Here is a 136,101-nt window from a genome sequence, read left to right as displayed (position 1 = left end):
AGGTGCACTTGGGTTGCCAACGCCGATATCAGCCTACTGACCCAATCATAGATATTGGTGGCTTGGAAGATATCATCGAGGAAGTGAAAGAATCGGTCATATACCCGCTAACCATGCCGCATCTGTACTCTCACGCAGCGCCACTGTTATCAGCACCCTCGGGGGTGCTTCTCTACGGACCCCCAGGCTGCGGCAAGACCATGCTGGCCAAAGCCGTTGCCCACGAAAGCGGTGCTTCCTTCATCAACCTTCACATCTCCACTCTGACGGAAAAATGGTATGGAGACTCGAATAAGCTTGTTCGGGCTGTCTTCTCTCTTGCGCGTAAACTGCAGCCGGCTATTATCTTCATTGATGAGATCGATGCGGTCTTGGGTACACGGAGAAGTGGTGAGCACGAAGCCAGTGGCATGGTAAAAGCCGAGTAGGTAATGTAAACTCCCCTCTGTGAGTCCATACTGATACAAAAGCAGGTTCATGACGTTGTGGGATGGCTTAACTTCAGCAAACACACGTGGCGTACCAGCAAGGATCTGCGTGCTGGGTGCGACAAACCGCATTCATGACATTGACGAAGCTATTTTACGGAGAATGCCCAAGAAATTCCCCGTCTCCCTGCCAGATAAGAGCCAAAGATTACGGATACTCCAACTGGTCTTGAAGGACACCAAGACTGACACGGATCAATTCAACATGGAATACCTGGCAAGGGTCACGGCAGGAATGTCTGGCAGCGACATCAAAGAGGCTTGCCGGGATGCTGCCATGGTTCCCGTGCGAGAGTTCATCCGCGAGCATAAGGCTAGTGGCAATGCCATGTCGAGTATTGATCCCACTCAAGTCCGAGGCCTGAGGACAGAAGATTTCTTTGGTCGGAAAGGTGGTGGACACATCCTCCAGCAAAACCACCACCACCAGCAAGCAAAGTCCTCGAGCGACGAGTATGAGGATATCGATGACGACGATGACGAACCGAACGTAGTGGTGCCAAGTGGCAGCAAGAAGGCTTCAGCAGAAACCTCCGCATGATTATTGTGTAGTGGTAGTCTTGCGAAATAGGGGTGGGAGAGACTAGGCGACTCATCTCATGATGGCATGCGCAATCCAACATGTTGCATACGATACTGGATGACGCATTAGCCACTGCGAGTACATTACTCCGACTTGTGGGATAGATATTGTGGTATAGTGGGTGTTAGAGTCCATCGGGCCACCTTCGCACTGTCTCGCATGAGCAGGGCCTCGGCATCCAATAAGGAAGGGTGACAACCAAGAGAAGGCTCGGCATAGGTCAGTCACAGCGGCGCATGTAAGAGGGGATTTCTGGAAATGTTAGGTTAAAGTTTTGCATTTTCTACAATCCCGAATACCATTTGATCCTTTCCGGGGCTCACCTATTCCATCCTTCGGGGCGAGAGCCTGCACTCTCAAGATCCATACAGAGATGCTGCAGTTGGAAGTAGGCGACACGCCCCTGAATTCTAGCGCAATCGTACCCTTCTTCACATAAGTACAGGCAAACGTCGGCCATCAAATTGATTGTCTGGATGTCGCTAGCAGGACATGTCCAAGGTGCAAGTGCCTCCTTAGGTAACAACAATTAACTAACGTAAATCTTCCAGTTGATGCGTCAAAATCGATCAATTGATCGACAGGGATCAAATGTTCAGGGGCCCAAGCATTTTGGACCCCTCTACTCCAGCTTGTCGTCACTACTTTGAGCCCCGCCGTTGTATCCAGTGCTTGCTGTTGAGGCCTTTCCGCATGGGGCTGCTCCATTCCATGTGCAATGTACTCTTCAGCATGCCAGCCAGCCATTGACGGTATTGGTATTGTAAGTCGACAGTAAACTTGACAGCTCTTGGCTGCCTTAGCCGACCTATCTATACTTACTTACTTTAGGTATACCGCACATCAACTGTTCAATGCTGCCATCAATGAAGCATGTTCCCTTTGCTCAGGCCATACATATACTCTCCACTTTTTAAGGCTCGGAACGGGGCCAAATCAGCTGGGAGTCGATGGTCAGTGGCCTCTGGCTCTGGCTCTGGCTCTGGTTCTGTCGTGCTGAGGTGGGAGAGGTTCAGGTCAGGCCAGGTAAGGTACCTAAGGTACCTAAGGTTCCAGGTCCCTGTTATTCTTACGTCGTCCCGTGCTCCATACCTCATCAATGTACCTCCCACTCCCGCCTTGCCTGTCTGCCTTCTGCCTTGGGAGAGAGGAAGTAATCCTCACTCAGAAGCTTAACAACCTCCAGGCCGACATTGCCCTTTACCCTTCGCCCTTCTACCACATTCTATTCCGAAGGGGGAGGTAAGCAACTTCTTTTGTCAGCCGAATCGCCAGAGAAGCGGGTTTTAGGGTGCCACCAAGACTTTGCAAAGCCGACCTTGGTCTGCCGCTCGTTCCTGCTCCGTACCCTCATCCTCCATCCTCCATTCCGACGTCACAAGACCAGCTTCGGATTTGATTCACACAAAAGCCACACTGACACATTCTTGTCACCGCCAAAATGTAAGCGCTACCTGCCGGAGCACCTCCCTTGGGCCCTGCCCTCTAATGACTTTCTTTTTCTCGACAGGCGTATCACCTTAAATGTCAACAACCCCGAGGTCGAAGAGTCCGAGTTGCGCTTGTTGACTCTCGATGTCTTCCCCGACATGACCCTCGGCGCATTGCGCAGCTCTATCGAGGCCGAGGGCATCCCGGCGCCGTCGCAACACATCTACCACAACGGCCAGCTGATAACGGACGCCTCCAAGACCCTTCAGGAGTTACAGATCTCGGACGGCGACATGCTTGCGCTACACGTTCGTGACATGCGGGGTAATACCGGTGTCGCTCAACCTCCTCCTCAGCAGCAGCCGCAACAGCAGCAGCAACGACAGCAGCAGGCCGCCGCACAGCAGGACCCAGAGCTGGTCCGCCTGCAATTCCTTGGCGACCCCCGTCTCCAAGCTGAGCTCCGGCGTCGAAACCCCCAGATTGCGGACGCTCTGAACGACCCTACACGATTCGCTCAGCTCATGCGCCAGGGCAACGCCAGCCAGGAGGATGAAAGGCGTCAGAGAATGCGTGAAATCGAGCAGCTGAACCGGGATGAGTTCAATCCGGATGCGCAAGCTCGCATTGAGGAGATGATCCGGCAGCAGAACGTTATGGAGAACCTACAAAACGCCATGGAATATAACCCCGAGTGTATATAAACCAACCCCCTTTCCAACAGGAGGTCGCCTGCTAACGTTAGAACAGCTTTCGGTCGCGTACACCTGCTTTACATTGATGTCAAAGTCAACGGTACCAAAGTCAAGGCTCTGGTCGACTCTGGCGCCCAGGCAACAATCATGTCCCCTTCATGTGCCGAAGCCTGCAATATCATGCATCTTGTCGATCGCCGTTTTGCCGGCATTGCTCGTGGTGTAGGTACAGCAAACATCATTGGCCGGGTTCATTACACGATGCTACAACTGGGTTCTCGGTACCTCCCCGCCGCATTCACCGTCATGGAGGGCAAGTCGGTTGATCTCTTGCTGGGTCTGGATATTCTCAAGGGCCACCAGGCGACCATTGACCTGTCGCGCAATAAACTGATTATCCAGGGCGAGGAAGTTGAGTTCTTGGGCGAGTCAGATATTCCCAGGGAGACGGAAGCGGCTTTGAACGAGGAACCCACAGTCCAAGGCCCAGGGGGTACTACGATAGGCGCTCGTTCTGGTGCAGTCACAGGTCCGTCCGCGCCAGCTGGTGGTGCTGCGGCCCCAGCTGCGGCTCCGAGCACAACTACAGCTCCTGCGTCAGCGCCTACGCCTTCCACCGGCCCACCTGCTTCAGGATCAGCATCCACAGCTAGCTCACAAGCGCCAGGCTCGGCTGTGCCTGTGCCCCCTCCCCAGCGCCAGCCCCAGCAGTTCCCCGAAGAGAAAATTGAGAAGTTAATGGCACTTGGCGTCAACAGACAGGACGCCATCAACGCTCTCGAAGCTACCGATGGGAACGTCGAGTACGCTGCTGGCCTGCTTTTCCAGAACATGTAAAATTCGGATATCACTACGTCGACAGTCTCAAGTGTGACCGCTCGGTGGAGTTTGGTACAGGAGGACTCGGTGGGGACGGACGGACGGACATCGCATAGCGTTGAGAATTCGGAAACAACCAGGTTAATACATGCATTTGGGTGTCGCATAGGGATGAATCGGAACCCCCACGGTGCAGTAACGGGGGTGGGTCATAGAAGATGCAGCCGGGATAAGGAGAACAAGCAAGCAATCAGCACGTGTCCACACGTTCATTCTGACAAGAGTACCACGAAGAAGACTTGTTTGATTAGAGGCCTTGGTTTTTGTTTATCGCCTAAGGATGTTGTTGGTATATGTACCTATGTGACTTTTGCCAACGCTATATGGCACTGGAGGACAGGAAGGGGTAGATATGAAAACAGTAAAAAACGGCAAACCAACAATCCTATCTAAGTTTGTACACACATGGCTTGAGGATCTTGTTCTCGTCCACCTGGTCAACATCTTCCTTCTTGGCAGCCGGCCTTGCTCCGGCCCTCTTGTGGGGTCCGGCCCGGCCTCCTTCCTCCGTGACGACGTTTTTGCCCGCCGTCGGCTGCGCGCCCTTGATGAAATGCATCTTGACGAACATCTTGTTGCTCAAGTCGACGACGTCGCTGCCCTCTCCCTGCAGGACAAATCCGCGCTTCTGCAGCGCTGCGACGAAGGCCGAGACGTCCGTCTCCTGCCTCCGGTCGTCCATGCCGTCGACCTCGACGGCGAGCTCGGCGTTGTGTACCGACTCCAGCTCGGCGTGGGCCTCGGCCTTGGCCTCCTTGCTGAGCTTACCCTTGCCCTGCGGCAGCGTCGCCGCCTTCTTGCGGTTGCCGACGCTGTGGGTGACGACGGCGCCCTTCTTGCCCTTGGCGGGAGGCGCGAAGCGGCTCTTGATCTCGGCGATCCACAGCTCGCCCTTCCAGTGAAGCACGCGGTAGGCCTCGTCGATGAAGTCGAGCCAGTTGGTGCCCATAAGGGCGAGGCAGAAGATGGCCACGTTGACGCTGCCGTTGTGGAGCGGCAGGTTCGCAATGTCGGCGCGCGTCACGTGCGGGCTCGGGCTCTGCAGGTCGTAGCTCAGCACCTCGATGCGCAGCTTCTTCTTGTCGCCCTGCAGCGCCTCGGCGAGCTTCGCGTCGCCGCACCCCAGGTCGGCGATGGTGCATGTGCCGTTGGTGCGCAGCAGCTGTGGGCCGACTCTCGCCTTGCCCCGGGTTGGTTGCTGGCCCCGGGCTCTGATGTCGGCGACGTAACCGTCGACGGGGTTCTCGGGCCAGACGTTGACTTGTCTCCGGAAGCCCTCGTGGTACTCCTGAAACATCTCAGGCGACTCCTCGAATAGATGGAAGGCCTGTGCAGACGGCTTCGTATAGAGTGTCTCGTTAAGATGGCGGAACCGCGCCGAGATTAGCTTCTCCCTCATGGATGCCTGCAGAGGCGTGAGCTTAGGGGCGGCTTGCGCCGGAGCGGCCGTCTTCTGCTTGGGCGATTTCGTCGGGGCATCCTTGGCGTGCGCGCTGGGCTGTCCGTTGGCCTCGGCGTCCTCTGAATCCTGAGGCGTTGCGGCGGCCTTCTTGGCCTTTTCTTTTCCTTCCTGCTGGGTTTCGATGAAGGCGCTTCTGAGGTTGTTTCACCCTCCTCACCATCCCTTCCTACGGTTGCCTCTCCTCCCTTGACCCTGGGCCCATTGGCGGAAGCGGCAGGCTCTTGCTTGCCCTTCGGGGTCGAGCCAAACCCGGTGGCAGGGCCCTTCGCCTTCTTCTTCGGCTTGCCCTCAATCACCTGCTCATAGAGGTCTGCAAGATTGGACGCGGTGACATTGCCTCCCGGACCTGACGAGGGTCGCTTCCTCTTTTTGTCCGACTTGTCAGATTTGTCGTTGCTGGCCGTTTCCGGCTTTGCCTTTGCTTCCTTGTTGGCAGGGGGCGCTGCGGCCTCTGGCTTGAGGTTGGCGGCGGACACCGACCAGCCTGGGACTGCAAACATCTTAAGTTTATATCGGCCTTTTCTTCTTCTTCTTCTTTCCTGCGCTTATGCACTAAAATTCCAGCGTTGGGGAGGAAGTCTCGCGACAAAAGAGACACGAGGAAACCTAAACGAAGTCCGTAGAAAATCAATGGCCTGCTTATTTTGGCAGTTGCTAAGATTCAAAGTATCAGTCCAAACGTGATGAAGTTCAACGCCAGCAGATATCGATTTGCTGGGCTCGAAAATTTTAGGATTTACTTTTCGGTCGGCAGGTACCTTCCAGGCCCCGTAATGGCCCCGTACAGCAGACAGGGGATTGCCTTAGTGCATAGGTAACCTTTAGGTAGTAGGTAGGTACTTACGCCGGAGAGTGTTCGCTGCAGCCCAGCCAATCAGCCATTTGGGTGGGGCAGGGGCAGTCACATTCTAGATCGATCAATTGAATGTTCCTTCTTGCCCAGGCCTGCCTGGATGTAAGTCCTGGACAAGTGAACATTGGATTACAAAGCCGGACTTCTTTCCCTGCAAGTCTTCAACTCACCAACCTCATTCCCATGCATACCTGCACCGACTCGACGAATGCATATTGATTGTGCCTCGGTCAGACAAGACCCATGGACATGGATAGGTACCTAACCTGATCTGGTTTATCTCGTAACGCATCCTCGGATCTCCACATCACGGACTCTCCGTCTAGCTACTTCATACTATATGCGCCTCCTCCTTGCCGTCCATCAACAATTACTCATCTGGCCATTGAAGTAGAGGTTTGTCACCTGTCACATTCATCCCTGAATGTCGGGCATGAGACACGACGGCTACCTTCATCACACTCGGCCCGATTTTGACATTGTTCCCAAGTCTATCCCAGCCAACTTATATCAAGTTCGTCTCGCTGCCGGAGACGCGGTTTGCACTCTGCAAGGGCTGGCTGGACGATATCATGCCACAGGCACTGTTACCTTCCCGTCGGCACTGTCCTAGCCACCAAACACAGTCACAATTAACCCAGCCCTGCATAGGGATCCTCACCTATGGGTAGTGCCAGGCTGGAGTGTTCAAGCTTCCAGAACAAACGCCCGTCGGAGCCCAGGGCGTCAAGCATGCAACCGCTGACACGCTAGAAACAGTTCGCTGCCGATGACAGCAATGATTACGAAGCTATATGTTCCGCACTCACTTATCTCTCCGGGGTCGTTCTTGGGGTCCATGCTACATGCGTCTTCGATTCCAGCCTACGCGAACGAAAGGTTGAAACCGGCCAATGGTTAGGGGACTGGACCTTGCCATCGTTGGTGGTCTAGGGGGCAAACACTCACCTCTCGCAAAGTTTGTAGCTTGCTCGCATTCTGCTCCCGAAAGCAATCAATGTTACCAAGCTTGGTGTGGTGTGGCAATTTGCATTCATGCTGGTCTAGTCACCAACATGTAGGTAAGCTTCTGCGTGGACCTCGGATGGGTCCCCCTACCACCTGGGGGCATTCACCGTTCGTGTCACCATGGCAAACTCCTCTGGAAATCCCGTCCCGCTCAGGTCTTGTCGGTCGACCTCTTCTGGGACCTCGCACAATGTGGAGCGTGGGGATGACAAATATGTCGAATAGGTCTGGGTGCATGGTCTCTCTCTCGCCCTTTTCTCGCCCTTTTCTCGCCCTCTCTCGCCCCCCCTTTTCCTCTCGCGAACCCAACGGCCTCGTGGATATGTCGGCATTCTCTTCTCTCTCAGCAGAGTAATCTGGCACATGCTACGCAATGGATCAAGGGCTCTCGGAGTAATACAGGGACGATGTAGCTGGCGCAACGGCTTTTGGTCGTTGAGGGTTGGGCCAAAGTCTCAGCGACTGGCGCATCCATCAATGTCCTACCTACGGTGACGTGGGTTTCGTAATCATGGGCATTATTTCTGATCACAATCATAGGACAGACCCGCGGTGGCGGCACACTCTTGATCGAGAACTCTTCTGACTGTGACAGAAAGCTTAAATGACCAGTTTGCAGTGGACGCTGTATTGATCTGGCGCACGCCACCATATGCTGTCAACGTACTCGAGCTTCGAAGGTACACATTTAGCTGGCTCCTATAGTTTTCAGGGCTCCGGGTCGATTTGTACGATGCTCAGTTCAACAGATTGGAACCATTGGCCACACTCAACATCTTTTTATGACGAAGTGTGTTGATATACACACACGCCCTCGCCAGAGCTTCTAGGCCGCATCGGTGAGCCATGGCTAACCAGGTGTGGGTGGGTGCAAAGACAGGATTAGAATCTCCCATTGCTCTCATATCAGCCTGTGGTGTCTGCAGGCCCAGCAGCGATGGTCACACACATCATCGTACAGAAGAAGTAGGTACACCTTGGCCCGTATTGACGATCAAGTTCACTATACATGCATTACAGTACAAGCATCCAAGCAAGTCATGTACAGTCAAAATCATGGGCTCTATGTTTGCATCGTTGTGTCTCGCCACAACCTTGCTGGGCCCATCTGGCAAGGGGGCAAGGACGAAGAAAACCATGCACTGGTCGGATGAGTTCGCTGGATGTATGTAAGCTGCGGAAACAGCGCCGCCCCCCGGTCCAGAGGGATTCCCATCTTATCGATCTATGTGATTTTAGGGTAGCATTGATGGCAATCATCGGCCACGGTGGATGGGATTTGGTCTCATCTGGTATGGCTGACATATGGACGTATACGTATACGGATACATATCCATATCCATATACCGATTGGTATGAATGGGAGGGACAAGGGGGAGACGGAACTGTCATCTTGGCTCGGGCAATCACCACCTTGACTAACGAAGAATACCTGCTCTAGCCCCACCCGCCAGCTATCTCTACCTAGACTGCCTAGGCTGCCTAGGCCCCAAGCGCTGTATTACGTGCCGTGCATAGATGGGCGTAGCTGCATACGGCATGGAGGAGTAGCAGGCCGGTTCATTCAGCTAATTCCAGCCACGAAATGAAGCTACTAACGTAGATTCGGCCGTACGTGCGACCACGACCACGACCACGACCACGGACCTCCAAGTCTTCACATACGCTTGCTTTTCCACTACATACCCTACCTACCTGTTCTGGCCTATACATGGACGTCTACGGCGACACCCTCACCCTTGCATATCCAAAGGTGTAGGAGGCACGCCCCCCCGTGCTCGCCCACAAGCATATCCTGAGTGTTGCTGCTTGGTTACACCGGTTTTGTTTCAGTCCTCCACTTTGGCTACCTGAGGTGTCCTATATACAAGCAAAGTGTGTGGCCATCCGTTCCTTGGTGGTCTGGTCTTCTCCAGGTGGCCTTCATGTCCAAGCCGCTGTTGTCTTCCAACCGCCCAGTAACCTGAGTACTCGCACGTACGACGGCGGGGATTATTGGGCCTTCTTGTCTTGCCTCACACCGTCTCATTGCCCTGTCTCGGCCACGCGCTGGGCAAATATTGACCATTGTGCTTGTCGAATCCAAGGTACCGTGCACCGGGCTGCGCTGGTGCAATCCAGGGTCGAGCCGACATCTGAAGGCGGTGGATGGTCTTCACCTCCGCCCAAATTTGTCCATCCGCAAAAAAATAGTCACAGCCCGCACGGGGGGCCAATGGTCCCGGTAGGCCATGTGGCAGGCTCGTGACTTGACGGCTAGGCGGCAAGACACCTAGAAATTCATCACCTGTTTGTTCCAGGCGCCCCATATACTCTCCCTCTCCGTCTCCCAAACATGGCATCCGCCGAAGTAGAGGCCCAGGCCAGTACGGCGGCGCGGCCTCGTTCCCGCGACTCCTCTCCCAGCCGAGAACAGGGTGACGAGGATTCAGGGCCGAAGAAGACTGCAGTGAGGAAACGAACAAAGACGGGCTGTCTCAGTATGTCCAATCGCGGTTGTTGTCCATTGCTACGTCATGTTCTCCGTGGGAGAGAGAAGACGAAAAGCATTCCGCCGCGCCTATTCTAATCAAGCACACTAGCATGTCGCAAGCGCCGAATCAAATGTGACGAGGGGAGGCCGACCTGCAACAACTGTATCAAATCCAAGAGGCAGTGCGAAGGCTATAATCAGCGTGTCATATTCAAAGAACCCCTCGGGGCATTTGCTGCCCAGTTTGGCCCTCTGGTCTATGCCCAGCCTTCGCCCCAGGCACTCGTCCGCGAGCAGCAACTTTCGGCGGCCCAGAAGTCCAATGCTCAGTCGCTCCAAATTATCGCCCCGAAGCCGCCGCCCTTGGGGTACCACCCTGGCGTCCTCTCCCCCCTTCGACCCTGTCTACAATGCACAACTGAACCCCATGCCCTTGCAGTCGACGCCTCTGGGCTATGATCCAAACTTGTGCGGTCTTCAGCATCCTCCTCCAACCACTGCACAGTATCCGTACCTGTCGCCCGAGTCCGACCAAGGTTTCCCTCAGAACCAATGGAGGCAAGGGCCACTTGCGGACCAACAAGTGCCACAAGTTGCATCGCAGCTAGACTTTTCCTCATTATCGCCTACCGAATATGGACCTCATGCCCAGTCCAGTGTTTCGCCAACCGTGCCGCAATATGCCAATGCTCCTCTGGATGGTAGTATACCGGTGCAGCTGGAGCGCGAAGCGTCACATGATGCCGTTATCCCAGCCGTTGGAAGCCAGGTCTCTCCTATACCTGACGACGATGCATTAATGGGTGATTCGGACGATGAAGGTCCTATAGACAGACACGATTCGGCCATGAGGCTCAACCAATTAGGGATGGTAGCTGCTCAGAGAGCCAGTGGTAGATTTGATATCCTTGGAACGCAACCCAGGACGTTCTCTGGCTACGCTGATGCTGGCGTGCTCGTGTCGTATGAGCCAGATCCGGCGCACTCCCCTCTCAACGACCAGAAGATAGCTGCGGTCTTCTGGCACTTCGTCAACGTGACCGGACCAAGCATCTCAATATATGAGCGCCATTCGTTCGACGCCACGCTGGCTAGACAGGGACAAAACGTGCAGGCACGCCAGCACATATGGGCTTGTAAGCTAGCGACCATAACTGGAGCATACGTAGACTGACCTCTTTACAGACAAATTTCCTCTTATGGCCTTCAGCCACCCTGCTCTCCTCCAAGCCATGCTTGCTTTGGCCAGCCTCCAGATTGCAAAACTACAGCAGGTCCCACAAACTGCGTCCTTGAAGCATTACCATCTTTCTCTCCGGCGCGTAGCACGCAACATCGGACGCCCGGGGAGGCGTAATCAGCCTTCGAATCTAGCAGCGACATTGCTCTTGGCCTACTACGAGGTCTGGAACTCTGACCACGAAAAATGGAGTAAACATCTCCTTGGCGCGCGGTGGATTATTAGAGATATTCCCTTCCGACAAATGACAAGGTCTGTAATGATAATGCAGCGGAGGAGGCGGCAGCAGGCGGCAGCCCAACAGAGCCAACAAGAAAGGTCAGCGAATATGGGCTACAGTGAACCAGTAGGTACATTCGGAACCTACGACGGTCCATCCAATCAATCGCTAGAAGACGAAGAAGAAGTCGACCCTATGTATCGGGACTGGGACCAGCTCGATGCCCAACTGCTCACAGAGCTTACCGGTAGGCACACCACGTTTGATGAGCTTGGGATGAGCCCCGAAACACCACCGTTTTGCAGACCTGCATATCGAAATACCGTGACTGAGAAAGATGTGGACGAATACGAGAAACTGAGCGACCTATACTGGTGGTACTGTAAAATGGATATTTATCAACATATCCTTGGCGGCACAAAGCTATTGTAAGGAACAATCTGAATCGTACGTCGGATCGTACTGATATCAAAGTAGCATGGAGTACGACCACTGGCTGCAATGCCCCCCAAGAGCACCGATAGGCCGCTCGGATGCAATGTAAGTCACGAGGCACTCATCGCAAATCAGCAAGGACTCGTGGCTGACTTGATCATCAAGCTATGGCACCTATGATCACCTGATGCTACTTCTTGGTCGCCTAGCAAGCTTTACCTCTGGTGATCTATCCCGGAAACGTAGGGTGTTCAGTTTGAGAGGCACCTTTGGCGGCAGCGGGGCACCGCCGGGGACCTTTCCCGGCATGGTGCCCTCTTCCGGCCGGGTACCAATGCCAATGGGTTTTAGTCCACAGAGCGATGCAGCCTCGCCAAAGTCAGATGTCCTGGAGGATTCCGATCTCGATGAGCTGACCATTGCAGCGCATCACGAGTGGGCTTCTATCAAGCATGCCTTTGAGGTTATCCAAGAGAAATTCGGCCCCGAATTTGCACAGGTTCCACCAGGCGCAATGCCCCCGGTCCCAACCCCTTTTGGCCTTGCCGCGCAGTATAGTACATATGGTGTGGCCGGAATATGGCTAAACTACTATATGGGGCTGATCTCACTGCATAGGGCCCATCCTGAGATGCCGCCCGTGGCCATGATGGCGGCGGGCATGAGTGCACATCAAACGATGGGCTATGCCATAGAGGTTGGCAGAATTGTTGCTGGACTTGATGAATCCACTGAGAACAAGCCAGCTGTCAGTACCGTGGTGGGAGCTGCTTTCATTGAGAGCGCATTCCCCATGTTTGTAGCTGCTGTCCAGGTGAGCAAAACCCCCCTTTTATCATTTCCGTTTCGTGCGAGGAGACTAGTCTGTTCACCTCCCGCCAAAGAGTGAAAGTGATTGGTGTTGACAAAATCGGCTCCCCCCTCTTAGCTCCAGTCGGAAGACCAGCGGCACTGGGTCGTCCGGCGAATGCACGACATCGCACGGCTGACGGGATGGCAGTCGGCTCGGCAGATTGCGTCCGGCGCCGAATCGGCCTGGATCAAGGCGGCCCAGATGGGCCAGGGCCCTCCCTATAACCCCCCTGCCGACCTTGACCGGTCGGACCCCAGCGTCGGCGCACCTTCCGTCTGGGGCCAGCCCCGCAGCATCAAAAACCGGATCCAGGAAGTCAGCGCCGACGAGAGCAACAAGCTGGTCCTGGCCAAGAGCGAGCGGGCGTTCTATGCCCTCGGCCTACTGGGTGTGCAAGATGAGCTCGAGAAACTGGATCTCGTCGACTCGGAAGACAAGGGGAAGCAGCCGATGGGAAAATCGTCACCTCCAGGCTTGGGTTATGCCGGGGAAGGGGCTGGGGATAGATAGTCTTTGGCTTCAGGCACATGGAGTCCTGTCTTGTAGATCACATAGTCGTTACCTGGATATTGATTGCGATGCAGGGAGTTTGCGTAGAGGGGGTTGATAAAAGCGGATGCCGTTTGGAATGCGGCAAAAGGCGTGTTATGACATCTCTCCCGGACTGGGCCAGAACGGGGTGTTTTGATAGCTCATTGGTCAGTACACTATTGATACATAATCATGGTGAAGCTGGCATATCTTCCTGCATTGCTGCAGCGCCTGGCGCCATTGATTCAGCAACCTGGAGTGCCCATCATCTTCTAGATTTAGTCTTCTTGGTGACAACCGATCTATCTGGCACGACATCTGATAGGCAGAAGACATCATAGCGGATTTTGTGAGTTCTAAAGGACCGAGACGCCCTTTAGTTGGCGGGCAGCCGTCCGACGACCTCAGCCATCTCCTCGTCGGTGTATATTCTGAAACCACGCTCCTTTGTCACGCTTGCAAGTTGCACGTTCTTGGCATCCAGCTTCTCCTCCATCACCTGCTTCAATGTCTTCAGAACTAATGTCTCGGCATCGGCGATCGTGAGAGACTGTCGTAGAATGTTAGAATTGCATATACCGACCGTATGGCTGTGAAAGCCCGTCGACCTCTCAACAAGCGTAGTCTTCTTACCTTGTGGTATTCGTTCTGCAGCTCGGCCTGCGCACCCTCGCTTCCGGATCCGATGGCCTTGGCGTCGTAGCGGTAGAATGTGCCGCTGGGCTCGGCGTGGTAGAGCTGGGGCCGTCCTCGTCGTAGCCGGCAATGAGCAGGGCGACGCCAAAGGGGGGACATGATGCTCTCCTCGCCGTCGGCGCTCTCGCCGAAGCGCAGGGCCAGGTCGCAGATGGCCTGGGTGCAGCTCTCGACGCGCAGGGGCTCGTTGTAGTTGAAGGCGTGGCTCTGCGACTCGACGCGGGCGTGCTCGACCATGCTGCGGGCGTCGGCCTGGAGGCCCGACATGGCGCAGCCAATGTGCCGGTCAATCTCGACAATCTTCTCGACCGATGACGTCTCCAGAAGCGTCGACGTCACCCGCTTCTCCACGCCCAGCACCACGCCCTCGGACGTCGCGACGCCGATGGCGGTGCTGCCCAGCTTGATGGCCTCGAGCGAGTATTCGACCTGGAAGAGGCGGCCTTCGGGGGAGAAGGTGCTAAACAGAGGCGGGCGGGGTTAGCAATCTTGGTGTGAAGGTGGGTGGGTGCGTGCTGCTATCTACGTACTTGATACCCCGATCTGTTGGTTGGTGATGATGGGTTAGCTTTGGTTACGACCCCTCCACGTGCACCCGGAGGCGATCAGAAAAGAACTTGCCGTATTCAGATCTTGCCATAAACATCTTGACGGGTTGTGGGTATGTTGGCGTCGGGTACGTGGGAAGATGTGGTGCTGCTGTTTTGTTTGTTTGCGCGGGCGATGATGGTGTTGACGTTGGGAAGGCTGGTGAATGGACGGGGAGCTGCTTCTGGAGCTCTGAGGTCAAGTCAAGGCTACTACTCTACTGACGAAGCTCCAGCTCAGCAGCACTGCAGGTCGTTGACCACCCACCCGCAGTTACCTAAGGTAGGTACTTTAGGTACTTACTCTAGGTATCCTAGTACGTGGTCGCTTAGCGCGCAGGGCAATCACTGGCGCTAAGCACAGAGCCTCCCCGAAGTAACAGCGGACCTCCAGTGCCCAACCCGAAGCAAAGCTGGGAACCTGACCCTCAGAGTGGGATGTACCTTGACTGATTGATCGAGGAAACGCGACGCGCTTTCTGGCCCGATGCAGCTTAATTGGCTGCCCAGCTCAACTAACTCTGTCGTCAATCAGCAAGAAAGTCAACAACCGCCCGCCGCTACCCATACTCTCTGTCTTGCCGCTGACTGATGCTTCTGGCACAACGCCCCGGGGTTGCAATTCCATAGCCTCTGGTCCCCAATGTCGCCGAAACACCATCATGTCATCCAGAGTCTCCAATTATGCGGACCGGCGCAGTAATGGCAACAGCAACGACAATGCGAACCCGACTTCGTCAAGACCCCGCATGGCATCGGGAAACCATAGCTTCAAGGCCGAGCACCGTGAATCGCGAAGCGGCTCCTTCACCAGCACCGCCCATAAGCGGTCAGCGTCCGGCAACCCTCGGCCGGCCAGCAGAAGCGCAGAGGAACGCAGGACGGAGCGTGCGACAATCACCACGAGGGAAAAGCTCATGTCGCGAGCCAAGAGCCCCGAGAGAAGATCCAGAGACTACGGCCCGTCTGAGAGATGGAAGACCAAGGAGCCGTCCAGGCATCGCGCAACCGAGTCGAAGAGAGAGGTACCTCTTGAGGCTCCTCCGAGTAGGTCCATCCAGGTCTTCAATTCTTAGCGGTTCTGTAGTTCTAATACAAGTTCGTGTTCAGAAATATGGGAGCCTGTCGCCTCTTTATCCAAGCCCTCGACTGCGCCATTGGCGCGCCGTATAACGGTACCCCCGTTGGCGTCAGATATGCCCATGGCCCTGCAACCGCAAGCTCTACATCAGCTCTCGCTAGAGGCGCAGGAAGCCGTCATCATCGAGGACCTGTTATTCGTGTTTATGGGATATGAGGGTCAATACATCCGCTTCTCCTATGCCTATAACCCGAGCGAGGAGCGAGATCAGTTGACCGGGCCGACATATAAAATATCATCCGGTCTGGACCCGAGCTTGGAAGACCTCACGCAGTCCATGCTGAAGATGGCGACGCATTACACGGCTCTGGGGCACTTTGTTGATGTCCAGAGTCGCGAAGAGTTTGGTGCGGTGAACCATGCACTATGCGCGGCTATTAGGAAGTACCTGCATGAATACCTGATCATGGTTGCTCAATTAGAGACTCAGTTCCTCACAAACGACTCTTTCACGTTGCACGTTTTGAATATACACACCCTTCCCACCTCCCAGATCATGGCCCAGCTTTACTTCCTGGCACGCGAGTTTCTGAAGAAGAACGGCATGCTTGATGACGAGAGTGAGGAAGAGTCCGACCCCGAGGATATCGACCAGATCCTCGAGAACCTGAAAAAGGGGGGCGATATCATTCCCGGGAATGTGACTGGGAGGAAAGTGTGCAAGGGCGGCGTGGTGCTCGCCATGATCACCAAAAGGCTCGAGACTATGTCGGGCGACCCAGCAGCTCGGTCATTGCTGACGTCTCTGCTGCGCGATGCGAGTCGACCATATATGGCTATGCTCAACGAGTGGTTACACCATGGTGGCATCAACGACCCTCACGGTGAATTCCTGATTAAGGAGCAGAAGAGCATTACTCGAGAGGAACTGGATAAGGATTACACCGACGACTACTGGGAGCGTCGATACACGCTGCAGCGCGAACAGGATATCCCGCTGCAGCTGGTAGGGCTAAGGGATAAGGTGCTCCTTGCCGGCAAGTACTTGAACGTTGTCCGAGAGTGCGGAGGAGTCGACATTAGCAAGGTCGCTCAAGACGTCCCGGTGACTTTCGATGATTCCCGGTTTCTGGAGAACGTCAACAACGCATATGCTTACGCCAACGAGTCCCTCATGAAGTTACTCCTAACGACGCATGCACTCCCTGCGCGGTTACGCTCGCTAAAACACTACTTTTTCCTCGACCCATCAGACTATTTCACCTACTTCCTTGAACTCGGATCGTCCGAGTTGCGAAAACCGGTTAAATCTGTCAACACCGTCAAGCTGCAGTCGCTCCTGGATATCGTCCTGCGGCAGCCCGGAACGATCGTGTCTTTAGATCCTTTCAAAGAGGATGTCTATGTGGATATGAACGAAATCAGCCTCATCAAGATGTTGCAACGCGTCGTCAACATCACCGGTATGGAGCAAGGCGAGGTGTTGCAGCCTACTAGTGCAGCGTCCCTGGAAGCAGAAAAGAACGCAAACGGCTTCACTTCTCTTGAACTAAATTATAGCGTCCCATTTCCTGTCTCTCTGGTTATCAGCAGAAAGACGATATGGCGCTACCAGGCTCTCTTCCGGTATCTTTTGTCCTTGCGCCATCTCGAATCACAGCTGTGCACGACGTGGCAGACGCACAACAACGCCATTGTGTGGTGCCACAGGTCGTCGGCTCGCCGGATAGAAATCTGGAAGCGGCGGGTATGGACATTGCGTGCCCGTATGATCGTTTTCGTACAGCAGCTTTTGTACTTTTGTACGCTGGAGGTGATTGAGCCGAACTGGCAAGCGTTGATGTCCAGGCTCAAAATGAAGGACGGCAGCCTCGAGGGGACAGGGAAACCCGATCGCACAGTGGATGAGCTGATGCAGGATCATGTGGACTTTTTAGATACCTGCTTGAAAGGTTGCATGCTTACCAACAGCAGGCTAATCAGAGTGAGTACCCCAGCTCTTCCATTCCACGCGAATATGTGTGTGCTGACTTTCATCCCTAACTGCGTCTAGATCCACTCCAAGCTCATGCAGACCTGCACCCTGTTTGCTGCATACTCCAACTGGCTATCCAGGGAGCTTGAAAAAGCCGATCCGGACCTCGTCGGCAACATCAAGCCGCCCAACATGAGCGACGAGCAATGGCGGCGTTTCCAGGCGCTGAAGCCGCAAAAGTCGCACAACGATAGCATGGCCTCTAACAAATCGATGCTGGACGAGGAGGCTCGGGTTAGCAACCTCTTCGAGATCCTCAAGAAGTACGAGACCAACTTCAGCAGGCATCTGCAGATCCTGCTCGATGCTCTCAACCATTACGCCGCCACGGAGACGGTGGTGCTGCTCAGTCTTTGCGCCCGACTTGCCACGGCAAACCAGGGCACAGAGTACTCCGGACTGAGACATGATGAGGATATAGCCGGTTGAGTAAATCAAGTACTATAGGTATGGTCAAGTAGCGAGAGAGGGAGTACTTGACGTTTGGGGTGGTGCTAAGAGGTAGAGGGGAGGGAGACGGGGCTCTTGTCCGATGTTTGGGAGAAAAGATACCACATTCAATTCGAACGTTTGTTCTACTTGCCCAAAACCCAGTGACTATAGCATGTTGCTACACGGTGGGTGTACTTGACAGATGATCGCATAGTCCAAGCACCAATCCCATTACCTCAAACGGGCACAAAATACACAAAAACTGCGTCCACGTTATTCGCATTGCTAGCTTTCCCTATAGCTCATATATCCGGTCATTCCCATCCCATCCAGGGATTGGAACCCCTTGATAGCGGCAGCGCTGCCCCGACTATATAATGCCGTACGGATCGGGAAATTATTTGATGTTATTGTTACACTGTTCATTCCATTAGATATAGTACCTATGCAACTGGATGTAATGCCTAATAGGATAGATGGGGGGCTCTCGACCATTTGCAGAAATAATTCTATCAAAAGCAGCGTTTTCGCTGATATTGGGAAAGAATGGCAAAGCGCCGCAAAAATCATAACTATAGTGATTCAAGTCGATTATTTCCAACGACAAACTAGGCGAAGATTCTCCAGCAGGCTCGTCACATGTTAAAGGACTCTCCATAGAGCCGAATTAGTGCTATTATAAGTATACCTATATTTTATGTTGAAACCCGCTCGCTGTGCCTGTCTAAATCTACCAAAACATCTATCAAGAACTTACAATCGCTAAACCTTCTATGACTAACTCTAGTCCTCGCCACGCGCCAGCTTGACGTTCTCCTTTTGTCGCTCCCGTCGCTGATGCCAAATCACCCACAGGGTAACCACAATACCCACTGCGCAGGAGCACAGTGTCACCATGTAGGCCGTCCAGTAGCAATTGATGCCGTCTTCGCAAGTCCTGCTTCCATTGGGCTCCACGACCGAGTGCGCATCAAACACGGCGCCGTAAAACAGGTTGAAGATATTACTACTGACGACCGGCGACAGCGTCATGTAGCCCCAGTTCTGGCTCAGGCCGTGGATGCCAAAGGACTCGGCCACAATGGAGGGGAACACCCCAAAGAGGAAGCCGTATCCCAGACCGCTGAAGCCCGAAACAAGGCCAAGCATATGGGGATTCACAATCTTCAAGGCACAGATCTGTGCCACCGCAAAGATGCCGCTGGCTACAACGAGGCACCATACGCGGCTCGCTTGGAGCAGTTTGACCAGCAAATCCGAGCCCATTCCTACAACATATCAGAACGATCCACATCGGTTAAGAACCGGAAATATGCACTTACCGCTCAATAATCTTCCCGCAAAGCTGCCGATAGAAAGGATAGAAACATGCATCTGCTGACGTAGCACGAGCGTCTTGTCGTCGATAGAGTCATCGTAGTGTTTCCACAATGCTGTCACATCGTTTCCGATGTTGCTGTGGCTGGTTAGCGCTCGTTGGGCACAGGGGCATTCCCGGGTGGCACTTACTTGATGGTCATGAGACCAATGCCAGACAGAATGGCCATGATAATCCACAATTGCCAGAACTCCACGTTCTTCAGTAAATCCCAGCCGCGAATATCTACACGATGAGAACGATCCAAATCAATACTGCTCTGCACAAATACTTCACCAGGTAGCGACGACGACGTGGTCGACCGAGACATAAGAGAAGACGTCTCATCTAGTTCCCCAACCTCATCTCGACCCCCTTTGGCTGGGGTGGTCTTCGCCTCGAGATCAACCGCTGGGTTGCTTGGGAGTTCATGGTCCGGAGCCGGGTCGTCGTCGTCGTTTGAGATAGCATTTTCATGTATTGTTGAATTATTAGATGACGTACCAGGTTCAGCAGGTTGGCCGTGATGGAAAGCAGAGCGCCGTGTCTTCGATTCGTGGGACATGGTTCGGTGTAGAATTTGCGAGTCGGACTGACCTTCCTCGCCCGACGCCACAGATTGATAATGCGGCGTGTGCGGGTACACTCTCAAGAAGAAGAAGCCGACGAAGGTCATGGCGAAAGTTCCATAGGCCAGAAGCATCAGGAAGCGGCTCGGGTCTCCGGGGAACCAGACGGAGCCCACCAAAGCGAAGAAGAATGCCGACAGGCCAAAGGCAGCGAGCGGAAACGCGGTAGCCGTGCCTCGGTGGTGAGGCCAGTTCAGCGCCGAAGTCTTGACAGACGCATTGAATGCCATGCAGCCTCCAAGACCCGTCAGGTAGGAGAAGAAGCACATAAAAGGCACGGATCCATGACCTTCGCTGTATGCCACATGTAGAGGGTAGTATCCGATGCCGAGTAGGATGGAGCCCAGAACAACTGCCGGTCGCGGTCCTTTGCTATCGATGAGCATTCCGATGGGCACTCCCATGGAGTACATGCCGAGGTTTCCAGCCAGGCCTATTACATTGCTTTCGGTCGCGGATAGGCGCAGACGGTCTGCGAATTGAGGTGCCCATGCTGAGTAAACGTACTGTTGCCGAGTTGGTGCGGTTAGCAAAGATGTATGCAATTCGTTGCGTTTGGTTTTCTGGTTCCTGATCCCAGGCCAGGCTTGAAGCTCACATTTGTCCCACAGGCGAGGGAGATGATTGTCGCAGACACACTGGACACGATACGTGCCTGGCGGAGGTCCTTATCCAACGTCATGTTGTTGATGAAAGTTCGCAGCGATATCGGGCTTCCTGCTCTATCAGGGGATGGTGGTGGGCGCGGGAGATGGGATGTGGCCAGAGCTGTTGTGAGCAAGACCCGCGATCAATAGCGACATTGAGAAAGAAGAACGGTGAAAAAGAGTGTGCTGGGGGAGAAGACAGATGGGAAGGGGTAGGTAGAGGGACGGGCCTACATAAGGCAGATAGCAAAAAGAGCGTTGGTGAACAGCAAGTGCTGATGTGTCGGCTGGCTATCGTGGAACCCCCAAAGGACCAAGAAGTATGTACGTATACTTGCCTTATCGGAGGCTATCCCCCCCATAGTTCCAGCGCTTGGTGGCATCCCGCGGCATCGGGAGTGCACCGGGTGGGTGGGCAGCGGGTTTCATGCAGCTGTATGTACATCACAACTTCCATGTACCGGTGGCTTGATACTGCATGTGTCTTAGTTCCATTGCGGGAGCCGGCTGGAAATGGAGGGTCTGTACTCCGTATGTAGAGTCTATATAAGTTGACCTATCTATAATCTATCCCCTTGATCGCGAAAGCGCCAGATTCCCGACCATTACATGCGCATCATGGATCAGTTAGTCCCATGGGATAAGGTTTGCGAACGTTTATTTCACTGACTATATGGCCTGATGGGATGAACGAATGAACGGGCCTATCCATCATCCACAGAAAGAACAGCAGCACGGCGCTTCGCCATCAAGGGGATTGCTACATCCAGTCATTTGGTCTCGTTATTAGTGCTGCCTATCGTTGGCCATGCTCAGGCCGGAAAATGAAATTGTGCCAATTGTCTCGGCGGCCAGGAGCGGTGACCAAAACATTGGCAGTTGGTAAGTATTAGCAAATGGTTCCAATCTAAGCTTGATGAGTGGCGGGCAAAACAGGCAGACACTGGCACCAAAAGACAGTTTTAAGATGGCTCGTACGTACTACCTGAACCCGCTGTTGACGTTATGTAACAAGGGATCGTCAGGACTAATACAATTCAATGTTGTGAGGACTGCCCAACATATATATGGACATCTTTTGGAATACCTCAACATCCAACCATGCATACAGCCTCTCAAGGCTCAGATACCAGGAATGTGAATAAGATGTCTGCATGTGCCACCTGCAGCGATTCATAAACATCTCGCACATGCGACTCGTGACTGGCGCCCCACCTTTGGCAGCCGGTGTAGGTGACGACGTAATCCGTTGGTAGTGCACGGTCGGGGCCTGCCGCATAATTCAGTCGTGCGACAAGCGCTTCTCAGATTGACTTGTTGCCATCCATCCAACAATAACAACCATCGTCGGCAAACATCCATTTCATCAACAAACACCTTCATTTGGATACGATAGGACCGAAAACGGCGCGATGGGTGCTCTCCTGTCCCTTCCACTGCTGGCCGTACCCAGCATGGGCACGGTAGGTCTTCCCTTGACTCCCGCGCATCCGCTCCTCTTCTCGTTCTCTCTCTAACGCCGTCTTTGCGATATAGCTCGTGTCCTTCGCGGCCAGTTGCTGCGGTGCTGCTACATGCTCCATGGTGTGCAGCGCATGTGGCAAGTGTGGCAACAGGTAAGACGCTCCTTGGCTTCTCCCGTGGTAGATTTCGCGACGAAGCTAACCAACGATTCAACAGCGTTGCCACCCGTATTGCCTATGCCCTTATGCTTCTGGTAAACTCGACGGTAGCATGGGTTATGCTCACCCCCTGGGCCGTCGAAAAACTACAAAATCTCATGCTTGATTATGTCAAGATCAACTGCCCGAACGGAGAATGCTATGGACGGCTGGCTGTCCAACGGATCAACTTCGCCCTTGGCCTCTTCCACCTCATTTTCGCCGGCCTTCTATTCGGCGTCAACAATACCAAGAACCCGAGGGCTGCCTTGCAGAATGGCTTCTGGGGCCCCAAGGTCATTGCCTGGGTGGCTTTCATCGTCCTCTCGTTCCTCATTCCCGACGAATTCTATGTTTTCTGGGGCACCTATATCGGCTTCATCGGTGCTATGCTGTTTTTGATCCTCGGATTGGTTCTTTTGGTTGATCTGGCCCATACATGGGCCGAATATTGCCTCGAGCAGATCGAAAATACGGATTCAAAGGTCTGGAGGATTGTTCTGATTGGGTCAACTTTGAGCATGTACCTGGGGTCTTTGGCCATGACGATCGTTCAGTACATCTTCTTTGCGTCCAGTGGATGTTCCATGAACCAGGCTGCCATCACCATCAACCTGATCATGTGGCTCGGCATCTCCTTCGTCTCGGTCCATCCTGCGATTCAGGAGCACAACCCGAAGGCTGGGCTGGCACAGGCTGCTATGGTCGCCATCTACTGCACATACCTCACCATGTCCGCCGTTTCCATGGAGCCTGACGACAAGCAATGCAACCCCTTGATTCGTGCCCAGGGCGCTCGGGCAAGCTCGGTAGTTATCGGTGCAATCGTTACCATGCTGACTGTAGCTTACACTACTACCCGCGCAGCTACCCAAAGCCTGGGGCTGGGGAACAACCGCGGTGGCATCAGACTGCCCGATGATGACGAGCATGGCCTCGTCACACAACAGCCCGGTCGGCAGGATATGAGACGAGAGGTGTTGCGGCGAGCTGTGGAGGAAGGAAGTTTGCCTGCTGATGCTCTGCTGTCAGACGACGAGGACGATGAGTCAAGTGGAAAGTCATCGAACGACGACGAGCGCGCAAGCACACAGTACAACTACTCTGTCTTCCACGTCATTTTCTTCCTGGCAACCTGCTGGGTTGCGACTTTGCTCACTTCGACCTGGGGCGACGAGGAGGTGCAGTCAGGAGACTTTGCGCCTGTTGGACGAACGTACTGGGCCAGCTGGGTCAAGATCGTGTGTGCTTGGATCTGCTATGCTTTGTATACCTGGACTTTGGTAGCCCCTATTGTCCTACCTGAACGCTTCGAGCTCTCCTAGGCTTGAAGCCGGTATTATCATTTTAAGGTGTGGTGGAGTTATTGGGGCATTAGTCAGTTTTGGGAGAATGGGGGAGAGCTTTGTACAAACCTCCTAGATATCACTTAGTCGTTCCTAAGATTGTGGCATTCAAACTCGTTTTTCTTCAGTTTCATGGTCCGGATTGAAGGCAGGGTCATCTCACCATGTGGTGTCTATGACGTGTATATATACAAGAGCAGCACTGCCAATGCTTTGATTGAGAGGAGATTCAGGTTGCTTGCCGAACCCTTTTGAGTGCTGTCGCGCCAGTCTTGACACAAATATACAGAGCGGAACGCACACCCCCATGTGTACATATCTTCATTTAATATACAATATGGCACGCCCACTTTTTAGGCGTAAGATCTGCCGATTTCATTTATCCCACTACTTCCTTGACAATCTTCGCCAACTCGGACTTCTCCACGTCCTTGCCCTCCAGGGGCCACCGGGGGACAACAGCTTCTTCATGACGTTGCCCATCTGCGCCTTGCCTCCGGTTGCCTCGCCGCCCTCGCTTGTCATGGCCGTGACAACGCCCGCGACAATGGTCCGCAGCTCGTCGGCACCGACCTCCTGCACGCCGCTGCCGGCGGCGTACTCGTCGAGGATGTCGATCTGGGCCTGCTCCTTCTCGACGAGGTCGGCGCGACCGGCCTCCTGAAACTCGGCGGCAGCGTCGCGCGACGCCCGCGCCGTCTTGCGCAGGAGTGCCACGAGCTGCGCGTCCGTGACGATCGGGCTAGCCGTCTTGGAGGCGTTCAGCGTGGCCGCCAGGATCGACCGCAGCACCCCCAGCCGCGCGGCGTCCTTGGCCCGCATGGCCGTCTTGAGGTCCGTCTTCAGCTTCTGCAGCAGCGGCGGCGGCGGCGGGTCGGAGGAGTACTGGCGGCGGCACAGCGGGGTGGTGTTGGGGATGCTGAGGAGTGACCGGGCGGCGGGCCAGGTGGTGGCATTGGTGAACCGGGCGGCCCGCACCAGGCCCAGGGGTAGCCGTTTGGGTGCTTGGAAAGCCATGGTGTGTTTAGGATTCGGGAACGGTCGGGTGTTTCCTGGTTTGTGTACGGCGTGGTGTGTAAAGAACGAACCGGAGGAGTTTATCGTGCTTGAGCTGCAATAAAAATTTGGGGCTTCTGGCAATTGGCTTCTGAACACGGGCCATTGTCCACCCCTGTCGTCGCCGAGCAGCTCCACCAAACAAGCGTGGGTGGCACACTGTCACCCCCATTGATCCCTAGGTACATAAAGTTGGGGGCGCTGCGTAGGGCTTAGTGACAACCTCCAATACAGGCTACTAATACCTAGATCTCGTCGGCATCGTCGATCGAAGGCATCCTTTTCATGCTGCCCTACCTACAACAGCCACGTGCAAAGGATATCTGCTTCTATGCCCCGAAGCTCAGCTGTAGTTGATCGTTTTCATTGGGTTACCCTTGGATAGGCACCGGTACCTGGGATGTAGAGTATCTCTTTAGGCAAAGTGGTACATAGAAGTGATCATATCCACTTTCTGTGCCGTCATCACATGCCGGCAGCGAGGAGACACCACGAGACACCACCCCCTAATGTTGGAAGTTGCGACCACCACCATTCAGCAAGGTAAAGGAGGTAGTTGCCTCAGTAGGTAGGTACGTAGTAGTGTGACTTCCACTTGATCCTTTTACTTAGCAGCCTTCCTTAGCAACCTTCTTCATACTGTTCCTCGCCTGTCAACATCATTCGTTCCTTGTAACCTGGAAATCTCAACTCAACTTCGTAAGCGCTGGGCCACGTTTGTTGGTTCTGATGCTCGTAATCACCATCAACCTTACATTATCGACAACACCCAAGTTGTCTTAAAACACTTTTATTATGGAGGACAGCCACGAGTACTCGTTCTACCCCATTTGAATACACACAACATCCTACAGGTTGTAATACACCGGGCCAAATACTTCGGTACTTGGGAAAGCTTCCTCGAGACTGTGTGCGAAGCTGCATCATACTCTGCCAAGCTTCTCCCTTCGACAACGGTTTCTCGATGACCAATTCGACGCTTTCGCGGCGAAGAGGCCGGCTCAGCCACATTCAGCGATGTGCCCGCTTGCCACTTCGTCCCTTTCGGTGACGGCTGGAAGAACTCTTGCTAGAGCTGTGCCTGTGCGAGCTAGACATAGCTGGACCTGAGCGCTTCATACCGGCAACAACGTATCTGTCAGATTATGTCAGTTCTGGACGCAAATGAATATGTCCCTGGCGAGACGGTAACATGGTTCGGCGAGTAGGCTCTTACGCTTTGAAGTACGGCTTCATGAAGAGACCAGTCAGCAAGATCGTCTTATACTTCCACGCAGTCTATTGGGCACATCTTACCTTTAACCCCAGACTGGCGGCTTCTTGTCGTGCCTGCCCTACAAGGAGGTGAAAATCTTCAATCGTCATACTTTGAGAATCAGTTTTCTATTTTGGCGGAGTCAGGGTGAGATCGAATCCTTTCAGCGAGACTTACTCTTGTATGGCCGTACAAGGATACAAAGCAAGAGAGGATAGAAGCCTGCTAACATTCTCCTGGTTGGCAACACCGATGCCAAAGTCCCTTTCGTCTGTTGTTGTCTCATCAGCGAAGTCCCGGGATCGACATACAGATTCTTACCGTGCGACCAGCCACACATTGGAAGGGTTACCTCTCTCATTTCCATCCTGGTAAAGCCGGCTTCCCCTCATCCAGTGCTCTAGCTTGAGACCCGCACGGGGGTCTTTCCCTGCTTGCTCCATTGCGCTTAGATAATGCCTGGACCAATGGCTCAGAGCATGGTCTATGTGCGAATAAGTGTTAGTCTCCCTTCCATGGACTGGCTTCCCTGTGTAATAAACTGACTGTCACTTAAGTGGCCACCATCGGACTGGGCGTTGAAGTATATCTCCACCATTTGGACCCAGCCTCCGGGAACAAGCACTCGATACAGATCACGGAGATACGACGGCCATCTTTCGGTATTGATTCCGCCAGCAAGCAACCTGCTGTGTACGAGATCGAAGGTGTTGTCGCGGTATGCCAGACTGCTCATGGTTAGTGTTTATATTCCTGTGACGGAATGCCTGGGCAACTCACCCTTCGTTAAGGTCTGCCTGTTCCAGATGCAGATTTACCGGATAGTAACCGTACATTGGCATCATCTCCGTGCTAACATCGACACCGTACACCTTAAAACCAGTCCAAATCAGATACCGGATTTGGAAACGATACTTTTCGGTTCGGATGCGAACGTCGCCACCACTCACTAGAGTTGGGGCGAGTCAAACGGACTGGAGACACACAACCCAGTGACAGTAGAGGACCTCCGCGGACGGAAGTGGAGTCGACAACCAAACGTGAGACAAATATCGACTTGGGCTCCCCCACGGAAGTTTAATATGACGATTAAAAGGGGTATTTACGTACCTGGCACTGAGGCTCTCTCCGCGCAACTTCCACGGCCCAGTTTGCAGTTCCTGTTCCGCAGTCAAGCACTCTTCTTAGGGGGGTTATCTCTGGGAAGATAAGCCTATCGTCGAATACCAGAGAAAACATATCGTGGGTCATCTGGAGTCGTTCCACTTCGACCTACAGTCATCTCGTGTCAGCAATTCGTCGTCCTATCCAAACAGTCGAATTCCTACCTCGTCTATAGGAGCCAGATACGCATTGCTTGATAGAGATAGTTGATGGTACTCTCTACCATTGTACACGATCCGTACGAAATGCTCCTCGGGGAGGATAGGAAGGGTGCTTTCTTCTTCCCTTGATCAAAGTCAACTCCCTTCGCGGGTTGAGAGTTGGGGGTCTCGTCACTCACTCGTCCCACTCCGCCATATTATCAGCGCTGAGTCAAATAACTAACACTTCCCTGGTCAGGGTTCCGCCCCTGATGTACGGTGACGACAAACGATAGTTCCTATTGAGGAACTTCTTTCCCAGTACTGGACTAGGGGTATTGGAGCGCCGGCGTTTTCTTTTGTGTTGAAGATGTAAGCAAGCCTGGTCGTGACTACTACGGAGCCAGAAAACAGCAAATATTTACCAAGCCAATGTTTTGTTGGTCTTCGGGGAGGGTGTTTATGAAAATGGCCGACCGCTGTCCTATGCGTGTGCCCAATGAACGGGCTTCTCATTTATAAGCCTGGTTGACAACAAACTCTTGCCTCCTGCACCTGCTCGCGCTTCCCTTTACGTCAATGCTATTTGTTCGATAGAGGCGCAAATAAGGTGGCATTGGATGTTGCAACATGGACGTGCAAGGTCTACGGCCCCCAGGTATAGCATTTTTTCTTACAGGGTTGGGATAAACTCCGAGTCTTCGATATGGTCTTTGCCGGAGACGACGGTCGAGCATCAGCATGTTCTCATATGCGGCCAAGTGGATCGATGCAGGCCAGAGGCGGAACGTGCTGGGTTTCTCATAGCCCCGATCAGGAAGGCAATTTCAGCAACGAATACACAGAGAGAAAGGTCTGTTACATCAATAAGGGTAAATGAGCTAAAGAGTGAGAAGAGACAGCTACGTGGAGCTGTATATGGGTGTTCGCCCTCCCGCAGCTTCCACACCCAGTCTCAGCCTGACCGGTGGTCCTTCTGCCGTCCCTCTCTCCAGCACCAAGCTCCACTATCTATCTTATTACGAACCCGCGTTGCATGGCGGCCGTGGTCTGTCTCGAGAGGACGGACCAACCAGGCGTGCTTCTAAGCTGAGGGGAAGGGGCCGTGAATGGCCTGTGGCGTCACGCTGCAGTGCTGTGCTCCATACTAAGGGAAAGTGAGAAATGACCGGGCTGGTCGCTTCTTTTGCTTGGCGTGGTTGACTTGCAGGGCCGAATATATACATGACAGAGCACATACTTGATCCAGTAAGGGGGCCACCCAAAACCCAAATATCTGGGTCTCCCGTTCTGGTACACGTTGTACGGTTCCGGCAGGATGGAAAGTGTCAAGCCACGGCCCAGGACGCTGGAACCTGGGGACTATGCTTAAATGCCAAAGTCTCCCAATACCTACATGTTTTGGCACCCACCCTTTCACGAGCCGGATGCTCGCTGCCCCCTAGATGGCCACAACAACAGCTTTCATATGCCGAGGAAACGACAGCATTGGCACGAAAGTATCCCCGATACGTCCCTTGGTCGAAGCAGCCGGCTAGACTGATTCGTAGCCTCGGCAAATGCGGGCCATCATGCTCCCCAAAGGCATCCCAGTGGGCCGACTCCGGACAGGGTGAAATGGCAAAGCGCCGCAGAATATAGTCATGGCCGATCATGTATCTGCAGCACACATTGGAAAGGTTTGTTGGGTCGATATGATTTGCATACGCGCAACCGGCCTCGGCGACCTACTCTGAAAGGGATTTTTTCCTCCGAGATCTTCGCTGTGGTTGCCACTGTGTACATGGCCCGACCTTGCTATGCAGAAGAAAGAAAAAACTGGAGGCAGATGGATGTATCCAGGTATGCCGTTGTGTGCACGCTATCCACTGGCAGATTCAGATTAATCAGTCGGGAGCGAGACAGTCAGCTACACTAGCTCCATTGGCATCTCCCAGGAGACTGGACCATGGGATTGATCTTCATCGACAGCCGGCCTCCCCGTCCGCCAGCGGTGAAGTTGATGGTGTATAGGAAAGGCCTCGACACAGCTGCCAGACAGTGTTAGGCCACAAAGGGTTAGCCGGGATGAAGGATGAGGAGGGGCGCCAGCGACTGCGCGCTGGAACCGACGGAATCGGTGGATCTAACATATCCACAACATACTGTAAGTTGTAATAATACTATATGCAGCCCCAGACAGTCTTACATGGCACAAGAAGTAAGAAGCAGAAGCAAGAAGAAGGGCAGCATGGACCTACACATACACACTGACTCATATCTGTCTTATCTCCAGGTTGCACGCAGCCAAGCGTCCCGTAAAATCTTCCCGCCTGGGAATGCCAATGGCTGCGACCGCCGCAGGCAGGCTACTGTTCAGTGACTTACTGCATACCAGGTAACCTACATTACATATGACTGTGTCCAATGAAAAGATGAGCATATATACACACACAGGCACCAGATCGATACGTACGTACTGGGCCAAACGTGGACATCGTATAGGCACTTCGTAACGGAGGTTGCATACATGGTTAGCCTGGGTGCTCGAGCGAGGGCGAGGGGGGGAAACAACAACAGAGAACAGGGAAGAGAGAGAGATGGTCGACAGAGGGACACGGAAGGCAAGTAGCAAACGAGAGCGAGAAGGGCAGAAGAGGGGCCGACTAACATCCTAAGAAGGGGCAGGCCGCATAACAGGCCGCGATATATAACAAATGGTGGAATCCTCACTGCCCTGTATTATTATATATACTGGGTATACAGGACACCCTTGCCGAGAGTGCGTGTTTTCTATGGAGGGGATAGGCACACGCAGCACCCTCATGCCACATAGCATAACATATTGCAATGCACCAGACACCGATACCGCCAAGACAGGATATGGCACACAACCAGCAAGAGAGGACGATGACGATGAAAGAACAAATCATATTTCCGCCCTTCTGGAAACTCGGCTGGCGCTGCTTGCTGGCTCTGTGTCTCTCTCTGCTGGAGATATCCCGACAGCTTACCTCAGGTCTTATGCATTAGCGCCGGCTGCGTGCCATTCAATCGGGACGGCGTTTTCAGCCGTACGACGCGGCCAAACAGAACCCGAGATCGCCCGTCTCAGCACAAAGTGTCGCCTTCTTCTTCTTCAGATGCTGCATGTCTCCTCCCTTGCGGAGAGGGCGAGGAGGGCCACAAACACTCAAACAGTCATCATCCTCGTCCTCCCTCTGTCGATCGTCTATTCTTGGCCTGCAGGGGAGACGGGGATGCAAGCGAAGGAGACGTCGACTATTGGTGACCTTGGCAAGACTGACCACCAATCTGACGGGCCCAGGCAGTTTGTTTGCTACCGACGATGACTACAGGCTTCTTTCCCAAACCCATCACAAATCGTCTCACATCAGAGGCAGCCGATGATGATCTGCTAACCTGACTCCTTCGAAAACTGGAGACAAGAAGGGAGCGAGAAAGATGACGAAGAAGAAGAAAAATACAGTGCATGAACCGTATACGCATTTGGGTACTTCTGGCGACGCTACGACTACGCCAGCTGCCTTTGGTTTCCATGAGCCTTATTTGGCCCCTGGTTATTTTCGTTGTCTCCGCGATGACCCCCAAGCTACCTGTTGCAGCTACCAGTCTGAGCACACCCTAACCTGCTGAGAATTCCTAATGCAGCCGCGCTCAATCATGCACTACATACTGCAGTCCACGTTGCACGACCACTACACTGCACCATGCTGCCCCCTCGTGTCCGCGGCAAAGGACTGCTCGGGTCTGTTAAAAATGGCTCAAGGAGGCTAGTCTAGGGGGCTGGTCGGATCTACAAACCGTTCCCTCGGGGAACGAAAAACACCGCCCGCAAGCCTCGCCGAGCCGACCTGGTCGACGAGCTAGTTGCTGCAATGGGAGTTCTTGCATGGCTATCTCGCTGAAGGAAAGACCTGTCCAAAAGACCACCATGGTGTCATGCCAACACATATGCACGCACACCACACATGCAGCCAGGGCCCCAAGCCTGGCCGCGGTCCAGAGCCGGAGAACAGATCCCGCTCGACGCCCAGTTCTTGCGACTGATAATCTTAGTCATCTGCCAGCCGTCCAGCCTTCTTTCCTTTTTGCCGACACTGTATAGGTGTAATCGTGACACATGCTCGACGGTTGCGCGGGAAAGAACCACTACCGCGAGACGGGCCAAAGCCGTGCGTGCTTCTTGGCCAGATCTTCTCGCCCCCTCAATCTTCCTGGCTGCTGGCATGCTATTCCTCTTCTTCCTTCCCCGGTTTGGCCAAACAAGCAGACTGGAAAAGAAGTGAGCAGTCACGTAACATTCGACCGGACGTTACAACAGAGTCACAGCAACCAATGATAACGAGGAGGGAGAGCTACAGCATCGAAGATAGCTGGCAGATGGGCAGATGATTGGGGAAGAAGAAACCAAAATAAAGCAAACGGCATGTGAGAGAGAGCGCGAATCGTGACACAACCCCCCCCTCCTCCTTGGCCGGCTGGCGAGTTTCGGTGAGAGACGGGCGTTCGATTCGACCATACGTCGGGCCTTGCTCCTTGGGGTCTCTTGGGGGTCGGGTCCTCCACCTACCTGGCTACCTAACCCACCGGCCATCGCTTTCCACTTATGGCGTCGGGGAATAATTGGGGGCCGGCGGAGGCAGGCGGTCATGCGCTGCTTTGACCCCGTGGGATGGATTATAATAATATATATACTTACATTTGTATGCACGCGTTAGTTGCTTGATGCGGCCCCCCCCTATTACGCAAGGATGGCGTTACTGCGCGAGAATGAGAACTCCATGCCCTGCTTTCAACCCAACCCGTTTCGCGATACTCTACATCTAGGGAATAAACCTGTCTCCCCCACGAGTCAGCCATGTATCTATCCGTTTACCCCCCATTATAGCCCAAGTTCTGATCAGGACTGAAGAACTAAAGGTTGTGGGACTCGGCCTACTAGGACGCCAATACCAAGAGTACTTACTTACCCTGGTCTATATACCTGTATGTGTTTAGTAGAGGTCTATAGCTGGCTACTATTGTGGGAATATGGCGAAACCCCCATATGGGCACCTCTTCTTGGCGAGTAAAGGTAGTAACCACGATTCGATTCCTTGAATGGGATTGGACTGATATTCTCCGGGTAGGTAAGGTGGTTGGGTCTACACATCCCAGCTGGGGTGGTGTTATGAGGGTCCCAAACATATCGATCGTTGGCCAGCCAGTTTTCGCCCTCCACCCCTTTGATTATGGCTTCCTGCGACAAAGCGTCTGCATATATGCCGGTTCGGGTTCTTCCCGAATGCAAAAAATGCGGCACAGTTAGAGAGAGAGGCAGAACACTCCGCCCTCGCGCCTCCGCGTCATGGCAACAATGGCTTCCTATCCCAGAAGGCGGACGCTGCCCCGGATGTTACTTGCCGTATTGGCTTTCCCACTTCGTTCACCTACATTATTATCACGGGTTTCTTTTCTTGGCTCTCCAAGGAGACTATTTGGGCACAAGATGCTAGTTCTACCGTCAAAGATCCGAATCCACGGCTCTGGGTAGGCAGTTCCCGTGTCTTTAGGTAGTAATAATATATGTATGCAACCTCGCCTTCTAGTCCCATGCATACCGTACGCCTATGCCTATGCCTATGTCTATATCTGCACATCCATCCCTCCCCGCGCCCTCCCAAACACCTACCCCCTTGCCTATAATCTAGGTCCTTATTCTGATTTGCTCCCATCATCACATGATCATCATTATGGTGTGCTTACACTGGTAACTCTTTTCCCATCCAGTGCCAGCTACTAGTCTTCTAGCACCACGTGAACACGGGGTTGCGAGCTTTGACTGTCTCGAGCCGCTCCACGATGACCTTCCGCCGGTTACCCTCGGCCCCCTCTGCCGCGGCAAAGCCCAGGTCGCCCTCCAGGTCGCCGTCCTCGTCGTCCAGACCCCCGTGGCTGCCGTACATCTGCGTCGCGATGGAATTGCTGTTCCGCCGCCCCGCCGCCGTGGCGAAGCTAAAGCGGCGCTCCCGGCGTGGTGAGTACATGTGACCCTGGGTACGGCTCGGGCCGTGGTAACTCGTGCGCGAGGGGGTCATTCGGGAGAACTTGGGACGGGAGGCATTAGATGCTCCGTTCAGCTCGTCAAAGGGATCTGACGCGTTGCCGTTGGGCGGCGAAGTCTCCTCGATGGCGAGTTCTGGCTCCGGAGACAAAGCCCGAGGCGTCGAGAGCTCGAACCGGCCTGGGTTGGGCAGCGGGCTGGCAAACCCCAGCAGGTCGTCTGTTTGGTCAGGGGCGGCGGCCGAGGAATTGGCCGCTCCAATGTCTATCTCCTCCTCGATGGCATTCCTCAGCTCCGGTTCGGCTTTGCGACGCATATCTGTGCTTGCAGCACGCATCGGCACTGCTATGGGGACGTCGACTAGATCGTCCCAGACGCACACCTTGACACGACGCGTGAGTTCCAATGGCCCATGATCAGCTGTTTTCAGAGTCTCGACTACGTTCCAGGCTTGCCCTTTCATGACAGCCATTTGCCGCGAAAACATCTTTTCTTGAAAGTCAGGATCGAGTTGAAACACCTTGCGCAGCGCTAGTTGAGTCTCGCTCCACCACGCCGTGGAAGTTAGCAGCGGTAGAAAGTGATCTTTTGTTTTCTGAGAGAAAGGTCGGCCAATGAGGTCTACTGGTAGAAAGAGCCAGCCAAACGGGAAACTGTATCAATGTAAGCGAAAGAAGCGTCAAGCATGATCTTGTAGTAACCCACCTTCGCCAAGCGTCTGGATGCTTCCAGGGCCAAGACAGCGAATTATCTATGGCCCCTATAGAAATCTGGGGATCCTGGTAATTCCGTGGACTCCTAGCCTGCATCGGTTTCTGGGTGTGGTAAGCGTCCAATCCAGGACCTCGAGACTTATTCCGGTCAGCCAAGTTGACAGGCCGCGGCGCTGGCTCGTCGTTTTCTTCGTCAATCTCCAGGTTTAGTTGCGGTGGTTCGGATGCAATGGAAACTGCCTGTGTTTCCCAGTCGACTTTAACCATCCAATTGTCAAGACCTCTATCTGTATTCCGCATGATGTAATCCAATATCACGAGTTTCTCGAGCTCCTCTCGAAATGCTTGTTTTAACCCCTCGGTCCATTGGAAATTGTCAGGGCCTGGGGAAGTGGCTGCGGTCTAAACTCATCATCGTCGCTCTCGTCATCTGCTGCACGTCTGCTCGAAGGCCGGCAGCTATCAGCCCATCTCCTCTGCTTGTTGCGGTGCGTGTCATTCGCTCGGAGGCCTGACCAATATTGATCAGGCCAAGGATGCTGCTTTAGGAACACATTGGCGTCCTTGAAGCCCTTGAGAAACACCTGGAAACTCCCTGGCTTGGCTGGAAAGGGCTTCTTCTTCCGGTAGAAGTTCCTCCGATCCCAGTAAGGATAGTGGAACGACTTGGAGGAGAGCCAGACCACATCGGTATAAGGGACCATGTGGGTTCGTAGTTGGCAGTCAAGTGTGTATGCGGCCGCCTCGCTAACATACGAAAGATTCGGAATGAGACAGGCTCGGCCAAAACAGCACGGGAACAAGTTTCGATGTATCCACTTGTTCCATTTCGGATTGCCAGCCGCATACGGCTCCTCGTCCTTGGGCTTGAATACTCCGACAATCTTCCCCTCCGTGTTACGGGCGAAGTAACTTCCAGAGCTTCCTTGGGTGATCATGCTCGGATGCATACCCTGGTCTATCGCCGTCCGAACGCTCTCTACAATGCTCTCAAACTCCTCCTCAGACATGGCAGGCTTATAGGGGTTAGCAGCCAGGGAGCTCGCAGTGAAGGGTCTTATACCATCCGGAGGGTGGAAGACACTGTAATGAATTTCCAAAGACTCCTCCTCTTCCCCTTTGCCTTTGCCTTTCGTCCTTTTAAATTTGGCAGCGATTTCTTCTGCCCATCTCTCCAGCCTAGCATTTATGGCCTTGAGGTCGACGCCAGAGTTGCTCCTAGTTCTTTGGGGTCGGTGTCTCTGTTTCGACAACGTCTTCGGGGAGGCCATGCCAGAGTGCGGGCGCGGCTGGGAAATCGGCGCGAACCTCGGCGCCGATTGGGGCTGGAGCGAAGCAAAGCTCTGGCCCAAGGGATCCTCCTCGGAATCATCGCTCAAGTCTTCGGCCTGTGCCAGGCGCTCGTAGCCTGTGGTAGCGGGTCGGTGTCGCGGCATGTTGGGCAGTAATGGGTTTGACTGCGCAAGTGGCGCGCGGTTTTCTGTCGATGGTCGTTCGATGGGGGAAGATGGATGGTGGATGTCGGCTGGTTGTCCCTCAGGCTAGGTAGGCCATGTAGCCAAATGCCTGGTTTGACGAGCTCCCTAACTTGGACTAGGCAGCAACTAACGCAAAAACCCCCGAGTAAAGAGAACACACCCCCGATTAAAAACGAGGTACTGAATAGAGAGAAAGAAAGGTCAATAATAGTACAAACAGAGCGAAGAAGAGTTGGCGATGCCTAAGCGCAGCAAGATCCAGGTTGAATTGGTTCGAGGCTTGCTTCACGTCACTCACTCCCGCGGCAGTTGTCGAAGAGAAAGAGTTGCGTTGCGTTGCGTTGCAGGCGAGACGGGCGCTAAGCCCTCCAGAGACTAGCTCCAGGCTGTGCCTCCAGATCCACCTGGGCAGTTCGTAGGCGGCCCCTCGGAAGCTGCAGCGTCCGTCATCCGTGAGGTGGGGGTGGGCCTTCGACTTGACATCGGGAATCATGATATCTTCACTCCTCACTCTACGTGAGCAGATGTCATGAGCCTAAGATTCGCATGCTATTATTATGTACCTCATGAGTAATGACATAGATGCCTGGATGGGTTATCGTCACCGCAAATTCAAAAAGCCACCTGGCGATGTAGAGACCACGGCTGGTGACTTCTTGAGCTCTCTTCTAGAACAAAAGAAAAAAGTTATAGTGGGCTCCGGTCAGGGGAATGGAGCCGATGGATGCCACTAGATTCCCACTCCGAACAGGACTTGCCAAACCACGTATCTCGTTGGCAAAACTCCAGAGCAAAAACCAGGTTGAAACATGAATCTTATGGCCCGGAATCCTGTCTACAATCAATGGCAGTCCGACGAACCAGCTATTGTGATCATCTTGCACGAGTAGTCACTACTACAGCCAGCCGTACTAACAAAGCTACGAGGCATCTACCCCTAGCCAGCGGCACTGCGCTAATGCACTGCTTGCTTTGGTAGCCATGTTCCCCGGACTTACAGTAGGGTGACAGAAAGATTAACAACCCCCCTGCTAGCATATAGAATCTAAGCCTTTTCGAGTGTTTACTAGCCTCTTTTAAAGTTTCTAAGCTACGTTATATAAAAGGAGGATATCTTCGATTTTTTATTAATTTATATAACGTGGTTTATTATTAAGTGGCCCGTATTATTAAGTGGTTTACCTTTATTATTTTTCGATTTTAATTAAACTTTAACGCGTAATAACTTTATAATTATAATGCTTAATTTAAGTTAAGAAGACCGGATCGGTTTAATTATTTAAGCGACACGAAAGCCTTTAAATTTATTAAGTGAAAGAGATATTATAAAAGTATACGACGTTTTTAAAACTACTTTACGTTATCGAATTTATAGCCGAACTTTATAACGCGATATTTAATACTTACGGTATAAATTAAATACGAATAAAAAGGAGGTACTTCGTAAGTATATAATTAATTTAAATACCCGCGGGATATTTCTTAAGATCGCTAGTGTAAAAAATATAGTTAATCTTTTTACCGCGTCGCGCGACGGCGAGCGCGTTAATAAGCACTAAGTTAAGCGCTTTATTAATCGAAACCCGGACTTTAAGACCCGAATAAACCGTCGGTACGATTACTAGAGGGCTCTTTATAAAGATTTAAACGTTATTTTCGGTTAATTTAAGTTAATCGCGAATATTAAGGCTAAATACGGCATCGTTAACGAGGATATATGGAATTTCGACGAGACCGGCTTTATAATAAGCATAATTAAATTAACCCTCGTCGTAATACGCGCCGATCGGCGTGGGAAAACGAAGTCGGTCTAGTTTAGTAATTAAAAATAGTCGACAGTGATTAAATGCATTAATTCGCAAGGCTTATATATCCCGCCGTTTTTAATTATTTAAAGCTAATATTACCTAGCGAATTAAGCTACCGAATATAATTTACCGGGCGATTAAGTAATTAAACCGATTTTTAATAAATAGACCGATAATAAAATAAGCTTAAACTAAATTAAGCACTTCGATAAATATACTAGATCGTAAACGAAAGGTCGCTACCGCCTCTTAATTCTCGACGGCCACGAAAGCTATATTTCGGCCGAATTCGAAATATACTACTAAAATAACGACATTATTATAATTAGTATGCCTTCTTATTTATCGCATTTACTTTAACCTTTCGATATAGTACTTTATTCGCTTTTAAAGCGTATTTATTCGAAAAAAATCGAGCTATTTATTAAGGCTTCGATAAATTATATTATAAAACTCGAGTTTTTTATCGCGTTTAAAGTTATATATTTCGCTATTTTTATAAAAGTTAACATTAAATTTAAATTTAACGTATCCGGTTTAATACTTTATAACTTAAACGAGGTAATTAATAAGTTAAATATACGTCTCTAAACGTTTATATTTAATTTATCCTATTTAAAGACGGTTAATACTTATAACTTTTAAACGCTGTTTAACCTTTAATAAATAATTAAGTATTTTATTTATATTAAAAGAGGGTATTTATTTATTAAAAAAGCTCTTTAACGCCGATTTTAAATACGGTAAACTAAATAGCGAAGGGTATAATTAAAATAGCCTATAAAATAACTCTTATGCATAATCGGATGCGTACTTTAAAAGAGGCCAATTTGGCCCTTTCGAAGCGCCGGAGAGCTAAAAAGTCGCGAGTCCAGCTTGGAGGAGCCCTTACGATTAAGGAATCTCGAAGGCTGCAGGACGAGAAGGCAAAAGGGAAGCGTTCAGCGACCGACGAAGGCGAAAATGGTGGTTTATTAAAGCGGCGCGCGACGGGCGGCAGGCGCTGTAATATTTACGGCTAAACAGGTTATAATGCGCGAACATATAAAAAAGATATAGAATTAAATAGCGATTCGGATAGTGAATAGTTTTAATTAATTTAAAGTGTCGTGATTAAAATAACTTTTATAAAAATATCGAGAAATAATAAAAGTGAACCACTTAATAATACGGGCTACTTAATAATAAACCACGTTATTTATATATTAATTATTAGCTTTTAATAACCGGTTAATTTAACGAGGTATACCGTTAACGAGGATTTTAAAATATTCGTCGTTAATATTTTTTATATTTAAATAGTTTATTTAATAATATATTTAAAAGTTTTCTTATATTATTTATTTACGCGATTTTTAAGTATATTTTATAAAGCTTTCGCTTAACGTAAATTTATACGTGTTTAATAAAGTTAAAATTTAATAAATAAAGAAATTATATTATTATACGTTAAAAAATAACGCGTAAAATTTTTAACGATATTAACGGTATAACTTAACGCGTCGTTTTATATAAATATATATTTTTTTAGGGTAAAAAAAGGAAGTTAATTTTAATAAAACTAAAAAATCGTGCGAAAAAAACCTATTATTAATGAATTTAAGGTTATTTTTTAAAAAGATAAGTTTCGATTAACGATATTACGAAAAAGCTTTTTAAAATATTTTAAATATATTAAATTTAATATCTTTTTATATAACGTGGTTTACTACTACGCGACGCATATCACTTAGCGACGCACTTTTTTCACTTCTCGACCTTTTTATATAAATTAATTTAATTATAATGCTTAAAATTAATTAAAACTATTCGCTATCTAATTCTTCGCTTGATTTTATATCCTTTTCACATGTTCGCGCATTATAACCTGTCTCGCCGCAAACACCACAGCGCCTTCCACCGGTCGCCCTCCGCTTCGACGAACCCCCATTTTCACCTTTATCGGGCGCTAAACGCTTCCCTTTTGCCTTTTCGTCCTATAGCTGCTAAGATTCCTCAATAGTAAGGACTCCTCCAAGCTGGACTCGCGATTTTTTTAGCTCTCCGGCGCTTAAAAAAATACTAAATTAGCCTCCTCTAATATATATATTTTATCGCGTATAAAGGTTATTTTATAAGCTATTTTAATTATACCCTTCGTTATTTAGTTTACCGTATTTAAAATCGATATTAAAAGGCTTTTTTAATAAATAAACACTTTTTTTAATATAAATAAAATGTTTAATTATTTATTAAAGGTTAAATAGCGTTTAAAGGTTATAAGTATTAGCCGTCCCCGGACGGGATAAGTTAAGTATAAGCGTTTAAAAATATATATTTAATTTATTAATTACCTCGTCGAGATTATAAAGAATTAAATTAAAAACGTTAAATCCGGATTTAATATTATTTTTTATAAAAATAGCGAAATACGCGGCCTTAAAAACGATAAAGAACTCGAGCTTCGTAATATAATTTATTATAGCCTTAATAAATAGCTCGATTTCTTTTAAATAAATACGCTTTAAAGCCGAATAAAGTGCTATATCGAGTAATTAAAGTAGGTGAAATAAATAAGGAGGCATACCGAGTGTAATAATATTATTATTTTAATAATATACTTTAAATTCGGCCGAAATATAAGTCTCGTAACTATTAATAATTAAGAGGCGGTGGGAATTTTTCGTTTACGTTTTAATATGTTTATTAAAGTGTTTAATTTAGTTTAAGCCTATTTCGTTATTAGTTTAATTATTAAAAATCGGCTTAATTATTTAGTCGCCCGGTAAATCGGTTTCGCGAGATTAGTTCGCGAAGTAATATTAACTTTAAACGATTAAGAACGGCGGAATATATTAGCCCTGCGAATTAATGCATTTAATCGCCGTTACCTATTCCCGATTATTAAGTTAGACCGATTTCGTTTTTCTACGCCGCTCGGCGCGTATTACGACGAGTATTGTGACGGCTAAGCACGAAGCTTAGGCCTTACACCAGCTAGCGACAGACCAACGGCTATCCCCAGGTCACACGAACCCCGTCCGGGGACCTTATATAGGTGCGGCCTCCGTCCCTACCGTAGATAGCCTCTCCTTTCCTTTCTATCTCTGTTATTCTCGTCAATAGATGCACATGCCTATCGCTGTGGCTATGTCCCAGTCTGCGCTGATGCTCGCCGTGACAAGTATTAACCCGATTATATTTATTATAAAGCCGGTTTCGTTAAAATTTTAAATATTTTCGTCGACGATCCCGTATTTCGCTTTTATATTCGCGACTAGCGTAAACTAAGTAAAAATAACTTTAAAATTTTCGTAAAAGTTTTTTAATAATCGTACCGACGATTTATTTTAGTTTTTAAATCCGGGTTACGATCGATAAAGCGCTTAACCTAGTGTTTACCAACGCGGTCGCCGCCGCGCGACGCGGTAAAGAAATTAGCTATATTTTTTATATTAGCGAGATCGGGAGGCATCCTTCGAATATTTAGATTAATTATATACTTACGAAATACCTCCTTTTTTAATTAAATTTAATTTACGTCGTTTCGGTCGGATTTCGCGTTTTAAAGTTCGGCTATAGATTTAATAACGTAAAGTTAATTCGGGTATATTATAAGCTTTTATTATTACTTTTTAACTTATTTAATTCGGTCCGTTTTATATCGTTTAAATTATTAAAGCTACTCGATCTTTTTAAAATTAATTAAATATTATAATTATAAAGGTATTACGCGTTAAAGTTTAATTATATTAAAATTAAATTTAAATGCGTCGCTAAGTAATATACGTCGCGTAGTAATAAACCACGTTATTATTTTTAATAATTTAATTATACGGTTTAATAAGCGTTTATTTTATTAATATCCTCTTCTTTTAATATATAATCGTTTTATCGATTTAAAATATTAAACGTTAATAATATTAATCGGTATTACGATAAAAATTAATTTATTATTACCGTTTTTAAGCGTGTTTAAAAAAGGTCGAATACGGCGTAATTATCTTTATATATTTATTATTCGATAATATCGTTAAAAAGTATATAACGTGGTTTACTATTAAGTGGTCCGTATTATTAAGTGGTCCACCTAGAATCGCATAGAAAAACTATCCGTGCGTAACCGTGTATTTTCAGCAATTCTTTATTAAATTAACCCGGAGTTTAAAATTTATATTTATTAAAAAATATATTATAAAATAATATTTTTTAAAAATTTATAAGTATTTTATTAAAAGATTTATTTTAAATTTATATATTTATAAAAAATATTTAACGTACTTCGATTAATAAATTTTTAATAAATTTTTAAAAAATATTATTTTATAATATTTTTTTAATAAATATAAATTATAAACTCCGGGTTAATTTAATAAAGAATTGTTGAAAATGCACGGTTACGTATAGATAGTTTTTCTATGCGATTTTAAGTGAACCACTTAATAATACGGGCCACTTAATAATAAACCACGTTATACTTATATATTAATTTATATATTTAAATAATTCGTATTAAATAATATAAAGGTTAATACAGATTATAATATTAAAAATTAAATCACGGTTTTTTTATAAAGGTTTTAAATCGGTTAAAAATTAATAACGTGGTTTACCACCTCGTCGAATATTACCTCGCCGGACACTTTTTTTATTAACCTATTTAATTAAACTTTAACACGTAATAACTTATTAACTATACTACCGATTAAATTTAAAAAGATCGTATTATTTTAATAATTTAAGCGACACGAAAAAGACCGAATAAAAGTAGCTAAAGAGTTATTACGAAAGCGTATAATATTCTTTTATTTACGTTAAACGATCGAATTAATAGCCGAAACCTACGACGCGAAATTTAATAGCGATAATATAAATTAAATTTAATAAAAAAGAGGTGTTTTATAATTATATACTTAATTTAAATATTCGAGGAATACTTCTTAATATTAATATTATAGGAGATATAGTTAATTTTTTTACCGCGTCGCGCGAGGGCGACCGCGTTAATAAACACTGGGTTAAGCGCTTTATCGACCGTAACCCGGACGTTAAAACCCGAATAAACCGTCGATACGATTATTAGAGGGCCTTTTATAAAAATCCGGGTGTTATTTCTAATTAATTTACGTTAATCGCGAATATAAAGGTTAAATACAATATTATCGATAAAAATATATAAAATTTTAACGAGACCGGCTTTATAATAAGTATAATTAAATTAATACTCGTCGTAATACGCGCCGATCGGCGTAAGAAAACGAAATCGGTTTAATTTAATAATTAAAAATAATCGACGGCTATTAAATATATTAATTTATAAAACTAATATATTCCGCCGTTTTTAATCGTTTAAAGTTAATATTACCTCGCGAACTAGTCGCGTAAATGCGATTTACCAGGCGACTAAGTGATTAAACCGACTATTAACGGCTAAACTAATAACGAGACGGGCTTAGACTAGATCCGACACTTCGATAAGTATACCGAATCGCGGATAAAAAGCTCTTATCGTTTCCTAATTCTAAACGGTTACGAGAGCTATATTTCGACCGAATTCGAGGTATACTATAAAAGTAACGGCATTATTACGCTTAGTATACCTCCTTATTTTTTTATCTATTATAATTATTAAATATAGCACTTTATTCGCCGTTAAAGCGTATATATTTAAAAGAAATTAAGTTATTTATTAAAGCGTTAATAAATTATATTACGAAGCTAAAGTTTTTTATCGCCTTTAAGGCCGCGTATTTTATTATTTTTATATAAAAATATTAAATTTAAATTTAACGTATTCGATTTAATACCTTATTATTTAAACGAGGTAATTAATAAGTTAAATATACGTTTTTAAACGCCTATACTTAGCTCGTCGCGTCCGGGAACGGCTAGTATTTATAACCCTTAAACGCTGTTTAACTCGTAATAAACGATTAAACACTTCGTTTTTATTAAAAATAAAATCTCTACTTATTAAAAAAGCTCTCCGACGCCGATTTTAAATACGGTAAATTAAATAGCGAAGAGTATAATTAAAATAGTTTATAAAATAACCTTTATACGTAATCGGATACGTATTTTAAAAAGGTTAATTTAACTCTTTCGAAGCGCCGGAGAGCTAAAAAGTCGCGAGTTTAATTTAGAGGAGCCCTTATTATTAAGGAATTTCGAAGGCTGCAGGACGAAAAGGTAAAAGGGAAGCGTCCAGCGACTAATAAGGGCGAAACGGGGGTTCTTCGAAACGGAGGGCGACCGGTGGAAGGCGCTGTGGCACCTGCGGCGAGATAGGTTATAATGTGAAAACTTGTAAAAAAAATATAAAATTAAGTAATAAATCGGATAGCGAATGATTTTAATTAATTTAAAATATTATAATTAAATTAATTTATATAAAAATAATGCGAAATAAATAAAGTGTCCGGCGAGGTAATATATCCTGCGAGGTGGTAAACCACGTTAAGTATATATTATAATCTTTTTTAAACTCTTTTTTAATAATAAATTTAATATTAAAAATAAAATATTTTAAATACTTAATATTAATAGTTTTATACCTTTATTTAATATTATATAATTTATAAATAACGTGGTTTATTATTAAGTCGATTATATTACTTCGCCGGTTATTAATTTAATTAATACTCTTTATTAAACTTTAATACGTTTTATTTCTATAATTATAATACCTAATTTTTTATTAGTAAATAAGCTCGAATTAATAATTTAAGCGACGCGAGACCCTATAAAACCTATTAGTTAAAAGGCTGTTATAAAAGCCTTCGGCGTTTTATAATCGACGATTAGCGACCGACTAAACGGCCGAATCCTACGACGCGAAATCCGATATTTACAGCGAAAATTAACATTAATCAAAAAAGAGGTACTTCGAAATTATATAATTAACTTAAATATTCGAAAAATACCTCTTAATATTACTAGTGTGAAAAATATAGTTAATTTCCTCACCGCGTCGCGTAACGGCGAGCGCGTTAATAAGCATTAAGTTAAGCGCTTTATCGACCGTAACTCGGACTTTAAAACCCGAATAAACTATCGATACGATTATTAAAGGGCTTTTTACGAAAATACGAAAGTTATTTTCGCTTAATTTATATTAATTATAAATATAAAGGCTAAATATAATATTATTAACGAGGATATATATAATTTTAACGAGACTAGTTTTATAATAAATATAATCGGGTTAACCCTCGTCGTAATACGCGCCGATCGGCGTAGGAAAACGAAATTAATCTAGCTTAGTAATCGAGAATAAGTAACGGTTATTAAATGCATTAATTCGTAAGGCTAATACATTTTACCGTTTTTAATTATTTAAAGCTAATATTATTTCGCGAATTAATCCCGCGAAACCGATTTATTAAGCGATTAAGTAATTAAGCCGACTTTTAATAGTTAAATTAATAACGAAATAAGCCTAAACTAGATTAAATACTTCGATAAATATACCAGATCGTAAACGAAAGGTCGCTACCGCCTCCTAATTCTCGACGGCCACGAGAGCTATATTTCGGCCGAATTCGAGGCATACTACTAAGATAACGATATTATTATTATTAATATACCTCCTTATTTATCGCACCTGCTTTAACTTTTCGATATAGTACTTTATTTATTTTTAAAGCGTGTTTATTCGAAAAAAATCGAGTTATTTATTAAGGCTTTTATAAATTATATTATTAAGCTCGAATTCTTTATCGCCTTTAAAGCCGCGTATTTTATTATTTTTATAAAAATTAATATTATATTTAAATTTAACGTATTTAATTTAATACTTTATAATTTTAACGAGGTAATTAATAAGTTAAATATGCGTTTCCGGATATTTACACTTAGCTCGTCGCGTTTAAGAATAATTAATACTTACGACCTTTAAACGTCGTTTAACCTTTAATAAATAATTAAACACTTTTTTTTATTAAAAAAAGTGTTTAATTATTAAAGAAGCTTTTAATACTAATTTTAAAAACGATAGATTAAATAACGAAAAATATATATATAATCGTATATAAAATAACCTTTATAAAAAATTAGATACGTATATTATAAAAAGGTTAATTTAGCTTTTTTAAAACGCCGGAGAGCTAAAAAATCGCGAGTCCAGCTTAGAGGAGCCCTTATAATTAAAGAATCTCGAAGGCTGCAGGACGAGAAGGCAAAAGGGAAGCGGCCAGCGACTGATAAAGGCGAAAATGGGGGTTCGTCAAAAAGGCGCGCGACGGGCGGCAGGCGCTGTGAGATCTGCGGCGAAACAGTCCACAATGCGCGAACATGTAAAAAAAATATAAAATTAAACGAGGAATCGGATAGCGAATAGTTTTAATTAATTTTAATCGTTGTAATTAAATTAATTTATATAAAAGGGTCGAGAAGTAAAAAAAGTAACCGGCGAAATAATATAACCGACTTAGTAATAAACCACGTTACGGCTTTTATTATTTTTTAATAAATAACTTAAATAATTATTAATAAACTAGCTTATAATATAATATTAACGTAATAACGATAACGGTGATAATAAAAGGAATAACGGCGATAAAGTGCGTAAATACCTTTTTTCTATCCCTTTATTTATTATTAAATCGATTACTTATTCCCTCTTTAAACTAATACTCTTACCTTTTATATTATATTATTACCACCGATCAGGGCGTTATACCTATTAATTTAGCTGGTGTATGCCCGTGCGCAACGGGATCTAACAGGGGGGTTATTAATCTTTCTATTACCCTACTGTACCTAACAGGCCTACCTACCTCTCGTAGCTGCTAGCGCGCGGCGTGATGCGTTGACCTGTTGATTGCAGACAGCGTCATTTCGTCAAAGCGAAAGATGATGTTGCGATTTACGAGCGAATCTCTTCCGTTGTCATTACCACTTGTCAATACCGCCCAACTTTAATCGGTCTTGTACTTGTACCCTCTGCCCTGTCGTAGGTCGTAATCGATTCCGACACTTGAGCTGTAGATTTCGAGCCAGACCAGGCCTATCACCAGGCCCTAGTCGGAACACTCTCCCAGACTTCTTATCATTGGACCTTGCACATATGTATCAATGGCTTTCCGGTTTCCAAACACCCTGGACACCCCAAGAATGCCCCTAGCCGGGCTACTACAGTCTACCCCGCCAAAATACCACACACCAGTAGTAGTGAGGACAAGCCTTGGCGTGGAAGCCTCCCGTACGACTGACGGACCACTCATCCGCAATGGAGACGACCGTGATCCGACTTGCTGCTCGCATGTTTGTGTTTGGGCGCATTTACACTTCCTTAGGCCCTGGGGCTAAGCCGCCAAAGTTATGGGGACCCAATATAATCTTTACGTCAGGTGCTTCCCATCGTATCATGTTCGTCTATTCAATTGGCACGCTCCCCCTCGATGTCTCGAGATCCCCAGGAGAACGGCGGGCTCGCGGGGGATCTCTTCCAGCTGCCGCAACTACCTTTTGGGACCGATATGGAATGGTTTCGTAGATCTTTCGTCGTGGTAGTTCCCCTTTCAAGCCAATGGGGCGTTTGCACTCCTGATCCGAGCTTCTAGGTTAAGTCCCCCTTTTAGCCTCCCTGGCCACTTATCCCTGGAGCACATCCCTCGACTTCGTATTTGAGGCCTTCCTCCTTCTCTTGAAACTCACGAGCAAGACTCAAGTCCACCTGTACCATGACTTGTATTACCACTACCTTTTAATATCAAAGCACCCGATTATACTCTCTTCTTTCCCGTCTGCCTTTTCAGAGCTACGCACGACTGCCTGCCAATCTACCCGAGTAAAATCGGTCTACTTACGAAAGCAATACGAGAACGCCTGCTTGGAGAACCCGAAAGCCAAACTCGCTGCGGCTTCCCACATCCCAGCTCTATCCTACTGCGCATCTTACCGCTCGCAATGACGACCGAGTCAGTGACCACCGATATCATGGCAGACATCATGCTGTCCGCCTTTTCCTCGCCTGAACCGGACAACCAGAGAGGACGAAAGAGACGCCGAAGCCCGCCGCCATATATCAAGATCACTACCACACACAGCCCGTCGGGAGAATCTGCCACCTTTCGGGGTCGTTCCCGTCGCCGCTCTATCTCTCGTCTTGATAATTCAAGGGCCGCGTCGCGGCTGCGGAGTGGCTCCCTCTCGCCCACGCGAAAAAGGCTGCTGAAGGTGCTACAGCTAAATCGTCACCGGAGCCAGAGCCCGTCCAGATCTCGCTCGCGCAACAACGAAGAGGCGTCCAAGCGCAGGAGACAACGAACGAAAAGTAGAAGTCGAGAACACCTGCAGCGAGCAAAGGGTTCAGAGCAACCCTCCCTGCTTTGCCAGGAAATCATCATACTGAGCGAGGGCCTCTCGGTGGCTGAAAAACAGCATGGCTGACATGTAAGCGGTTTTGACGTGTGGGATTCTTGCACGACTGATACTAGACTTTGCCACTGGTGCCATTAGAAGCGCCGGAGACAGCACCCTGAAGGCGACGACTTGTTCATCACCCCCAGATTGAGAGTTAGCTGAGTTGAGTCATCATCAGGGTCGTACGAGTGTGTGCAGGAGTCGGGGTGGGCCACGCAGCAGTCCGTGAAAAAACAGCAACAATAACTACAACACGGATTTTGTACCACTTTTTGGGGGATTTGTCATTATTGATCTATCGATTATTGGACGCACGAAGAAGGAAGCCATTGATGTTCAGGGTTTGACTTTATTACAGTGTTATTTCTGAGACGGCATCGGCAAGGGGACAACATGGCGGGCCGGAAGCGGCTTGAACATCCGCCGCTGCAGGTTTCAAGGGTTTCTTGCTTCTTTTGGCCCCAGGCCACAATCGAAGCGTGAAGAACGAGTCCACCAGGGGAAGAAGGCTAGAAAAACAAAATTGTACACCTATGCTGAGGGTATCTGGTATAATGAACCCTATATAGCTCATGTCATGGACCTTGCTTTGCGGAGTATTTGGCTCAATATCAAGTAAGCAGCCAGAGTTTACTTTACGTACCTCTAGGTAGCCAACGCCATGTATACTTAACATATGCATCCTTGAGAAATAATCTTAGCGATACCTGCCTGTACCTATCAATTGCCTATCTGGACATAGCCAGCGCGACAACCCGCAACCCCACGCTCTCTCTTCCTCCTTGCTGCCTGCCACCCACCCCCAGAAAAAGATCAATTGTAACCTTTTACATGATGTATTGGAATGGGTCCCGGGTTGTGTAATGGCCCAGTCAGTAGAGGGGCACGTGGTCACACGGGCTAACGATTTTGGCGATAGCCTATCTGTAATATGTGGAGTTTGCAGGTCGTCCTAGGTCATGCGACAAATAGATTCTGCATCCGAGGAAGCATCGAAAAGAGTGCCGATAGGATAGGCAAGGGACAAGAATAGTCAGCCGCACATATCGCAACTCTGCTGTTGGGCGAAGCTCTCCCTAGGCAGCCACCCAGCGCACCCACTCCTTGAGCTGTCGTTTATCGTGGTTAGGTACCAACACTACGGCAGGAAATAGTTTCATATTCGTAATGTGTAACCAACTGTCACAACTTTGACTGCACCTAACCTTAGATTCACCATTGCACGCCCTACTTCCATTCAATGAATACGCGGCGACGCAAGTACTGACAATGTTCATTTGAGCAAAATCCCTCTCCTGGCTGCTGTTTGCTTCCTACCATACATACTTTTACATACATCCATACACAAACACAACAGTCCATCGCAATCCATACTTACACCTTCAACCACACCCAAACCCCCATCACCATCACCATCCCATCAGCAGGGAGCGGGTCGATGGAAGTGGAAGCCGTTCGCCTAATCAGAAGGGCAGCCTATCATCAGCGCTCTCCGATCAGTGGGGTTCAGCGCTAGTCCAAGGCACTTCAGCACTGCATCGCACTGGAACTGAACTGCAGACTGGGTTGGGTACGTACCCGGATGCGCCATCAATCACATCCATTATTTGATTGATCTGAACATGGTGCAGATGATCATCTGAAGTGGGAAGCTAGGTTGTTGAAGGCATCAAGCTTGAAATCCAAATATCCCCATCCCCATACCTGAACACCAGCCCTTGTGACAAACCTGCATTCTCCCGTCTGGCCGTCGCCAACACCGCCGCGCCCTCTGCCCCCGCTGTGCGAGGCCCAACATTTCTATTCTCTGCACTTCACTCCTTCACTCTCGTCCATCTTCTCTCCTTCCATCGCCGTCTTTCTTACCTCTGCACCGACCAAGCCTTTGACCCGACCCGGCTGTGACTGCCCCGCGGTCCTCGAAATCCCATCTCTATTCTTACCTTCGGCCCTCATTCTTTGGGCACAAAGAGGAACGTTCTTGCTTTGCACCCACTTCGACTCACCAGGCTCCCAGTACACAATCCAAACAATTACATACTTACACCTGCGTTTGCGTACCGGACCGTACACCCACTGACCCGGATTTTCACGCACGCGCGATGAAGACCTCGGACTAGGACCACATATCCTGTCGGCGAGTCTGCAGATACTATCTGCCTCATTGATTGCCGAACCCTGCTGAACGCTTCGGGTCTGATAACATGGCACCCAACGGTTACATAACTGGTAACAGTCAGTCCGGCCCTCCCCCTCACGCGCACATCATGCCTCTGCCTGATTGCAAAAGAGCTCGGAGCGAGGAAGTCCTTGTGCCCCAAGAGCTTCAGACAGAACGTGCTCTACATAAGCCCTCTTTCTACGATGACATTTACACACATGAACCCTCGCTCTACGGTGATACTTACATTTCACTTCACAAAGACACTTCTACCCAAAATGGCCTGCCGATCCCATCGGAACTGTCAAGCAACCATGGCGCACCCTCCTTTGATCCTAACGTGCTTCTGAACCCCCGGGCGGCACTCACGACGACTTCGCGCACAAATAACGTCAGTGGCCGATCCACGCCTGCAAACTTCCCAAGCCGATCCAGCGGTCCGACACCACTCGAATTTCAGTTCTCAAGCCCGAACGACGGTTATGCTTCAAATGCAAGCACGCCGCCTCCCTTCGCCTACAATGGGGGCTACGACATTAGCCATACCCCTTCGCCTGTGAATGGATTTGGCAGCATGATTGAGCGAATGAACCATGTCCAAGACCGAAGCGCAGCACCGCATCCGAAGCGCCGCAAGGTGGAGACTATCGATCTCGACGATAGCGCCGACGAGAAGATTCCCAGTACTTTTGGCAATGGGGGTGGTGGAATGATGGGTCAATATGTTAAGGACAAGAAGGAGGAAGCCGCCAACAGCCCATCGATGTCGCGCGCTGATACAGTTGATCTCACTGAAGGTGGTAAGCTAATATAACTCCTCGCCGTTCTCTATGGTCGGAGCTAACTGATTTCGCAGGTGATGACGACGCAAATGAGGCCAAGGCGATTGAGGACGCACAAAGACAGGAGATTTGCTATGGCATGATACAAGGCGCCAAGATTAACTGTCACAGCGTCCCCAGCCCCAAGCCTGAACACAAGTCTCTCCAACACGGCTGGTGGCCCACTGTCAAGATCGTTTTGAACCGCAAACTTGGCGATGTTACTAACGTTATCAACGCCAAGGACTACACCCGCAATGTTGTAGGGACGTTGGACCCTCAGACAGCGTTGGGCCTCTCGCCCTTGTTAGATTCTGCTCGACTACAGCTCAGAACTGACAGCCGGATTCCCACGCGGAAGATGGAGGGCGAGCGAGTTGGTGACCCGATTTCTAAGGCCTACAACCTCGACTTGGTGTTATATGGCCCTCGGCGATCTGCCAAAGCCGTTGGCAGACACTTGTCCCAGAAACAACTCTGGTTGCGCAACCCAACACGCCTGGATAGCGGGGTAAAGTACGAAAACCCGCAAAGCCTTCAAGGCATCCGGCCTCAGCCTATTATCCGAGATCGAGAGGGTGTTCTGGCAGCGCCAGTACCTCAAACGGTGCGAACCGTTGAGGAGATTCGTAATGAGGTGATGGGAGTTTTCGATTCGCTTACGCGAAGCGAAGACCTCCCACAGATGGAGCCAGACTCCAGAATCGTGACCGAACTCCTGAAACATCAGAAGCAAGGTCTCCATTTCATGATGACTAAAGAACAGCCGCGCAAGCTCTCGAGCATCGGCAAAACACCGAATTCGTTTTGGCAGCTTAAAACGAATGTTAGTGGTCAGCAGAGCTATTATAACGTCATCACCGGACAAATACAGCATCAACCACCCCTCGAGACGTTTGGTGGCATCCTTGCAGATATGATGGGCCTGGGAAAGACGCTTAGTATCCTTTCATTGGTGGCGAGCACCCACGATGCAGCTGAAGAATGGTCCAAATCAGAGCCGGTGCAGCCCCGACCGCCTGCTCCCAAGAAGAACCAGGGTCAGTCGCGGTTCAACGTACCCACGCCTGAGCCTCTTGCGTTGACCCGCATCTCCCGCAATTCTCGAGCCACATTGCTCGTGTGTCCTCTGACCACCATCACAAACTGGGAGGAACAGATCAAGACACACATAAAGCCCGGCACGTTCTCGTATTACATTTACCATGGATCGAGTCGTATACGAGATCCTAAGAAGCTCGCCCAGTATGACCTTGTCATCACAACGTATGGTTCTGTGTCGACCGAGGTCAATGCTCGTCACAAAGGACGAGCTGGATCCCATCCACTTGAGGAGATTGGATGGTTCCGGGTAGTTTTGGACGAGGCGCACATGATACGTGAGCAGTCAACTCTACAATTCAAGGCGATTTGCCGCCTGCAGGCAAATCGTCGCTGGGCAGTCACGGGAACGCCTGTACAAAACAAGCTTGATGACTTGGCAGCTCTGCTCGCATTCATACGACTCAATCCATTCGATGACAAGAGTAAGTTTACTCAGTACCTTGTGGCACCATTCAAGGTCTGTGATCCCGAAGTCGTACCCAAGCTTCGGGTCCTCGTGGACAGCATCACGCTCAGGCGCCTCAAAGATAAGATTGACCTACCTCCTCGCAAGGACCAGCTCGTGAAGCTCCAATTCTCACCGTCTGAGGAGAAGCTGTACAAATCCTTTGAGAGAAACGCGCAGGACAAGGTTGCGGTTCTTGCCTCTGGCAGAGATAAGATGGTCGGCGGCAAATCCTACATACACATCCTACAATCCATTCTGAGACTTCGTCTCATCTCAGCCCATGGGCGCGATCTTCTCTCCGAAGAAGACCTTGCACTCGTCCAGGGCATGACGGAGGATTCGGCTATTGATCTCGACAGTGACGATGACGACAGACCGGCTATTGGTGAGACTCGAGCTTATGAGGTCCTCGAGCTGATGCAAGAGACCAACGTTGACAAGTGCTTCGTATGTGACAAGAAGCTAGGCACACGAGAGGGCAGCACTGATGTAGAGTCGGACAAGGAGGACAACATTCTCGGCTACCTGACGGCATGCTTTCATTTGATATGCCCATCCTGCAAACCGACGTGGGATGGGGAGACAGGCAATCATGGTACTGGTCGATGCCCTATGTGCTCCTCTCACATTCGACTATCTCTCACGGAACTTCGGAAGGACAAAGCAGATGTGGAGCATGATACCCATCATAAGACGGGTAAGAAATCGAGCTCCCTAGAGAACTACTCTGGCCCGCATACCAAGACGCGTGCGCTTGTAGAGGATCTACTCAGGACCAAGGCCCTGAGTGAAGCCACACCGGACGAGGCACCCTTCAAGTCGGTGGTGTTCTCCGGCTGGACGTCCCATCTTGATCTGATCCAGTTAGCACTGGACAAGAATGGCATCACATATACCCGTCTCGACGGCAAAATGTCGCGAAATGCGCGTACCGCTGCCATGGACTCGTTCAGAGACGACAATTCAGTGCACGTTATACTGGTCTCCATCATGGCAGGAGGCTTGGGCCTCAACTTGACTGCAGGCAGCAATGTCTATGTCATGGAACCCCAGTACAACCCAGCAGCCGAGGCACAGGCAGTCGACCGAGTACATCGACTTGGACAGAAGCGGCCTGTCCGAACGGTTCGCTATATCATGGCCAATAGCATCGAAGAGAAGATGCTCGAACTTCAGGAAAAGAAGAAGCAGTTGGCCAGCCTCAGTATGGATCGCGGCAAAGCCATGGACAAGGCCGAGGCCGCCAAACAAAAGCTCAGGGACCTGCGAAGCTTGTTCAAGTGATTCGGCCATCGGGCTCTTTCCACATTTGCTCGTCTACGGTTTACGATACATGGTTTTCACGGTTTCTGCGATATCTTGGGCAGAGCATCTCAGGCGTTCAATGGACTATCCTATTCGAGCTCCTCTTGACTCTTATCTAGAGTTTGGCCTCTTTAGCGGGCCCTTACATCATAAGCGGCGTTCTCGAAAGGAAGCCATAGATGGGGCCCAGAAGGGCGAATGGTGTCTATCCGGAATGCTTAAGCTGGTCATGGTTCATTGGCCATCGGGGCCTGGGGAGCAAAAGAACGGTCTTGCTTATGGCATTCGGGCGGGGATGACCTTGCCTGAGAGACGGACATTATAAGGGATTAGGACTTGGCTGGAAAGAAGCCATTATACACCCATGGCGTTTGAGGGACCGTCCCATTTCTCACATGACAGCGCATCTACTATTTCGAGTTTCGCTTTTTCGCTCTTCCCCTCCTATTTGATACCAGCCGCAGCCAGCTATGGCAAAGCATGCGTTGAAGCTTTCTCATCTTTCTTCGTCGCAAGATAGATATTTAGACTCCGAAATGAAATCAATTAAGAAGACTCTGACAAACATGGTTTGTGGTCAAGTAAGACACAGATGAGGCACCTGCCAATTGGAGGGATGGAAGAAGTGGTCGACGTGATGAGCAGAACCCACACCACCTATTGATTATTTTCAAGTTGCCTGACGTGATGAACAAGATGGAGCTGTGCACGTGGGTTGCTTGCTACGTGACTGACTGACACATGCTTGATATCCTGCTCTTGTGTTTTCTATCCACATGTACTTCCTATTGAATTACGACATGTTGAGTCTTTCTTATCAACTGCACCCACCACACATTCGTACGCAATCTAACTTGTTGGAAGCTCGTGAGACTTTCCGTTGGATATTTCGTTGAGCTAGCATGTGAAAGATCGAATCGGGCGTGATAGTAGAGCTACTACGTAGTTGACCCATGTTGTTGGGAAAACGTTCGGTAGCGGCGGGTGTCAAAACCAGGCACCATTGCCAGCCAAGCCGCTTGGTTCGAAGGGGTTCGCCCCGAAGCGGAGCAACTGGCACCAATCTTGGTAATTCTGGCACATCTACTGGTCACGTAGGGGGATGATGCATCATGCGCACGCGCTCAAGTTCATACATCTGGAAGAGGCGTGAAAGAATGAATCGCTTGTTGATATTTATCGCTATTGCGTGTCAATTTGACAAGAGTAAAAGCAGTACTATTTTATTGGAAATCAGCCAAAACCAAGTCATGATGCGCCAGCCATGAGTTTTCCTGCATACGCCATCTAAAACGCCTCTAATAATGCTATGACTTTGTCCTAATAATCGTTGACAAATGTCTTATGTCCCATCTATGCCGCGTCAGCTGCGGCAACCGGCTGGGCAATGCGAGTGACTTGGTCACCGGCGCGCCAGATTCTTTGACCCGTGGAGTCATTGACAACGGCAACATCCTTGTTCTCCGACTGAGCTCGCTTCCAGATTTCCACCTCGCAGCCACCACGCAGGACACCAACTCTCATGGTAGAGAGCAGGTTGTGAGCAGCGTTGGAGTGGAGGTAAACACCACCGTTGAACATGGCCGTAGCGTCCTTGCCAATGGCAGACGAGATAAGAGCCTTGCCACCAGGGTGATCCTTGATGAAATCAGTGACATCATGAATAACGCCAGCGATGGCAACGAGTCCCTTGCCGTTCTTGGACTGGGCAACGAAGTCGTCCCAGTCAACAACAGGAAGCTGCTCAAGAGGAATGCCCCAGTCAAGTCCGGCACGCTTCTGGTCGAGCTTCTTCTGGAGCTGCTGGACACGACCCTTCTCGATTTCGTTGGAGCGGAACTGCTTCAGGTCGTGGGCGAGTCCAAGCTGCTTCCAGGTCCAGATCATCCACTTGGTAGGGTCGTACTGCCACCACTGAATGGCGTTGCGGTAGTCCGAAGGGAACTCGTGGTGGAAGTTGTGGTAGCCCTCGCCCAAGGTGACGAGAGCAGTGATGACGTGATCACGGGGAGAGTTGCGGTCGTCGAAGGGCTGGTCACCGAGCCAATGGGCAAGAGAGTTGACACAGAAGGTGGCCTGCTGAACGAAGAAGATGCGAAGGATACCGGCGTAGATGAAGCCGCCGAGGTAATCACCCCAGCCGAGGCCGCAAACAAGAGTCGGGAAGATCAGACCCATGGCCAGGACCGACTTGATGTAGTGAGTGTGCTGCCAGACAACGACGGGATCATCGTTGAGGTCAGTGATGTCGGTACGGCCAATGCGCTTGGGGTTCTGCTTCATGACCATCCAGCCAATGTGGGAGTAGAGGAGACCCTTGCGGACGGAGTAGGGATCCTTCTCCGTGTCGGTGTATCGGTGGTGAGAGCGGTGGCCTCGGGACCACCATCGGATGGAACCCTCAACAGCGCCAGCGCCCATAGCAGCCAGGTAGATCTTGAGGGGAAGGGTTGCCTTGTAAGAAGTGTGAGACCAAAGTCGGTGGTATCCTGTTGACTAGTTAGATGGTGGATTCGTTTTTTCTACGTAAGATATGGAAGACATACCAGCCGTGATGCCGAGCCCGGTGTTGAAGTAGTAGAAGACGGCAAACAGAGCCGTGGCCGTGTAGAGGGGAGTGAAGTAGGCACCGATGAGGCCCATGGCGGGGACACCGAGAATGAAGTAGGTGTTGAGCCAGTTGACATGCTTGTACCAGTTGCCCCAGGTGATGGGGGTCTCGGTGATGTGAGGCTTCTTCAGGTCATAGCCAGCTTTGCGCAGAGGCTTGTAGTCGGTGGTGCCGTCAGGGAAGACCTGAGCAACGTTGGACTCCGCCATGGTGACGGCAGTAGAGAATGCGATGGAGGGGAAAACAAAGCTGCGAGAGAGAGAACAAGAAGTAGAAGCGTGCGGTGGGATTGGGGGATTATATTTGACGTGGCCGCCTCGGACTCGGGATCGGCTCAGCTCAGCAACTCAAGCTTTGGGGGAAATGGTGGGAAAGGTACGAAGCAGCCAAGGCGAGATGGCGGGGAGTGGATGAGCAGAAGAGTGGCTCCGGCCTGCAGCGAAAATGGGTTCTGGATCTGGGTCTTACTGCTAGTTCTGGGCGGCAGCAGTCTGGGATCAGGCCAAGCAGGCCTACTGTCGGCACCCCTGGCGCTGGTCGTACGTTCTCCCCAAGGAAATGACGAGCTGCGGCAAGCCAGGGCAAGCATTGGGAATCCTTTATCCCTGCCGACAAACTGCCTTCTGTCCGGGGCATTAGCAGTAGTAGCAGTAGCATGGATGGATTGATAACACGCCCGCCCGGTACTTGCCTCTGGCCTTATCTATTAAGTTGATGCACACCGTCGATAATCAGCCGGTAACGATTACATCAATGCATACATACAGACACCTACCAGGACGTTGCAACTGGGAGGAGAGAGACAGCATGGCCACAGTGGCAGAGTGCCTCTGGTGAGAGCCTCCTACGGTCCAACCGTCTGCCCAGTCTGGGAACATGGGATCGCAAAGGCAAGAACAACAGACGGGCAGCAGGTGCAGCAGGTGCAGCAGGTACCTGCCCTGCCGCACCTAACTGGCTGCCGAGGCAGTTCGTTCGGGGACCAGGCCGGCCAGACAGCCTCAGACTCAGACTCAGACAGTACGAAGACTGAAGGAGGCAAATACTGTAAACGTGGGGAAAGCATTGTGCTGCTTTGTGCTTCTGCTGACACCTTCATTCCTGCCGGTTTCAAAACCCATGCACCATGTACATGTTTTTCCGTGGCGGCCGTTTTTTTTTTTTGCCTCCTCCTCGGCTACCTAGTTAGTAGGTAGGCAGGTACCTGGGTGAGGTGCGAGCGTGGTGGTTGTTGGGGGGCGAGAGGTTTTTTTGTTGGGAAGTTCCAACCGACGCTGATTGGCTCACAGAACTAGGGTCCTTCCCGTTTGGGGGCGGCTGGCATTTTTCCCATTCGAGCCCCAAACAAGGTACGCCCAGATCCATCTTATCTGACTGTACCGAGTATCTGCCTACTTACCGTACCTCTAATCAATCTTCTTCCAATTGCATCAATCAATTGGTTGACTGACTGATCAAGCCCGCATCCCGAATCCGAATGGCCGAGGAATATCAACTGACATCAAATGAATCCCATGTCACGCTTCGCTTCCGAGCTCATCAGGATCGAGGGGGCAAGGGCTGTCCAAAGCAGACGTTGGAAGTACGTCTTAGCCTTCCTGACAGGGACGCACCTACCAGCTGAAACAGGTTTTAAGGCTGACGGCGACGGGCGGGGACTTCCCCCAACTTCTTGAACCCCCAAACTCTGCTTTCCTACTCCCTCTCGTGAGCATCGTTCGACAGCTCGTACTACTGGACGATATCGCGATCGCGGGTTCCTAGATTGACGCATCTGATCTAAGATCAGTCGCTAATTATAGGCCGTAGCTTGTCGTGTGGCCGTTGAGGCCAATACACTTTGTTCTGATGCGGCCCTACAAATTCATGTCAATCTGGAGCGAGCGTTTTCGGCCTGCTGCGAGCACAAGAGGCCACTCCAACGGACCTCAACAGAACGTAACGTCGTACCTACCTTACCTTAGGTACACTCCGGCAAAAAGCCAGCATCCGAGAAAGCCGATCTTTGTCCCCATGGCACCTCTGGAGAAAGCGCGCGGGCGATTGGCGAATAGCCGGGCGGAAATAAAACCACCCCTGCAGCCCCTCCAAACTTAGCTGCTTTTTGTTCTGGAAGCCTTTCTAGCGTCCTGATCGGCGGCGCTTGGCTGGCTGGCCAGGGGGTGGCCAAAGGCCGGAAACGCCACCCGTCCCGCTGTCAAACGACGAACCCATCAGCCCATCCATCTTCAAATGGATCGTGAACAGCGTTCAGCAACTCTAATGAGCAACAACTCAAACCCCTGAAATCGTCAGCATGGCTTTCTGAGAGGCCTGTGCCATCTCATTGAGGCTCAGTCTAGGCTGAGATTGACAGCCTAGTATTTGCAGGGGCTGTCGCAGTGGCTGTCATCGAAGTGTGAATTGAACAGGCATGCACATGCCACTCGAGCATGGTGGCGTTGAGGAGTGTGTCCAGTCAACCATAAGAACTACCCCTGAGTTTGGGCATGGCCGTGAACGTGGGAAATTTTGACATCTGATATACGTCTACAATGAACGTCCTTTGTCTATGCTGCTTCCTGCGCCACAACTGCCACGAGAACAGCCCAGACGTATTCGTGGACAGGTACATGAAAGCCATGTCAGAGCGCATGGCATCAATGAGGAGAGCAGAGATGAATTTCATGTAGTACATAACTAATCAACCCCCTTAGCCTCTCCGAGACTACAACTTGCTCGTCACTAGCAAGAGACCCAGTTGCTCCGTTGTAGTGCTGTCAGCCGAATTCTCGATAGGACAACACTCGGCCAACCTTATCCTCCGACTTCTCTTGCCCCTTAAATGACGAGGGAAGCCATGAGCTATACAATAGCAAGTTGTTGTTCGCGGAGAGAATATGGCCACAAAAGGACTCGAAGCTACCGAGGGCTGAGAGCACAATATCACGAAATAAACGGCGTACCTGGTGAGTGATTCTTGTATTGACAGGTACTAGAGGGGCCGACCTTGAATAGTACGGGTGGCAATGCCCCGGACGTCTTAGCCGAATATCTGCCTGATAGGACAGCCATCCGAAACCAATGGCGACTGCAGCCAGCAACTCTGCACTAAAAAGTGTCTGCTTGGGCTGCAAAGCTGGCCAACAAGTCTGCCCACGGGCTACAGCATGAAATACATGTTGCCGCTCGCAGTGCCGAGGTGTTAGCGAACATAATGAACTGAGAGATGTCCCTCCCCATTCGCATAATGCACACACAGAACAGACCACTAAACAGCTTTCGGGCGATGGTAGAATATATGGGGATGTGGAATATCTCATTAAATTCGTAAATAGTACAGGGTGTAGTATAGACACAGTAGACTACTATCGTCTCTCGTTTCAGGCATTCGTTCGATACTGGAAAGCCAGCCAGCTCGCTCGCTTCCGCTCGATGTTGCGCTGATAAAAGGTAAGGTAGTCAGTCATCCAAGAAGAAAAAGAAAAAGGGTTTCGGCGGATAAGCTGGTTCGTTCATTCCAGTCGTAAAACTCCGTTTGCATGCCGCACATGCCATGTGGTAAATCCTCTTGTTTGCTCCATTGTAACGGTATCATTCCGAAATTCGAAGAAACGATGCTGCTGAAGCAAGTGGTGTGTCGTTCAAAAACCGCCCGAGGTCAAATTTCCGATAGGGAAATAAAAAGCAAACGATAGAGAAAATATAGCCTCCCTAGATGCTGTATGTTAATGCGCCCCTTTACGCCTTTGATGTTACGTTCTGTGTTGCCGTGTGGCTTGAAAGACCGAGATCCTCGTCTGAACATATCTTCTGTCGAAATTCGCCGTCATGGACGATGTGGCCTGAACCAATGCCGGTTAATTCACTCGGCATGTTAGGCTGTGTTCTATTTTGTGGAAGAGTAGACCCTCCCAGCCGGTCTTCCTTCCGTTCGGCCCTGTCGTAGGTATAGCTAGGACTAGAGTCTGACTGTGTCTCGGTGTCTTCGCGTGCCTCGTGATCCGATTCGGTTGGCCTCACCCTTTCGAATGAAACTCGGTCTTCGCCAGGTACTTTATCCGCTTGCCTGGGAAATCCACTCGACTCTTGAATGTCTCTTTGAGCGCAAGTAGAGGTTCTCTGAGCTGAATTTGACTCACGTTCTGTGGCCTCGGATACCTGTGATTGTGCCATTTCCTTTGTTGCTACAGGCTCATGGGTTTCGGCAGGCTCACGAGCGCCGGTCGCTTTGGGTCCAGAGGTTTGGTCTTCCATATCCGCGGCGGGCGTCGGTTCACCCACGCCCGAAGATGCATCTTCGATGCGGGGTGTTGGGGGATCCTCGGTATCATCCACAACGATCTCCGGCGGAGCAGACATTCCTTGCGCTGGCATACGAGATATTCCCTTGCTTCCGTCAAGGGTCACTTCGTCATCAAGACCCCCATCGCCCCCGCTCACCGCTCGGAGGTCCTCCTCTAGTCTGTCCGCAACGGCCAAACCCTCCGCAGCGTGTACGTCTCTGGGTGTGGGTGCGTGTGGATCGTTGGAAGATGAGCTTCTTGTTGATGGGACGTCATCATTCCCGTACCACACCGGTTTTCGTGCCTTGTATGGCAAGTCGCATCCGGAATTGCTTGGGAGCGGGCTGGGAGGAGATCGGCCACGAGGTGGATAGTAGTATGAGTCGTCGGAGAGACCGGGCGACTCGGCATGCGATTGGTTGCCAGCACCGAAATAGGACCAGTCATTCCGAGGAGTTACAGTCCTGATCTGCGGCCGGCCGTGCTGGTCGTAGCTATCCACCAGATATTCTTGTACGGAAAATCCATCCTCGACGCGAATCTGAGGACTGTTGAAGTCGTCGTACTGTTGTGTTTCCGGAAACATGGTCACAAGTGTACTGGCTTGCAGACGAATTCGGGGATTCTCGCTCAAGCAGTTTTCCACCATGTTTCGGTACCAGTGCGGGACTTCAATCTCGGGATCCAGGCGGAGCGGTCTTCGGTGGGCTTCGGGCTCATCTTCTAGCGTCGCAAGCGCCCACAGCACCATCCCGAGTTGATAGAGATCCGACTTCACTCCGATATACATTGAGATCCGTTGGTTGCTGTCGATGAGCGGGGTTGCCTCCGGCGGCTCCCAGCCGACTGGGCAGCCACGCCTGTTGATGTCTATGATTTTGGCATTCCAATCATCGTCGATTACAATGTTCGAGAGGGTGAAATCCCCCTGTACAAATCCAGCTTCATGGATATCGGCGAGACCTTGGACAATTTGCCGGGCCCATCGTTCTCGCATTGCCCAAGGCAGATCTAGACCGTTCTCTTGTGAATCGTAGATCAGATCAATAAGGGCGCCTTGTGAAGCGTAGTCAATGAGAAGCCCCTTGACACTCTCATCATTATCGTCAACAACTACACCGTAGAACTTGATGACACTCGAAGAGAATGCTAACGCGTTGAGAGCATTCACTTCATAAAGGAACTCGTCAACCGTATCTGGGCCAGGGATCTCCTTCTTGATTAGAGTCTTCTCACCAACTCGAACCTTGTAAACAAACCCCGACATGTGCGAGTCGAAATCAAGGTTGCGTTCTCGGATCCGTTTACACCGCAAGTGTTGTATCATGCGAACAGTAGGGTAGTAGATGATTTCCTGTTTTCAAACCGATAAGTTATGATTCCTTTCAAGCAGGCGAGAGCATCCGAGGCAAGGAGACAACCTACATTCACATCCTCCACTACATGTACATGCAGCCTACCCTCAGTCGTCTGGAGTTTAAGATTGGTGACAGTCTCATAGAATTGAATGTCATGAAGACTTTCTCGAATTGCTTCGTATATTTTTGCGCTTTTCTCCCGCTGGAATTTGGTGTCTAAGAGGTCCTTCTCTAGAGAATCATCAGGTGCATTCCTATAGTCCAATGAAATTGTGACACGACGCCACAAAAAGTCATTCTGGCGAAAGGTAACAAAGAACTTTTCTCGTTTCGACTTGTCCCGGAAATGCATTGAAAGATTCAAGATCCATTTTGATTCCAATTCCTCATGGATTTGGGCTTCGTATAATGACGTCGTGGTAGATCGCGCACCCGCGGTGGAGGGATCCCTAGAATGGATCCCGAGCGGCGTTCCAGGGCGGAGAAGCTCCCTATCCTCAGGATGATCGATATCCACGGCGCTTACGCTCCCGTCCAGAAAGTGTTTTTTCCCGACGGGGCTGTGCGGCACCGACAATGTCTGCCCAGCTGTGGTTACAGAATACGTATCATCAAGGAAATCCGGCGCACTTGCGCGAGGCAACTGGTGCTGACGACTTGCATGGGACGGGCTGCGGGGATGGTTCGCTCTTCGATCAACGGACACTGCCCTCCGCTCGGCCTGGGTGGGCGCGTTTGGTTCGAGCTTTTCTCGTCCTTCGGATTGTTGTCTCTTGAAGGTCTTTGCGCGCGGCAAGCCTGGGACGACCTTCCGTGAAACGCGGCGCATAAGATCCTTGGTAGGCGAGGCCGGTCTGCTCACTTTCTCGTCCTTCTCGTCAGCCTCTTGAGCCGCGAGTTCAGGCGAAGGAGGCGCACTGTGCTTCCACGACATCAGCTTCTTGAAGATGCCCGAAAACCTCTTGCTATCGGCCGGCGGGGGACTCGTGCGACGGCAGGTCTGCCTGTGTTGCCATGTTGGCGGAGACTCGGTGAAAGCTGAGGTGGTCGACGAGGGGTCATAGGTGTCTTGCTCCAGGAAGTTGCTGCTCCGCAAGAGGAAAGGGTGGGACCGACTATTCGTATACAGCAGACGGGCTAGAAAAGCTTTGACAGGTCGGTGGGCTGGGTTGCTCCACGTTGTCGGGGTGGTTGGACTTGACGTAATCTCGACCAGGCGAGTGAGGCTTTCGGCCATACGAGACGCGTCTCGCAGCGGGTTGTATCAGATGAAAGGCTCCCGAGGAGGAGCAAAGTGATTTGGCGGAAAAGAGGATATCCTTGGGGCGGAAGCAGAAGCCAGCAGGACAAAGACGGGGTATGTTTGTCGAACGCAGGTCTATGCAAGCAACCGATCTCGATAGGCAATCGACTCTAGAAGTTATGTTGGTTGGGAAGCTGGGTCGCCATGAAAGCAGCGCAAGCGAGCGTATGGCAGCCAAAGCATGGAACACGAGCACCACCACACATGCAACGGCAATGACGAGGTGGTCAGTCGACGGGCGCGGCGTGGGAGTCAATTGGGGTCGAGTGAGGCGCCCACGATGCTATTGGTGAAGAGTCACAACCCGTCCAGTCGAGGGTCCGAGGATGGGGTTGGTGTTGTGTTGGCATTTGGGCGCGGCGCCGTGATGTGATGAATGTCTCTCGTTCTGATGGTGCTTGGGCGTAGCTCTAGCAAAAAGGTCGAGGTCGGTTAGGGCCGCAAAGGTCGACCATCTCCATCGCACTCCCTGAAAACATGCAGGAGGAGATGAAGCAGCAGCAGCAGCAGCACAGAAGTCTATGCAGATGCGGGCAGCGGAGACGTGAGGTAGCAGTACATGGCGGCAGTACCTACATAGCATCTCCAGTTTCTCCCCTCTACCTCGTGCGCGAGAAGATGCTTGCGGTGAAGGCAGTCAGCAGCTTGCCAGCATCCCACTAAGCGTAGGCAGGCACAGGCACCAGTCTAGGCCGCTTGCAGTTAGAGTGACGGGCAGCCCATCGGCTTAGCTTGGGCCGGGGTTTCTTCTGCCAGTGCTCGTGGTGGTCGCAGTGGTGCTAGTAGACCTGTGCTAGCACCCTTCTGGCTCGGCGAGGGGTTCACGGTTCGTGGTCGACAGAGGTTGGACGACTTGTTCTTTTATATCATTCAACATGCTTTTCTAGTGCTTCTCTCGAGCAGGAGGTACATACCTACATTGTGCAGTATGGCGATACTGCGTTGCCTGCATGTTCAGAGAGCACCTGGCAGTCGGTTACCACAGACATGTACATACGCAGTGAGATATGTTGTTATATCGATAGTGATGACTCGACCGGAACCCTGGCTGCTGCAACTACGTCAGGGTCGAGGGCTTACTTACCTGGTGGGGGGCTTGTTTCTTCACCCGTTTGTGTCAATTCAACTCTGTGATTGACCGGATTCTGCTGATGCGTTGTACAACTGACGAGGGGGCCGTTCTCATTTTCGCCAGGCATATAATATATTGTAGGTGCGGGCAAAATGCTGGTTGGCAAGAAAACCGTGCAAAGGAAGAGGCGTGCCATGCTAACCACCTGCGGCTTTGGGCTTCGGTGCATCGTTTTCTCTCCAGTCACATCCCGTCTTTGATATTTGATCGCTCTCCCTCCCGCCTCATTTGGCCGGACTGGACATAATCACCTTGTTTGCAATCCAGCTAGCCAACCCTTCTCTTCCCCAGTCGCAATCGGGGTTGGCTCCTTGCAGCCGCCGGGGTTGCCACGCTGTGCCTTTCCTCTGCTCCCTTTCTAGACGTCTGCAGAGTCGCACAGCCGTCAGAATGCGACGGGAAGAACCGTGGTTACTGTTTTCAGTAATGTGCCGAAGTCTATACACGTATCCACTGGAGGCCTTTAGGTTAGGCTACGGCTTTAGTGCCATGCCATCTGCATCGATCAAAAGTGCAATATTGAAGACGTGAGAAGCCGTCGCTCGCTCACCCGCTCGGCGAACCCGCGGCGTATCGACTACCCGCCTACCTGGCTTTATGTCGTTTCCCTCGCCAAATCCTGCAATTCTGGCTCGGACAAGCAATGGGTAGCACGACGATGCACCGTCATCTTACGAGAGACTGGACGACTAGGATCTGTCGGAGAATCTGCCGCTGGAGCGGGGACGATTCTCTTGCAATGTCTCACTTGATCGCGCTGGAGGGCAACGAAAAACGCTCGAGGGCGTTACGGTCCGGCCAGTGTTGCTTTTGGGGAACCAGTCATTTTTGCGACCTGCGCGCTGCCCATGCTCGCGCACCTGCAGACTCGTTGACCGCATCTCTGTTGTAGCGGGTTATGGATCTCGGCTAGTCTAGCTTGGAACTAACAAACTGACACTTTTTCAGATTCGTACTGACCTGCTTGAGGAATCGGTCCTGTCGGTGAAGGTCGGCCAGGGTAGATAGAACCTTTCGCGATTACCTACGACCGACTTTCTCGCACACGCTGCGCTGACATAGCCGGCGGTCACGGTCTATCGTCATCCGCTGCACCTCTGGGCCGCCCTCACACAGAGGAACGCCAACACAGACCACCAGATCGCTTTGTACGATTATTTTTTCCCCATCCCGTACCGAAAGAGGTCGGGGGTGGGACTTTTTAGAGACAGGATGACGTGTGATGGGGCACTGCTCCAAGCTATAGACGCACATTAAGCGAGGAACGAACCAGTGGTCCAGCGCATGGCGGGCTAGCACGGCGGTTTAGTGAGCGGCCACTTCTTTAGACCCTGTTCAGCATGTCACCTTGTGCCTCAAGATTGTCCCGAAACGTTACAACTGGGACATCCCAGATACATGAAAGTCTCCCGGTCAGACCAAAAGAGGCATGCGATGCAGCAAAAGCCAAAAGACCGACTTGATACAAGCACGCACACACATGTTGTTCGGATGCCTGCCCGGAGCTGAGCCGGAACAAACGGGTGCGGCGTCCGTTGACTTGAGCCGCTTTGCACATCTCCAACCCCAATACCACCTAGGCTGTTGCTAGGTTACGTAGTTCTGTGACAGTATATGACCAACCGACTGGACTTTCTATAGCCCCGGCCGTTACAGAGCATTGGAACCCAACCCAACCACAGCAGAAGCTTCCGATCACGCGGCTACCTGATCTGATCTCGACCCGTGCTGGTCGCGTCCAATAGTCCATCCCCCATCCGAACTTTATCAGCCCTATTACCCTATCTAACCACTCTCCAACCAAAGAGGGCACAGACTTGGGCAGCGATACATATATTCCTCGTCAGTGCATGCTCAGCGCGGCATGGAAAAGCGAGGCTGGTTGTCAAATATTGGCTATCAACGAATGGCTCCCATGCCATCTCTTCCTGCGCCTACCTGCATGTCTACTCTCTCCTGTCTGTGCAGGCCGTACCGGTACTTGCGCAAACCCCCAGCAGCAGCCGACTGGATGTATCAATGTCATGTCGGTGTTAGAAACGGCGGCTCATCTCCTTCTCTTTCTTGCTCTTCTTGTTCTTCTCCTTCTTTAGCCGTCATCCTCGTCTTCTCTCCTGCGCTCACGTGAACAATCTTCAATGTAAGTGCTTACTCCCAGCAGCCATGAAGCTTTGCTTTATGCGTGTGTGCGTGCGTGCGTCTTCGCTCCGTCTCCTCTCTTTCGATATGCCGCAGTCACCGTACATAGCGTGGAGTTGCCCCTCCTGCGCGATTGCAAGACCCATTCGTGGCTGGAGTAGCGGCAGATCATGTACGAAATAATTGTATATCGAGATCGAGAGCGTATGGTGCCTACTGCTGGTCATGGCTCTCTGGGCTCCATCGGGGGTACCTTTGCACTCGTTCCCGCTGCTGCCCCCACCCAGTTTGCTTCCCCCTATATGTATAGCAGTCGGTACTATCATATATATCCAAATTCAATGCGACGCAATCAACGCAATAGTATATGTATTGCTGACTCCCGGGACGCACAACTACGCAAGCGTACCTTCAGATCTTTTTCAATCAGTTCCAACCCGCGCGGGGCCCTCAGAGGCCAACCAGCCAACCAGACCCCAGCCGATGCGCTTCCTCTTCCTCGTCCAGCTTTCTGATCATTCCTGTGTCGGAGGGCTGCGGGTAGGGGAGTTAGGGGGTAGCAGACGAGTTGGGCACTTATTGGCGTCATGAACTTGATGAGTTGTACAAGTCACTAGTCCGCAAACCTTCCGCCGTTGGGCACGCACACTTTGCTTTCCAATACCCCCTCGTGACCGCGGTTACGTTTTCTTTTTCTTTTCTTTTGCACGGGAGCATCCGACAACGTTCGCCTTGATCAAGCGAACGTGATGGTGACTTCCAGTGCTTAGTTGATTGATAGTCCCGGGAGCTGGCTGACTAGATGCTCGCCCTACGAGGCTTACGACGGCTTATGTTAATACACCTGCCGCATTCTCCGTCTCGTCTAGCTTCACAGTATGCACCAAACATTCGAGCAAAACATGTACAATCAGTAGCGTAAGCCCGGAACTTGGCGCTGCCGTAACCTGGAGGATTCGGTTCCGGGATAAATGGTACCGATATGGCATTGAACGTTGACATGATATTTATACAGTATCCTGCAATTGGAAGCCTCCCATGCTTAACATGGAGGATTGTCCTTTTTTATACAGTGTATCGCTGTTCAGTAAAAGAGTAGAGGAGTTGTTGGGTCGCCTCGAACCATGTCGTCGACTCGTGTAACCCCCCATGCGCCGGAACGCCTGGTAAATGTGATGCTGCCCTCTTTATAATACACCGTCTATACGCTTATTCGTCCTTCTTCTCGCTCTCCGACGGGGAACCATGTTCCTTCTTCCACTCGCAGATCTTGCACTTGTTGGCAAGCTCTCTGTCGACGTCCGGGAAAAACGAGCTCGAAGACGTCCTTATACCAACTGGCCGGACGGCCCTCGATACCCTCCTTGATATTCTGTAAATCATGATTAGCATGGCACGTACATTTTCAGTGGTTACTAGGGCACACCCACCTCAGGTAATTCCAGCCAGTCAGACATGTTGTCCTCGGGGAAGATGATCATCTTGCATCCTGCTCTGCGCGCAGCCACCGTCTTCTCCCTCAAGCCACCAATACGGAGGACCTTTCCTGTCAGGGTCAGCTCGCCAGTCATTGCCACTGTGGGGCTGATGGCTTTATCCAGTGCCAATGAAAGCAGCGAGGTCGTCATCGTAACGCCTGCAGACGGGCCATCTTTTGCACCACCCTTCGGGGACGTGCAGATGGATCTTGGCCTTGTCGAAGAAATGGTTGTCGGGGAATTCTTGAACCATCATTGATTTAGCAAAGGAGTACGCAATGGTCGACGACTCCTTCATGACTGATTTCAGGTTACCAGTGATCTCAAGGCCCGGGCGGCTGCTTGGCCTCAGGGCAGACTGCAAGATAGACTCGATGTACATGGCAGAGCCACCCATCTGGGTCCACGCAAGACCCATGGTGACACCGGGCGGCGTGACATCGTATAGCCTGTCCGAGGTGAAGACCGGGGGTCCGATGTAGTCCTTCAGGTTTTCCTTGTCGATAGTAACGTGGACAGTATCGGGAACCTTGAGAGCAACCCGGGGCTTTTCGGTTGTTTCCTGTTCGGATGCCTCGGATGTGACAGGATTCTTGTCTTTCTCCTTCTCCTTCTGTGTCTCTTCCATAGCGGCCTTGCCCTCTTCCGTTAGGGCCTCCTCCTCCGGCAGCGCTTCCTCGCCGAGATCCTGAACAATCTTCAGCGCCGACTTGCGATAGATCTTCTCGATCTGTTTCTTAAGATTGCGGACACCCGATTCACGGGCATATGACTTGATCAGCTCATCAATAGCCTCGTCGGATAACGTCACACCGGCACCCTTTAATCCTGCCAGCTCTTTGGCCGCCGGGGCGAGGTAACGGTCTGCGATTGCCTTCTTCTCGTCTGACACGTATCCAGAAAGTCTAATAACTTCCATACGGTCGAGAAGGGGTCTGGGAATGGTGTCCGTCATGTTGGCTGTGCAAACGAACAGGACCTTCGATAAGTCTACAGGTACGTCCATGTAGTGATCCAAGAAAGAGCTATTTTGCTCGGGGTCAAGAAGTTCAAGTAAAGCAGAGGAGGGGTCTCCTGATATCCCCGCCCAATCTTATCGATTTCATCAATAAGAATTAATGGGTTCTCGGTCTGGCACTTCTTCAATGCCTGTATGACTCGACCTGGCAGAGCACCGACGTACGTGCGTCGATGTCCTTGATCTCGGCCACATCCGTGAGACCACCAACACTGAATCTGTAGTATTGACGGTTGAGCGCCCTGGCGATAGACTTGCCGATGCTCGTCTTGCCAACACCCGGAGGACCCACGAAGCAGAGAATTTTGCCCTCGACAGTGCCACGGAGTTTTCCAACAGCAATGAACTCCAAAATGCGATCCTTGACGTCTTTGAGACCGTAGTGATCTTCATCCAAAACTGTCATTGCGTTCTTGATGCCGAAGTTCTCCGCGCTCCGCTGTCCCCAAGGTATTTGCGTAAGCCAGTCGAGGTAGTTCCGGGTGACGTTGAACTCCGAGGCGGCGGGTTCCAAGTGAGCCAGCTTGTTGATCTCATCGTCGAAAACCTTGCGAACAGCCTCGGGCATTGCCAATTTGTCAGCCTTCTCCTTGAACTTCTCCACCAGTTTGTCCTTCCCATCGGACTCGATTCCGAGCTCACGTCGGATGCCCTTCATTTGCTCCATCAACCAATACTCTCGTTGTCTCTTGGTGATTTTCTGCTCCACATCCTTAGTGATCTTTGATTGTAACTGAGCATTCATCAACTCCTTTTTCAAGACGACAAGAGCCTTTTGCATTCGCTCTTCCACATCGAGGCTTGCCAGGACTTCCTGAAGCTCAGCAGGCTCGCCGGCGGAGACAGCAGCAGCAAAGTCTGCTAGCTTGCCAGGCTCTGCTACGACGTTGCCAGTCGACTGGCTCATTGAGAAAGTCGATATTTGGTCGCGGAAAAGACTGTTCATAGTGGCCACCTCCTTGAAGACATTGACGATCTCATTTGTGATAGCCCGGATGACCTGACTTTTAGGATCGAAGGGCTGTTCCGTCAGGTTCTCGACATTAACGAGGCTGACCGGGTACTTCCGTAAGAAGGAAGTCGGCTCATACTTTTCAGTCTGAGTCTCGGTGCTCTTCGGAGCAACCGCCCCCTCTTCGAAACTGGCAACTACATCTCCCTTCTTTTCCCGCTGCGTTTCCTCATCGGTCTTACTGGGGATAGGCTCAGGAATCTCGGGCTCGCCATCGGTTTTCTTGGACTCGGGTGCTCCGGGCGGAATCAGCGTGGAAAGCTTGATGCGGCGATGAGGGTACAAAATGGCTGTGAGGCTGTTCGTTTCGCCGTGAACAGGAAAGGCGCTCGTGATTTGCGCAAATACACCGGTATCATATACATCGTCGGCGTTGCGAATGATGTCATCGTCGGCGTTTTCGTCTTTGAATAAGAAAGCCCCGACGTAAGGCTGACCACGCTTCATCATTTCCATGATGGCGGCGGAGACGTTCGGATCCTTGATCGTTATGGCTTTATAGAACCCAGGGAACAGAGGACGCTTCGCTATGGGAATGGCCATGACCTGTGGGTACACATCGGGCACTGCGGGCTTCTGCAGCGCCTTATCTGCGCCTTTTCGTCCCTTACGACCTCCGTCCCCGGGTCCATCACCACTAGAGCCAGAAGAAGCACCACCACCGGCTGCGCTGCTGCCCTTGCCGTCTGCCGCCTCGCCCGCAGCAGGTGAGTCAGAGGTGGTACTCTTGGCTTCACTGGGCTCGGCCTCGTTGACGTCTTCGACTTTCTTCTCCAAGTTGGCCTTTTTCTCCTCTTCGGACAAAGGCTCGAGCTTTTGGTTGAAGAAGTCGTTATCTTTTTCTTTCCGTCGGGCGGCCGAGGTGGAAAAGCGAGCTGTCGGTACGAAGCCGGGATGTGAAGCGGAGGTCGGTCGTGGGCACGCGACCAGCTGTTCGGTGCGCGGGCAAAATGCGCTGGCGCCTAGCGAATATGACCGACAGAATGCGGTGGCATGGAGACGTTGCGCTGGCCTTCGCGACGCTCTTACCGCGAGCTGCCGCGACAGCTGTTGGCGACACAGCATGGTGATGCGGCGGGCTGGCTTTCGGATATGGGTTTGGAGGGGGCAAAATGGCCTCGAGGGAGAAGGAAGGATTACAGCAGGGTTGAAGAAACAAAAGAAAATTATTAGTACAATTGCAATTACCAACCAAGCTCGAAATCTAAGTATGCAGAATGAAAACCCTGTACCAATGGCAAGTGGTGATGGGGGAAATCTAGATATCGTTGGATCTACGAAACCGCCTTAATAATCCAAAAGCTCCCGATGGAAGAAAGCTCGGACGTCAAAAAAAAAAAGACGACATCATCACCGAGCGCCGAGGAAGGAGCTCTCTACCTTAACTGGCCGTAGAAGCGGCTAGATTGTTTTTATTAATACATAATGAATCAATTGTATTTTTAGCGCACAAACCAACATCTCTGTGCAGCTGTTCTACATCGAAATACCACCTGCCAATGGCCTCAATCACTACATGAATATGTCGACCTAACATCTGGTTAAGGTGAAAACGCAGTGGTGATTCAACATTCTTCTTTTGCTACCATACCCTCATTTTCTGCCCGCATCGCCGAGGGAGGAGCTCGTTCTCACTGTCTCTCTCTCGTTGCTCCTCATCGGCCCGGTCTGGAAACGCCGGCCCACTACGACCAGGTGGATTCAACTGTTGGTTACTTGTACACTGTATATGTGCTCGATTTATCGGCTGGAAGCAATCATGCCACTTACACTGCTAAGGACCCAAGGTAGCAGTAGACCACTGTATTGAATATGAGGGCATGCCTGAATCTCTATACTCTTCAGCTTTAAAGGGAATCCGCACCAATGTGAGGTCTTCTCAGTACATGGAATGGCAACGAATGCGCTATGTTGGAAGGAACCCGGGGGTTTTTTTAAGGCCAATGAGAGAGTCCCGTGCCTTCTGTACTTGTGGTGGTTAAGCTACCTGCCGTACTCCGTAGAGGGGTTCAATTGGACCCCTATGCGGCGTGAATCAACGTTGCTATTTCCTTCAACTACTCAAATGAGACTGTCTATACGAAACTGAAACCCCCAACAGGCCATATCTCACTCTTTACAGACGCATCCCAACTACTTACTAGTCTTCATTTCAAATCACTACAAGAAAACAAGCTCTCCCCCTCGCATAAAATGGAAGGCATTGATCCCATCACCGGCCGCCCGCTGGCCTCAGACGCCATCCAGCGCGTGCTGTTCATCGCCCCCAAGGTGCACGTCTACAACATCCCGCCCATGGTCCCGGGCAAGGGCCACGTCGCCGCCGGCTGGACCGCCGACGGCAACAAGCGCCAGATCTTCACGGCGCGCCTGCGCGTGCTGGAGACGGCCGAGACCGTGCCCGCCGGCGGCAGCGGCGGCAACGGCGGCGAGGAGGAGGAGGAAAGCGAAAAGGTCAAGACGGACGTGGTGCTCGAGGACGCCAGCAACGGCCAGCTGTTCGCCGCGGCCCCCTACACCACCGCCGCCGTCGTGGAGCCCGTCTCGGACAGCTCGCGCTTCTTCGCCGTGCGCGTGCAGGACGAGGCCGGCCGCAAGGCCTCGCTCGGCATCGGCTTCGAGGAGCGCAGCGACGCCTTCGACTTCAGCGTCGCCCTGCAGGAGGCCCGCAAGTCCCTCGGCTGGGAGCAGCCCCAGAACAACGCCACCGGCGGCGGGCCCAAGAAGGCCTCGGAGAAGAAGGAGGAGGAGAAGCGCGACTACAGCCTCAAGGAGGGCGAGACCATCACCGTCAACCTACCCGGCCGCTTCGGCCGCCGGAGGCCCGACGCCGGCGAAAGCAGCGCTTCGTCGTCGGAGGGCAGCGCGCCCCTCGCGTCTTTCTCACTGCCCCCGCCTCCCTCGTCGGCCTCGTCGACACGGGCACCGGGCATCCTTCCTCCTCCACCCAGTGCGCAAAGCTCTAAAGTCCATACACACCAACGCGGGAAGCCCTCGGCAGCAGACTTAGGATTCGATGATGGCCAGAATGGGGAGTTCGCTTGAGGTTATTGGGTGGCAATTTTCTATCAAGCCGCGGGCTTGGTTTTCTAGGGGGGTATCATTACATTCTAGATGTGATGCGATAAATGCTCAAACTGTCTTTCCTGGCAATCCAGATCCCATCGTCTCCACCCAACCAACCCAGGGAAGCCACTAGTTCTGTCGTGCATTCTCTTTACTCCTCCGCTATGTAACCCATGTACCGATGACCGCTGCCTCCGCCCCCGTCCCAGTTGTAATGCATGGTGGGTAGGCTCCGACGCCGGTCTGGTAGACGTAAATCAGGCAGTACGGAGTTGCGTGACGGTCCAATCCGCTTACCAGTCTCTGCCTCATAGCTTGCATTTGACCGATAACTTGAACGTCTTGATGGGGAGGCAGGGTTCTCCTCCACCAATGATCGCACCTTACCGGCATCCTGGGCTCCTGAAATACGACGACCGCGATCTGCCCCGGCAGGTGTGTTAGAGGACGGGTACCATTCTGGTGTGTTTGTCCACGTCCCAGCAGCCATCGAGGGATAATGCGGGTTCACCGACCAGGCGTGCTGTTGCTGTTGCTGCTGTGTGTAGTTGCCCACAATATCAGGACCAAGGTTATTGCGATGGTAACTCAAACTCGCATCGAACCCCCTCTGGCCTTGTGACCAGTCCAGACGACCGCCGCTGCCGTTGCTCCAGCCCCAATCGTACTGCGGCTGTCCTCCCTGCTGCCGCAGGAAGGCTCTCTGCTGTTCCACCATGTGCCAGCGCTCCCGGCACTGGATCTCCACGTGGATCTCTCCCAACCGGTCCAGAATCTCCTTTTCCCGGTTGACGGTCTCGCTGATGCGTCGTCGAAGACATGCGCGGTCTTTGCGCGCCTGCCGGTGCTCGTGGACGCTGCCGAAGTTGTAGGCCTCGTCCACGGCGGCGATCCGGGAGAACAGGTCGCGCGCCCGTAGGTCCTGTTTGCCCAAAAGGTATTGTAAGTGCTGGCGCTCGCTCTCGATATGGTCGAACGGTCGCGGATGGCCTGGGGAGAGGCATGGTGGCGAAGACGAGAGTTCCTTGCCCGATGTACTAGCGGTTCTGGCATTGTTGGTATTAATACGACTGCGGCTGCTACTGTTGCCACCGCCCTGAGGGTAGCCTGAGAGTTGGTGTTGCTGCTGTTGCCCGGGGCGTTTGTATCCTCGCTGGCGGAAGTGGGTGATCCAGAATGATTGGTCACGGCCCCGCGGCTGCTCCCGTGTAGCCATCACGAAGAGATAGTAAGCAGATATCAGAGATAGTCGTTGCTATTCATGATCAGCGTTCCGGGGAATAATAGGTACAAGTTGACCGACGAGCTATGCTTTGGGTGAAGTATGAGCGTGGCACTCCAGAGAAGAGCTCATGTTGATAGAGACCCTCTCTGCTTCGGGGCGCGTCACCCCATGGGCACACTTCCATACATACTATTCCCATCGCTAGAATCTTGAACTAAGTCGAGTGAAACTACACCAAGGAAGGGAATTCTAGAGCCGCAAACACAGCAACTCTTCCAGCATCTTTATCCTCTGTTTGGGGAGGGATGCATGGTCCAGCCAGGTTGCAGGTCTCAGTGCAAGTGCACAAACGAAGCCGCGTCTGCTCTGGGATATATGTACTACTGGGCTGTCGGAAGCAGGTTCTAATTGGTTCAAAGCTATTGGTACCCTGTTCTACCAGAATACCCCCTCAGTCTCCGGTGTTTGGGGGGTGTCTCAACCCTCTTTAATGTAGGCAGTAAGGCATCTCCTGACTCTGACTACAGATGCTGTGTAGGCTACAGTCGGGTATGTATAGTCAGTAACCCTCCAGAACTAGTATTGCTATACTTCTTGCCACTTGTAGTTAGGCTTGTTACCCTTTAAAATGAGACAGCGTCACAGGTTTGGTTTTAAATAGGCCTGGAACAAAATTCGAATCATTGAACCAAAGTACCTAGCAATTTGAATGTTACAACAAAGCAAAATAGCCAAACCCACGAAATCAACCTTGGAGGAAATAATTCAACCTGCATTCCCAAATGATTGAACATATGCCAAGCAGTCCACCACTCCAACCTATTCAAGTCCTTCGTTCACCTATTTCTTCTTCTACACGTGACTTGCATTTATTTGCCGACACTACTGAGACCTCAATCATCATACTGGTCTCCATATGACGAAGCTAGCTACGAAGCTGACCATCATAGTTCGCCATTTAGGAGGAGATACCCATGAGCCAGCACTTGATGTCTCCGTAGGAGAGGGAGCCGGCGACCCGGACTCATGCGGGTCAGGCGACGTCGACTGATGAGGGTTAGGAGTCGTTGAGTTGGGGGAGTGGTGGTAGTAGTAGGAGGAGCAGGAGACTCGTGGGAATCGGGAATCATACCCTTCACATGCTGGATCTCGCCCGCCTTGAAGGGGGCGTGGCTTCCTGGACCAACAGGCCCTGGATGACCTCCAAGGCCGACATCTGCTGCCCGAGGCCCGTGTTGCCGTCGAACCCATCCACGTACCATCTCTCGCCGCAGAGGGTGCCGTTGGCGCCACCGGAGCAGGCCCTGCCGGCCGCGGCCGCGGACGTGTTGAGCACCGCCTGGACCTGCGAGAGCGTGGACGGCATCATCTGGGTCGTGGCCCACATGAAGCGGCTCAGGTACGCCTTGAAGCTGAGCATGTCCGTGTTGCACCTGCCGACGGTCTCGCAGGCGTGCTCGAACATGACGCCGGTCGCGTTGTCGAAGGGGCCGAAGTAGGAAGCCGTGGCCTTGAGCAGTTTGTTCGTGCGATCGCCCCAGGTCGCGTCCCCGAGCGTGTGGTTGTAGAGCACCGCCGCGCCGTAGAGGTAGATGCCCTGCGAGTAGCTGAAGGAGACTGGGTTGACCTTCTGGCAGTCGTCTCTGCTGTCGGCCCCGTCGAGGACGTTGAAGTCCTTGTCGATGAAGCCTACGGACTCGGACCAGTCCCAGATCTTGGCCGCCCAGTCTTGGTACGTCTGGTTGCCAGTAGCACGGGCAAGCCGCGCAGAGAGCTGGAACAATCCGCCATTGCTGACAGAGTTCTAATTGTCATATACAAGAAAGTCATGGTGAGTCCTACTATCCCACGATTTGATCAAGGATGGCTGTGTGTGCTCGTCATCGACGTACCTTGTAAGTCATGCCATTGGGGTTGCTCTCGAAGATCTGCCAGGCCAGACCGCCACCACAGGCTGTTGTGTTCCAACGAGCCACCATCGAGTTCCAGATGTTCTCCCCATGGTGAGCCAGGAGGGGATGCTGTCGTCGGGCTGCGGGAGGTTGCGCTCCGCTGCCTCCAGAACGGTGAATGACCAGAATGCCTGGTCATCGTTCCCCTCGTCGCCTTGGTGGCGGGGGACCATGTAGTCGAAGTTGGGCCCCACCTGGGAAAGCAGTGCCTGAGTGATCACGTCCTTGTACGAAGTGTCTCCGGTGTAGTGTTGGTAGTCCAGCATGGACCCCCAACACGCTCCCGATTCCCACCAGTAAACCGGCGCCGGGAATACGGCAAGCGTCTAGGAGAACAGTCAGCGCAGCTCGAGATCGACACTGCCCTCAAAGGAAGAGTTCACCTCGGGGGTATTTGTGACATTGCCGGTATAATAGGACATAGTCCCATACGCAAGTGTCGAGGCGACACTGCGAATTGAAGCTGCGATCCTAGGGTCAACAAATTGTCCCCTAATGATACAACAGAACAGTGCCAGCTTACAAACATCATTGATGTTCAGGTCTCTGGGGGCCACGAAACTGCCAGCCAAAACGGCCGCGCCATGGACCGATTTGACGAACATCCTGCTTCTACAGAGAGGTGTCTATCGTAAAGAGAGTTCGATGGCCCTATGCCGGCTGTTTGCGTAGCAGATGAAAGAGTGGTGAACAATATAGTAGTAGACTTGATGGGCCTTGCTTCCAGAAGGGAATGGGACCAGAAAATATAATGAGTTGACGACAAGCACCCGATACGTTCCATGTGCCGTCGCAATCAAGCGCATACGGCGGCAAAACGGAAGTAGAAGCCGTGGTGCAATATCATTAGAGTGGACAAAAGGTCCCGCAAGCGCGATTGTCACAGTCCACATGAGAGTTGTCCAGAAGGTACAAGGCGATCGAAACCAACGGACCACAGCGACGGTGATGACATGTCCGACAATCCAGACGATATGGCCAGCTGGTGTTGGAAGAAGAACGATATGGATTGGCGGTTGCCGGAAAGAATGCAGGTACCGATTTTGGCAAAGCACAAATTTGAGGTCTTGTACCTGGTTCGCCGGGATGATCCTTTGCTCGTGGCCTTGGGAACGTAGCAAGGCCAACAGCTCCCGTGTATACACGTCGTCTGGAGTCAACGTGGTTCAACGTTTCGTTTGACCTGACGAGCGAGGCGGTTGCTTTGATCTTGATGGTGCCAACCTTTCGTCCCGGCCGTCAACGTGTCAACGTGTTAACAGTAGTGGGCGGCGGGCAAATACCGGCGTCAGCTACCATGTTGAACAGTGTGTTGCACAAAAAGGTAGCGAGAGGAAAGGCAGCAAGGCGTTTTGGCCCCCAGCGAATCACAATGAGGGTCCCTTGCCTCTCCCTCACAGGCAAATAAACCATGGTTGATGAGGATGAGAAGAGGTTTCCCGGAATAGGGGGTTGCACCAGGAGCGATTGGCTATTGCTGATTGCTCCCGGGATCTAAGCTTAGCGTCTGGGGTCAAGCATGAAACAACGGTTAAGATTTGGTCCAAGCACGTTCAACGTTTCTTTCATTTGACTACTACTGGCATCGACAATGCTGTCTTCCATGACACTGCCTGTACTGCGTCATCAGACCTTGCGACTGTGTGTTGCTGCTGCTCGCTTAGACTTGCATACGATGGCCCTGTGGCACGCATCGCGATTTGTGTCAATAGGAGAAGCCGTGGTATCTTCCAATGATACGCCCAAATCATGTCCAACAACGAAACGTTGGCTGGTCCGGGCCACAAATCCCCGGACCTGAGTACAAGGGGTAAAGTGAGACATGGTATGGTGTTGCCCCCTGACAAAATCGGACCAGTTCCCTCTTGGTCTGATAGGCAGGATAAGAAGCACAGCAGACAATGGGCTGCCTGTGCGCATTGTCACAATCCGTGCAACTAACCACTGAGCCAAACAGCCAAAATGACCTTTGATATCCCACGGTTCGAATCCCACACAGAGCAACACTTTTTAGGTGCGAGAGAAACAAAAAGATAGCAACTACAGGCTTTCGTGCTCCTCTCTCACTACCGAAGTAGTGAGATCACAGTACTCATCTGCACCCCCATTCCTCACGGACACACGGTATAGATGTCTGAGGCAGCGGGAGCTGGCGTTGTAGTCGACAACCAGGTAGGACACCGAGAGGGCGTCCTTCTGGAATACGGCAGGAAATTCTGCTGTTATTAGGATTCATAAGTACACCCTCAATTGAATCAGGCATTGTGAGCCAGGCCAGCATTCACCCCCACTGGACTTTCGACCAAATCAGGCAGCTTATCCATCTCCACGGTAATGAAGCGTCCCCGACCTGCCCTTTGCGACCTGATGTTCTTTTCCACCACAACAGCTTGTCGCTTCCAGTCCCAGAGTCTCGATAAGTGAGCGGTTGAATCGGGATCTGCCACATAGCCAGAACACAATCGCAGCACCTCAATCTTGCCCCAATCACTGGCCCAATCCACCGAGCTTGTCGAGCTCTCCCCTTCGGCCTCCTTTCGTAAGGCAGGGAACCAATCGCCGCATCCAGTGAGATCCAGATACACCAGACTGTAGAGCGCTTTGCTCAACTTCCTGAGAATGAGGACTGCTTCAGACCAGTCATCGTCCAAAATATGGCTGTAGTGGTTGGTGGCACCGTAATTCGCGGCCCTTCCCGTGACCGGAGACACAACCTTGGCTGCCATCGCATTGGGTGTCAGCGACGGTGCTGGCCAGCCGGACAAGTTGAGATGTGTCAAGGTCGGCAGTTTGCTGGCAAGAGTGAGAAGCTGCTTCCACGAAGCGCTCGAAGTCGAATTGGGAGACATAGCGAGTGATAGATGTGTGAGGTTGGGCAGAAGCTTTGTCGGTTCGGAGATTAGCTCTGGGGCGTCCCACGAGTCCTGGACTTCGACCTCGCCCTGCTGTTGCCGGGTAGTTACGAATAGCAGGTCTGTTAGGCTCTTCAGTGACAAGCTCTTTCCAATCGACCCGGTGAGATCCAAATGGAAAATGTCCTTGTTCAACTTGTTGACGTCCGGCTTCTCCAGTTCATACTCGGCCAACTCGGATTCTGGAGGGCCACCGAGCACCAGCCGGATATCTGCGGCAGATATGCCGTCCTCGTGCAGCGTAGAAACATAATGCAACAAAGCCGATCGCATACCGCCCGAGAGGGTATACAGATAGAACCTGTTCCAATCTCTCTGCGTTACCCAATCTGTCGCCATATGGCGCAGGGTAATGTCGACCAAGCTGCCATCGTCTGGGTAGTAGGCGCCCGGCAGGGGCCAGTTCTGGATATGGGATGCTGCGGGGTGCTGGTGGGCAGATGGCGCATGCCTAGATTGCGACAAGGCCAACCATGATCGCGGCGGCGGCGGCCCCGGGGGTACTCTTCGGCCGTTGGGACCTCGTCTCTGGGGTCTCCGGGGAGCGGGTGCGGGCGTGTCGGGGATCTGAAAGATGTGGCGGATGGCGGGAGGGACGCTGGGTGCGTTTTGCGGAAGCAGGCTGGCGTGGGATGCGCCGGCCGAGTTCAGGTTGCTCCGCCGGAGATCCGAGAGTATATCGTTGACTGAGCGAGCATGGTCTGGTTTTGTAGTTGCTTGTCAGCCAGAGCTACATATATGCGCAGCGGTTGCAGTGTCTCGGGTGCCTACCAGGATTGGTCTGTGACGATGCCCCCCTCGAGAGACTGAGGGATGGCGGGGCAGTTGACGGTGGTTTGGCGTACTGGGATTGATATCTTTTCTTTTTAGGCATAACAGCCCTTCAGGAACAGACACTTGAGAGGGTTGGACAAGCAGAAGTGGATTCGAAGACGAAAGCACCGGCACGGTGAGAGTGCAAATAATGGAAGTCAGGAAGAAAAAGGTAGATGGCCTACATATAGTAAGTTTCGCAGACACTGAGGGCGGGCACCCGACGATATGGATCATAAGTATTGGTGGTCCGAGCTTCAACTGAGTCACTGACGCTCTAGGCAGCTATCAACACTTTCCTACTTGCAACTAGATGTATTCTGAAATGACCAAGCAGTCTGCTCGAAGTATAATATAAACTGTACTCTACAAAATGTCATTGATACCAAGTATATGTAAGTACGCATGACCTACATGTAGCTTGCTGCTCCGGTTGCTTGAGGTATGTAGGGGTTTAACAAATTGCTAGGGTGCTCTCCGTGAGCCGTATCTGGTACTCCACAACTAATTGAAAGGACCTTGGCTCCGAAGTATATCATTCGGCCTCCCCTGCTCGACGACACAACCCTTTTCCAACACCACCACTCGATCAAAGTCAGATATCGTCTGCAATCTATGAGCTACAGCGATAACAGTATGGCCACGAAACTCTTCTCGTAGGAGTTCTCGGACACGTGCTTCAGTAGCCTGGTCAACGCTGCATACGGATATCAATTAGCATTAATGCGACCCAGCAAGTCGTACTGGAAGCTAACTCACCTGCTAGTGGCCTCATCAAGGAGGACCAACCTACCGCAATCCTTCCTTAGGATCGCCCTGGCGAGGAAGAAAAGCTGCCGCTGCCCGTGACTGAGCATCTCCTCGTCAAAATCTGCGTCTAGGCCGCCCTTCTCTTGGATGGCATCCCAGAGGCCCACTTTCGACAAGACGACTATGATCTCTGCGACGGTCGATGACTCATAGGGGTCAATGTTTCGTCGCACGGTGCCAGGCAGGAAGAAGTGGTCTTGCGTGATCGTGATGAGTCGGGACCGTACCTCCTCGCGAGGCAGGGTAGTCAGGTCCAGCCCATCCACCGTGATGGATCCAGCTGAGATGTCGAGCATCCTGACCACGGTGAGGAGCAGAGACGACTTGCCGCTATACTTGGTGTCAACAAGGTAACCTAGAGCCTGATATCAAAATGCTGGACCATACCTTCCGGTTCTCCCTACGATGCCGACCTTCTCTCCAGCCTCGACGGAGATAGTAACATCGTCCAAGGCTTTGTTTAGCCGAACTCCTTCGCCGTAAGAGGCAGAGATACCGCGGATTTCTATCGATCCACGAACGGGCCAATTCTCCGGCACTGGCTGGTTCTCACCCGGCAAGTTCTCATCCTGTGTATCTTCTGTGAATTGCTTGATCCTCGAAACGGCACCTATCGACGTCTCGAGCGATGTCCACCATTGAATCAGCATCTTGGCGGTTTCGGCAAACGTGATGAGTTGTACCAACGACACGCCAGTGAAACCAATGGATACCGTGTCACGCAGTCTGACAGCCAGCCCGACCACGAGAAGAGCGAGGGCGGCTACAATTAGGTCGAGTACCAGAACGAGCCACTGCTGCACCATCAAAAGCAGATAGAATGGCTTTTGGGATCGGTCGACGAGATCATGGTTCAGCTCGGTTGAGGCCCCTTCCCACGAAAAGGCTCGGATAGTGGCGAGACCTGCCAGCGTCTCGATAAATTGTGTGCTAACTGGGTCAGCTTCACTGGTGGCAATCCTATATCAGCGGAATCACTTACTATATAGGGGCCTTTTCCTCCAGGTCCATAAGTCGCAATTGGCGTGATGTTCTCAGGAAAACCTTCTGAAGGCAGTAGATGACTCCGATCAGGACGGGAAAACTGATAGCCAGATACCATGTTGCGGATACGATGAGAACGGCTTGCGCAATGCAAACGAGAAGGCCTGTTCGTCAGCAAATCAAGGCTCGGTAATCTGCCGAGAGTGAAATCTTACTGCTGATGCTCACAAGCATTCCCATTGGCAAGTTATGGTCAAGTTGGCCTAAATCCTGGGAGAATCTGGAATACTTTAGCAACTGCCATAAAAATTGACCAAAGGTGCAAAACTGACTTTGTGGTAATCGATCCGGTATCTTCGGTAGTAAAGAGTGACAATGGTGCCCTATGTATTCATGGGTCAGGTGGTGATTCAGCTTTGTATGGGGGAGAGTTTGCATACCGTACTACTGCATGCAACAATCTGCGATGCATTTCCAGGCCTGATTTCTCAATGATCTTGATGAGCACAAACCTATCCTGCATTAGTACGAGCTCCTGAGGGGAGGGCTACTGGACCTACCAGGTTATAGCAAAGAATGAGATGACCCCGGCGACCTGCAGAGCTGCGTACACACCAAGATAGAGACCGATGCCATTGTTGCCCTCAGCAGCACTAGCATCGGTCCACCATTTGAGCCACACGCCTAGAAACCAGATGAGTTCTATGTTGGCAAAAGAGAGTTGGCATCCTAGCTTACTGGGAAAAGTTTGGAAGAAGGCAGTGGCAACTTCGAGGGCGAGCAGAATGGCAGCAAATGCTACCCCTAGAGATGAGAAGTAGAATCCATAAGCTGCATGGTCACCAAGCTGTCTACGTTTGTCGTTGGGTTTGGCATCTTCAGTAAACTTCTTCGGTGGTGGCTTAGCCGTGGTGTACTCCTTGCTCGCTGTGTCTTCGTCCACGGTGTGCTTGTCAGATGGTGAAAATAGTTTGGTGAATCCAGGGCGAGTCGAGACTTCTGGCAGGGTGCCCATGTCCTCGATGGAACCGTCTTGCCCAAGCATGATAATGAGATCAGCCATGGGCAAATAACAAGCTGTAATGCGGCATTAGTAAAAAGGGAGTGCTGAATGACGGTGATCTACTTCACCTACCGGACTGGGTCGCCAAGATGACAGTGGTGCCCCAGCTTCGGAGCAGGCCTTCGCCAATGCTGAAAAGCCGCGTACAGACTGAATTGGCTGTGCGTTCATCAAGCCCGCTGAATATATCATCAAACAAGGCAATATCCGGCTTCGAATATACAGTTCTCGCAAGCGCCTATTGCCCGCCGTTAAACTGGGTTCTCTCAGAGAGAGCATATGCGAAGCTGACTTACAACTCGCTGCTTTTGCCCACCGCTCAACGATATGCCCTTGCTTCCCACCATGAAATCATCTCCATCGGGTAGTTGTGCGAAATCCTTCTGTAAGTCACAAGCATAAACGACTTGATCGTACAACTCGGCATTATAGGGGCTAAAACCAGTAATGTTCTTCCGTATAGTCCCGTTCTAACAACACTGGTAGTGAGTAACCACCCGATCCTGGGCTACAATGATGGTGCCACTTACCGTTAGCCACGGTGTTTGGTCGCACCACGATAATTTGTGGCTGCTTAATGTGACAGTTCCTGAGGTGAAAGGCACTTCACCGAGCAGTCCCTTCAGTAGCGTACTTTTTCCGGAGGCGACGGGTCCAGCTAAAAGGACGAGTTGGTTCTTCTTCGCGACGAAACTGACGTTATTTATAGCAAACCTGCCGTCATCTGCCCAGCCAAAAGATGAGTTTCGCAGTTGGACGTCGTAGTGCTCCGTTGCATCTAATGGAAGCGTCGCAGGTCTTGTTTGCATAGTTGCGAGTTCCAAACCGTCATTGTGCGCAGATCGCGGTTCGTGCCCTGATGGTACGCGGCCGCTCGACAGAAGACCTTGTGACTGACCCGGGGCTGGTGATGACAAATCCATCCTTCGTCCATCCCGGCGAGGTTGCTTGTTGAGATATTTCTGGATTCGCTCAAAACACGCGAGTGCCGAGAACGTGTCAAAAATCGCCTCCAAGGTGCCGAACAGGGGCGCGGCTAACAAGATGACGAAAGAGAGGGACGAGAATACTCTCGTGGCCTCGAACGTCTGTCCCGTACGGAGGGCTATGATAGCAAAGAAAGCGAAAGTGGCAACCGGGGCCAGAAGGATAGGGATCTGGCCGATGGTGGCAGACAGTGAACTGATTAGACGGAACGGCGCAGCAGCCTTGAACTCATCCGTCCTCATCTGATTGATGGAGTCCGCGAGGCTCTTCGTAAGTCCAGACATCTTGATACCCTTCATGTGGCCCAGCATCTTCGACGTGATTCCTGGTCGAGGATCAGAATAAGTCATTCCGGAATGATTACCCAATAATGCTTACCAACTCGTCGCTGGACCTTCTCGACCCAAGCACCCATAGCCCCCCTGAGCTTTGGGGCTCATGTAGAAAGTAAGCACAAGTGAAAGTAAACACACGATTATGGGAGCTACTGCCGCGGGTCCAATCTGTCGACTCAATAGCCATGTTGCAATGGCAACTTGGACAATGTCAGCCCATATGTCATGAATGAATCTCGCAGCTCTGGCAATTGCTTCAACCTATTAAATATTCAGCAGGGGTCATCATCGCCATATCAGCCTGTGATTAAACCTACATCGGTGCTCATGAGCGTAACAGATGCAGATTCACCAGTAGCAGTGACACTAGTCTCAATGGTTTTTCTATACACCGCGGAGACTAGCATCCCGCGAATCATGGTTGCCATTCGGGACGCTCTATTGTAGTAAAAGGCCGAGGAGACTGCCATGCCGATATAAACGAAGCCGTATGCTGCAACAAGCCCATATCCAATGTTCGCAGGCTCTGAAGTGTTTTGCAGATGAGATAGGAAGCGACTGAGTAACAGCGGTTGACATATGGTGAATGCTAGTAGGACAATTTTAGGCACTACAGTCACAGCAATGGGCCATTGGAGCGTATTGAAGCACACCGTCAGTAGCCTATACTTATTTGATTCGGAGGCTACAATATTTATTAGTGCTTGTCACTTTTGGGTGGAAATAGCTCAAGATACTCACAGCGGTGCCAGTTCTTCCAGAACTTGCCATCCAGCACAGCAGCAGACATGCCTTCTTCTACCGGAAACAAGTCGGTGGGCTTGAGCAACTGCCGGAACCCATTTCCGAGAAGCGAGTTCAGCCACAAAAAGAGCCCCTGGGTATAGATTCCGCTCGTTTCCTCAGGGCTACGGGCGTAGGTTTTGTCGAGGATATACCCACGCTTCTCGGTTGCTTCGAGCACAAGAATGGATGCCTTTAGACCAAACGATGCGGTGGCTACCGCCTGGATAGCCACCGGAAGCTGACTTCGCCATAGTGTTCGAAGAGTAGCGACGTCAAGGATGATAGAGATCAGCAAATACGTGTTTAGTGTAGACGAGGGTTTCACAGATCTGGCGTGCTCGGAATACGAGAGCACGCATGCGAAAAGTGTGGCTATAAACGAGATGCCCGCAGCCGCAATCGCTGGTGAGCGTATTGCTGAGCTCGTCGGAGACCATGTTGCCCAGACAATGCAATAGGCCAATTGCAGAGCAGCAAACGACAAAAGGCCGGCCTACGATACGATCATTTAGTAGGTGAACTGATCACAGGTTCTCCATAACATATCAACATGTGGGATGACCTCACGAGTTTCAAGTGGCGGAGGATGCTTCCCCCGACGACGACAGGGAGTTTGCGCAAGTGGAAGATCCGAAGTGGCGCGACGATGAGCAAAGCAGACGCTGGAAGGATGGTGAAGATATATTGCTCGAAAGATAAGGTGAAGTCAAAGTCGTCCCGGCATCCTTGGACGGTCGGCCCAGACCAGCCGTCGTTAGTCAGTGCACAATTGGCCGTCGCATTCATTTTGATCCAATTGCCCAATGAATGAATACCGGCATGTGGTTTCAAGAAGAATAGCTAAGTCGAGTCATTGAGGCTTGAAGATATCTGCGAGTATAGAAGCATGCAAGGTGGCTGCCTGCCTATTTTCGATAAGCAGATCCGGGAATTGTCACATCCAATACGAAGTAGGATTGGACATATTGCATTAAGCGAACAGCGATGAGTTTCTCACTCGGATCGTTATCGCAGCTTGGCAGCTGAGCCAGACTCACGGTCGTAGGTACGAATGATAAACAGATACCTAAAGTACCTTCCTACTTAGGTAAGTAATCCAATCTCCAACACAGCCTGATAAACAGAGTGACTATAAGGTCGTGTATTTCTACTGATCAGTTTCTAGTACTGCAGTGCCCTCGCGAAATATGATGAACCTGATACCTGACTCAAATTCTACGAGACGCTGGCGCTTCCGCACACTAACCGTGAAATCGGGGAACGTGCGGGCCGAATACCAGTCAGGTTCTGCAATCGACTTATCAAATAATGAAAGCTCATCCGCGTTTCTTTCTTTGCTCTCAGCCGAACATTACTATTTGTACGCCGCGCTTTGGTCGGGCTCGAATCATCAGAAGCGATGCTTAAATAGCATCGTCCGGTGAATGTCCAGATGCAGGTGGTAGATGGTTTCAAGTGGACGCCAAGCTTTGATGACGTTTGGCTCTGGATCTCTAGATCAGCGTGGCTGGGTCCGGGGTAGACAGGATTCTGGCAAATTGCCATGCCCACCCCTGAATACCGTGATGACGCAGCGCCTGTCCAAGGCCAATCAGATTTCGCAGAAAGGCCATTTCGTGTTCGTCCCTAGCCTGACTTCTGGCCTGCCGGCCTGCCACGAACGACATCAGCAAGCCTAGGTCCTGACTGAGTGGGTTCCCAGTGTCTTGGACTAGGGTCTCAAAGGAAAGTGGGTGGTGGGCAAGCACCTTTCCCTTTCCGCATTGCATCATGGCAAGATGGGCTTGCTGTTGCTGACCTGGATTCCCAACCTGTTGGTTGGGCTGGACGCAGGCTGGTTATATATCCACACCACGCTCCTTTGTTCGTACGAAGCGTGCAAGTATTTATGCGTAAGGCTGCATCTGCTCTGGACTCTCGCAACTGACGTTCACCTTATATCAGCTTGAAGCGTCGTCTCGAAACCTTATCCAACACTTACTTATTTACTTATACTTATCTAATTTTTAACTCAAGTTTCCAAAATGCGCTCCCGGGGACTTAACAAATCCACGGGCCGGGCCTTCGTGCTATGCCCTTTACTATTCTCGGCAGCGGCCTTCGCACTCGCATTGGTGGCGTTGTTTGCCGGTTCAAAGCCTGGTCAAATGGAGGATTACCATATCATCTCCGTAAGTCTGCAATCTGACATGTTGTTTGTTGCCCCGCGCCTTTGGGTACTAATACTGACGATGACTGAGTAGATCAACATGTCCAACTTTGGTCACGACCTGGTCCCAACACCGACCAGTGGAGGCTCAGATCCGACTTCGACCGATAATGGAGGCATCAGTGGCTTCTTCAGCAGTGTCGTAGCGACCATTGAGTCGTCCGTCTCGGACGAGCTGAACAAGATCAGCAACGACATCGCAGATAAGCTCTCGGCCGAGATTGGCATCTCGCAATGGTACTCTCTGCACGTTATGAATGCTTGCGAGGGCAACTACGCACCCAACGCCACGTCGCCCGGTGCCTGGTTCAACCAGACCAACTGTACCGCGCAGGAGGCCGGTTTCCAGTTCAACCTGTCGTCCGTACTCGATCGTGAGATCGAAGTGGGGCCTCTCGATCTCAACCCTGCCGATCTCAAGATCCCTGAAGGTATCCAGGAGGCGATCAACTATTTGAACGGTTTCCTCCTGGCCATCTTCGTCCTCTACGTGATCGGCATCGGCTTTTCTGGAATCGTGTTCCTTCTCTGCATCGGGGCCCTCACTATCGGCCCTAGCACCTTGTTCTCCGTGGCCAGCGCGATTACCGCCACGTTGGCCGCCCTAGCTCTTGGCATCGCCAGTGCCATTTCGACTGCCATCGCCAAGAAGGGCGCGTCCGAGATCAAAGACAAGGGCGACGACGTGGGCATCTCTGCAAGGGCGGGCGGGAAGTTCATGATCATCACCTGGGTGGCGTTCGGGTCCATCGTCGTAGCCCTGATCTCCTGGATCGGCATCTGGCTGAAGAACCGACGGAGCGGTGTTCCTAGAAAGCAGCGCAGGAGTGACAAGGAGCGTGCGAGCTACGACGCGCATGCATCTCGGGTGTAAACCTCACCCGAGCGACGAAGAGTAACGAGTTTAATGAAGCGGGTCGCTAGGAAGACCCTGACGAATCTAGATTGTTATCTGGTTTGGAGCTTGTTGTTGGTGAGGCGGTAATTGCGAAGTTGGGTACGGAATCTCACGAGGCGGATGCTACTGGTCTGGGCACAAACATGGTCCATGATGTTTGACGATTTTATTAACATTTTTATACCCTGATCTGCTTTTCAAATTTCTCTACTTATAGTCCTCAGTCTCTAGAAGACTTACCACTAGAAGCTAGCTCACGCGAAATTAATTATTCATACATGTTTAGTCGCGACAGCTTCCCCCGAGATGTGTGTGGCTGTCTCGGTCAGCTCTGCCAGCGGCGTGGATCGTGGATCGACAACGTTGATCGTCGTCACAACAAGCCCAATGCGCGAGCTGACCAAAATCCCACAACGACCCACGTTGGGTACCTACCACTTGAAGATTTGGATATCAAATACTTGACCAGCGAATCAACATCTGGACCAAACAATGAATACTAATCATCAACTTATCTAACCGTGGCCAGCATCTGTTATCGCGGCAAGCGTCAGTGTCCAAGCCGCCGGTTCCTGCACTATTAAGGAGCCCCAGAGGTCGCACTTGTCCGCTGTTGGGATGAACTGGTCCCACACTGCGCGCCGCCGTCAGTTCCACCGCTGGAATCTGCCGGGCAGATAAAAGCGACGTTGGGCGTGCCGGGAGAAAAACAGTCTCTTCATTCTTTGAGTCTTCTTCGCTCTCGCCGGAGCACCTGACTTGGTCGACTTTTTGAGCGTCGTTGTTTCGTCCGGAGAGAAAATACCTGTATTCGATCCGACGGCCTCGGTACACAGAATGCCTCGTTTGGACGACGATGAGCGCACCCAGCTTCTCGAGCGAGGCGAGGAACATGCCCGCCGTCTTTTCCATGATTTCGTAGACTTTGCCTTCAATGGAAACATATTGGAGATAGCAGTCGGTTTGATGTTAGTATTCCTCTGTTCTTACCTGCCATTCGTCCAAATTTCGACGATAGCTCCCCCACCCAATGGAATTGCTTTCCGGCCGGTGCCATGCTCCTATAGCTGGCAGTGATATAGCAACGTATCAAATCATGATGTTATTCATAAGCATCAACAACTTAAGGAGGGGGTTTGCTGACCGGTAGACTGGCCGATCATAATATAGCCTCGCGTCGGCCTTCACCGAGCTCACCACCTCCTTCGTCAGCGATATCCTGCTTCCGCCCATCGCGGTCATCCTGCCCCTCAACCGCAACATAGACGAAAAGTTCGCCGTGCTCAAGGCCGGTCCCAAGTACGGCGACTTGGACGGCTACACCACGTTAGCCCAAGCACAGCTCGACGGCGCCGTGGTCCTGGCCTATGGGTAAGAGCCGAAGCCGTCTTCTCCATCTCCCTCTCCCTCTCCCCACTCTTGGCTGTACTGGAGGAGAAGCACATGAACTGACTGTATCTTCTTGGCAGCGTCTTCATAAATAAATGCGTCAATTTCCTCGGCGTCGGGTTGTCGCTGTACCTTCTGGCTCGCGTCTACCAGTGCATTTCCCCTGAGCCGATCATCAAGCACACTGTCAAATGCCGTTACTGCAAGAAAGAAATTAGCGACAAGGTAGAGTGCTATACTTATAGTTTTAGACTTACTGTGTCAGAGAACACGATGAAACTAATCAGTGTGTATATGCAGGCGGTGCGGTGTGTCAATTGTACTAGTTGGTTGGATGGTCGTGAGGAGAGGATGCATTGATGTTAACCTAACCGATGCGTACCGACAGAGTGAAAGCCTGAGAAAAGAGTCACCCCTTTTCATACTACCAGTGGGCATTATAGAGTACCCCTGACGCAGCCTAGAATCATGAATGAAGTATAGAAGAGCGCTGTTAGTGAGTCAGCGGAGATAAGCAGAGTCACGGGTTGATTATTTTGGAGATTGGGGGAAGCCTATCACACAAATAGAGATAGATCAATGGTAGGCAGATTTCTTCTCATTCTCCTTGCACATCTATGGTAATGTATAGCTCATCACGATGGTGACTCATCATCCCCTCGTTTCAGGGTGTTCCCGCCAAACAAACTTCAAAACGCTAGCCAACGCCTTAACTTGGTCCAATATCACTTTTTTCTCATCTAATAACTCCGTAACTCGAATGTAGTTCCGTGCTTTAGCGGCCAGCCAGTACGTTGAGCACACCACCGTCAACAGCAATGATCTCGCCGTTGACGTACTGGTTCTTGGCCAAATAGAGGACCGTCATGCCCATCTCCTCCTCGCGACCGGCGCGCATGAGCGGGACGTGCTGCTTGTCCTGGATCTTCTCGGGCGGGAGGTGGCTCTTCTGGTTCTCGTCGCTCTCCTTGGCCGTCATCTCCGACGGGAAGTAGCCGGGCGCAATCGAGTTGACGCGGATGCCGGCCTTCTGGAACTCGGCCGACATGAGCTTCGAGAGGTGCACCGTGGCGCCCTTGGCGGCGTTGTAGCTGAAGTGGCCCTGCGCGTGGCGCATCAGGCCGGACATGGAGCTGGTGGTAATCACGCTGGGCGCGAAGGGCTCGAGGGGCCCGCCCTTGAGGCGCGTGCCGGCCTGCAGCAGCGGCAGGAAGGCGACCGTCGTGAAGTAGACCGACGTCACATCGACCTCGAACGTCTGGCCCCACTGCTCGACCGACTCGTTCTCCCAAAGCTGCTTCTTGAGCTCCTCGGCGTCCTCGGACTTGGGCTCCGCCTTGGGGCCCGACACGCCGGCGTTGCAAATGAGCAGGTGGATGTACTTCTCCTTCTCCTGGATCTCGGCCACGAGCTTCTCGAGCTCGTCCTTTTTGGTCACGTCGCAGGGTCCGGCGGGGATGATCTGGCCCTCGCCCTGCGTCGGGGCATGGCTCTCAGCCGCCGACTTCAGCGCCTCCATCCGACGGCCCGTGATGTACACCTTGGCGCCGTTCTGTGCCAGGGCCTGCGCGGCCATGAGGCCAATGCCGCTGCCTCCTCCGGTGATGACGGCGACATAACCCTTGACGCCGAAAAGGTTGTTGACGTCGAAGTTGTGTGTCGCGGCCATGTTGATTGTGATGTTGAAGATGTGAGTGGCTGGGTTGGTTTGGTGTAGAGGTAGTATGTAGGTCTGTGGGAATCTCGAGAAATAAACAGCTTCAGGAAGATCAAATTTCGATCATTGCAAAATAAATGTAGGCATGACGGCATCTCACGACTTTTATGGTTGGCTTGTGTTTGTTGGGGCTTTGCTGATGATGACGTAGAGTATATCAGTGGGTCGCACCTGGAAGCGATCTCTTAGGTAGGAAGGAACTTTTGCTCCTGTCATCGACGATGCGTAATGCTGTCTGTTTCATAAGCAAAGGAAAAGTAAAAGCTAATGTCGTAGATGTACATGTTGGGCGTTCTCGTAGATGATGCAATAATATCCCACTTTGTTCCTCTTTAAAACGCACAGGTGCCATACCATGGTAGCAAGAGCTAAGAAGTGCCCCTCCGCGACGACCACTCGGGATTTTGAGGTGGCGACTTCACAGTTGTGGCTGCAGAACCCATCAATCCAGTACAGTCTGGATAAGTAACTAAATAAAAGATATGTATATACAACATTCAACATATTTGCTGCGCTAAAGCACCAAGGTAATAAATAATCCAAGCCCGAATCTGCCGCCCTGCAAATGTTCGTCTAGTCCTACAGTTTGGCCAGCATCTGGGTGCCCTTGCTCATTGCTGCCGTGGCATCAGTAATGAACTCATCCACAATGGCTTTGGCGCTCTTTTGCTCGTTAACGAGAGCCGAGCACTTGCCCATCAAGTATGGCCGGAACTGCTCCATCAGGTCGTCAACCTCATCGTCGTCGCTGCTCTCGGCTGCTGCTTCCTCAACACCCGGGGGCTTTTCGTCGCTGCCGTTCATGACCTTCTCGAGGTCCGCCTCGTAAGGCAGGATTCCCTTTGCCGTCAGCTCCTTGATCTCACCCCTCCGCTCGTTCTCCCAATTCTCGATGTACGGGTTTGTTCGGACCCGCAGCGGGCGCCCAGTGAAGATGAGGGTTCGGACCGTATCATCAAAGCTGGCGGTCCTGACAGCCTCCTTGTGGGATTCGGGCGCACCAGCCTCGTCAGCAAGGATGAATCGGGTACCAACCCAGACGGCACTGGCGCCCATCATGAGAGAAGCGGCAAGCATGTTGCCGTTGTGGATACCACCTGCCGCAACCACAGTGACTGGCTTCCCCGTCAACGGGCTCTTGGACTTCTTGCAAATCTCTACGCAGGCCGGGATCAGGACAGTGGTGGGGACATCGCCAGTGTGGCCGCCGCCCTCACCGCCTTGAGCGCAGATGATGTCGCACCCAATGTCAAGACATTTCTGCACATGCTTAGGATGTCCAACCATGTTCATATAGTAGATGCCAGCCTTGTGCAAACGGTCGACGACGGCCTTGGGTGGCACGCCAACAGCAGAGACGAAGAGCTTTGCGCCGGACTCGATGATAACGTCGATGAGCTCGTTGAGCTTGCCCTTTGTGTAATCGTAGCTGGGAGACAGAAAAGTTAGCACCCCTGGTATTCTTCGGCACGTTGTAGTACGGCGCACTTTGTTTTTCTCGCATTACCGCCGACCTGGGGCAGCAACAGGTCGATACCAAATGGCGCATTCTTGTCGTTCATGTATGACTTCATCTCGTCGATCTGCTCCTTCAACATTTCGGGGCTGTAACTCATGCCACCAATGACACCGAGTCCACCAGCGTTGGTGACGGCGGCTGCCAGCTTGGGGCCTGCGGCGACGTTCATGCCGGCTAGGAGGATCGGGTGGTTGATCTTGAAAAGATCGGTCACGGCCGTTCGAATCTTCTCTGCATTGCGAACAGCGGTTAGCGGATGCCCAGATTGCGCGACAGGAGTGGGAGCTAAGACGTACGAGGAGACGCCATCTTGAGATATGCGGAAGACCTTCCGGAACTGTTTAACTTTGTCGAGGGTAGGTGGTAGGTGGTTTGGATGTAGAGGTCGTACGTAGATGGGTCAGGTCGGGTTGGGTAAAGCGAAGCGCAGAAGTTTGAAAGAAGATAAATGGGCTCTCCGAATGTCAGGTGGAATGAATAGGGGCCGGCTCTATATAAGGATGGACTTCGCGGCTTTGGTTCCGGGTCCAACGATGCAGCGGAGACAGACGGCTTTGGGAAGGTCGAATCTGGGGAAGGTCGATGGGACCTAGTCGGCTAGGCTTCTGCTGGTGCTGTAGGCCGAGGATCATGCAAGTGGCGTCACAGGCTAACGTTGTTTGCGGTTAGCGATGGCGGCAGCGCAGGCCAGAGCCGGTCAGAGGAGTGCTCAAAGCCCCCACCCAGCCGTCGAGAATGCCGAGGCCCAAGAGGGTGAGGCCCGTGAGGGTGCATGCCGCGTCTCGTACCACGCCAGTCTGGCAATCCCAGGCCCGAATGCGGAAACCTTCAAGGGAGTAAACTTAAGACCGGCCCATATTTTGAAACATCTCATTCGATAAAGTGATGCGATTGCGCTCCTCGGAGATGATGGTTGGTTTCCTGCAGACTACAGACAGCTCTCGGTGGCTTGAAGACGTCCATGGATCCAATTGATCAAAGTTGTCGCGCAAAAGTCATCAACACGGTAAGCAGAACGGCCTCAGGGCCGTTATGACATAGATGTACATCCATCCTAACGACCTAGACAACCTACCTACATCCTAGGTAGGTACTTTAGGTAGTAAGTAAGCATATCGAGCATTTGGAAGCTGCACCCAAAACACTGGACGGAGCTTTTTTCTTTGCTAACGATGAGCGCCCCACACTCGGACCGTCATGGATGCACGCCAAAATCATCCGTGCCAAAGAGGGCCCTCAACCGTCGAATTTTTCGCCCAAGATGCAATTGTGCTTACGATGCCCATGAAGCGTACGCCATTGCTTCCGAGTCAGTAGACATCTAGGGGTTGGCTCACTGGCTGTTTCATTACCCGCACTCTGATGAAGATTCCTGCGTTTCCTCGAGCATGGAGCGCCTGTTCGCGCCGCTTTAGACCCAGACCCCTTGTAACCCCCAGCTTGTTCTCGCGCCCGTCAGGTGTGCGCCTCGCCAAGCTCGCAATGGATCAGGGTGCGCAGAGAAACCATGGCTGTTCGTCTGGAGGTTGCGCCTGCAGTGCTGCCGCCGCTGGTTTGGCGCCTACTCCAAAGCGCAATGCCTACATTGCCCTGGGAAGTAACCTGGGCGATCGCGTGGCCATGATCGAGCAGGCCTGCAAGGAGCTCGACGCCAGGGGCATCAAGGTAAAAAGGACCAGCAGTCTGTGGGAGACCGAGCCTATGTACGTCCTGGATCAAGATAGATTCGTCAATGGAGCCTGCGAGGTGCGTCAACGACCTTCTCTGCCCAACCTTGACAGCCGTGGCTAAAGATAAGTAACCCTCTAGGTCGAGACTGATCTTGAGCCGCTTCCCCTCCTGGACCAACTACAAGATATTGAAAAATCGATGGGGCGCAAAAAGCTCATCGATAAGGGACCGCGGAACATTGACTTGGATGTTCTCCTCTATGAGAATGAGAAGGTTGACCATGAGAGGCTAAAGATTCCGCATATTGGCATCCCTGAGCGGGATTTTGTACTACGACCGTTGGCCGAGCTTATCCCCACGAAAGCTCTCTATCCAGACAGGCCCTGGAGGCTGGTACAGGACTTCCTCAATGACCTCCCGCCGTCGAAAGAGCCACTCTCTACCATGACCCCGATCTGCTCCTCGGTGAAACCATTGACGGCACTCAAGGCGACAAGGAAGACGCAGGTGATGGCCATCTTGAACATTACCCCTGACTCATTCTCGGATGGAGGCGTCCACACGCCGGACTCGCTGAGAGACACCGTCCTCGCGTTCATTCGCGGAGGAGCAACAATGATTGATATCGGTGGTCAATCAAGCTCACCCGGCACGCCCGACATTACCGCAGAAGAAGAAATTAGTCGCGTTCTTCCCGTCATTGAGCTCATTCGCAGTATACCAGAGACTCACGAAGTCGCAATCAGTGTTGATACGTACCGTGCGAGTGTCGCCGAGGCAGCTGTCAAGGCAGGCGCGGACATCGTTAACGACATCTCAGCCGGGCAACTCGACCCCCGTATGCTTTCTACCATGGCACAGTTGGGGAAGACGGTCTGCCTGATGCATATGCGCGGGAACCCCGGCACCATGAGTAAGCTGAACGACTACCCGGATGGGATCGTGCCAACCATTGCCCGGGAGCTTTTGGAACGGGTTGCAGAAGCCGAGGCAGCTGGAATCCGGAGATGGCGCATCATTCTGGACCCCGGTCTGGGATTTGCCAAGGTGGGCGAGCAGAATCTCCACATCTTGCGGCATTTCGACGAACTACGAAGCTGGCCCGGACTTGAAGGGTTCCCGTGGTTGCTGGGCTCAAGCCGGAAGAGCTTCATCGGAAAGATCACTGGGGTCCCACAGCCAATGGACCGCATTTTCGGCACGGCCACAACGGTAGCGGCTGCAGTTCAGGGCGGTGCTGACATTGTGAGGGTGCACGACGTCACCGAGATGGGACAGGTTGTCAAGATGGCCGACGCCATCTGGAGATATTGATGATCTACGGAAACTCGGCATGAAGGATACGTGCTGCCTTGAGTTCATTGCCACCAAACTTTGTGAGAGAAAAGAAAACAAGCCATCTCTTGGATCTCGGACTCTGGTATCAAACTGGAAGCCTCGAGGCATTGCAAAATTTGTTGGCCGTTTCTTGAATATAGTATAGTGCCCATTCAACATCGGTAAATCCTCTAGGGCAACCACCACCCATGGCGATACAGCAACTACATGGATTTATGTTCAAAATATAGGTAGTAGTGGGGAGTGATCCGGAAAAGATGCTGCCATTCTGAATTCAATTGAGAACTCATTTGTTAAGGTGCTTGATTACTTGGACAATAAACTAGATCGTAACTATCGTGCGCCTTAGCGGTATCGATGACGTAAAGGCTAGGGGGACGTGACGATCCACCAGATAGACTAGATAGGTATATTTCATACCTACCACTACAGACACGGTCACCAAATTCAACCTGAACATCAACCGACCACTACTGAAGGCCATCCAACATCCGAAATCACGGGGCCTTCCAATCAAAGACTACAATGGCACCAAGCGGACTGCACGAGTCCTTTGTCGGGGCCATTCAAGCCAGTCTTTCGGTCCTGGTCATCATCGCCTGTGGTGTCGTCACGGCACGATGCAAGATTCTTGATGCCCATAACTCGAAGCCGCTGTCCAAGTTGTGCGTGCGCATCTTTCTGCCGGCGCTGCTCCTCACCAAGGTTGGGTCCGACTTGGAGCCTGGCTCGGCGGGCCGGTATGGCATCGTCTTGCTCTGGGCGCTGGCATGCCACCTGCTGTCGTTCCTGATCGGCCTGTTCGCGCACCACGTGCTCGACATGCCAGACTGGACCATCGTCGCCGTCATGTTCAATAACTCGACGAGCTACCCGCTGTTGCTGATCGGGGCGCTGGCCGACTCCGGTGTCCTCAAACTGCTGACTTCGGCCACCGGCGGCGGCGGCGAGTCTGCCAGCCAGGCCTTAGAGCACGCAGAGGCTTACTTGCTCGTCTTTTCGACCGTTTCGAATTGCCTGACCTTTGCGGTGGGCCCGCGTCTAATCGACACGGAACACGCCCCAGAAGAACACGAGGGCAAGGACATGGACGGCGGCGGAGACGATGACCCCAACGAGGGGGACACGCTGCCAAACGAAGAGAGCGCGCTCCTGCACCCAGCCGACGCGCTACGCTCCGTGAACCCGTTCTCCTCCTCACCCTCGTCGAGCACGTCCATCTTCCTGTCCAAGAAGGCGGCCAGGGCCTCGGGATCCGACGCCCCCTTAAGCAGGCCGCCGAGGAGGCGGGTGACTCTAGTCACCCGCAAGCAGTGGGCCAAGATCGGCCCGCACGCCCGGTGGTGGCTCACCCTCGCTTCCGACTTCTTCAACGCGCCGCTCCTCGGCGCCCTCCTCGGCGCCACCATCGGTATGGTGCCGGCCCTGCATCGCGCCTTCTTCGACGACCCGGCTGAGGGCGGCATCTTGACCGCTTGGCTCACTTCGCCCCTGAAAAGGATTGGTAGCGTATTCGTTCCCGTACCCGTCCTGCTTGCGGGCGTGTCGCTATACTCGTCCCTCCAGAAGACGAAGAGCAGCGGCAGCAGCAGGAATGGCCAGGGCCAGGCCAACAAGACCGACTCAAAGCTCCCAAAGGCCACGCTATGCTTCATCTTGTTTGTGCGGTTTATCCTTTGGACTGGCGTGTCGATAGGAATCGTCTACGGGCTCGCGTCCCATACGAGTTTGCTTGGGGACGACCCCATGCTCCGGTTCGCCATGATGCTCATGCCCGTGGGCCCACCGGCGACCAAGTTGATCGCCATGGTCCAGGTAAGCGGCGCCGACGAGGGCGAGGAGGCTTCCATTGCGAAGCTGCTTACGGTAAGTTTAACAATAAAACGAAAACACTACCCTATTCTGTGCGCGGGGCGCTGTTTCTAACGAGCCAACTCGCAGATATCATACCTCATATCACCGATCCTGTCCTTCACTGTGGTAGGCGGCCTCATGGCCAGCCAAGCCTCCTTGTAGGCCGAGCTGACATGGTTCTACTGGGAATTATAGAGGTATAGACACTGGGAAAACACCACAATTGTATTCACATTATAAAGCACTCTAGAGTATACAGGATAGAAGGAGATAAAAGCATAATGTTTCTTCACGCAATCGAACAGATAAATAGGCATATTAAACAATACAAACAGTCATATTCCAGATAACCGTTAACACGTTTATGTTATGGTTACTTTAAGAGGCAATCGCATCTCGAAGGCAAATAATGAATGATCATGTTCATGTTGAGGACGGCATAGTGGCTCCAGTCGGTGTGTCCTTCAACCAGGTCTCTGGCCTCGAGGTGATCTATGATCTAGTAGTAGTCGGGGGAGGACAGGAGGCCCGAGTCCATCATTCAAAAGGATACGCTCAGTATGCCAGCCTCGCCATACAATAGATGCATGGCAAATCATGGGCCGCGCCACGAGCGGCATATTGTCCGAACCGACTTGCAGTGCAGTCAAACATGGATGGACGAATATCAGAGGTAGACTACCGTTCAGGCATGCTAGAGTATTACGGTATACTTGGCTAGGGCGGCGCTTGTAGCCCTGTCTTTGACCAGCGCAGATGATTGCAAGTCCCGAGCCTCAGTCAGTCAAACTTCATCGAGGGCAAGATGGGGCGGGCGGCATTGCCGGATTCCCACACCTCTCCAACCCAACTCTTCGCTGCAAGAAGAAGAACGCAAGAGAAGAGATGGTAAACAAGCATCGGGTGGCTCGCCAAGAGAAGAGGGAATGCTTCTCTCGGTCGACCAATCATTTTACGTTCTCTAGCTCGACTCCTCGCAAACTCCTTCTTGCAGGTTTCTTTATTTGTTAGAGGAAGAGAGAGAGTGTGTGTGTGAGCGAGGGAGCAAGCGAGGGAGGTCTTTGCTGTTTCGGCGTCTACCCGTCCACTGAGCGAGAAGGGCCTTGTCTTTGTTTGCTATCCCCTTAGTTCTTTTTTCCCCCTCCCCTTCTCTTCGGGACCGCGTCATCTTCCCGAGACACACACGCTTACACGCACCGTCCGCTTCCTGCTTCTACTTCTTTCTCTCTTGTACACATAGTCCCCAATAAATAAACAGCCAGCAGTAGCGAGTAGCGAGTAGCGCGCGCCTTGTAGCGCACGCACAGTTCCGTTTGGTCGCGCCCCCGCTGAGGTTGTTCGTTGGTTGGCGGGAAAACTGGGGAGGGAGGAGGCATGCTGCTCTCTCGCTGGACCGTTGTTGCTGCTTTTTGTTGGTTTCGGTACCACCGTAGATCGACAGGAGGAGTAAATGAGGGGCTGCTGTTGATGGGTTGATGAGGAAATGCCCAAGAGGTCCATCTCATTCATGCCGTTGTTGCTTTACACGCCCCCCTTCCCCAGAGTAGCGAGTGAGGTAGTGTCACTAATACCAGTACATGTTCCTGAGCTCGATGGAAACCCCGAACCGGACGCTGCGATTGCTTCGTGGAATGCGCTGGGTGGGTCGTAGACTGACCAGGCTTGTCATGTTGGTGGGACAGAGAGGACAGTATCTTTCTTCCGTTTGGTACTTCGTGCACTGTATCACGTTCCTCTTTAGCCCCATGGGTCCCTTTTGAGAAGAGAAAGAGTTCTCGTCATCATGATGAAAGAGGTCGGCCGCCGCCATCGTTGCGACTAAGGGGGCTGGCCCGTCGCTTACCGGAGAGAAGGATTGGTGATGTCGGCAGCATGGTCAGGGGGACTAAGGGGCTTCTTCTATGACAAGGTTTCGGGATGTGATGGCAGCAGCGTTAGAACGTTTATGATGGTGCTTCTTCGGCAAAATTCCCATCAAGTGATGCGGCTAGGACGGACGGGAAGTTGGGGAGTTGGGGGCTCGTCGGCAATTCTTGATCATTGTTTAGCGGCTTCCGAAGCAGGCTTTCTGTCATCATCAGCTACCTAGGTATGTCCATTTACCGGGTTGACGGGATACATCTATATCCCCATTGCTTTCCCCCTATGTGGCTCTCCGTTAACCATTTCGACGTTGGGCAGATCTACGTCCTACATCGTGGTGTTCTCTTGGCAGAAACAAAAGAAGCTGTCTGCCATGCATGCCGTTTTTTGTGCGTGCGCGTGTGTGCTTGTGTCAAGCCAGAACGAACGACCCGCAGGGTCATGTTGGTGTAACCTGGGGGACCCTAACACGTCGGGGTTGATAGGCGTGTGTTCTCGAGCCGGATTTGGACTGGCCATGTCATCTCCTTGTCTCCTGGAGGGTATCTGCCCCAGCGATAGAGGAGTAGCCCAAACAAATACAACAGTTCCGTACTCACCCCCGCCCTTCATCATCGATCATCGATAGGACTAGACTGGATGATTACTGAACATCGAGCGGGGGAACACCGGTCTGAGTAAGCCAGGATTGCCTCGTCCAGGGTGCAAAATCGCCTTGCTTGCTTGCTTGCTGCAGACCGGACTCCGGGGTCATCCCGTACATCTTTGAAAGTCCGACCACACTGGCTTACATACCACTCGTTGGGGAGCCTGTTCAAAGAGCCTGCTCAAGGCGGCTATTGAACCAAGCATAGCCCTGTCTGCGATGCAGACTTGTCTTGTAGCGTATAGATGAGCTGAGATCTCTCCTAGGCATCGGGGTGGCTCATTGACCGAGCAGAACAGCCAGGTGCTATGAGACATGGCGCTGCCAGCGTATCTGTAAGGAACTTTCCAGGTTCTGATAGACACCTAGAGCACATGGCGCAGTCTCTCCTTGCATCCTAGGTCGGGCCATCCCGAATGAGGACACTTACATTTCCGAGACTATATCAGAGATAGAACTCGAAACAGGAGAAATATTCGCGAATGCCTGATTGCCATCGTCGTTGACTTCCCAAGCAAAATCAACTGACTGGTCTTTTGGCGGATACGTCGTTCGCGGGCTGTTTTCTACCCTTGGGCGTGATGAAGCTGTCTGCATAAGAACGACCCAGCTCACGGAAACTTGCGTGTTTGGTCGATTTCAAGTCTTTTTTTAGAAAGGCTAGATGGGACATGTCGTAAGAAAATGGGAGGCCTGACGCGTCCTCTCCCCCTGAATGGAAGCTAGAAAGTTGAATCAACCGGGCATTGGGACTACGATAATGTTGGTCAGGTGGTCGACACCATCATCTAGGCTCGAGGGGAGACCCTTTGAAATGCAAATGCATTCGACGGCACGCAGAAAAACACCTCAACGTGTTTTTGAACGCATATCCAGCACATTGTTTCCTCGCCATGCCTACAAATCTAGGGTTGGTCCTTCGGCGTGGTGGTTAAACTCGCCGCCAGGCCTGATCGCGATACCTCAACCAGGCCCCAGCTGATGAATCTACAAACTGATCGGCCCTTTTAATTCCTGGTCATCCAGGTTGGAGGGCGATCGATTGCATGTCCCTGCAATGTCCTTTTGCCCCAGAAGTGTAGACGAAGAAAGCGCATTTTGGGGCAAGTGGACGTCAGCCCGAGATGATTCTCCTCCGGAGTATCTGAGCTGGAGATATTGATGGAGAATGAGACCCTGCCGGATTCGGAAATGGGAAGCGAACAGATGCGGAAAGTGAGGTCTGAAAGAGCGCTAGCCCCTGTGGGTTGAGATCTTGAGAAACAGTGCTAGGAAATCAACGCTTCAGGTTGAGGCATATGGCCTGATTTCCAGAGACCAGATGCCGGCAGATGGGATACAGGGCACTTCCACTTCTCGTCGCGCATTGCGGTGCAGAGGCTTCTGGCAATGCCAACCAGCTTGCATGCGGGTCTCAAACTCGAACTGCCAGCCCAGTCGACGGCGAGAAACATGCTGCCGGCACGTAGAGGGCGCGACGATAAGTGAAAGCCCACGGCTTTCCTTGGCTGATGGTCGGAAAGAAGGGCAGGTGTTTGTTCCTTTGCTATGGACTTGCTGCATGCATGACTTGAGATGACCTGCTGCCATTGGCCACGGAGCTTTAATTGCAGGGGCCCTCAATCACCTCGACCGCGGCCAGCAGATGCCAATGAGAACGCCTCTCCTTGCAGAAAAGGATGTACTTCGGGTATGACCCTCAGTACCACTACAGCAGAGCCGTGCCGGAATTAACAGATCGATCACCTCTCAAACCTCTGTGTGGTCATGGCCCAGCCTGTTGCACTATGCTGTCAGCAACTCATTGGCTTCTTCGCTTCAGACTCCATCACTCCAGAGCAAGTCGGTCAAGATTTACAGTTTACTAGTGAGCATTGCCTCCGTCACCCTGCAGCTCGAGTGGACACGTAATCATCGCCTGGCTTGATTATGACATTCGGGGGGTTGGTCGGAGGTGAGGTCCAGCTGCTTTCTCGAAGCTATATGTACAGCACCGGAAGGGCCTTTGAAGAGTAGAGAGGGACGACCTTGTCGCTATGCAAAGTGAGCCGCCCAAAACTTCGACGGTTCCTGTATGCATACCGGAGCACGTCTCATCTGTCTCATGTATAGTTTGGTCACTTGCTGTTTCGTAATTTGCAGTGTTTTGGGCTCACCGAGTTCCGCGGGAACAACAGCAAGCCAGGCTCTCTAGACTGGCCAGGGCGGTTCGGGAAGCTGCAGCTTTTGGCGCAGGTGCTGGAAGCCTTGCGTAACCTGAAAAAGCCCTTGGCTGGTTGCATATCGAGTCATTGATCACAAATGACGGTTTTCGCTTGGTCGACTGCTGTGGCAGCCGCCCTGTCGAGAGAAACAGGGCCCGATTGCCCTGGGAGATTCCTGGCCAACAGAAGGACATCGGGTTTGGTGGCCAGCTACCGTCAATGGAAATCCGATGGGAATACTCTGGTACTTGGAACCGGTACCCGGCGCAACAACACAGATTGCTGGCCATCAACTTTTCAATGCACCACCGCTGGGGGGTTTAAGACCAAGCAGGGCTGAAGTCTCAACGTCCAAGTCCCCCACCGAGCGGCTGCCCCCAACAGCATTCTAGATGCAGAGCTGCAAGCCAGTCATCGACCGAGCGTGGGTGAAGAACAAAAGCAAAGTAGGTGGTACGAACCTCGATGGGCAAGCTTCATTATGGTAGGTATGCGTGTCCTCGACCGAAGGCTGTCGCTCGTTGAAGCCACCCCCTCCCCCTCCCCCGGGCATCACATAGCATAGCACATGGTAGGTAGCCTAAGGCAGGTAGTTGGATGGACGGCTGATGGTCTCAGGCGAAGTTGGGCCGCTAGTGAGCCTGAACTTGCAAGAGCATCCGATAAACTCCAGGGCCGTTTCCGAGTGGCAGGAGCTCCCAACGTCCGGCTCCATCCCTCTTTTGCTAGGCGCTCTGGGCGGGCCACATCAGGTGCAGTTATGCACCGGGGGAAGGCTTTTAGTCGAAGGCGAGGCCGAGGCTCTGTCGCCTCAAAGCTTCGCCTTCATGATTTAAGGTTGATGGAAGCGACACCGTGTCAACGACTCAACGTCTGAGTCGACAAAGCTGTCCCATTCCGGCTCGGGTAAGGCGCGCAGGATTTCAAGTCACACCGGTGAGTGCTTGGGCGTCCTCGGCAGCGATTGGCTGGTGCGAAGGCCAAACGGTGCGTGTGGCTACATACTCAGGTTGTATGTGAGTATCTGAAGTATGTAATCAAGGAGGTGAGGGGCTTCCAACCTGGCGCCGTTTCTCTTGTATCACTAATAGGATATTCAACGAGGTCAGTGAGTTAGTTCCCTAACCTAGGCAATTTCCTGAGAGGGAAAGCCCCATTTACCTGATTACCCAAAAGATGTGTATATACCTCTTGCCTAAGTAAGTACTTTACCAAGTTAGCAAGAGGAGAGGTTGATCAAGGCTGGCTGACTTGTATCAATTGATGTACTCAAGACTATCTCCTTCCCTTTTTCTTTCCCCCTCGAATTTAGCTTATTATTGATTCTGCTTCTACGGTAGGTAGTTTCCCCTTTACTAGTAAAAGCTTGGTATGGGAGGACGGACAGAGGAGTTTCTCGGCTTGGCCCGCCTGAGCAGAACATCAATTGTTGAAGTGAGGGGCTCTCTTCCACCATGTACCTACCTAACTCTCAAGTACTTACTTACAGACAGGTATCTAGCTTCACTGTAGGCTGAGACCAGACGTCAGCCAACCCACCTACAGCCCATTCGTAGGTGGGTTGGTGGTTTCTTGCAGTCCCGAACCACACCACCGTGCTTGAAACTTGACAGTTGCCGCTGCTATGTATTTACGCTTTATTAGTAAGTATGTATGTAGTGGGAGGTGTTGTCTTCCGCGACGATTCTCCACTTCCCCATTCCATTGATATATTATAATATATTCCCTATTCCTCTTCGAGATTGGCTCCAGTAACCTCGACCACTTCTCCACACCACAGGCTTCTCCTTGCCTGCCTGTCATGGCCCCTGGCTAGGTTAGGTGCTATGTTCAACCAGGGCGTGAAGATGCCTTTCGACACGTTGAACCCTGGCTCATTTTAGGCCGTTACCATGTGTGACCCCTGCCGTGGCTTGTGCCCATGCATCTCTGACTTGCTTTCTGCACGCGATACTGTAGGATGGATGCTATGTGGTGCCATGTAATGGGATTCGACACTTCACCTGCACACGCACACACATGCACACACCTGCTCGACTTACTACTGAAAAGAAACGAACCAAGCAGCCGTTTCTGGCCTATGGCGTGTACACGATTGAAGACCTAGGTTCGTCAGAGATCAGTCACATCACACAAGATCTGGGACGTCGGCGTGAACGACCCTGCTTATGTGAGCTTCTGGGCCCAGATGCAATGAATGTTGCAGCCAGCACTGAGCAGTTCAAGGCTCAGTCATCGCGATTGAGTTTTTGCCAATAAATGTGCCCTGTGCTGCTGTGCAGTTGAGTCCTTTTCGCCTCATCTGGCAGTAGGCCCAGATTAAACAACGCGGCCCGTTCCGACGCAAAATTGAACTCAAGAACTGCAAGGACTCGCAAACCTTTCCATGGGGGAGGGGGATGGGATGGGGGGCGAGAAGTGGGAGATGGAGACCTCAAACAGAAGAAGAAAGCACACCCATACCCATACCCGTACCGATTACCTACAAAGTAACCTAACCTACCTAAATCTTCCTTGGGGTGGTCACAGGACGTTTTACCCACTAATGTTCTATGCTCGAATTCTACATCAATTGATGTGTGCCTGGATGCAGCTTGGCTTGAGAGCTACCTACCTAGGTGCCTACCTGCAATCACCAAAGGCGCAAGTGCCGTTTTCTGATTTGGTCCTTCCCCAACAGTTCCTGCAGCTGTTGGACACGACTTCTCAAGCCGTGATCGACTCGGCAACTGCTAATGGAACACCGGGCCTCAGCACTGCAGTGGCTCTTCAAACGGTCCTGGAACCCGTCATCTGAAACAGCCCAGTCTGGACATGGGAATTCTTCTGGCCCTTTCTTTAGCCGTGACCGCAAGTATATGGCCGGCCGGCCCATGCTGTCGAAACCTCAAGTTTGCGACCGACCTAGCGGCAGCCTGCGTAAGCGACTTATTGGATGATGCGGTGCATGACCAATGGGCCTGCCACTATATTAAGCACGCATTGTACATACCAGCTAGAGAATCGGGCCAAGCCAATTTGGCGGTTGGCGAATCTGACTATAGCCCATCTGGGATGGCTTCCCAAGCCAGCCTCAAGCCTCGGGTATTCGTCAACTTCATTGGTCGAGCATCCGGACTGAACCCAACTGCATACTAAGGGCGTATGTATGTACTTACCCAAGCCAAGTGCGCTCCACCCCGGCCGTTGATTGGTCTGGCCTGGCGGAGGAGGGTGTCTCCATCACCAAGTACACCTTCAAGTACATCTTCAAGTACACCGGGGCAGCCCTACATGCCAATGTTCAATGTAAGCTTTGCAGTAGAGTTCGGGGCCGACGTCGACAGGAGAGACAGAGGCCGTCGTATAGACCGTCGCTCACTTGGCCTCAACCGCAGGCAAACCGGACGGGATCCTTAGCTGAGGCTAAGCTGATCTCGGTATTGTTTTCGAAAACGCCCATGGAGCCACACGTGTCAGGCGGGATCATCGACAACGTTAATGCCAGTGGACTTGGCTTTGCCCTCTCTCGCTCTCCTCTACCTACTTACTCTACGTCCGTACCTTCCGCGGGCCCCACTCCACTGGCTCAAGAAGATACTTATTGGCACACCACAGCCGTTAGAGCCAAGCCTTGGTTGCGATGGTTCGGTCGTTGCCGAGCAGTGTAATGGAACGGGTCCCAACCGGCTTCTGGACGCATCGTGGTTCGTCAAGGTAGGGCCGAAAACATTCCAGGAGCTTTCCCGCAAGGGGATGTCGCGTTTTCTATAGCAGCAGGACCTAGAAGCCTCGCCTGAGTCTGACGACTCAGCTGGAACTAGATCACTGCGGCGAACTACGAGCTTGGTATACTACGAATGCCACACATTTCGGAAGGCAGCGTGAGCCTCTCTAGGATAGCCTCAGGCCTACCCTCGCCATGCGGACAGAGTTCTCGCCCGAAATGGCAAAGTACAGGTTACCTCTGACTGGAAAGGCCGGCAGTCAAATGCAAGACACACGAAGCCCAGGCTCTTCCGATCTCCATGGCAGGCTCCGACTTCATATCGCCCATGACGCTCATATGCGTGTCATGCAGGTAGCCGAGGAGTGAATACCAACCTTGGCCAGGTAGATCCCTTCCTAATTACCAGCAGTGTTTGTGGCGTCTCGTAGGAGGATAGGGAGGGTAGCTGCAGATCTTGATGCACGAGATATGGAGTTTTCGCCAGACCTCCAGTAGGTAAGCTGTTTCCGCGCAATACCCACCCTCCAGCATACCATATACATCATCCGTCACTGCAACTGGCTGCTAGCTCACGTACTCGACCTTGCAAGCTGCTATGCTATACGGCGTAATGCGGCCAAAATACATGAAACAGGCATCTGACTTCGAAAGGTTTGGTGTAGTTCCTCATGCCAGCGCACATCAGGAGGTTGCCCGCCCCCAAGCAGGGCAAGTCATAGCACTGAGGTAATGACCAGAGGCTTGTTTGGTCCGTGAGGCTAGATCGACTGGAGCAGCACCTGGAACTATAAGCCTTACACTCCTAGCGTGGTTGCTTGCGTTGACTGTGAGGTATGTGGGATATGGAATACTTGACATACAGCGCTCCAGTCAGCTAGAAGCGTCCCGTGCTCCATTGCGCTTCACAACACCTGAAGGTGAAGATAACTTACACGGTCCATGCGCCTTTTGATTGATATATGATCACTAATTGCAGTGGCCACGAGTCTGTGGCTGTAGACTTTGGAACTTCTTGGGCCCTTCCATTCATCACTACTTACTTACACAATCAGCTTAGTAGGCTTCGAGCATACACACTACCCCAGCCATCTTCAGGACCGTTGTCGGCCCATGGTGAGTGCCAGTAACCTGCCTTATGCCCTAGATTTAGGTGCTATCTCGATCTTGCTGTTTAAAAAGACCTGCCTAGCTTCTCCCGAGTTGACAAGATCATACAAGAGTTGCTCTTTAGCGCCTGACGCCTCCATCCCACCGACTATCGTCTATGCAGCCACTGCAACAAGTCCATGAGAACAACTAGCTTTGATCCGCGCTCGGAGCCGTGGTACAAGCAGTCTAGCTCCTGGGAGTCACTATCCTTCCTCGCAGGGTCCTTGTGTCTTCGGGAGCCACGCCAGGGGCTCGGGGCTAGCGCCTAAGTATATAGATTCCCTTTCCTCCTTAACCATGACATTTTGGTTCCAACTTGACCTAGCCAAACCAACCAAGTTGACAAGAACAGTCAAAAGACGCTCCTGTGACATTCCACATCACTTTGTACCAGTCCGCCCGTCCTCCTGTTGGGCCAGATTCGAAAGTCCAGCATCCTCATAAAAGACACGATTCCTTGCCACGGTTGGTCCGACTCCGATGTTCACCGATACACAACACTGAAAGCTGAAAGTTTTCGAGTCCTGGTTTCACTGTAGAGTAGGTATGTACGCATACTCTTCCCAAATACTCCTCAATGTCGCGAATCGTCCTTTCTACCGGTCCAATTACGCTCAACGCATATACATATGCGCAATGAAGAGGGGGCTGTTGCCGTGTCTGGTCCCGAGGGCTCGGGGCCAGTGGCGCTTGACGCCATTCTTCGGCGGAGACTGGATGGGTCAATCACAGAGCGGGAAACAACGGACATGGCGCTGATCGACTGACAGGAACGTTTTGTAAGTCTTGCATATCAGACACCGTCTCTACCATCTCTCCCCGATGCTGTCGCATAGCGCCATTCGAGTCGGGAAGCCCATGCAGCCACGTCAGAGCGCAAACATGGTATTGGTAGGATGGTTCGGAGGCGGCACGACCGGTACATATCTCGGGGGGCCAGTCAGAGGCACAGAATTCGATCAAGAGGGCAGTGCCCCTTGGAAGCGATGCTGCCAGAAAGACGTCATGACGGTTCCGATTCTTGCTTGCTTGGGCGCCGAATCCGCGGCTACTTTGGCAGTACCTACGCTACGGCCTTTCGTGGTTCACCCGGCGGCTTGATCGCCACCTTCTTCGTCTTTGTTTGTCGGTCGCGAGACTTTGGACCGAAAGGGCAACTGCCTGTCGGGAAGCCAGGCTGACGACCAATGGAAAATACAGGTACAGGGCAGAGGAACAGCAGCCGCGCGATTGGATCACTTGGCGACAGGGGATTATCGCTAGGTTAGATCAGGCCATACCCTTGAATGAAGGCGAGCGAGTGAGCAGCACCCTGAACACCCATCCCATTCATTCATTCAGTCCGTCGTGGATATTTGATGGATGGCCATCCCGTACCCGTACCCGTACCCTCGTCGCTGTACCCATCCATCTGCGCTAAAAGTGACTTGACCGGGGGGTCGTATGTGCGGCGCAGACACGCACCCCTACATTACATTTCATTATTACCCCCATGCCTTGGACACAATTTACAGTACAGCACAGCACAGCACAGCACCGCACGAGGGACCAGACAGAACCGAACTTGGAGCGCTCGCTGACTTGGGCCCAACATGGGTACCTCTTGCCTAGCAGAACCAGGGACCTGAGCCAGACCCAGAACCAGACCCAGAACAAGCATTACGGAAACCGGAACACGCACCGTTTGTAACTGAGCGACGCCAGTTTCGACTGGGAATTTCTGCTTATGAGTACCAATTCTCTCCACAAGGTGAAGCCCGCTCCTTTGGTTGTTTGTTGTGTTATTGTGCATCATCATCATCGCTATTCTTACTCGATCTTTCCCCATCTCTCTCTCCCTCTCTCCCTCTCTCTTTTTTCTTCCTTTATCCCTTCGTTTCTTTTCACCCATAATGGCTTTTGCGGAGCTGGCAGGCGCAATATAAGCTTGCGCATGCCGGTTCTTTGACCCAAAGTACGTGATTGACCTATCAGCCGTTCTGAAGGGGGAAAACAAAAGATAATCGACCCACGGCCGGAGAGTTACACTGTGGTTCGTGGTCGCAGGCAAGGCGAAAGCGTGGTTGGTGTGCATCACATCGAACTTCTTCAGGAAACACTAGTGAGTACTACATGCCTCATATTGATACGTCAAGATGCGCGAGCACCTTATACAACGACCTCACTTTCCCACAAGCACCTCTGATCCGCCCTGGTTCTCCTGCAATCAATCCCCATTCTGCCTTGCTCTTGCATCGCTGCGCAGAAGGAAGCGAGTCGGACCCGAGGGAGGCTTGCGTCTTTAAATACCCTCATCCTGCACATATCTTCTTGCGGGAAGGCTTCCTGGCATTCCCTGGGAGGTACAGGAAATGTCACTTCGCTTCCCCCATGAACCGCACTTGTACTACCCCAGGGCCAGTCCTCTGTGGCCTAGTGGCACGATAAAAACAACAACCGTTATCTTGGATGATTAGTCGTTCCCACCAGCGGAAGCTGCTTTCTTGTTCATGTACGCCAGCCAACCGGAAGAGGACGGTGTCTATCATCTTACCATGCTATAGTTGAGGGCAGACATACAATCGATACACATCTCGTGTCCTTCTCTCTGCCCGTCCTGCCTTTGACTTCCTTCCCCCCTCCTCGAAACTGGCCACGGTTATGCAGCCTACAGACAGACCGCTAATAGTCACAGTCACCCGCTGCAGACCCTGCGAATCATGTCCACCTGAACTCTCCAAGTCTGTGAACATGGCATCTTCGGAAACGGCCTTCCCTCTTCAGACACCATTAACTAGCTGTCAATTTCAGTGAATCAATCCCTAGGCTGACCTGAATTTCTCGCTGGACAGGACTTCGAGTCTCCTCCGTCCGGGCTGGACTACCTCGATATACCACCCCCGTCTGAGATGAGGTTAGTGCAAAGCCCCCCTAATTCGAGTTCTGATCCACCATGCATTATCCCTTCACCTCTTTCAAAAACGCCTATATATCATATCCGCTGGAGTATGAAGCTCGCAGTTCGTTCTCGTACCCTGCAGCGTAAGTACTGTGGCCATTGGAGATGTTCAGGGCTACCAGTCGGGCAGCCGTGGTCGCCTACTGACGGTGACTCTTGGCCGACATTGCATTCTTCCGTGCCATAGGTCCGAAATCCAAGGAGCATGGTTGCCTGAGCCGCCAGAGCGGGAAGTACCACTGGCTGCAGACAGTGCTTCTGGGTTCCCCAGCATGTCCAAGTGGTTCACACGTTCCGATCGGTACCCGCACTTTTTCGTGCCACGTTAAGTGTTGGTTGTAATACCCATGTGGCACTTGAGTGCTGTCTCGTATGGGATTGCAATACAACATTGCCGTGGCAGCCTTGCACCCCATTCACGATCTGCCTATCTACCTGCTATAGTGCCCTTGCTGATGTGCGCCGACAACAAGATTCACCCAAGACTCCAACAACTCCTCATTAACGACGTTAGAAAGTCAACCGCCACCGCCCGTAATCTTTCCAGCAACTGTACCCCTTCTCAACGCCTCCACAGGGTTTCCTCCGGAGAACAGCCCATTTTACCACCCCGGTTCAAATTACCTGGACGTTAGGCCACGGCTGGGCTCTAGGTACGTCGCATGCCATGATTCTCTCTAGGTTTTATTGTGTTGTGCAATAACCTATCCAAGACTTGGCTTGGTTTGCTCACGACACCTATAGCACGTCGTCGGTGGGCATGGCAAATGCGCCTCGATCCCACCCGCTTCCCAATCTAGGATACAAGACGACCAGAGACATCTACTCATCAGTGACTCCGGGGTACACCAGGGCACTCGACCACCCACAGAGATCGCCACCATTCTCAGTTCATTCTCGACGGCACCCACTGTCGCCGACACCCAGCCCCGGGCTTGGATTCACCACAAACCCAATCAGGACCATGGATCCACCATACGGAGCCAAAAGCAACCAGAACATCCCCCCTCTCCAGGGCATCCAACAACATGGGCAACTCCACATATGCCACGGGCCACAGTCCCATCAAGGTCGAAATCAACGGCACTATCGATAAGGGCTTCTTCCTTTCCGAGGGCGAGTGGACCTGCTACAGACGAAACTACTTCTCGTGCATCTGCTCCTACAGCCTGACGCCAAATTACCCTGGCGCTGCCATGCATTACACACCGAACTCGAGCGCGACCCATTACGAGGTATATGGCTTTGCCATGTCCATCTCGGCCATGGTCCATGAGAGTGACACGCACACCATTGATCTTGTTCAACATACCCCGAAGCGGGACAAGGGTCCCGTTTCCAGGCCGGATAGGGTGGAGCTTAGCCCCAAACCACCCCAGCAGACACCACACCCATTAGGAACGCTATATCCTGACAGCCATGGCCATAGTCACCGATTGGGAGTTGGCCCGGCGTCGGGAGGCCTATACGACGGCTTCAACCAGTCGCCGAGTGGGCATCCTACGGAGCATACGTTCGAGCGAATACAGTTCAAACAAGCAACTGCGAACAATGGGAAGCGAAGGGCTGCCCAGCAATATTACCATCTCGTCGTTGAGCTGCATGCTCACGTGGGCGAGATTGGGCGGGGCGTGGCGGACCAATGGATGAAGGTAGCGCACAGAAAGTCGGCCAAGATGATTGTGCGAGGGCGCTCTCCAGGGCATTACCAGTCGGAGAGGAGAGGCAGCGCAAGCAGCGGCCCCGGAGCTGCAGGTGGTTCTCTCAGCGGGTACGCGCCCCAAATGCAGGACTATGCTCCAGGAAGCTCTATGCTCGGATCCACCTACAGCACGGGTAATTATGAGCACCGCGGCCAATACAGTGGCCACAATCGTCCGCATGATCTGCCCATGGAACCTGTCATGTCGGTGGAAGATGTAAAGGCACTCGAGAGCAGCAAAGACTACCAGTACTACCCGACGCCGATTTATGAAGGAAACGACACCCGACAAGGCATTGAGATGTTTACGCACCGGACCGATCCAGAGCCTGTGGTAACATCAATGGCTGACAATATGGAGCTCTCGACCTCGAGGCTCAAGCACGAACATGACGGCACGCTGCCCAGTCTCTTCTATCCCAATCCGAGCACAGCTTACAGCAACATGTCGAGAGGATGTAATCGCTTCGAGGGAAAGCCGACCTCTGCAGGCTACTATCCGCAAATGCTGCCACAATCGACGTAGTCCTCCCCTCGAGTCGAATGTCTGGGGTATACCGCGATTATTCTCCTCGACTGGAGATCTTGGCAGTAGAGCTGCACATTAGAAACCTTTCACTGGTCTATTTATTTTATCGCTAGAAATCGGACGGAGCAAAGGAAAAGCATCATGGGTTTCTTGGGTTTGAACTTTAGGAAGGTCAAAAGGTATGGCGCATGAACAAGGTGGACAAGGCACCAATTAGGGATTTTACGGAAATATGCATGATGAAGAATGTATGGCATTTATTCCAGCAAAGAAGACAGATGCTGGAAGTTCCAAGATAACCAGCAACAGGTTGTTCGGTCAGGTGCAGAAAAGACACTCGGGGAGATTTCAAGTTGGTTGGTTCCGGGCATTGCCAAAGGGGTTGTACGGTTTGCGGAAAGGATACCCCTTGCTTTTTTCTTCGTTTTTTTTTCTTTTGTCCCCCCTTTCTCTTTCTTCATTGTTCTGGTTTGGCCGAATGTGAGGGAGGAAGTAGGCTGTATGAGCCCAGGGACGCTCGCTCTGCACCTTTTCCATCAGGAACGATTACGAAGATATATGGAAATCATGGAGCGGCGTTGGAAGAGACGGGTTACGAAGAGAAAGCATAAGCGGGGAATTCATGGGGCAGAAGATGCTATTTCCTACGATGCGTGGCGTGGGGATCTCTTTTTTGGTTCTTATTCCAACCCAACCCTCCTGGTGAGATCTGCTTTCAATTCCCACAGTCACCTGCCTCTCTCGCTTCGGTCGGTATGATGTGGAAAGTGTTATTGGGTGGATCTCTGCTTCCGGTTCTCACCTCCTGGCTCATAGTCATGGTCAACACCGCCAAGTGCCCAGCATGGGCCCTGTTTTCGCTAGTATATGGCATGGAAACCCCCATGGGCTTGGTCGGGGGTTTACACACGAAGAGAAACTCGGTTATTTGTTGTCGCGCGCGACCTTTTTGAACCTAAAGAGAAAATGTCCCCATCTCCGTGGCTGTATTTGTTCCCGACTGGCCTTTGCACCCGTGCGTGCATACTGCTTCCATGTGAGCAAGTTGATTAGCAGCATGTAATGATAGGTTTAGTTGAATTCTCACTTTGCATTGGACTAGGACATGACTGGAGGGATCTGCTAAACCAGATGCACCCTCCCGTTTACTTGGTTCGAGGTGTCATTGGCAGATTCGGGGTTGGCTCCCACCACTGGACTTGCGGTACGACAAACGAGAACAGCAGAGGAGACAAGCACTGAAAGGCTCGTTACGGCTTATGTTTACTTACTTACCCTGCCTACATGTACATACATCTTTGTGCTGAGCCACTAATAACCGGTAACGGGTGGTGGGTTGGCAGCAAGCTCGAGGATCGGCCCCCCACTGCGGGCGCTAAAACACGCTGCCCACGGCTAACGCCCAGAGCGGCTTACGGTTACTGGGCCGGGCCCCGTGGAGGACTTGACAATCCATCCGCCTGGTAGTAGATTGACGAGGTGAGACCGAGAAGTACGTGGGTCAGGGGGTAGACCAGGCAATATTACATCATGAGGTTGATTGCTGTCAAATTAAGTATATCCATTGAGTGGTTTACTCATCGGTTTCCAAGTGCACAAAGCCAGCCTGCCGATTTTCCTGTATGGTACTTATGTACATGTACTTATAAGCCTGTTGAAAACCCTTCCGGTGGGGCCTGATGGATGGTGTGGCATCCCTTTCGATTCGGAGTGTACATGCATGTAGTCAGCATGGCAGCAAACAGGGGGGGAATAGAGGGCGTGAACCATGAATGCAAGGTTGGGACACATCCATCGGTTCCGGCATCACTCCGATCATTTCCAGAGTTGCTGCGCCTCGACGTTGCAGGTCTGGTTTCCTCCGGTTCCTAGGTTCCTAGGTTCCTAGGTTAGAGCCGACCGATAGGCAATTGTCTGCTTCTCCTGAAGTAGACCCGAAGCGAAGAGCCGGTAAGTAGGTCAGTGGATGGATTGCCTCCATTGTTACAGTTTTCAAATGGTTCACGCGCCAGCCGAGACAGGGTTGTCGCATGCGAGGCTCCCTATAGCGAGGGCCATATGGTCTGGTGAAGAACAAAGGCCAGCTGCAGTCGTGTCTTGGCTTACAGCTTTTCTCCAGTTTAAACCACCTTACCCATGCAGTCGTCGTACAGGTTGCCGGGTCCTGACGATCTGCGTACAAGATGAAGACTAGATTGCCAGACGAGTCGTCTTTGCAACGTTCAGGCCGCTCGCGCGACGGGGTGAGCCAGAGGGCCAGACGGCGCGTCTTCTCTAGATCTAGAGGCTGTCGAACATTACACTGCAGCGCATCTTGAAGCGCCGTGGTTCAAATAAGCTTTTGTGGAGCACACTGGTAGATCCGTTCGTGGGGGAATTCCATCTTTTAAGTAAGTACGCAATAAGAAGTGCTAAAGGATTTGGGACTTGCCGTAGAAAATAGCAAGAAGAAAAAAAAGAATAGCCCGTTCGTACATAGTAAGGCAGGTCCGCCCCAGCAATCGCGTCGCTGCACTTCCTTTTTCTCCCCCATCCCTGTTCCTTCTCTTGCTTCAGGTCTTCTTTTGCTTCTTCTTCTTCTCCTTCATCTTTTCCACCCCTCCCTCAAAACTTCCCACGGCAGGCATCCTCAATTCCCGCCTTCGTCCGTCCTACACTCACTTGCCATGGAGGGCTAGCCAAGATGAAGAAGCAGCCGGGGAGACGGAATAAAAAAGTGATCGGGTATTTGATTGATCCATGCCTTATCATACATATGTATCCGTATGTAGGGAGGTAATCACCCGTTCTCATGTTAAGTACCTACATACACACAGCAAGATGTAGGTTAGGCTGCAAGTGGCTTGGAAGCACCGACCCAATGACTCACTCACCCACTACCTCTACGTGGCCGCCTGCCTGCCGGCTCTCGCTCGGGTCGTCGCAGCGCAAAAGAAAAGTGTCGTCAGTCATCTCCTCCAAGACGCACACCGAGAATGTAAAAGCGAGCACCGCCGGCTTGCTACTGCTCCTTGGTGCAAAGGTCCAACACGCCCGTCTCCTGTTTTCCTTCTTACTCTACGCCAGGTTCTGCGCTGCTGACGGTCCCAGGAATCAAACAACATTCTTGCCAAGTGACATGTACCTACATGCCCACCGACTCCAAGGATGTAGGTACTTACCCAACCAGACCTCGTGTCATAAGAGGACAGCCACATCGCAATTCATTGCCAATGGAACAAGAGCGGCAAGTCTGACCAGGCTATGGATTGCCGGCAGCCGTCGACTTTCGCAAATTGGCCCTGACCCGGCAATTACTGCGAGGGGCCTTCTCCGCTTCCTCGTGTGCCAAAGTCCACACCGGTCTTCTTCAGGCTATCACCCATATCAATCTTTGCATGATCTCGAAAGCACCTCGACGCTAGAAGTTGAGCGGGGTACCACCTCCGTGTGAGCCTTGCGAAGCCAAGTACTGACACATCATCATCGAAAGGGGGCTTCCTCGAAGTGGTGGGGCGTCATCTACAATATCAGGACACGGCTTTGTTTATGTGGCGTCGGCTCGCAAGACCTGATCGTATCAAGGCCGCGCGCGGTGTGAGAGCCACTGCAATGTGATACCTCACTCGCATCTACGCCAGGAAAGCACTCCCTAGGCGATGGCCCACTACAATCAGCACGCGGGTTGCATTTGGGGGCCGGTGAGCTGCCATGTTCTTTTGCTCCCGCCCTAGGCGTCTTGTGCTGGTGCTGATGCTGATGCTGATGCTGATGCTGATCACGCCCAGGCCTTAGCTGATGGGCCTACCTGCCTACATGTAACTCACAGTATCCCGCACCACCCTTAGGATGCATGGTGCGTGTGCCCACCTTCGAGCTCGCGACCTGCTTTTCGCTTTTCGGGGTTTGCGTATCCCTCAATTCCAGAACTCTTTCTGCTCTATAGTCCAGACCCCCTTATACGTCAGGCCTGCATTTGCATCTACACCGTTACACTATGTACAACCTTCAGCCCTATGGTTCATGCTCGCAAAATTGAGAAAGCGAAGCACAAACGATGACACCCACTTGGACCGACCTTCCCTCCAGCGTAAAAGAGATCCGAATGGGCATGATAAGCCAACCGGCCTGCCAATCCCTGGAATCATACTCGCTGTGCGGGCAACACTCGCAAATATGGGGACCGTTGTCCACCTCATGGCCGTCTGGCAGCGCCCGTTTGCATGCAAGATGCCTGCGCACGCAACTGCAAGGTATCCCACGCTCTTTCGGCATGGAAACCGCTGGTGGTATTGCAACCAAGTTCTCCGTTCTCGTCTATATTCCGGCTATGGTTTATTTTTAGTTTAGGGATTCTTACGAGAAAACGGTCGGTCGGGGTTATTGTCCCATGTATTGTCCTTCTTCGCAACAAGCGGTAAGCAAGAAAGTACTTCGAAAAGCCGTTCAACGATGATGTGATGCAAGGGCTGGGCCAAGCCTGTCCAATCTGGTGTAACGCGGGCAGATGCCTGTGCCACTGATCAGAGGTTCGGTCCCGTTGCCTTCCCGAGGACGCCTTTGCCGTGGTTAGCGCACCTCGAAAGCTATTCGACGCCTACAGCTTTCGTTACATTTACCAGCCATCGAGTCAGTCCGAGGGGCTGAATCCAATATTACAATGCTTGCTTTGGAGCTTGATGGGGCCGGATGCGTCCGCGTCAAATCATTTTGCATACAGGTACATGTATGTGTGTGCGCGTGCCAGGTATACTCGAAAGATGGGGGTCACCGGATGCAAAGACCCGGGAGCTACCGCTAAGAACCACGGCAGCCACCGCGGAAGGTGTAACGAGTTTCCATGCTCTCTCTTTTGGACTTGCATTTGAGCGCCACAGTGCAGCAACGAAATTTGGGTTTGCGTCATGAAACGTAATGGGTATTGCCTGTTGCTTACATGTACCTGTCGTTGGAGTCCCTGCAGGGTTCCAACCTCAAAGAAGCCAGACCGTCACCGTTTTAAACGGTGGAAAGGTTCGCAAGGGCCTTGCTTTGCCTGCCCCCAAAATGCCCCAAAGTGAGGTTGGTCGGGTAAGATGAAAGCATGTACCTCATCCATCCATGTAGGTGGTCACTAGCGTTGGCCTGCCGCTTAGTCAGAGATTGAAAATATCACTGGGAGAGGCAGAATGATGCAGGGAGAATGTTCATCGCGGTCGGGACAAGACGACAAAGATACTGGTGTCGTCGCAATTTTGTTTCGATGTAGAAACATGAAAGCCCTTCGTTGCACCACAGACTGCCTATCCAGACTGTATGCAAGCCTCTACCGCTGTCAAATTACCTTGGAGGGCGAGCAACTGCAACATAACATGAAGCTAGAATTCCCCCTTAATATTCACCACTAACTTCGAGAGAGCATATGGCTGGTGGCTGCTGCGGGCCTGCGTCACGGAACATCAGTACCCAAACCGCAACGCCAGTCCTGGCTACTCCAAGGGTATCATCTCAAAGTCATGCTACGATAAGAGCGGGATAGTATGCTAGGGATGGTCGTCTAGATACCTACCGGGATGGAGAAGAATTATTGTCCTGTCAACCCATAAACTTGGAATGCCCACCTCACGCAAGGGATGAGCCTGTTGCCCTAGAGGCTTGTCATACATCGGCATATTGGGCCGCCCAGCCAGAAAGACAACAGGGGAAGAGTCTCAATGGCCACTGAATCGCTGGAGCGCATGCTGAACGAACACTTCTGGCTATGATGATGCGAAGATTATGTGTCATGCAGGTTTTGCAACACCCGCGGTGGCCGCGGTGATGCAAGTCGAGTCTTGCCTTTCAACGACTGGTCGGTTTCGACTAAAGAAGCAGGTACATAAGCCTTAGCAACGACTTGCATCGAGGCTGAATACGACTTCCCAAGGCTCGCTGCTCGCTACTCTCCATGGCCCGCACCCTTGGAGATTGGGGTACAATCTAGTACATCGACCCCTTTTAGGAATCATCTTTCTTAAGCTGTTCGCTACCTGTACCCCGTCGAAGGGATACCTCGCTCATTCACGGATGTCTGGTCGTTTTTCTTTCCTCTGGAGACATGGACCCCGTATAGGCCCTGGGATACGGCATGCCTGGCTTGAGCTGCATTGTCTCGATATAGCGCATGGCTTTGCCAGCATTGTATGAGGCAGGTTACGGGAGCCTTACATGCCCAGACCAGCGGAGCTATTCACGGCGGTACTGATGGCTTTTGACCTCTGCACAACAGTCCTTGCAAGGGCGGGCACGTCTAGATCCTGCTCACGGCACTCGGTCGTCTCAGGAGCCAACAAGATTATCCCCTGGATTAAAACCTCGATGAACTACTTGATATTCGGAGAGAGCTTAACCACTCTGAAAGCCGTAACAGCAGTACAGGTACCGTTACAGGTACCGCCTCGACTGGCTGTTGAGAGTTGAGCGCACAAGAGAAATGGTGTATCAAGCAAATAGTAAAACAGTTAGTGTTGGTTGACTGTTCTACACGATGGTGTATCTATACACGGATTTGTCTTTCACAAGCTTTTCCCACTCGAATTGCAGACAAGGTTCTCTCGTCTTGCCGCTACCGACTTTGACCAATCCGACGAGTATCCAGCGTCCTTCTCCTTCTCCAGCTTGGACTTGTCTGGTCCTACGTAACACCAGGTGGTAGAAACAGCCTGGGACGAATAATATCGAGTCTCCAAATCTTGCCTCGCCAGCCCGCAGAAAGCCCAACTCACTGCGACGATTCTTACCACGTATGTGCACTATGCTTGAAACATCATTGGCCAGGAGGAAAGATGCCCCCAGATCGAGGCAGTCTTGGATACACTTGAATAGAAGTGTCACTACTTCCTTCACGCCCTCTTGCTCTATTGGATTCCGGTGCGACGCTATCATAAATGCGCACGTCAGCGCCCTTGCCACGATGTCTTTCCCTTTTGGGGGAGCGCGAGGTATTTCTCTGATGCAAAGCTCTGCGGCGACGACAGAAGCATGGCATGGCTCAATGACTTGATCGCCTCCACCCTCCCCACTAGACGGCCTACGAGTTGCAGTGCTTTACCTCCGTCGATGAAGTGGAAGAGGTCCTGAGCATCGTCTCCCCTCGTCCGAATCGAATGCTTATAAGCATCACTATCGATCTCTCGTGCCCAGTTCGGCACCCATGATGGCATACCCTCCCTTCCTCCGCTCTCTTCTTTGAATGCCACTGCATCAAGGAATGTCAGGCTCTTGGTCGCATGGGCCAGCAATCGTGCCAGTGCAGTAAAGAATTCTGCGGATCCCTGCCGTTTTGGCACGTCCGCGATAGCGCCGATGATATCCTCATACTCCGTCACGACGTAGTCAGGCCGATTGATAGTCCAATGTTTTGCCTCTGACTCGTAGAACATATCCCAGATCGTGTGCGCGAGCACGAGAGCAGTACAGGCCGTTGGGAGCCACCCACCCAACGACGAAGGGGATGACATTTTTAGGACGTCATCGATCGAACGTGCAATGACGGTGCCGGTCGAAAAGTTGCTGATGAAATCCATGAAGCGTGCCAGCCGATTCGTCTCCCCGATCGTGACGCCCCCGGCAATGCCCAAGATCGCGTACAGCCGGTCCCGGTCGTCGCGGCACTGAAACCGCCCCGCGGTCCGCAGGAGGATGCGCTGGAGCCGGTCCTCAAAGGGTTGCTCGTGAAAACAGGCCGACCGCCTCGACGTGCCCCGCGTGATCTTCCGGATACCGCTTGACAACATATCGGCCGAAAGCTTCGCCAGCGGGCCCTGCCGGTCTTTGATGTACGAATAGCGAAAGTCCCTGATCGCCCTTATCAAGCGCCCGCTCGATCCAAACGCCTCCTTCAATAAGACCATGTCTTCGCCATCTTGTTGGCCCTCCTTGCAGTATTCCTCCGTGATCCGTATGTGCACCGACATGAACTGCTCCAACTTGCACGTGCTGCTGCCGCACTGGATCTGGACGTGACCCGTGGCGAGCGCGACCTCCTGCAAGACCCACAGTCGCTCCCACCAGCCCCTTTTCGCTATCTCGATGAGACCCGGGCGCGCCTCCTGGAACCGCTTGTCCCGGCTCGGCATGGACTGCGAGAAGTATCGGTATCGGAATCCGCTCTGGGACTTGATGAACTTGAAGGCAGCTCGGATCTGCAGCTCACGACGACAACAGTGTTCTTGGCCCACTCCCCTCCTTCTTTCTCGCACGTTTCCTTCGTCGTTAGGGGTGCTGTCTTGCAACATGCAGTGTTATCGTCTTTGTTATCATCGCCATCATCAACGACCCCGTGATAATCACCCAGCCACACCAGGACGGGGGACGCGTTGGCGTAGACCCAGCCCATGCGCCGGATCTGCACCTGCTTCTCCTCCGGGTCCTGCTGGTTGATGCAGAGCGCGTCGATCCAGAGCGTGCGGACCCCCTTCTCGCGGCGCAGACGTTTGAGGGCCAGCACGAGGTTCGTCGTCGCCTGGAAGGTCTCAAACTCGAGGGTACTGTCGCAAACACATTCGTCTCTTCTTCCCACTTCTCCTCCCCGATCCTTCTTCTTCTTCTTCTTCTTCTTCTTCCTACGAAACCGGAAATAGCCACCACCGCCACTATCATCGCTGCCGCCGCCGACCCGAAACCTGTAGGCCAGCCGCCACGGCTTCGTCCGCCAGACCTCGGCCAGCAGCTGGATGGCCTTGACCGGGTACTCGACCACGCCGAAGCCGTTGACCGCGCACACGAAGAGCAGGTGGGCGTCCCGCGGCACGCGGAGCCGTGCCAGTGTGTCCGAGGGGCCCACGGGCAGCGGCGAGATCAAGTGCCAGAGCGCGGCGGTGCCGGCGGCCCAGGCCAGCGCCCGCAGGGAGAACAGCAAGGCGTCGAGGCGACGCGTTATTGTCTGCCGAAGGGGCGCGGGGATGGGGATACTACTGAGGCGCTTAGTAACCCTGCTGAAGAAATACTGCAGCTGCAGCCGTAGAGGCGGAAACGATGTGATTGTTGTTGCTTCTGCCTCTGGCTGTCGCTGCCGGTCCGCCGGGGAAGGGAGGTGTGCTATCTGGATCGGCCTCGTCACCGTCTCGTCGCCCCATTGGTAGGACAACGCCTCGTAGTGCGTCTTGAGACGCGGCGGACGCGTCTCCAACAGGCACCGGACCTCGGCGTCGGCGTCGTCATCGTCGGCGGGGAGAATGTGCACAACCCGGAACTCGTCCGCCGCGATGGGCTTGTACGATGTGGTGGTAGGCATCGCTACGTTGGCTGTTTCTGGTGGTGGTGGTGGTCACGCGGTTGTATTTCGTGTTTTCGAAAGTTCCTTTGCTCCTTATTTCATTCGAGGTAAGCCCGACCTGATGTGGAAAGAGAATGGTAGGTTAAGGGACTTAAGAGAGGGCGTGAGAGAGAGAGAGAGAGAGTGTGTGTGTGTGTGTGTAATAGCAGATCTAAGTCCGCACTGATCTCTTCCCTTATGTCTACGCGCGCGTCAACCCGAGTATTTCCATTTTGACGACGGTGGGGGTGGCAGTGCTTCAGCACCGGGAACTGTTCCGCAGGTTGAGCTGAAAAAGGGTTGGCGGCAGCGGCTGCTGGTATTCATGATTTTATGCAAGCTTGTCTCAGCAGAGCAGCAAGCCATCAGCCGCAGGGAGGGGATGAGAACGCAGCCCAAACCCGTGCCAGGTTCACTTGGAATACTCATGATGATGTTCAAGTATAAGCTGGAGGTGGAGTTTTTTTAGCTCCCCTTTCTTCGCAGTTCACTCCTGATAAATACTTTGTAGAACCGATTGCGAGAGGAATTCCTCTGATAACGACATTGATTCGTCCAGGAGGCCTCGGATTAAACAAATAGCAATAGAATTTTGCGATTACGACGCCCCATTTATCTATCTAAACAAAACACGATGCAGGCTAAACCCAGTTGTCTTCCCCCTGAAGCCTGTGTCATTGCTCATACGGTCCTGTGCCCACCGGTCGTACCTCACATTTTCATTAAAAAATAATCACGAGATCCCTCTAGATGCCCACTCGGCAGCACGAATCTCTGGGCTTCACTGCATTCGACTAGCGATTGCAGCAGATAGCCACTCTCAATATGTCGGCAAGAATGACTCTGGCGCTCTAGCTGCCAAGGTAGTTGCGGATGGCGCCTTGCAACCTAGTTGCTCCCTCGCCCAGGGCGCTGGTCAGGTTCTCCAAGTCATCACCAGCAGTGATGCCGAACTTGCGGACGAAATCTTTGGCAGCAGTTTCCAGATCGCCGTAGTCATCGGCCGGCTCCTCATCTTCGGGTCTTCCGAAGTAGGCGTTTGACGAAATGGCCGAAGCGCCCTCGAAGCCTTGTAGGCGAGTCTTGGCCTCAGCCTGCGCATTCGGGTCGAAAGATCCCTTTCCAAAGAATTCGTCGGAAGAGATACCCTTCTGGGTGCCGAACTTGTTACGGGCATAGCGTTCGCTGTCATCTGCGAAAATTTGTTAGCTCTGAGTTCGTATACCAGAAAGTTGATGTCTTTACCTTCAACTGCCGCCTTGACGGGTCCGACAGAGCCGAATCCTCCCATGTTCTTCTTGGCTGCAGGGGCTGCTGCTGCCTTGCCACCACCAACTTGACCGAATCCAAGACGACCAAAGCCCATGCCGAGACGCTCAACCTCAGCTGCCGACTTTTGACGAGAATGTCCAGATCCATACGTAGCGGGGCTTGCAGGGGCGGGAGATGCGATGTTCGATGCTTCGGCCTTGGAAGCGGCAGCAGGCTTCTTGGTTGCGGCCTCTTCGGCCTCGGGGTCATACCCAAGCTTGGCGATCCTCTCAGCTTCTTCCTTAGCCTTCTTCTCTGCTTCGTCGAAATCGATAACATCGCCCGTGACCTTCTTGGCGCCAAGCTTGGTGGTCTTCTTTGCGCCCAACACGTTGGCCTTGCGAGGGCCGGCGCCACCTGTTGTAGTCTTGCGCAGCGCGGCCGAAGAGGTGATGCGACTAGCGGCGGGCTTGGCGTCGCCTGACTCGGTCTTAGACAGAGGCGAGGCAGACCGTGAAATGTCCTTGCCATTGGCGTTTGCGTTCAGGAAGGGCGAAGGCGTACGTCCGACAACCGGCGGCGTGGCAGTTCGGGAGATAGGAGGAGTGGGGCGCTTGATTGAAGGCTTGTCCCAAGAAGAGAAGAAGTCGTCATTGGGCTCGCTGGCGGGCGTCGAAGCATCGTCGGCATCAGTGGCTTCAGTGATGACAACCTCGTCGGGGAACTCGAGGGCATCTCTGGCGGCGCGCTTCTTAAGCTCCTCCTTGTACTTGGTAGCAGCAGCAGACTGGTACTTGGTCTTGGGGTCCTTGCTGGCGAGGGCAGCGCTGCCGCCGTTTGCGCGGAAATACTTGGTTGCCGACTCGTTACCGCCGACCTTCATAACACGGAGCTGGTCCCATTGCCATTCTGTGGAAGGGGCAAGTCAGTGTTTGTGATGAGAGAGCGAAAGACAAGGAGGATGAGAATGACGTACGGTCGAGGTTCGTGGAGCGCACGAAGGAGATGTGGACACCGAGGTTGCGATGGTTCGAGGAGCAGTCGAGACACAGGTAGATGCCCAGGGGCACGGAAGTCCATGTGGGATTCTTAGCACCGCAGTCGAAGCAGATCTTGTTGGCCTGCTTCGACTTCAATTTCTCGAACAGCTTCTGCGACTGCTGCTTGGACGCCAGCGCACTCATTGTAGCGGTAGCGGGTGGCTCCGGGTAGGTAACGGATGATAGCTAAGGAATGGAATTGCTGTTGGTCGGGTGGGAAGTGAAATAGGCGAATGTTCGGCTCGGGCGGAATCCTGTCGGCTGTCTTGTTCCCCTGGGAAGAAGAAGAAGAAGAGGTAGAAGAAGAAAAAAAGACCAGGTAGGTGGTTGTGTGTCGATGGTTGCGCTGGAGGGGCGACGGAGGCAATTGGAAATAGCAGTAATTAACCTCCTTAGGCTACTTCTTTTACCGACTTTGGGCTCAGGAGGCTGCCAAAGCGAAATCTGGCCGAACTCCTGCGTCAAAGAAAGATTGGGCGCTCCACCGCAGCGCTCCAAATGCCAAAGGCCACGGCGCTAATCTACAACGGATCTAGCTCGTCATTCTCCACGTCTTACTACTAACTGCCGCTGTTATCGATTAGCAATCCATCCATCAATCCGTCGATGGAGCTCGCAGGCTGGAGCTGTAAGGAAAGCTTGTCGTCACCCGACATTGCATGCCTGCCTACCTACAGCAATGTAGAAGAGGAGTTCGCCTTTCTCAACTCCCAATTCGAATCGTACCGCCCCTTGAAGCTTCCAATGGAACCAGAGCCGCCATCATGAAGCTCACCCCCCGCGCCTCGTCGGCTTTGAACCCCAACAGGAACCCCAACAGCTTTGCGCCGCAACTGCGACTGCGACTGCTCCTCGCCCAGAGAAGCTATGCCACCCAGCACGGCCTCGGAACCACCACCACCACCACCGGCCCGCGACGCAAGACCGTCACCCCTTTCAACGACGATGGCCGAGTCCCGTGGCACCAGCTATCGGCCGGCGAAAAGACCGCAAGAGCCACACAGCAGTCCTTCAACTTGGGTCTGATGTTTGTTGGATTCGTCTTGACTGTATGAACCCGAACCTCTTGGTTATCAGTGCATGCGCACTAGTACGAGCTGCGTCTAACACATCACAGTGCGGTGTTGGCTATCTCCTCTACACGGACGTTTTCTCTCCCGATAGCAAGACCGCCCATTTCAACCGAGCCGTCAACCGAATCAAGGCAGACCCCGATTGCGTTGCGCTCCTTGGAGACAGCAAACACATGGAGGCGCATGGAGAGGAAACCATGAACAAATGGCGCCGCGCCCGACCCATTGCGTATGTCGCAATCTGCATCATATACAGCGGCCTTTCCACTGACAATCCCCAGCTCTTCCCATAGCAAAGACGCCAAGGGCAACGAGCATCTCACGTTGCACTTCTACGTAAGTATCAAATCAATGCACTTCGACTGCTCAGATATTGATACTCGCTTGCAAAGGTCCACGGTTCCCTCAATAAGGGAGTCGTTAACATTGAACTGGTCAAGCGCCAAGGCACTTCTGACTATGAGTACAAGTACTTCTATGTCGATGTGCCTGGTCACAACCGTCTCGTACTCGAGGATGCCAATACAAAGACAGCCGGAGGCTCCAAGAAATATAAGTTTTTAGGCGTTAATTGGAACTAGGAAAACTACCCCCCACGCTATGGTCGAAACTTCGGAGCCCTTTTGATACGAACGTATGGGTGTGCGCGGTCGGGGCTGGGCAGGCGGTATGGTATACCCACACGGCGCTGTGCTGTCGATCAGGCCTTATATTCTGATGGTGGCCGCTCCACCCCGACCTGGGAGGCTCTCAGATAACTCAAGACCTCATAGACGGCCTTCGCAATCTCAAGCCCCCGTTTTCTGAAGTTATTCTCCGACCATAGACTGCCTTTGAGCATGTTGTCGGTTACGACCTGCGCGATGAAGCGAACATGATGGTCCTGAGCGCTCCAACCATTCTTGTGTGGATGGTACAGGAGATACTTGGTCGTACGGGATCCAATGGCGTCCTTGGCTGCCTGTGCCGTTTTGGCCTTGTCAGGCTCTGGGATGTTGGTGTTGCCAGACAAGAAGTCTTGCTGGAACTCGGTCCATGACCCCCGCACATGCTCACTGGTCAGCCATTCATGAAACTGGTCTTGTTCTTTAAAGGGGAGCAGTTCCAGGATCAGTCGCGCATGCTGAGTCGAAAGAGCGCTGTTGGCGACTGTACTGGATGCGGAGGACTGGGCCATGTTAGGGATCGTGTGAGTAAGGGGTTGGTACTGGCGGAAAGCTTGCGACGGTGCTGATATAGAAGACGGCGGTGACGTTGATTCTTGATGCGACTCACATGAACCCATTGAGTTTCCGAGTTCAACTGGATCGTAAAAGTGGGCGGTGTACAACATCTCGCTGGAGACGCTGTAGCCTCTTATACCACCTTGCAGCTCTCTTGCGCAAGCTGGCGTGTGGAAAAAGGCATGCCCAAATCGGGAGTCTAGGTTGCCTCCATCGAGGTTAGCTGAGTCCCGGGGCTCTGCCAGTAGCTGTGATGCTAGCTGCTAAGGGTGACATGACGCGTAAGTCGAGGTCCAGCTCAGCCTCAAGGCAACCATTTAGGTAGTTATCGAGAGGATGTTGGCGCTTTGCTGCAATCGTGTTGCTTATAGAGATATCCTCACGCTATTCCGGGTCAAAAGACCATTATCGCGAAGAATCAAGTTAGGTAGTGTCCCTCCCGTCTGGCCGTGGAAGCTGAACGCTGAAGCTGCAGGCAGGTGGGCAGCGGACAGTGGGCAGTGGGCAGTGGGCAGCAGGTAGTGGGCAGTGTGGGCACGAGCCAAGTCTGGCTCCACCTGCCAAACCCCACTGGCGAGGTACCTTGCTTCACGTACAGCTGCATGTAACATTGGATTTGATGGACTCACTCATTTTGCCTGCAAACTTGACTACATCTCTAAATAATCCAATCCAGCGCGGGCATTGCCATTCACTGCCACCAGCCATTGCCATCACGTCCTAACACTGGCATCGGGTCATTGGCGCAGAAAACCCCTCGGTCTATGAGTTTCCTCTCACAAATTGCTGGATACGCGACACACTGCCTACCTGCTTGCTGCGTCGCATCAATCGCCGGCGAGGGCTCGTTAGCCTCCTCGAGGTGAAGGTCAGCCAAGGTGAGGGCCAGGCAAGTGGGAGTAACGCAAGGTAAGGAGTCCTCTTCTCCTAACGATCGGCCGGGCCATGTGACGGCAAGTTGCCTATATTGAATACACGTAAATTCTCGTCATGTTCGTCTCATCTTGTACCCTTCTGTGCCCCTCTTGCGCCTGCCCTTGGCCGTATGTATTCACGTTGCTCATGGCCATGTCGGTTTTTCTATATCAAGTCCTCCACCCTCCTTTTTTTCACTTCATCCAACTACCTCTTCAGGTGCCATCTCCCACCGACTGCTTTCATCACTTGCAACTATCCATCTGTGGGCTTGAGCGTCTGGTGGTATTCTCACCGGCATGATAGCCGATCGAGTCTCTCTCGCCGACATCGCCAGTATTCTGCCCCATCCTTGCTCAGTTCATCACCACTCCGCGCAACCCACTCGCCACATCGCACTCTGGTCCCAGTACTAACAAACAACGACACAGCCAGTTGCTACACATCTCCAGGTCGCTGCGATGGATGCACTTCCATTGGCAAGTGGGTCTAGCTTCTCATGGCTGTAAGTGGGCTTTCCATCCTGTGCTACGCAGCTTTTTCGACTAATGCATTCTTCGTAGGAAGCCACATGCCCGGTTTGTCATGATCTTTGTTGGTCCTGATGAAGTCCCCTTTGCCATCCAAAAGGATTTCCTCTGTCACAAGTCCACCTTCTACCGACAGTATTTCGAGGATAAGGCCAGAAACTCGGATCTGGAGTATGTCGTCACCTTGCCCGAGGTCACACCTGAAGTCTTCGGTCTGGTTCAAAACTTCTTATATACCGGTCGACTTCTCACTTCCATTGATTCCCTGCCCGGCTATGAATTGCTTATCGCAACGTGGAAGCTTGGCCATCGTCTCGGCATCGATGGACTCTGTGATGAGGTCCTCGAGGCCATGGCCGAATGCCGGCGCCTGACCCAATCCATCCCCGCAACGCCCCTTCTTGTCCAGGTCTGGAACGATACTCCCGAGGGCTCGTCCATCCGCAAGCTCTTACTGAATTGGGCAGCCGAGTACATCCGCTCTTCAGAATCGCGCAGCGAGTTTAGCAAGAGTCTTCCGCAAGAGGTTCTGAGTGAGCTCGTCGTCGCCATGAGCCACTTGGATTCCGCCCCCGTCATCCAGCTAAATAACGTTCAGTCTCCAAAGGATCAGGCTCAACAGAAGAATGTACACTACCTCAACGCCGACGACAGTGATGATGAGCCGAAGGACAAGGCACCGAAGCATCGGCATTCAGACGTGACGAGTGCTAGAGCTGCCCCGCAAGAGAAACGCCCTGTTGCACGGAAACCTGCCCGCTCTTCCCTCCCCACCCTGAAACCGGGCAGGCAGCGTAAAAGCCTTGTCAACACCGGTGGTGATCACCAGTTCACTGACGACCAGAAATTGAACTTCTGTTCTGACCTTCTGTCACGAATGCTTAGTGGGCCCGGTACGTGACCATCCATCCCCCTTAATCTAGAGACCTGCTGTTCCTGGTCCCTCCTACCTTTTCCTCTGAAGAGCGCGTTCTCGCCTCTTAACTTGTATATTCACTAACACTCTCCATAGGCTTCTGGACTCGGCTAGTCGGCCCCTTCCGACAACCTGTTAATCCCGTTGAAGATGGTGTTCCCGACTACCTCGAGAAGGTCACCAAGCCCATGGACCTTGGCACTATCAAGGACAAGATGGACCGCGGACAGTACAAAGGCGACGAGGAGTTTGTCAGCGACGTACGACAAATCTTTACCAACTGTTTTACCTACTGGACTGACAAGGATCCCATGTGGGCAACCTGTGAGAAATTCCAGAGGACCTTCGAGGAGAAGTATTCAGGAATGCATAAATGGATCCTGAAGATGGACGGCGCCGAGGAGGCCTAGCAACTCGATATCCCCTCATACCCACTTATCACGGGCAATGGTGCTGACAGAGCTCCGAGGAAGGAGAAAGGAAACATATATGGCGAGGGCCTCTTCAGGCTGTGCGGGTAATAAGCTTTATGTGGGCTATGGTGTATTAACATATTCATGGGTCACTACTTAAGATGGGTGGTGGTCGACGCAGTGGGCGATGATCTCGTCCGTTGGAGAGCTTCTGCTCTGCGGTTTTCGTTTCCACTTGACCTCATTTTCGAGGGGCGTCTGTTACTTGCGATTGAATTCGGCGTTGCAAAAGGGCGAAACCTTCACTTATTATTGTACAGTATAGAAGAACTATTCCTAGTTCATTTCACTATATGAATACTACGGCATTTCTTATTCGGAATACTTCAAGATTGACTGCAATGCGACTAGAGGTCATAGCAACTTGCAAGCTTCACCTCGTCGTGCTGTGGCCGGTCTAAGATGTGTGGATGCCGAAGGTATGATACCATGATGATGGCGTACAAGCTGCCATAGAACAACTGCATCAGATTTGTCTAGAAGGTGCTGATAAAAGTGCAAGTGCCACGGTCGTCCAACTGATCAAGGACGGACTTGATCTGTGGTACTACAAGATGAAGGGGTTTGTTGGTCCTAAGACGATCAAGATCGCCGAGATGGGATCGAAGAATGAAAAGGGGCAAGAAAGGGGTTGACACTGAGCCACTTCGTGACGACCCTCACCCAACTGCCTCAATGAACATACTACACATTTGGGTTGTTAAGCTATCCGTGTATGTTTATTGAGACTATGCCTTTGCGCGTTATCTTCACGCTTCTTGAGGGCAAGCAAAGTGTCTTTGGCGGTGACTAGCAGCATCTGGTCTGTCTGATCTCCTTTCACTCCTCGGTCACGACCTGTGGAAGAAGAAGCCTGACTGAACAGTGGCAAGTCATACGCTCTCTCATTTCTGTCCCTATACTAACTGTATCATTCTCTTGTTTCAGGGGAAGCTCACGCCTGTGAATCAGACCCGTTGGTCGCCAGCGATTTACTCTACAGCAATAATGCATTGCTTCCATAGCATACCAGCATCTCACGCACCTAGGCAGCCACGGACAGCCAGCCAACTTATTCCCACCCTAATAGCCATTATTGTGTATGTGCTCGGCAGCAGGTGCCGGCTTCTGTCCCAGGATACATCCCCGCCCATCATCTGTGACGACCGCAGAGGCAGTTGTTCTCATAAGGGGTCCTTTGGCGATGAACATCCCTTAGGACCGTCCCGCTTGTGATTCAAGCAGCAGGGGCAGCAGGAATCACTCATGTATGCAGGACTATTGGATGAGGAGGAGTGAATTCCATCCCTGAAGACGGCATGTTCAACGGCAACATGCGCTGCTGGCTAGATAGCCTTGGAGAAGGCGAAATATATTCCATAGAGCAAATACAGAGACAGCACTGTGTCGTTTGTTTCACCACCGCATTGGTCACGCTCATCAGATATGCCGATTGATATACAAAAGCATGTCAACCTGGTCACTTTGGACGGTTCTCTCGAAGTAGGTTCATCACAGACTCTTTGCCGTATGGAGGGCGGCTCGGTCGAGAGGAAGTCACAACAAATGAGCGCACCCACGAGCTTGAACATCCCCTGAGGGGCCCTCGTCGCTCGCTCGTAAATTCTTTAAGGTACAGTTCCCACTGTGCAAACCTCCCTAAAGACAGACCAGTCCCCTTCCATGGCAGGAGAGCGCAATGCATCGCTAGAATTACCAGGAAACCAACACCGGGGCTTCCCCCTTCAAATGCGTGTCAGATCGACAAACGCCTTGTTCGTTGGACCTGTCTTCGCCGTTGGAAACTGACTAGGTACCGACCCGTCTGTCTAAAAGATCAGTGAGGACAAAAGAAGAAAAAAATGGTACATACAGGCAAGGAAGTCATTTGTGCGCTTGCGACAAAGTCGATGCGTGCTGCAAGTTTTGTCCGCGACGCTCCCGACGCTCCTGCCCCTCCTCCTCCTCTAGATGACCGAACCGCCCCCTTCCTCCCGCAACCTTGATTCGAGGAATTTCTTTTTTATTGCGCGGAACGGTTGGGCATTGCCGTTGGATGCGCCCCCAACTTTCTTTCAGCTGGGACGAGAAGCGCCACCATCTCGCTTCTATACCTAAAGGCATATGCGGTGTATGGAAAACGGGAGCGGGTGAATGAAGAGAGAGGCCATATATTCTGCGCCGTCTTTCTTTTTTCGCCTCGTGCAGCGGCAGATGTCCACGGAAATGGATGCAGGTCGGTCGGTGGTTGCTAAAGTTTGGCTGATTCACAGGGACTTCGGCCTTGTCGAGCGGCTACATAGATAGATTGGCCAAAGCGTGGGGTTGTCTATTCTACCTTTCGTTTTCTTCCTCCTAGCCGTACCTTGCAAATCAAATTTGTTTTCCATTTGTCTCTTGTCTAACGCGCACGGCGGCTTCTCTGAGCGGATGGGCGTTGTGACATGTCAGTATGGATCGGGGAGTGCCAGCACGTTCTACGGATCGGTCCAGATCCAGCCACAATATATGGGAAGTTGTGACACAACCTGCTGTTGCATACCCGTAGTAGATTGCCTACGTCAAGTATAAACTCACATACATACATGTTTACAGGCAAACAGCCTGCCAGGGTGCTGCGACATCCGGGTGTCCTTGTAGACAACCCAAATCAGAATCGAGGCCCGTTCTGGAGAAGATCGCGGCCGGTAGGTAAGAGGAGTGGCAATATAAGAGACAGCGACTCGTGCCAGAAATCAACTACCTGAGAGAGATAGACAGCCGCCAGAGCCTAGAGAGGTTCGTATATGTCTATCAAGGGTACAACACAGCACATAAACAGCTTGTCCCACGTCGACCGGGTCTTGCTAAGTGCATCTCGGTCGTTCCTTGTCCCTCGTAATATGCAAGCCTTGCCTACTACCTCTTTAGCCATGCCAAATAAACGGAAGATAGCTCGTCCCGCCAATGTGCCGCCCAACATTTCCTGGCCGGGAAAATCCACCTGGGACGGCGTCTGTACGGCAGGTTGGGTAAGTAAGTAGGTAGCCTGCCGAGTCCTGGCGGAGTCTATTGCGTTGCCCAGCAAGCGGTCGATCTGCAAATCGTTCAACAAGGGGCCGGACACTAGTTGTAGATCAACTGCCAGGGGAAGCTCGTTGGAGCCCCTTGACGTGCATTCAACTTTCATTCTGCTAGCCCGCTGGTGCAGCAAATGGGTCCAGGGGCTCCCGTACAAGTTTCCCGTCTGGGCGGCGGACCGAAGTACCACTTCGACAAAGACCACGGTCAGTCGCAGCTTGATCGACTGGCCGGTCAAAAATGGACGTGCACGCCGAAACGACAGCCTCGTAGCATGTGAAGTTATCGTGGCTCATCGTCCAAGATGTCGTGTGAGGTGGCATCTGAGGGAATATCGAGCGGTCGCCAAAAAGGCAGGTATTTGATAAGTAGTAGGTATCAAAAAGAAAAAACCATATGTCGACTCCCCCTGTGATGCTACTACACGCTCTAGGAAATTTGCGGGGGCAGACCCTTGCTGACCGAGTCCGCTATCCCGTCGCGGAAGGGCAGACTTGCATTCCGGCTGCACTAGACTGCAATCCCATACATCTGGATGGTACACACTGCGGCATTACGGGGGTGCGGAGAGCGGCGGGGAGAGGGAATCCTTCAGGTCGGGAAAGGGAAGCGATGTCGAGGGTGGGTGGGTGTAAAGGGAAGGGGAGTAAAGAAAATCCAAACTCTCGTTTGGATGTTTGTCTGGGTGTTGAACAACATGCTGGAATCCTGCTCAGTTTCCCGCCCGCGTCAGCCGAGCTTGGCTTTGGTGTGAACCCCTAGCGATTGCAACCTGAGCGGCCAAGCCTGTTGCACGACGTCGGGCGATGGCATTAACCCGACCGATGAGACCAACGAGAGCTCCTATCCCAATAGGCAATATAGGATATGCGGCAAGAGCGAACGCCACAATAACAACGATGTAGCTTCCCCTCACGACATCACATCGACGTCGAACGTCCCACCGTCCCCGATCGCCGCCCCGAGTTTGGCAAACACTCGCAGCGCCGCTGGTACTGCGGCTCTTTACAGCACACCGAGCGTCCGGCCCTATTCGAACCAGTCTTGGCAATCACTCGAGGGGTTTGGCGCCGTCGTAAGGTCGATCGCGTTGGTATGCAAGCAATGGTGGTTACTTCTCGCTTCACGGGCCAAGCTCCTATTTGCCATTTGACAAAGAGGCAGGCGCTCCCAAGAGATATAACCGTCGAAGCATGTGAAGATGACTCAGCGCAGCAAGACGAATCTGCTCGCTCCGAAGCTGCCGTCCTTGCTCCTACATAGCGTAATACCGCCATGCAGGCTTAGGTAGCTTCCGACCCTTGCCCCGGCGGTGCTGTCCATGGCCTGACTGTCTGGCCAGGAATTTTCATCTACCCAATGCAACTCCATGTCCGACACCAAACTCCGTCACTGTCAGGATCGCGAAACAGCTCGAATGCCGTACACACATACAGCCGAGAGTTGTTGCAATTGTGCTTGCGCCTGTCGTTGAACAAACATCTGACGATCTCTCAGGTTCCTGTAGCTTATGGCATGGAAATTCTTGCGATTGGTGCTTCTGAAGCTGATGTCATCACCGCCATTTTGCCGGCACCACGAAGGGTTACGGCCTTGGAGGCGGAAGGGATCAGCAAGGCCGGTGGCCCCCTGAATGAATGGAATATTTTACCGGTAAGCGGATAGTGGTAGAGCCCATGTCCTTCCCGCGTATCTGCCCCAGTCCGGGTGGACACGTTTGCCGTACGTCTGCTCAAGGAGCTGTAGATGGTTGAAAAGATGCAGCTTGGCAAGCTGGATGAGTGTCTCTGCATTACCAGTTGCCTGGATTTTTGGCAGGCCTTAGCGTCCGAGATTCGTCCCTGGCTCGACCCCCACTCCATCTCTTACATCGCGGAATGGTGCGCCATCGGGCCAGGCGTTGTGTATCAGGCAGACGGGATCCTGGCCTGTTCATGGAAGGAGGGTGGTCAGAAGAGGTGATGTCCGATAGTTTCGGTGGGCGGCCAATTGAGGCCCCTGTCCCCGAGGGCGCTGATAACAGAAATCCAACCCCCCACGCTATGCCGAACCGACCGTGTCTGATTGGGGTTGACTGTAGATTCCGAAGATAGGATGAAGTCGAGGACATTGCCTTATCTCTGGCAACCGGCCTAAATGCTCAAAATAGCCCGGATTGTTACATTACGAGGCACCCTTTTTTTTCTTGTGCCTTAAACACGGCGACACACGGGGCCCCGCAAACTCCCAAGCTGATGTGGGCGGCTGATTTTTTTTTCTTTTCTTTTCCTCCTTAATTTTGTTTTCGGTTCCCGGTTTGGGGAGTGAGGGTGGGAGGTATTAGTTCGGGACACCACGCATTTCGTTCATATGGTCAGTTAGTCACTGACACCATCGCCGTTCACGTAGTGTTTGCGGTGGCTGGGTTATCCTGTGAATCCCTCGTGATAATAGGGAGCTATAGGTGTCATCGGTGGGTGACACTTCGCTAAGACGCCGTTTGCTCGTCCCTGTCCGCATGATCTCAGGCATTGTAGCCGATTGGAGAATCATGCTTTATTCAGAACCGATCGTGGCTATAGACAGTAATGAACGATCATTGCCATCACTAGACCACTTCCGAGTTTGCCAGGATGGGAGACAGGATGACCGTCAATATTGGATCTTGGACTGCTAAGAGTTCCAGAAACAGCAGTTTCGGTCTACTCTTATGCGCCATCTGGTCTGGGCCAACCAGAGGAGCGAGATGCCGTGTTTGCAGCATAAAGTCCGGACGCCACAAGTGACAGGCCACCTGCGGTTCGACCGCCCGACATCCCCGTGTGCTTCTCCGCCAGGGGAGATATATGTGTCCGGGCAGATCATGGCATGAGAAGAGCGCAGAAATTCCTTTAGGCGGCGTGGCGATCCGATCCAATAGACTGGCTTGTCTTCGCGAGCACGAGAATGGCCCATCATTCGATGAACAATCAACACACTCTGGTTTCTTTTGTGGTTCAGCAGCCACGCAGGACGCGCGCTTCGAGGCAGGCAGCTGCAGCCATATGCAACCCCGTATCTCAACAGAAACGGAGGCCACCGCTGAAACAATGATCCCGCCCGACAAGCAGAGCTTATCGTACAATGCAGTACGGGCAGAGTTGGCCCGGACGTGCCTGGATCTTCTCCGCGGCACGATGGACTGCATATTCTGTTTAGTACCCAAACCTCGTTGTCAGCTTATTCTTCGGGATGTGACGAAGTGCAAACAGCGGCTGAGATTGATTGCTACGTAGCGTCTAAGCCCTATTGCAGCACAGCATTCCTCTTACCACACATTACCGGCGTGGTGTGATTAGTTGGTTGCAGAAGTTATATTGTGTTCAGGGACAAATGGTCTTGTGGGGTTGCATTCTTCCCAGTGTAACCATACCGGTGCCGAGAAAGGAGTCAAGCAGCAAGCAGAAGAGGGAGCCAGGGGCTGTGACCCCATGGGGCTGAATGTTCAGTGAAGAGGGAGGGCGTCGCTTACTATGCTCGCGTGGGGGCTTCATCCCTCAACTCAGTCCAACCAACCAACCAGCAGCCGTGGGAGCCCTATGGAGAACCCTTGCAGCACATCGGTCTTCATTCTCGTCGCCCCGTCGCTGATCATTAGAGGACACGGTAATTCGAAGAGCAGACCGACCTGGAGCGGCGACTGCCACCAATCAACCGCCAATACCGGTCTCCTGCGCGTCAGTTTTCTTGTAGGGAAAAATAAAATAAAATCACGGGGGTCCGGCCAATGAATTGCCCTGGCACGAGTCTCAGATGCGATCCTCCATTCAGGCCAAACCATCACACAGCATATGTTACCTACCATGACCTAGTAACACACTGCATGCCTTGCGTCCCGGCTCATTACAGGCTGCAGCCGAAGTGCATGGCGCGATGCCACTGGCAATCAACGCACGTCTTGGTCGTATCCGCACGAATGTTCGTTTTGGAAGAGGAAAGAGAAAGAAAAAAAGGGGAAAAAGAGGAGAGGGCGCCTTGGATGGCTACTTGAAACGAACACTCTGCTGCAGGCGATCTGCGTCCGCGGCTCCACCCACGTAAGTACCCCGTCGAGATGGAGATGGACTCCAGATCTTGATCTGTCAAGATAATCGAAAGAGTCTTTAAGAAGCAAGCACATTATTCCACTGTTTCTCCGGGGAGGGGAACATTCGTAACGAGTTGCACCAAGCCCCTGTCTTGGAGATTTGTTGCAAGATGGCTTATCAACTTCTTGTCCAGGGCATCAATGTAACTAGTTATCGTAGGGCAGACAGTAATAGCTAGCCTAGCAATAGGTGGTAGGTACGGGGGCTGAAGTCGTCCAACCCCAAGTTTTGCA

At 51.8% G+C, this 136,101-nt stretch overlaps 34 protein-coding genes across 34 annotated transcripts in view; 15 read left to right on the top strand and 19 right to left on the bottom strand.

Annotated features, from left to right (window-relative positions):
* PG997_007694 (uncharacterized protein) overlaps positions 1-1,029 on the top strand; it is a gene marked incomplete at both ends in the record, with an annotated part of 1,485 nt that extends 456 nt beyond the window's left edge. The window contains 2 exons of the mRNA XM_066812009.1: positions 52-424; positions 474-1,029. Coding sequence (XP_066667351.1) covers positions 52-424; positions 474-1,029 — 929 coding nt within the window. The remainder of the gene's footprint in view (positions 1-51; positions 425-473) is intronic.
* A 760-nt stretch (positions 1,030-1,789) lies between these two features.
* PG997_007693 (uncharacterized protein) lies at positions 1,790-4,034 on the top strand (the record flags this gene model as incomplete). Its single annotated transcript, XM_066812008.1, has 4 exons — positions 1,790-1,834; positions 2,258-2,313; positions 2,582-3,198; positions 3,253-4,034. The coding sequence occupies 4 exons, from the start codon at positions 1,790-1,792 to the stop codon at positions 4,032-4,034; spliced, it is 1,500 nt and encodes a 499-aa protein (XP_066667350.1).
* Positions 4,035-4,461: 427 nt separating this feature from the next.
* On the bottom strand, positions 4,462-6,038 carry PG997_007692 (uncharacterized protein; the record flags this gene model as incomplete). The annotated part of the gene is made up of 2 exons (XM_066812007.1): positions 4,462-5,642; positions 5,696-6,038. 2 exons carry the CDS (start codon positions 6,036-6,038, stop codon positions 4,462-4,464), a joined length of 1,524 nt encoding a protein of 507 aa, XP_066667349.1.
* A 3,696-nt stretch (positions 6,039-9,734) lies between these two features.
* Positions 9,735-13,130, top strand: PG997_007691 (uncharacterized protein; the record flags this gene model as incomplete). Its single annotated transcript, XM_066812006.1, is given in 7 exon segments — positions 9,735-9,879; positions 9,982-10,189; positions 10,203-11,008; positions 11,058-11,760; positions 11,807-11,872; positions 11,933-12,581; positions 12,696-13,130. The coding sequence occupies 7 exon segments, from the start codon at positions 9,735-9,737 to the stop codon at positions 13,128-13,130; spliced, it is 3,012 nt and encodes a 1,003-aa protein (XP_066667348.1).
* A 397-nt stretch (positions 13,131-13,527) lies between these two features.
* On the bottom strand, positions 13,528-14,493 carry PG997_007690 (Proteasome subunit alpha type-5; the record flags this gene model as incomplete). The annotated part of the gene is made up of 3 exons (XM_066812005.1): positions 13,528-13,701; positions 13,785-14,307; positions 14,426-14,493. 3 exons carry the CDS (start codon positions 14,491-14,493, stop codon positions 13,528-13,530), a joined length of 765 nt encoding a protein of 254 aa, XP_066667347.1.
* Positions 14,494-15,096: 603 nt separating this feature from the next.
* Positions 15,097-17,979, top strand: PG997_007689 (Spindle pole body component alp4; the record flags this gene model as incomplete). The annotated part of the gene is made up of 3 exons (XM_066812004.1): positions 15,097-15,481; positions 15,545-17,499; positions 17,569-17,979. 3 exons carry the CDS (start codon positions 15,097-15,099, stop codon positions 17,977-17,979), a joined length of 2,751 nt encoding a protein of 916 aa, XP_066667346.1.
* Positions 17,980-18,765: 786 nt separating this feature from the next.
* PG997_007688 (major facilitator superfamily transporter) lies at positions 18,766-20,650 on the bottom strand (the record flags this gene model as incomplete). Its single annotated transcript, XM_066812003.1, has 4 exons — positions 18,766-19,250; positions 19,305-19,438; positions 19,492-20,474; positions 20,567-20,650. 4 exons carry the CDS (start codon positions 20,648-20,650, stop codon positions 18,766-18,768), a joined length of 1,686 nt encoding a protein of 561 aa, XP_066667345.1.
* A 1,377-nt stretch (positions 20,651-22,027) lies between these two features.
* PG997_007687 (Membrane protein TMS1) lies at positions 22,028-23,601 on the top strand (the record flags this gene model as incomplete). The annotated part of the gene is made up of 3 exons (XM_066812002.1): positions 22,028-22,078; positions 22,152-22,231; positions 22,296-23,601. 3 exons carry the CDS (start codon positions 22,028-22,030, stop codon positions 23,599-23,601), a joined length of 1,437 nt encoding a protein of 478 aa, XP_066667344.1.
* Positions 23,602-24,009: 408 nt separating this feature from the next.
* Positions 24,010-24,639, bottom strand: PG997_007686 (GatB/YqeY domain-containing protein; the record flags this gene model as incomplete). Its single annotated transcript, XM_066812001.1, has 1 exon — positions 24,010-24,639. The coding sequence occupies one exon, from the start codon at positions 24,637-24,639 to the stop codon at positions 24,010-24,012; it is 630 nt and encodes a 209-aa protein (XP_066667343.1).
* A 1,050-nt stretch (positions 24,640-25,689) lies between these two features.
* On the bottom strand, positions 25,690-27,205 carry PG997_007685 (S-adenosyl-L-methionine-dependent methyltransferase; the record flags this gene model as incomplete). Its single annotated transcript, XM_066812000.1, has 6 exons — positions 25,690-25,813; positions 26,111-26,197; positions 26,255-26,417; positions 26,480-26,661; positions 26,714-26,882; positions 27,040-27,205. Coding segments are annotated over 6 exons (891 nt in total), but the record flags the coding sequence as incomplete, so codon positions are not given.
* Positions 27,206-33,026: 5,821 nt separating this feature from the next.
* Positions 33,027-35,967, bottom strand: PG997_007684 (Phosphatidylinositol 4-kinase lsb6; the record flags this gene model as incomplete). Its single annotated transcript, XM_066811999.1, has 4 exons — positions 33,027-33,936; positions 33,989-34,283; positions 34,352-35,537; positions 35,773-35,967. 4 exons carry the CDS (start codon positions 35,965-35,967, stop codon positions 33,027-33,029), a joined length of 2,586 nt encoding a protein of 861 aa, XP_066667341.1.
* A 13,926-nt stretch (positions 35,968-49,893) lies between these two features.
* Positions 49,894-53,444, top strand: PG997_007683 (helicase-like transcription factor; the record flags this gene model as incomplete). The annotated part of the gene is made up of 2 exons (XM_066811998.1): positions 49,894-50,587; positions 50,719-53,444. The coding sequence occupies 2 exons, from the start codon at positions 49,894-49,896 to the stop codon at positions 53,442-53,444; spliced, it is 3,420 nt and encodes a 1,139-aa protein (XP_066667340.1).
* A 1,374-nt stretch (positions 53,445-54,818) lies between these two features.
* PG997_007682 (uncharacterized protein) lies at positions 54,819-56,285 on the bottom strand (the record flags this gene model as incomplete). The annotated part of the gene is made up of 2 exons (XM_066811997.1): positions 54,819-55,954; positions 56,012-56,285. 2 exons carry the CDS (start codon positions 56,283-56,285, stop codon positions 54,819-54,821), a joined length of 1,410 nt encoding a protein of 469 aa, XP_066667339.1.
* A 3,511-nt stretch (positions 56,286-59,796) lies between these two features.
* On the bottom strand, positions 59,797-62,813 carry PG997_007681 (Receptor-interacting serine/threonine-protein kinase 1; the record flags this gene model as incomplete). The annotated part of the gene is made up of 2 exons (XM_066811996.1): positions 59,797-61,695; positions 61,767-62,813. Coding segments are annotated over 2 exons (2,946 nt in total), but the record flags the coding sequence as incomplete, so codon positions are not given.
* A 4,661-nt stretch (positions 62,814-67,474) lies between these two features.
* PG997_007680 (lon protease-like protein) lies at positions 67,475-67,844 on the bottom strand (the record flags this gene model as incomplete). Its single annotated transcript, XM_066811995.1, has 2 exons — positions 67,475-67,645; positions 67,704-67,844. The coding sequence occupies 2 exons, from the start codon at positions 67,842-67,844 to the stop codon at positions 67,475-67,477; spliced, it is 312 nt and encodes a 103-aa protein (XP_066667337.1).
* Positions 67,845-67,866: 22 nt separating this feature from the next.
* PG997_007679 (Lon protease-like) lies at positions 67,867-70,846 on the bottom strand (the record flags this gene model as incomplete). Its single annotated transcript, XM_066811994.1, has 2 exons — positions 67,867-68,843; positions 68,935-70,846. 2 exons carry the CDS (start codon positions 70,844-70,846, stop codon positions 67,867-67,869), a joined length of 2,889 nt encoding a protein of 962 aa, XP_066667336.1.
* A 1,128-nt stretch (positions 70,847-71,974) lies between these two features.
* Positions 71,975-72,826, top strand: PG997_007678 (Adaptin ear-binding coat-associated protein; the record flags this gene model as incomplete). The annotated part of the gene is made up of 1 exon (XM_066811993.1): positions 71,975-72,826. One exon carries the CDS (start codon positions 71,975-71,977, stop codon positions 72,824-72,826), a length of 852 nt encoding a protein of 283 aa, XP_066667335.1.
* Positions 72,827-72,998: 172 nt separating this feature from the next.
* On the bottom strand, positions 72,999-74,063 carry PG997_007677 (uncharacterized protein; the record flags this gene model as incomplete). The annotated part of the gene is made up of 1 exon (XM_066811992.1): positions 72,999-74,063. One exon carries the CDS (start codon positions 74,061-74,063, stop codon positions 72,999-73,001), a length of 1,065 nt encoding a protein of 354 aa, XP_066667334.1.
* A 1,144-nt stretch (positions 74,064-75,207) lies between these two features.
* PG997_007676 (mannan endo-1-6-alpha-mannosidase DCW1-like protein) lies at positions 75,208-76,629 on the bottom strand (the record flags this gene model as incomplete). Its single annotated transcript, XM_066811991.1, has 4 exons — positions 75,208-75,876; positions 76,015-76,350; positions 76,408-76,487; positions 76,548-76,629. 4 exons carry the CDS (start codon positions 76,627-76,629, stop codon positions 75,208-75,210), a joined length of 1,167 nt encoding a protein of 388 aa, XP_066667333.1.
* Positions 76,630-78,279: 1,650 nt separating this feature from the next.
* Positions 78,280-79,810, bottom strand: PG997_007675 (tafazzin; the record flags this gene model as incomplete). The annotated part of the gene is made up of 2 exons (XM_066811990.1): positions 78,280-79,622; positions 79,708-79,810. The coding sequence occupies 2 exons, from the start codon at positions 79,808-79,810 to the stop codon at positions 78,280-78,282; spliced, it is 1,446 nt and encodes a 481-aa protein (XP_066667332.1).
* A 694-nt stretch (positions 79,811-80,504) lies between these two features.
* PG997_007674 (uncharacterized protein) lies at positions 80,505-85,500 on the bottom strand (the record flags this gene model as incomplete). The annotated part of the gene is made up of 16 exons (XM_066811989.1): positions 80,505-80,889; positions 80,947-81,489; positions 81,542-81,707; positions 81,759-81,823; positions 81,876-81,926; positions 81,984-82,055; positions 82,104-82,227; positions 82,282-82,620; positions 82,679-82,844; positions 82,903-83,076; positions 83,137-83,918; positions 83,972-84,020; positions 84,067-84,189; positions 84,246-84,517; positions 84,670-85,207; positions 85,282-85,500. The coding sequence occupies 16 exons, from the start codon at positions 85,498-85,500 to the stop codon at positions 80,505-80,507; spliced, it is 4,068 nt and encodes a 1,355-aa protein (XP_066667331.1).
* Positions 85,501-86,738: 1,238 nt separating this feature from the next.
* PG997_007673 (uncharacterized protein) lies at positions 86,739-87,797 on the top strand (the record flags this gene model as incomplete). Its single annotated transcript, XM_066811988.1, has 2 exons — positions 86,739-86,885; positions 86,958-87,797. The coding sequence occupies 2 exons, from the start codon at positions 86,739-86,741 to the stop codon at positions 87,795-87,797; spliced, it is 987 nt and encodes a 328-aa protein (XP_066667330.1).
* Positions 87,798-88,658: 861 nt separating this feature from the next.
* On the top strand, positions 88,659-89,570 carry PG997_007672 (gated mechanosensitive channel; the record flags this gene model as incomplete). The annotated part of the gene is made up of 3 exons (XM_066811987.1): positions 88,659-88,789; positions 88,992-89,192; positions 89,291-89,570. 3 exons carry the CDS (start codon positions 88,659-88,661, stop codon positions 89,568-89,570), a joined length of 612 nt encoding a protein of 203 aa, XP_066667329.1.
* A 415-nt stretch (positions 89,571-89,985) lies between these two features.
* Positions 89,986-90,879, bottom strand: PG997_007671 (uncharacterized protein; the record flags this gene model as incomplete). Its single annotated transcript, XM_066811986.1, has 1 exon — positions 89,986-90,879. One exon carries the CDS (start codon positions 90,877-90,879, stop codon positions 89,986-89,988), a length of 894 nt encoding a protein of 297 aa, XP_066667328.1.
* Positions 90,880-91,506: 627 nt separating this feature from the next.
* PG997_007670 (uncharacterized protein) lies at positions 91,507-92,755 on the bottom strand (the record flags this gene model as incomplete). Its single annotated transcript, XM_066811985.1, has 3 exons — positions 91,507-92,356; positions 92,416-92,677; positions 92,743-92,755. The coding sequence occupies 3 exons, from the start codon at positions 92,753-92,755 to the stop codon at positions 91,507-91,509; spliced, it is 1,125 nt and encodes a 374-aa protein (XP_066667327.1).
* A 1,173-nt stretch (positions 92,756-93,928) lies between these two features.
* PG997_007669 (multifunctional folic acid synthesis protein) lies at positions 93,929-95,431 on the top strand (the record flags this gene model as incomplete). Its single annotated transcript, XM_066811984.1, has 2 exons — positions 93,929-94,192; positions 94,256-95,431. 2 exons carry the CDS (start codon positions 93,929-93,931, stop codon positions 95,429-95,431), a joined length of 1,440 nt encoding a protein of 479 aa, XP_066667326.1.
* A 549-nt stretch (positions 95,432-95,980) lies between these two features.
* Positions 95,981-97,471, top strand: PG997_007668 (uncharacterized protein; the record flags this gene model as incomplete). The annotated part of the gene is made up of 2 exons (XM_066811983.1): positions 95,981-97,321; positions 97,397-97,471. 2 exons carry the CDS (start codon positions 95,981-95,983, stop codon positions 97,469-97,471), a joined length of 1,416 nt encoding a protein of 471 aa, XP_066667325.1.
* A 7,286-nt stretch (positions 97,472-104,757) lies between these two features.
* Positions 104,758-106,097, top strand: PG997_007667 (uncharacterized protein; the record flags this gene model as incomplete). The annotated part of the gene is made up of 4 exons (XM_066811982.1): positions 104,758-104,941; positions 105,191-105,310; positions 105,510-105,718; positions 105,900-106,097. The coding sequence occupies 4 exons, from the start codon at positions 104,758-104,760 to the stop codon at positions 106,095-106,097; spliced, it is 711 nt and encodes a 236-aa protein (XP_066667324.1).
* A 4,176-nt stretch (positions 106,098-110,273) lies between these two features.
* PG997_007666 (uncharacterized protein) lies at positions 110,274-112,046 on the top strand (the record flags this gene model as incomplete). Its single annotated transcript, XM_066811981.1, is given in 4 exon segments — positions 110,274-110,352; positions 110,366-110,471; positions 110,563-110,650; positions 110,709-112,046. The coding sequence occupies 4 exon segments, from the start codon at positions 110,274-110,276 to the stop codon at positions 112,044-112,046; spliced, it is 1,611 nt and encodes a 536-aa protein (XP_066667323.1).
* Positions 112,047-118,942: 6,896 nt separating this feature from the next.
* PG997_007665 (ankyrin) lies at positions 118,943-121,281 on the bottom strand (the record flags this gene model as incomplete). Its single annotated transcript, XM_066811980.1, has 2 exons — positions 118,943-120,269; positions 120,347-121,281. 2 exons carry the CDS (start codon positions 121,279-121,281, stop codon positions 118,943-118,945), a joined length of 2,262 nt encoding a protein of 753 aa, XP_066667322.1.
* Positions 121,282-122,153: 872 nt separating this feature from the next.
* PG997_007664 (Arf gtpase-activating protein) lies at positions 122,154-123,737 on the bottom strand (the record flags this gene model as incomplete). The annotated part of the gene is made up of 3 exons (XM_066811979.1): positions 122,154-122,494; positions 122,548-123,462; positions 123,530-123,737. The coding sequence occupies 3 exons, from the start codon at positions 123,735-123,737 to the stop codon at positions 122,154-122,156; spliced, it is 1,464 nt and encodes a 487-aa protein (XP_066667321.1).
* A 620-nt stretch (positions 123,738-124,357) lies between these two features.
* PG997_007663 (TIM21 domain-containing protein) lies at positions 124,358-125,247 on the top strand (the record flags this gene model as incomplete). The annotated part of the gene is made up of 4 exons (XM_066811978.1): positions 124,358-124,642; positions 124,711-124,895; positions 124,948-125,002; positions 125,059-125,247. 4 exons carry the CDS (start codon positions 124,358-124,360, stop codon positions 125,245-125,247), a joined length of 714 nt encoding a protein of 237 aa, XP_066667320.1.
* A 119-nt stretch (positions 125,248-125,366) lies between these two features.
* PG997_007662 (uncharacterized protein) lies at positions 125,367-125,843 on the bottom strand (the record flags this gene model as incomplete). Its single annotated transcript, XM_066811977.1, has 1 exon — positions 125,367-125,843. The coding sequence occupies one exon, from the start codon at positions 125,841-125,843 to the stop codon at positions 125,367-125,369; it is 477 nt and encodes a 158-aa protein (XP_066667319.1).
* Positions 125,844-127,265: 1,422 nt separating this feature from the next.
* Positions 127,266-128,660, top strand: PG997_007661 (uncharacterized protein; the record flags this gene model as incomplete). The annotated part of the gene is made up of 3 exons (XM_066811976.1): positions 127,266-127,309; positions 127,368-128,227; positions 128,347-128,660. The coding sequence occupies 3 exons, from the start codon at positions 127,266-127,268 to the stop codon at positions 128,658-128,660; spliced, it is 1,218 nt and encodes a 405-aa protein (XP_066667318.1).
* Positions 128,661-136,101: the final 7,441 nt, after the last annotated feature.

This window comes from Apiospora hydei, assembly GCF_038363865.1.
Source record: "Apiospora hydei strain CBS 114990 chromosome Unknown utg000006l_segment0_segment0, whole genome shotgun sequence".
In the NCBI taxonomy this organism is placed as follows: Eukaryota; Fungi; Ascomycota; class Sordariomycetes; order Amphisphaeriales; family Apiosporaceae; genus Apiospora; species Apiospora hydei.
Note: the sequence above shows the minus strand (reverse complement) of the source record. Positions and strands in the feature narration are given on the sequence as shown.